This window comes from Ciconia boyciana, chromosome 5 (assembly GCF_034638445.1).
Source record: "Ciconia boyciana chromosome 5, ASM3463844v1, whole genome shotgun sequence".
NCBI classification, from domain to species: domain Eukaryota; kingdom Metazoa; phylum Chordata; class Aves; order Ciconiiformes; family Ciconiidae; genus Ciconia; species Ciconia boyciana.
This window is the reverse complement of record NC_132938.1, coordinates 31,143,922-31,288,100: the sequence shown is the minus strand read 5'-3', so window position 1 is coordinate 31,288,100 and position 144,179 is coordinate 31,143,922. Positions and strand designations below refer to the sequence as shown.

Here is a 144,179-nt window from a genome sequence, read left to right as displayed (position 1 = left end):
TGCATTTGGAAATTAGCTAGTTTGATGGCTTCAAACAGTTTATTTGTCACGGCTATGAAAACCTTTTTATTCTAAATCTTTACAGCATAAATAATCCGTGGGATCTACTTTATCTATGGCATGACATATCTAATGAGAAGAGAGGCAAATACCCTTCTGACACAGCCAATCAATGCCAGCTAGAATCCCTCCTGATAAACCCTGTGATAATGACTTCTTCTATAAGGTTAGAGTTTCCTTTTTCTAAATTGCAGATTGATAGATCTTAGTCTGGGGCATCGCTGTTGCATATAAACTGGCAGCCCCAGCAAGCCAGAGAGCTCCAGAATTAACTCCTCTGTGATTCCTGAAGGCTTTGAGAAATTATGAGAGTTTGAAACATGTATCGATTTACCAATGTTGTTGTAAAAGCTATCTAATCATTGGCATAAAAGTTTGTTAAGCTTTTCAAAAGTGAAAAGTGGTTAAATTTCTGCCTTGTGCGTTCATCTAAAACAGCATTTCTGAAGCGTGGCTGTCAGCAATGTCATATGACCACCATGCAAAAAATATATACTCAGCACTCTGCTGTATCTTAATTTTCATCGACAAAACCATAGCTGTGAATTTTCCGAGCCTCTTGTTTATTAATGAAAAAAGTGTGAAATGTGCTGGTCTAAACTGTTGGTACAGCAAGGTATAATTCAGCTGGACCTGTTTTCTAGAAGCCTTGAGATTTCGGGATGTCCCATTGCCTTTAGTTTTATTAATTTCCAGTTGTCTACATCCTCACACTGACATGTAAGGGTGGGTGAGTGGAGAAAACTGGTAGTATTTGATAGACATATGTCTTAAGACTTCATCTGTTGATGGTAGGACTATAATGTCTTCCATGCAGTTTAACTGAAGAAACTTCTGCTATTTTTGTCAGGGATGACACTAAAAATAATGCAGATCAAGTGGACACCTTTATCTCATTCCCCCCTGGAATATGAGCCTTCAAATTGAATCCATTCAGTCTTATTAAAGTGAGAGGTATCTCTTATTCCCTTTTAATCCAATTTTATAAAATACTCACTAAATCCCATTGTGCCCGTGATCTTAAATAGGCATTGCTATCCTAACTTAATTAAACAGTTTTTCCAGCATCGAATGTCAAGAGCCGAGATATAATCGTCATTGAAGCTTGAAATATATGCTGTTTTTAAAGACATCTCATATTATCACATGCATAGCACACTATTGTAAAAGCTGTCTTATCAGTATAAGCTTAAGTGGAAAATAAAGGCTCTAATCTTCTTGATAGCATTTTTTGTTAGTTTATAGCCTGCAATCTTACTAAGAAAAGAGATTTGTCTTTATGAACTGCCAAGTACAGTTCTTGCCTTTATCGCTTGCTACTTTATTTGCACAGGCCACTGTTGAGAGCTGACTCCATGCAGCAACTTAGGTCGTTTCAAGTATTATTTTGTCTTATTTCATTTTGTTGCGGGTTTTTTTTTTTAAAACGAGTTTAACACCTCAAAATAATTGTGGAGAAACAGTTGATTTGCCTTCCTCAAAAACGTTCTCCTTTCCCAGCTCGCTGCTCTTCTCATCCTTCCCTGGCCTTCTGACATGTGGCAGCTTTGGGCTGCAAACCTGGAAAGCCTTCTCTTTGCCCTCTCCGCCTGCTCCCAACAGGATATTAATGCCTCGGTTGCTGAAAACATATCCAGGCTCTGCATCTCGTGACAAGAACTAACTTCGCTTTGCCGTTCATAAAGAGTCCTTCTGTGTTTTCTCACAGTGCTTTGCCATATCTGCAATCTAAATAAATGGCTAGAGAGGGGTTTTGTCAGGCGTTTTTCTTCTGAGGTGATTAAAGCCACATGAGATCCAGTTGACTCCTTTGGCATTTTTGTTAAACTGCACTATTTTGTGTATGAATTTGGGTATCAAGTAAGAAGAAAACTAAAACAAAAGCAAAAGAACCCCCTCGCTTGAGATTACATATCTCAAAAGTGTGATGCGGAGAACAGGGCACTTGTCTTGTCTGCGTTCCCTGAGTAGATAAACTGAAAAGCTTGTTTGTTTTATCACGTCTTGTTTGTCTCATCGCCTCTCAAAGTACCTTTCGTTAACCTATTTTAGTGTATCATTATTTAGGTGTGTCAGAAATTGCTTGGATCCTCTTCAAAGTTCTTTAGGTCCCATTTTGTTTACATCTTTGTGTAGTTTGCAGAAATGTGTCAGTTCCCCTTTATTCAGCTTTAAAACTTGCTACTTAAGCTGGGTTGTACTTTATGGGCAAGCGGCCTCTCTTGACTCCTCCTGCCAGTGCTTCTCTCACATGTCTGCCCTGGAGCACTCAGCCTTTGTCAGGGGAGCATCATATGAGCCTCCCACTCTCCCGGTCCCATCCTCAGTGCCCGGTCTGCCTGTCTCTTTGTACAGAGCAAGGCGGATTTGTCACAACCCTGCCACCTCGTCTGGAACAAGGATATCAGTGTCCAGCCTTAAAAGCAACTGTTATTTCTTAGAGTCAAAGCATTTCAGAGAAGACAGTTTTAAAATAGTAAACAGGCTGCACATGTGACTCTTACTATTTTTCATAGAAAGACCAAGAAGCCCGGTCTCCCTAGCTGCTTCTCTGCAAAGCTTGTCTCAGTTTCTGCTCGGTTTTGTTCAAGTCCCAGGATGGCCATGGGCAACTGAACTTCTTAGAAAACAAGGCATTTTTTAGTTAGCATCTCCATCTTTGAGTGTGTAACTCCCAGCTTTAGTAAAGCAAGGCTTGCAGTTTGCTGCAGATGGATGAAGTATCCACAGAGCTAACAGCTTCTCCATCGTCTCTCACTTCTGCCCCTGCAACTTTCTGAGTAACCCCTACTAAATTAAAATGCTGTAGACGTTGTTGCCCTTCTGTATGGGGTAGGTAACCCTTACCAAGGCAATGCTGCGGTGTCTTAGGGGACTGCACAGCAGGTATGTACGTATTTACATTTTCATTACAATCTATCTTCACAGTTCTTGGTAACCAAAAGTCTCTAAGAGATTATTTTCCTATCAGTCTTATTCCATTTTCATACAGCTATCTTGTACTGCCAGAGGCTTTTGGGGCTTTTTTTTTCAGCTATGTATATTTGTGAATGCAGTGTATATTATAATCCCCAAGCCCACAGTGCTGATAGACAGCAGGAAAAACATACACACCACTGCGAGAGTAAAGGGCAGTCAAAGGTGCCTCCCCATTAGGAAGGTCATGCCCATCACATTTGTCATCCAATCCTCTATTTTTTTCACCTGTAGAAGCTTTTTCAGTCATTTTGATAAGAGTTTTCAAACTGAGATGGTGCAGTCACCTTTGGAAATTTCCATATGTAGCCTGTTACATAGTGTAAGTGAGCTTTTGAAGACACTTTCAACCACCTCCCCAATGGATGCTGGCTGCCCAGCATCCTGGGAAGGCCTGGGATTGCACCTTGATGAATTTGCATTTTGATGACTTAGTTTGTCCTGGCTGGATAACCAGAAAGAAAAAAATCAGTTTGTGAAGATGCCTGGCAGTAAAAATGGTATTTGTCCCTATGAGACAGGTGTTGTAAAGCCTGCTGATATTAATGAAATCATCTAGCTTTAGAAGGCTTGTGAATTGGGACCTTAAGAGGCAATATTCTATTAAATAGGATGGCTACTTTTCCTTTTTTCTCCTCCTGTTCTGGGTTTAAGCAGATTTAGTAGGGCCCTATGAGTTCCGTATGCTCAAATTCAGTCAAATGAGTTTCAGGATATGTTTTCTGGGACCCTTTTCCTATTTTATCTCAGTTCTTTTAGAGTTGATATTGAAATGATACATTACCCAGGTGTGCAATGTTTATCTAGAAATTTCTGCACATTTTTCTGTACATACCTGTCTGATATGCAATATAAACAACTGCATTAGTGTAAAAAAAGTGTTCTAAAGACCATATGTTTTTGTCCTGGTGTGTTCAGCTGGTTCCCTCTTGTGTGTTGTTTCTGCTTCTGAATTCAAGAGCACTGCTGGCAAACCCCTAATCCCGGTTGCCGAGCCTGCGTAAAGCCAGGCTCCAGTTTCTGTACAGGTTCCCACGCTCAGAGGACTCTGCTATTAGGAGGTGATCTCCAGCAGCTGCACCAAGGTGCATTCTCAGAGCTCACCAGCTCTTTGCACCTGCAGTGGAAAAGCCCTGCCTACACTTCTGCCTGTTTTAAATCTTACAGACGTTTATTTCTCAAAGCCTCTTTTCCCTGCCCCAGGTTCCTTAATTAACTGCCTATAGAGCCATCCCCCACTGAACAGGCAGCTGCCTTTGGCAGGGGAGCGGTTGTGACCTGGTGGCACACAGGACCGGTTTGAGACAGGAAATTATCCAACTAAAACTGAGATTTGGGAATCTTTGGGGTTCACATAAGAAATTACAGACCATCCCTTTGCCATCTGCTCCTTGTTGGAAGTAATGCAAATGTATAGAATCATAGAATGATAGAATGGGTTGGGTTGGAAGGGACCTTAAAGATCACCTAGTTCCAACCCCCCTGCCATGGGCAGGGACACCTTCCACTAGACCAGGTTGCTCAAAGCCCCATCCAACCTGGCCTTGAACACTTCCAGGGATGGGGCATCCATAACTTCTCTGGGCAACCTGTTCCAGTGCCTCACCACCCTCATAGTGAAGAATTTCTTCCTTATATCTAGTCTAAATCTACCTTCTTTCAGTTTAAAGCCATTACTCCTTGTCCTGTCACTACATGCCTGTGTAAAAAGTCCCTCTCCAGCTTTCTTGTAGGCACCCTTCAGGTACTGGAAGGCTGCTATAAGGTCTCCCCAGAGCCTTCTCTTCTCGAGGCTGAACAACCCCAACTCTCTCAGCTTGTCTTCACAGGAGAGGTGTTCCATCCCTCTGATCATTTTTGTGGCCCTCCGCTGGACCCACTCCAACAAGTCCATGTCTTTCCTGTGCTGAGGGCTCCAGAGCTGGACACAGCACTCCAGGCGGGCTCTCACAAGAGTGGAGTAGAGGGGCAGAATCACCTCCCTCGACCTGCTGGCCACGCTTCTTTTCATGCAGCCAAGAATACGGTCGGCCTTCTGGGCTGCAAGCACACATTGCCAGGTCATGTCGAGCTTCTCATCAACCAACACCCCCAAGCTCTTCTCCTCAGGGCTGCTCTCAATCCATTCTCTGCCCAGCCTGTATTTGTGCTTGGGATTGCCCCGACCCATGTGTAATGTCTGTTTTGCAGCTTAGGAGCCCATTACCCCTCTAGGCATATGGCCTTTCTTGCTGAGGGGATGTGCGTCCACTGGGACTCGGCTTTCACAGCTGATAGCGTGGTTTCTGTGTCTGCCTCCATCCTGAACTGCTCCTGTCTCATTCAGGCCTGCGTTTGTCACATCAGTTTGCAAGACACTGGCTATGAAATAGGCTTAGGAAGGTCCTGACCCTTCTCTCCCGAATTCTGTCCCCTGCTGTGGCACTTTATCTTGCTAGCTCTTTGTTTTGCTGCCACAGCTATTTTGAGGAACCACAGAAAAGGTTATTTTTCACCCCTAATCTAGTCCGTGATCTGGTTTACTGTGTGGCTTTGCAAACAGGTCTACTGCCAAACTGAGGGAGGAAAAGCGATGAGAACGAGCAGCGAGAAGGAACTTACATGGGCTTGCTGCCAAAGCCAGCACCTCGCAAAAGCAAACCCTTTTATTCTACAGAAGCCAGCCTTTAAATACCAAAGTAAATGCTATGATGCCTCTATCTGCAGCCAGGTGGGAAGGTACTTACAGGTGCTTTCCCCATTGCCGATGAACACCTAAATAGCCAGGGCAGTTTAAACAACGCAAGGCAGCAGCCAGCTCCTCCTAGGAGTGGATATCTTGGTTATCTCAGAGCTATTTCCCCTGCCTCACGTCAGCTGGCCGATTGTTCTGTGCCCAGTCTGGGCTGCTGCCGCTGCCGCCTTTATTTATCCTTATATTAAATGTTATACAAGATGTCGGTTATGGCTACAATCTGTTAAATGCATGATCTCTGATGTGTTACCAGCCCTCTCTGTACAGCCCACATATGGCCCATTGTTAACGCAGATGTCAGCCCGGGAACAGCTTGCTTATCTCCCTACACCTCAGAGAGCGGGCAGTTCTTCCCTCGCAGCTTTTGCTCGAGTTCATGTGTCAGAAGCGGATCATTTGTTTGGGGCTTTGGGGATGAAATTAGTATAGCAATTAGGATGTGGCTGTGGCAAACGTCCACTCATTAGTCTATGACAACACGCACTGGATTTATGACAGTGACAAGAAGTCAAAATAACATGGTAGGGTAGCTCCTTTCAAAGGCAAATTTAACAGGTGCGGTTTGCTGAATCTGAGTCAGAGTCTCAACCTGGGGTTAAATCTTGGGGCATTATTATCTGTAGAACCTCGATGCCACGTTAATAATTCTCACTGCACAACCACTGTACAGCTGATAAGCAGAAATATGCAGAAAATGTTGTAAATAATATTTAGAATTCTTCTTTCATCTTCTTTCACAGATGATTTCTCAGTTTCTCTAACACGATCATATGATGAAGCATGTGTCATTTTGACCCTTGAAAGCCTGGAAGAACATTAGCATCTCAAGTTCTTTTCCAAACATTTCAGAAATCCTTCTGTAAGCAAACACTGGAGGTATCCAGAACTAGCAACACATCACAGCCCTTGGGTTAATGTTTGGCTGATACTATCAGCCACTGATAAAATAGAAAACTGCAGCCTATGTTCAAAGCGATAACAGGGTCCTGGATCCGCATGTCAAATGTCCACTCATTTTGTATTCATGTCATATTGCCGTGTGGTCAGCTACATTGGATAAAATGTTATTGATTGACAGCTCATTGAGTTCTGCTTCTCTTAGTTCTTTAATGAAGACAGGTTCCCTATTGAAATGAGCCAGCTGAGGCTAAGGTTCACCTGGGTCTAAGCTAGATGACTAGGTGCTGTCTATATCCAGTGCAGAAATGCAGGCACCTCTGGAGTGATAGTCACCCAACCTGATGCAGGTGGGATGAATCATCCTCTGGAGATGTCTTTCTCCTCCTCAGAGGGAATCTAGACAACTAGTTTAGGCAGATATGTCACTGTTAGGTGGCTGAAATTATGTGAAAGTTGCACATGCTGTTTAGTCTCGAAGGTTAACAGGCATTTCCTTTAGATGCCTAAAAAACAATAAGGACGAATACAATCAATGAGTTTCCTCTGTAAATAAATCCAAAGCAGAACTAGCAAAATATTTAGACATGGAGACTCAGTCACAAGCACAGATCTGTGTAGATCTTGCATCACTACCAGCTACTTTTCATATCACTTCACCATTTTCAGCTGTGAACAGCACAGCCGTAAACAGGTCTGCAGGTCTCCTTGCTCAGTGGGAAAAAAAGGACCCTGCAGCTGCCATATGGCACTGGGATTTGGGAGCCCCCTTGCACTGCCCCACTGGAGAACTTCGCTGAAGTTTCTCTGTGCCACAGTGTCTCCAGCTATAAAGTGCGCTGACCTCCTTTGCAAAATGCTTTGTGCTCTGTGGCTAATGAGGGCACCGTAAGAGCTAGATATTAGCCTCCCAAGTCAGTTACCGAGCATTTCCAGTGCGTGCAACATGCATTTCCAGTATGCTTCTGGGCCTCGTTAGCTGGCTGGTACGTATTCCTCCCTGAAGCTCCTCTCCTTTCTTTGCATCAAAACCAACATAGCATAAAGGCTGTGGGCTGCAGATGCCCTCTCACTCAGTTTCCTACCAGTACCTTGCCTGAACGGTCATCCTTCCATTAACGGTGATGCAGAGCGAAGGGTATTTCCTGATGGAGTCAGCAAGCCCAGCAACTGTATTTGTAGGTGAATTCTTTTACTGGTGCACACTGCCATGCTTAATCCTCTAGGAGTGAGACAGGGTGTAGCTGGGTGTTTGTAAGCTGGACTAGCAGCAGTAGTAGGTACCAGAGCCTTCTGCATGCCTGCATTACCATGGTGCCCCAACACCACGTATTATCAAACTGGTTGTGCTGCTGTGACTTGTGTTCAGGTGTCTCCCCGCCGTTGTGCTAGGCAAAGGTGTGTGTGGTCACATCATGGATCCAGGCAGGGAACTAGCCTAGCTGAAGCATTGCTATAATACAAAAAAGGGAGGCGGAGAACAGGGTTGCTTAAATTAACACCACTGTCAATGAAGCGCATCGTGGACTGCAGCCCATGCAGTTGTTTTCTAGGTCTTTGTTGTCTCCTAGAGCTGACAACTCTGGGCCACTGCCTCTGATAGTTTTCAGTTCCTTCAGCTGGACTGTGGTTCCACATACATAGATTTTTTAATTTCCTTCTACCAAAGACGTTTGAGATAAATTGCAGCTCCTTTTTCACAGACGTACTGAAGGGACACAGGGAATGCTCTTCTCAGCTAATCTGCACTGAATCCACCACCAGCAGGTGCAGAGCATTCCCAAGCAGGATGCACTTTGGGGCAGGAGAAGGGGAGGGGGTGGAGATGGCTCTCCAAGCAATCAAAAATACTATGGGATTACCTTTCCTACAGCTGGGGATGGCCTCAGGGTCTGGCCTCAGGAAGCTCTGCACAACAGACAGGCAGCATTACATGTTTCAAAAAGGGATTTCCTCCTGGCACTAGCTCTTGAGTGTGCTCCAACGTACGGCCAAAGCTCTCGCATCTGTATCAGCTCACTGGCGGGCTGGGAGCAGAGCCTTAGTGCTACTTGTGCCTTGTCCGCATGATCCCCTTTGCAGGAGGTATTACCAGAAAGCTGTTACCCCGGGTTGTGTAACCTGTTTATGCTGATGTCACTACCTTGAATAGCATCATCAGAAGTAAACCTGTCTTGGAAGGACCATGGAAGTGAACCATTTGTGCACACATTGCTGGTAGACATTAGTACATTCTCAGGTATGATGTTTCTGAAAAGACTCGACCTGTAAGTTAAGTTTTCCGCAGACAAATTTAATTCATATTCATTCATAGCCTTCTTGCACTGTTTGATTGACTGCAGCTGGATAAAAAGGAAAATGTTTGCTAACTTGTTTTTAGCCAAGTATGCAACGGTATCTCAATTTTAAGGGCAAGCTTATCTTCAGAGAGCATCTTTTTGTTAAGCAAATTATTATAGATTTTGCCCAATCTATAAAAGAGCAGTTTCACTGTTCTTCTGATTCTCTTCTACTTTTATGATAATCTGAACGTTTATAAGACAGGATATCATTTAGATGTTCAAAATAGAATTGTATTTTTGGACCGTGACATCAGTTTTTATGCCATTTCATTCTATTTTGAGCTACAATTAAAAGTTCTTTTTTAAACAAACTGTATCTAATTTCTGTACTAAATCAAACCAGTCAGTGGGGAATGTTTTTACTTTTAACTAGAATGTCATTAGAGTCAAGACATGCAAGTACAATGCGGAATTGTGAGACATCTCTGCAAAAAAAAAAATTAATTGACTGCAAAGTCTTTGTCTGCACTAGAAGTGGTGGTTTTTTGGTAGAGAAATGCTGGCAAACCCTCATGAAGAACCACTGCTTGCACCAAAATAAAGTGATTTCCCACTAGAGCTTGTTCCAGTTTTCTGAACAGAAGCAGCAATACCGAGAACAATTTTGCCAGCCCAGCAGCGTTTGTGAGCATGGCTGTGTTGCCGAGAGCTGTGTATTATTGACTCCTCCTTGACATAATTATTCCAGGAAAATTTTGGACCCAGCTAATGCTGCAATTAGGAGCTTAAACCAACAGAATTAGTGCAGAAGTTACATTCATTTTTACAGATGGAAAACAGTATGCAGAAAACGTGCAACGAGTATTTTTTTCTTGTCGAATGTTAAGTTTGTAAATGGACCAATGTTCCAGTTATTTTTACAAAACTACGTGATGAGCCTAAATTCCTTTAGAGTATGCCTTTAAAAGGCCACACAGTGCATATATATGTTATGTATAACTTTGCTATTTCTTCAAACATATCGTTTTTCTCGGAGAATACAGCCCGTGGCAAAATTGCAGTTTTGAAAAGCAGCTTGCTTTTGGGGTTTGCTAGACAAAGAAACAGCGTATGACCAGTGTCTCTTGCAGTAACCAGCGCTGCAGTTTTCACACTCAGCTAGCACAGAAAGGTTGAACTGCATTTAGCTAAAATCTTCCCAAAGTTGTTTGTGCGGATTTCTCAGCCATTGATGACCCAGGTCAAAAATTCAGCCCCTGTGGAAGTATTGTCTTCAGCATGATGCTTAGACCTCAGGGCCCAACAAAAAGTTAAGTGTTGAATTCCTCCCCCAAATGGTATTAAAGAAATGGAGCATTACCTATGACCCAGGGGAAGGCGGTAGTATCTGGGACTTTGATGTCTCTGGCACTACTCAGTGTTGATTAAAGACTGGATATGAGCTAAATGAGAGACACATGGCTGTGCTTGGTTAGCTGTAGAAAAAGTCAAATATTTAGAGCCTAGAATTATAGTCTTAGATCTCTACCTTAATACTATCCATGACTCACAGGGAGGCTCACAGGGTCATTGGGCTGTCTCTGGCGTTATTGCGGGTCTCCACAGCTCCTGCTGCAGGAAGATGGCTCTTCCTGGCTCTGTCTCGGAGAGCTGTGCTCTGTGGTGGGGCGAGACCTGAGCTCAGTCTTTCATGTTACTGATGGCTAGGACCTACCCATTCCTCTCCTCCACCTGCTGCCTCACTTTATTGTGATTTTTCTTGTTCCTAGCCTCTCCTTTCTCATTCCCAGCCTCCCATCCACCTCTCCAGCCCCTTCTCCTGTCGCACTGCCTCACTGACAATTAAAACTTTCAGAAGCTAAAAGTGGTGAGGACTTTTCCAGGTTATTTCATCTCCTGATAGATATGAACAACTCTGCAGATATTCAGGGCAGGATGCTGCTGTGAGCTGAATGGGAGAGGCTGCTCCCCATCCTGACTTGGGGCGTACATCCAAGCAGGAGAAAGTAAATCCCTCTATTCCCAGTACGCCTAGCAAATCTACATCTCTGCTAACAGTAGGAAACCTCTCCTAGACACACATGAATTGCTGCCTTTGTTTGACCTGTTTCCTACCTATTAAGCAGGGGGGACTTTCCCCAGTTTCTTTTTGGTCTCTTTCATCTTTTCTTTTTTCTTTTTTTTTTTTTTTGGCTTCTATACTCCATTATAAATAAGAATTTCCTAATTATTTCTGATCTAACCCTTTAAAAGTTTCATGTGATGATGACACAGTAAGGAAATGAAAGAAGGAAGATATATTTGTGACTTGATCTGGTCACCCTCAGGCTTTGAAGTGGGAAAAATTTAGGTCTAGGCAAGCCATTTCTGATGTAAATGTTTCAGTCATATATCTGGAGCCCCCATTAGCAAGGGGGCAATCTGTCATAGGCTCTCCCTATATGAGATGCTTTGTGCCCTTGTTCTGTGAAGAAAGAGTTGTAAACACAGGAGGTGACTATTAAATTCAGGGACTGAAAACACCACTAACAATGTTCATTAACAGCAAGAGAATTACTTTTTTTTTTTTTTTTTTACGTAAAAGGGAAAGGGAGAGATTTGGTTTTATTGATATCTGCAAGATAAAAAAAACCCCAGCTATTAAGTCTCCAGATAAATATATTTCATTGCAACATGAGATGTGTAATTCCATGGAAACAAACACACAGGCATAAACTGCAAAATGCTTGGGGGCATTTTTAACTTATCAGCATAGGAAAAAGGGAAAGTAAGTAGAAATGTCACAGAAGCTATAACCAAAATTAAGAGAGCATGCATTGTGTTTAAATCTTACGGATAATGTGCTAAAGATTAAGTTGCATACTAATAAAACACAGCACACATTTTAAAGCGGTAACACACAAATCAGATGAAAAGCAAAAAAAATAATTTAGTAACATAATATAAATTATGGGCATATTAATATAGATCTGTATCTGGTGCAATTCCTGTTCCCGTTTTTAGGAGGCTGTTAATTAAGAAACTATGATATTAGTCCCATTTTTCTAAATTGCAAACAAAACCCAAGGCCACAGTTGTGTGTGAGAAGGATTTAACCTCTGCAAAATCCCACTGGGCACATTAGACAGACAAAGTTTACTAAAACTGATGTCAGATTATAGAAATAACGATTCTAGCAGATACTCTTCTCGCTGATGCACTTTGGCAGTGTTGTTTCATTGTTAATATCACAGGACAGAGTTGTGGGAGCTTCCCCATGGGAATCCCGCTGCAACCTCAAATATTAGCATAAACAGCTGAGTTTCTGCCAGGTTTGGTGACCCTGCAAAGAGCTGCTGCAAGCTCATTCGAGCTTGGAAAGCAACGTTGTCCTGTAAATGACTTGCTGATCATTTGTCCTGGCCTTTCATACCCCTGGTGCAAGGTTGGAATAAAGGAAGCTAATAATTACATCTATTCTTCCACATGTGATGGTGGAGCCTGTGGGCAGGCGTATTGCTTGAATCTCATTTGCTCAAATTGATTTAAATTTTATGGGGTCTTTTTAATGAGTAGGATCGGTGGCTGCTGCCAGGAACATAGATGCATACATGGAAAGGTGGCAGTAATTGTGCGTGTGAACCACACAGGGTCTTTCCTCGCTATTTTTTTAGCTCCTGCACCAGAAAGGTCATGTTTTGAAAGACTTTCCGTAATTCCTAGATAGAAACTAGTGAGGAGACACTCTTTCCAAAAGCCCTGCTCAGAGCACAGGTAGATCCGTGTGATGCTACACAAGGCTGGGCTCTGGCCCTCTGAGGCTTGACAGTAAGGCAGCAAGCCCTGAGTCCAGCATTTGTTGCAACACAGGACCTGAGAAAAGCTTGGTTAGCTTCCAGATTCCTGTGTTTTCCTGCCTATTAAGCTGTCATACATCTGGGACGGCTTGATTCTGCAGCATCTATTTCCTGCAGAAATTTTTGTAAAGAGACTTGAAGTTACCTTTCTCCTCCACTTGTCTGGAAAAGGCACTGAACTTCTGATTCAAACATGTCCAGCATCATAACGTGCTGGGGAAGATCCTCCGGGCATTCGTATCTTCTTCAGGCACTGTCTGTCATATTTGGATGCAGATATGCTGTAATTTATTAACTTTCCCTCTGCATATGTTGAGTGACTCCAGCAGACCTAGTTTTGGAGAAAAACTTTATAACATGGTTTTGCAGAACGCTTTTTGCAGGCATCTCTAAAATAATAAGAGTTTCAATCAAAGGGAAGTGATTACAAAGGAAAAGGTGGGAGAAAAGTGAAACTGCTGCAAAGTTCAAAATGTTTCCAGCAATTACTAGCAGTTTTCCAATGCATCTGAGTGTTGCAGTATGAATTATGTCTTCAAGCAGTTCTTGAGCCTTCACAATACAGATTTTCAGATATATTTGTTTATGACTGGGGCTTACTGCATAATGCAAATAATGTAGCAATACAGCAACCGTGAAGCATGACATAAAAAATACGATTAATGTCAAGCTCACAGATCCAGTGTCTGCGTGATGCGTCCTCAAAGTGCCCTTCGCCTCTGAGTTACACATTTGAAATCAGGAAGACATAGCCTAATTTTCATTATCTTTAGATGCTCAGCAGTGTTTAATAAGAACAAAACTTATGCATGCGTTTTCTCATAAAGATCAAATCTCGCTTGGGAAACTTGATAGCTTTTTTTCGGTGGCTCTTAATTCTTCTGGTAAATTAGCAACTGAAGAAAACAAGGTAGTGGTAATTTGAATTAAAAACAGCAACAATGTTTGATACAGTGCCTTACAAAGTCTTACTCTCAAAATTAATTTAGAATAGCTTAGGCCTAAAAATTGCTATGCAAATTGAAAACTGCAAGCCTTAAGCATAACCAAACTGGACATCTATAATGTTTTCACAACCAAAAAGCCTTTCCTCCTCCATGGGAAAAACTTTCCAAAACACAGTAATTCTTTGTTTGTAGAGCTGTGGTCCTGACATGAGAACTCAAGACTTTTTAGAAAAGTTTATAGACTCTGTAACTGTTCTAGACATGCAATCACAGTATGATTTCCTATGCTGATGAATTCAACCAAATCAATATTGCCTGACCCCTTGGGAGTTCTAGATTTGCCAGGATTCTGTTATATGGACACATTCAGGTCTCTGACAGACACACAGCTTATTCTCTTTCATTTTTCTTGCTGTTTCAAAATCCCCTACATCACATCCCTCAACTTGATCCTGTGTGAATTGAATAGAATTATTGTTGATACCATTTATGATTAATATAAAGAAATAAATACATTTTATGCACAAGGTGCCAAGTTTTTAGACATGTTTTTCTCTGTCCCTGTCTGCATGCCTGGAGAGGAGCCCTGATTTTCAAAGGAAGAGCCTTCCCAGCAACCCCCTTTGAAGTATGTTAAAGATACTTTAGAAATGCAGGTATTATTAATTACTATCATGTCACTGGACTACTGAGCATTTTCTGCATCTCCAGAGTCTGCGGCAATAAGGCTCAGATGTTCTTCCAGTAGCAATTATACCTTCAGACATATATATCTTTGCAGTTAAATACACTTTATTATGAACATATGTCAAATTAGATATATATTTTCAGGTGTAGTTGTTTTGGACAGTGATACATTGCAGTGCACTAATCATGACTTAAGCAAATAAAAGAGATATTCCTCACCATTGAAATGTTTGCAGAATTACTCAGTCCCTTCTGTAATGTAAATAAACAAGGCAAGAGGTTATATGGATAGTCAACAGTCCAACCTGGTACGGGGCACAACAGGACAGATCATCCCAATACCAAGTAAAGGGCAGGTTAATTCTAACAGAGTGATTGATGTTAATTCTAGCAGTGATTGATGTTAACTGCTTGCAATTAAAGAGGCTTTACCTAGAGGAAAAGGCTGACTGCTTTGCCTGGAGAGGTGAGAAAACAAACATTGTGTTCCTAAACAAGTAACCTCCCAGAAAAAAAGAGAGGAAGGGGAGCTGTCAAGAGGACAATACTTTTGCCCTTGCATTGTAAGGCCCAGAGAACAAAGGCATCAACTCTTCCTGAAACTGGGGACTGACTTTTTGACCTCCAGAAGCAGTTCAGTGTTTTAAGCTCATCCAAGGGCCCGTCATTCAGATACAGGACAAGTTTGCTGGGACTGGACATGGAGCTGCATCCGCCCCTCTGCCCACCTGGAGACTTCACTGTGAGCCAACTCGTGCTGCTCAAATTAGGGATGATGTTCAGGAATATCTCAGGGATTAGAGATGTCTCAGGAAACAGGAGTTTGCTGTCACTGAGGTATTTTTGAATGTGGACAGACATTTATTAGTACCACTGTTTGAAGTTTGTTCAGCAATGAGATCCCACGTGGGTAAGAGCCAACTGTGAGAAAAGTTACCAATATGCTTTGTCCCTGTTTTTATGGAGTCTCAGACTTGTTCGAATCAAGATCCCACAAATATGCAGCCTTGGTGCTTCCTATTCCAACTATCTTTGATACAAGGCTTGGAGGGAAGTTTTGAAGATTTTTTTTTCCATGGCTCTAGCATTTATCAGACGGGACTCATTACACAGATGCCCTTTGATGAAAATCTATGGGCTTCCCAGCTTGGTGAGGGCACAGTCGTGCATTAGCTGTGTCTGCGCCCAGAGCTGGCAGGACAGAACCAAGCTCAGCTACAGAGGTCGTTCAGCCATCTGCTAGACTCTCAGATGGACTAATTTGCTCTGGTGCAGTCCTGGCTATGCCTCTGGGGCTCAGCTCTATGCCTCACAGAGGTTGTGGCTACAAGTGAGGGGCTCATGGCCTGAAGCAGCGTGCGTGATGGGAGCCTGGCTGGAGGAGAAGCTTGCTTCGATGATACGTGGCAAGGCAAAACCCTAAGACGCTTCCTCCCACCCCTCTTCCCACAGCATCTTTGGTGATGTTAATTTTTAGGTCTCTCCACGAACACCTTCAGTCACTGTGGTGGGCCGACCCTGGCTGGACACCAGGTGCCCACCAAAGCCGCTCATTCACTGCCCTCCTCAGCTGGGCAGGGGAGACAAAATATAACAAAAGGCTCGTGGGTTGAGATAAGGACAGGGAGAGATCACTCACCAATTACTGTCACAGGCAAAACAGACTCGACTTGGGGAAATTAGTTGAATTTATTACCAATCAAATCAGAGTAGGATAATGAGAAATAAAACCAAATCTTAAAACACCCTTCCCCCACCCCTCCCTTCTTCCCGGGCTCTACTTCACTCCCAGTTTCTCTACCTCCTTCCCCTGGGCAGTGCAGGGGGACAGGGAATGGGGGTTGCGGTCAGTTCATCACACGTTGTCTCTGCTGCTCCTTCCTCCTCAGGGGGAGGACTCCTCACAGTCTTCCCCTGCTCTAGCGTGAGGTCCCTCCCACGGGAGACAGTCCTCCATGAACTTCTCCAACGTGAGTCCTTCCCACAGGCTGCAGTTCTTCACAAACTGCTCCAGCGTGGGTCCCTTTCACGGGGTGCAGTCCTTCAGGAACAGACTGCTCCAGCGTGGGTCCCCCACGGGGTCACAAGTCCTGCCAGCAAACCTGCTCCAGCGTGGGCTCCTCTCTCCATGGGTCCACAGGTCCTGCCAGGAGCCTGCTCCAGCGCAGGCTTCCCATGGGGTCACAGCCTCCTTTGGGCGCATCCACCTGCTCCAGTGTGGGTCCTCCACGGGCTGCAGGTGGCTATCTGCTCCACTGCTAACCTCCATGAGCTGCAGGGGGACAGCCTGCTTCACCATGGCCTTCACCACGGGCTGCAGGGGAATCTCTGCTCCGGCTCCTGGAGCACCTCCTCCCCTCCTTCTTCATTGGCCTTGGTGTCTGCAGAGTTGTTTCTCTCACATATTCTCACTCCTCTCTTTGGCTGCAGTTGCACAGTTTTTTTCTCCCCCTTCTTAAATACATTATCCCAGAGATGCTACCACCGTTGCTGATGGGCTCAACCTTGCCCAGCGGTGGGTCCATCTTGGAGCCGGCTGGCATTGGCTCTATTGGACATAGGGGAAGCTTCTAGCAGCTTCTCACAGAAGCCACCCCTGTAGCCCCCCTGCTACCAAAACCTTGCCACGTAAACCCAGTACAGTCACACTCCACTGATTCCAGTTGATGGTCTTCAACTCTATAATATATAGCCTTTTTGATATGATGTGTGGTTGAATGACTTGCAAACGTGGACAAGGAATGCTTTACTGCTTTGTTGCAGGTGGCAAACATTACTTGATGGGGTAAGATTCCCTAGCCAGGATAGGGCCAACAATGTATTTATGGGAAATGCTCAATAATACTCAGTCTCACCAGAATTCAGTTGTCAGACCCAGAAATTTACCCACTGCTGATCAGCAACACCTAAAGGCAGTTCTGTGCTGAAAAACTTTCCATCTAATACTTAGCTGCCATTTTCAAGCACTGAATGAGAACTTGACTGTGCTGGCTCTGCCTGAGTGTATTTCATTACCCGAGATACACCTGAGGATACTGCCTGAAAGACACTCATCCCTCCCATCCCAGCCAACACTTCAACCATTGTGGGACTCTCCGTCTGACCCAGAATTTCTATCCTGGCCCTAAACCATCTTCTTGCCCTATGTGTTTCCATGAAAATTTTCCATGTTTGTGAATCCGCATTTTCTCATGAGAAACTGCTTCATCAAAACATTCCCTATCAGCTGCAGTTTTGTTTCACTTCAAAGACAAACACTATGGCAAGACCTGCATGCTGGGAAATTTTTAAGTCAGATGTCTTGTCTTGAATGTTAAAAGGAGTCATTTTTTGGTTTTTTGTACACAACACATAATGCCCAGCATTAAGTATTTGAGGTAAACCACATTAAACTAGAATAGCATCAACAGTATGCAACATTTAGCACTGCCTGAAGTGTGACCCAGAGCTGTCATTTTTTTTTTTCATCATAAACTGTGGTGTCACCAAAGTGTTGACTGTCTAGAATAGTGCTTAAACCCATATACTTACTAAACTCCCTTTATTTGCTTGCAAATAAAACTGTGTATGTTGGGGAGGGGGGGTGTCAGCTGTCAACATGCTGGATTATTAGTGTGTTTGCCCAACTAGGGGCAATACAGAAGATGTTTGGCTCTGTCTAGAAACCTGGATATGGCTCTTCTTCTGGACATGTGCTGACTCCCACATCATGTTGCAAGCAGGGACCTGGCCACTCTGACTGGAGAGGCAAAGACAGCCATGTGCAAAGTTACCCATGTCCTCACCACGTCTTGGAGGAAAATATATCTGCCAAGGCAAGCAGAAAGAGAAGGTGGAAGCACAACACCATCAAAAAGGGTATATGACAATGAGGTACCCTCTCCAGATCAAGACATTTGAAATTGTTCAGCTATGTCTGCTTGAAGTCACAGCTTTGCTGGTAGGTGGCTGGACACTGTGCCAGAGGAGACAGTCTTTGGGTCACAGACCTTTGTGTCAGGTAAATTTGGGACATAACTCTTATATGGCTTATCTTCATGGAAAGGACTACCAGGATAGTTACATTAACACTCTGACAAAAGTCAAGTGGGCTCTCCTCTTCCAGAGCAAGTTCCTGCTGAGATAAGGATTAGTGTCCCTTGCTGTCACAGTTCACATCTTACTACAACAGACCACAATACCTCTGGCTTCTCCAAGCAGTTGTCCAAGGCTCCCTTCAGCTTCAGGCACACATCCATTTCACGTTCACAGGATTTTCTTTCAGCTCTCACAGCAAAAGGCTTATTTATTTACAAAAATGAAAGACAAGCTAGATTTTGATATGTGTGTATATGCTGTAGATCAGTGTACCAGCCCAGTCTAAGCAATCAGAAATAGTGCTAAGCATTTTATCTCCAAACTGGGCTATGTCTGATAAAGCATTTTGGTCCAGTGTGTGCAAATTTATGCTACTTTAAATCTAGTGATATCACAGCTCTCTCTGTGGACTGTAATTCCAAGCATGGAGCTAGAAGATGTTAAACAGCAGCTACAAAGATTAAACATTTAAAATCAGCAGGTCTGGATAACCTGCACCTGTGATTTTTAAGACAGCTAACTGAAGAGAACCGAGGAGCAGAAATGGTGATTTTCAGCATATTGGAAAACCTCCAGTAGTTTCCAGAAGACTGGAAGAAAGTCAATGGCATATCAGTATTTTAAAAACCTGTGGCAGGAAGCTTGGATATTACAAGCGTATCAGAACTATTTGGAAGCAAAACAAAATGTTGAATTGTGAGTATAGGACTTGATTTTAAGGATAGAAATAAAACTGTTCCAATCAAAATTGGTTTATGGAAAACAAATCTTGCCAAACTAAAATAATATCTTTTTGTAATGAGACTGACCATTGTTGGAGACAAGATTTTTTGGTCTCAAACTGTATGACTGTTCTTACAATCTCAGTTACTACACAAACACCTTTTGGGTGTTTGGGGTTTTTGGGGTGGGTTTTTTTTTGAGCTTCCCATTAACAGTGAAGGTGTGAATGATAAGTTTGGGGTTTCTTATTGTTATGGAGACTATATGTGTTCACCATTCTGTATGGCATGAATGCCAGGATTGCATTGACTGATGTGAGCAAACTGTTTCATATTAACCCCCAAATGCTAACCTGGTACCTGCTCCCCAAGATTCCTTTTCAGATTAAAATATATCTTTAAAATACACACACATTCAAACAACCAGTTACAAAAGTTACTAAAATAAAGGGAGAAGACATAGTACTACTTTTTTGCAGAAACTCTAAAGCATGGGAAATTTCATGTTTAGACTGAGACTGAAAAAGATAAAGAAATATTTAAATGGCATAGCCAAAACTTATAGAAATAGCTCTTGGGTTCCAAAATGACTAAACAGTTCTGACAAAACCTTCTCTCCTTTGCTATCATTTTGAAACATAGGAAAAGGTAAGATCCATATTGCTCACCCATGTAAATGGACTTTTGCATAGATGAGGGAAAAACTAATGATAGCAGGATAGTGATGGCTTTGATTGCTGCTGAGCAGCTCAAGTTATGCAAATAGACACATACTGTTTCAACAGATGAGTAAAGGGCAGTGGCAGGTAAGTTCACCAATAAGGCTTTGTTTGGGATGTTCTTTCTCAGATATTCTCTCTTAAATAGTCAGGCGGTGGCATTATGCTCCAAAATAAATACAACTTAGTCATCTGCTGCACATCAGCAGTATGCACCAGATGTTTGAAAGCTGTGAATACATTTAAAATGTCATTTTACAGTGTCTGATTATTAAATAGGACAAAAATTTTGGGCTCCATGCAGGAAGCTGCAATGACTGTCTTATCTATGAAGGATTAATTTAATTTGTGGCAGAATGGCTGCATTTCCCCGCTGCCAGAGAAAGTGGAGGAAATTAGTATGGTCACACTCTTAGTGAAGAGGATGGGAACAAGCCTGTGTGCCTACATTCGTAGAGATGTTGGGTTTACATTGGTCTGAACTCACTAGACCTGTATATTGAGAAAAGGTAAATGAATCCTTGTTAAAATCCTGCGTAGACATTTCCATGTGGAATGAAATTGGTCTTATTGCATTTTGATTTAAGTCACTGGTGGGTGGCGCAATCACCACTCAGTCTCAGCTGAGAGTTTTCACTAGCTGATACCGGTGTTTCCCATTGTGGATGACCCCATGAAATGCAGCCACAGTCCAATGAACACAAAGGATCGAGTAATCACAATGTAAAAAGTTGCTGCTCCTCAGCTGAGAGTTGCCACCATGAAGGTGGGAGATGTGGAGTTTATTTTACTTTTCACCGGTCTGGAAAGACCGGCTTTAGGGTGGGGTGGTCACATCTCCAATTCTCTAACCACTGCCTGCCACCACCTAACACCAGCCAAAAGGTGCATGTCTGAGATCTACAAAGGTACTTGGGCACTTACCTCATATCAGCTTCCCATGAGTGTCACTGGAGATAGGAGATGGAGCCAAACCATTCTTCCCTGGGGATTGCTCCTTACCTGCGTAAGAAAGGGGTCCCTAACATAGCAGTACAGCCGGGACAATTGTATTAGCTAACACTAGTGAGAGAGTCACAGCTTATTTTGGAAGAAAGAGAACTTTTGCCAGGGTAGCTTAAATGAATAAAACGGGTTATACTTGCCACCAGACTCTTCTGGTGGTCCCATTACTCCTGCGTTGAGGTGTACCCCTAGGCAGCTGGGGGTGCAGCTGCGCTAGTGTTTCCATTCGGGTCAGGAGGGTGCTTTTGAACTGCACGTCCCAGTTTAGCATGCTTTGTGAAGCAGTGTTGGAAAGCACAAGCTAGGTTCTTCTGAGATCAACGTAAACCAGACGGTGCAGATCAGGAGCACACCCATGGGGTTCCACCCACAAAAGGGGGAATGGACCAGACTAGAGCTAGTCTGAAGTAAAACCTCCATAAACTTGTGTATCGCGAACATCAGGTCCTGTGCACCAGGACTGTTTTGCTTTGTAGTTCACCCTTAGTGCGCTGCACTGCTGCTGCTGCAGATATTGTCCATGGCCCCACACCAGCTTGGTGTGTTCATTGTGTCTAAATGTCTGTGTAAAACAAAAGGGCATTTTCTGTCTTCCAGATGTAACTGAAATAGTTACATACCCACACAAACTATTCTGTACGAAAAAAAATCTTCTATTTGGGACAAAAAAACCCTCTTCAAATAAATCTTGAAATAAAATGAAGAAGATATAGAGATACAGAAGAGAGCAACAGAACACCACAAAGCATTCATGAGAGAGAAGTCTTGGGTACCAGCCCATGGAGCGTTTTCTGCAATGAGCTTGCTTATTCCTCTCCAAAACCCTCAGTATCTCTGACTAAAGGCAATAATTTTCTAATGCACCTGAGGAACTGGGTAAGGACGTGAGAAGCATAACATCCCAATCTTTTTCATCAGGAAAATGGAATTTTACATAGGATTTTATTTGCAAAAGTGTCTGCTTCAAAAATGCCAACATTTTTTGGAAGGCTGTAAGTTGGATAAAACTCATGAGATTTTAATTTTTCAGAAGTTTTCAGGCTATGATCGTTTTAGTGCTTAAAATCTGGGGGAAATTTTAACCAGAAAACCTAGCGTGATTTTCTTTTTTGCTTATGCATAAATCTTACTGGGAACAGGATCCATGTTAAAAGAAAACACAGAAGGTCCTCTTTAAAGTGCTACAGTTTACTACAACTGCCACAAAGTAAATTTATGGAAATTTTTTAAGAGCAAAAGAGGAATGTGTGAATTTAGATCCAGAGGTGAAACAGAAATGGAGGAGGATGTTGGCAATTTTTATTCTACTTGTAAAGTAAAAAAAGGAATGATTTTAAATTCACATTTTTAATGTACCTAGTTTTTAAAAAACATATCCATTGAAAAACAGAGAGAAAATATGATGTGCTTCCAGTGCGATAGAGGTAACTAAAATCTAGATGCATAAATGCAGAAGCAGATGTAGAAATACTATACTATTTAGAAAAAGCTAATTGGTGGAAATCTATGAAAATATTCAAGTGACGTTTACATTCACCTACATGTTATTAGTTAATAGATATGTAATGAGAATTCAGATAAGAAGACGGCACTAAAAATCCAAAGCTGTCGTTTCTGACACTGCTGTCTACCTTTTTAGCAGCCAGGATTTTGTGCATGGACTGTTCCCTTGGCAGACAGAGAAATCCTTTTTGTTATATTTTCTCTCTCGCTTGCTTGCTGCTTCCTGTCTGCATGTGATGACGAGATGTCATTTCAACACAGTGTTGAGACGTCTGACAACAGCCACTGCACCGTCCCAGCTTGCGCTACTTTCACTGCCAGAACCGGGACACCTTGAATATGAAAACATTCAACCCATGGTCTAACACAGAAAAATATTAGTCCAGATGCTGCAGGTGTGGGAAAGCACCGCGCTCGGTCAGGAAAGGAGCAGGCACCTGGCTGCCAGCTGACATTGTCCACGAAGATGCGCCGATGCCACCAAGCATGTGGGTCCCAAGATCTTCCCAGCTGCAACACGGAGTGAAAAATTCAGAGAGGGTTCTGGTGCCACGCGTACTGCCTCAGAGGGCTGGGACAGTCTGGTGTGGAAAGCAAGCTTTCTCTTATCTTTCAGACTACAAAGGTAATGACTTCCACTAGATTCCTTGTCCTGTGTCCATGCAAATCAATGGCAAAAATGCCACATGGTAGGATGCTCTGTAGTGTTTTATATTGCGGGCAAAAGTCTCCATTGCAAAAAGTTGTGCTGACTAGTACTGCTTAATTAATTTTTATTGCTTCATTAATCCATGGTATTTATCTAGAGTACACCAAATTGTGCTTTTTTTTATCCTGTAATATTGACTGGTGCAGTACAGTTGCCTGCTACTGTAGCATGATAGCACTAGTACCTCAAAATGTCAGCAGCCTCCAGCAGTGAGGGTTAAGTGGCAGGATGCCTATGCGCAGGGCTATGAGAACCCGTCACCCATGGGTGCCCACCGTGACGGGAAGCAGGGCAGGGGCATTGCAGCTCTAGAGGGGTGGCAGGGGGCACGAACTTGGGTTTGGGTTTGTGGGAGGTAGAATATGCAGTGAAAGGATGGGTGCTGTGAAAGGAGCAAGTTGTCCCCAGGAAGGGAAAAGACGGGGTAGAAATTCTTGCAGCCACCTCCTTGCCTGCATGCCATGCTGCCTGCCTGCCACCAGCACTGCTGCTTGCTGTAGCCACCAGTGGTGACACCTCAGCAAAATAAATCTGGCCGCAGGTGATGAAAGCAAGCCACGTCCATTTTGACATTAACTTGTAGTGGAACCTCAGGAACCAAAGAAGGAGCCTGTCTCCCACTGGACACCAGGGCTTGGAAAGAAACCTGAGAGGTCATTTACACCACCCTACTGTCCTAAGACACTTTTAGCTTTCCCTGAACAATTCATCAAAGAAGTTTGTCCAGGCACATTGCTAGGGATCCCTTGCCTCCTTTAGCAATGTCTTCTAATGTTTCACCACCGAGAACAGTTTTCCTATTGCCTAATGTAAATCACTCTTGCTGCAGTTTAAGCCCCTGAACCTCTTGCCCTGTCCACCAGGAATGAGAGGAAGAGTTTCTCTGTCCTCCTTCCAGCTACTTCTTACACATCAGAAGACTGTTGTTATGTCTCCCTTCCATCTTTGCTTATTGAGGCAACCATGACAATAGCAATGTTCTTTAAGGTTTGTAATCAATAGACACGGAAAGAAAAATCAATATCAGATTGACTTCTTGAGGGAAGCAAATTCTTTGGCCTACTTTGTAAGAATGAGATTTCCTGACTGACCAGAGTATTGCTCTGTGTGCGGGGGACAGGGAAGTAGGAATAGCTCTGGGCTGTGCAAATTGGGAGGGCAAGTGAACACAGGTGCAAAAATATCTATTTACTTGGGGGGGATTTTTTATGGTTCTTTTCTGTGGCAAATGAAGAAACAATCTTGAGAGGTACTTAGCCATTAAGTTTAAACAGAAAGAGAAACCCAACCTCAGAAAGGACTTAAAAGTGCTCCATCATCTTCAAGTCTTTCCCCACATGCTGTTATCAGGGAGTCTAGCATGGAGCCATGAGTCCTGCTCATGCAGGACAGTGCATGAAGGAAAGATATGGCAATGGCATGTTTCAAGAGATCAAATTCCCCTGAACAAAGCCAGCAAAGCAGACTCAGTGTCACCCGGGACAAGATTCTGACGGAGTGGAGGTCCTCTGCATTTCACACATCATGTCCTACCAGCACAGCCTCTTGCATGGTCACCTCAAACTCTGAGAAGCAATTTTTCAATACGAACAAAGAAAAAGCATCATGAAATAATTATTATGTAGTTTTGGTTCACACACTCATCATCTGATGCTTAAAATAAAAGCTTAAATGGAAGAGGGTCAGGCTGCAACAAAAGCCACAGTGATAAGTGCTGTGAAGGGCTACAGTACAATTAGTGTTAGGCTGTATTTGATTCAGTAGTTTTATTGTAAGGTCATTGATCAATAAAATGTTCAGAGATTTTATACGAATTAAAGCTTCTAAGTCTCACTTCAGTATTGGTTTTATTTTTACGTCAGTCATTGATGAAGATGGCATATGCTGCCATGCTAATCAATTCATTATTCCATGCAAATACCAGCAAATCAATTTAAATATGATTAATTGAATTATGTTAATACTAACACAGATGCATGCACTTCCATTAACTTGAAACAGGATATAATCAAGTAATTAAAAAATAGCCTCTGGATATTGCGAGATTTTTAAAAAACACAAAGACAGTAAAATTCTAGGGACTGAGGGATGACTGTACAGCTCACAAGTGCAACAGATCCATTAACAAAACAACCAGCTTTTCAACTTACTGTTGGCTACAATCAATGTGTTTCTCGACTGTAATGCAAGATAAGAACACGACAGTTATTAATTTCAGTGACTCATTAAATAATAGAGAACAAGTACATATAGCTTTATCTCATCTCTATAACCACCATAATCAATGTTCCCACAACTTGAAGGAACACTCTGTTGTCATTGACTGTCAAAATAAGCTACAGCTGAGAACTGGCTAGGTTTCTGATTAAAATAATCTGGCAAACTGAAGCAAATTAACCCCGTAGTGAAAATGATGCAGTCATTTCAACGGGTAATAGTGCCTTGTTATGTGCAATCCTCCGGTCAGTGCTTAGATAATACTCTTCAGAGCAACGCAGTCAGAAAGGTTACAGTCTGTCACCTTCCTGATGCTTTGAGGAATCACAGGGCATGGGGTTTTGTTTGGTTTTGCACACATATATATACTCACGCAAATAATCCGAGAAATACTCACTGAATCTATTTCAAAATTACCTTTGCTGGGTGCTATAACATTGTTTTCATTGGCTTCACTGAAAAATACTAATATCCCATAACGCAACAAAACCTATTTGTGAAGCTTATGGCCCGCTGAAGCAATATGTTAGTATGATTTGTCACAACAATAGCCTAATTTGCCTGTTTTAGGAAGGAAAACATAATCCTCTGGCAACATGCAAAATATTTTATTTTCCCTATGACAATTGAAGCTGTATAATGAAGAAGAAATATATCCCTATAGCTAGGGCTCTAAACAGCCGCAGCAGATTTGTGCTTGGTTTCACCTTTGACAAGTTTTTCCTTAATCTTGCTGTATCTGTAAAATTGTGGTAATGCTACTTTCTACCACTCTTTGTCTTGTGTTTGGACTGTAGCTCTTCAAGGCAAGAGCTGTCTCTTTTTATGTGCAGTACTGCCAACTTAAGATGTTTTTCACATGTCTCATGATATTTGATGTTTTCCCCAGCTCTTGTCATTATGTGAGAATCTCAGCATTCATTTAAAAAAGAGAAGTTCCAGTCCTAATGGCTGTAGATAAAAGCTCAAATATGGGCCATGCATATACTGTAAGTCTCAAAGAGCAGAAGAAAAGAGGATAACAAATAACAGGAACCCCATGTTTTTATAGCTACTGGTAGATCAGTGTTTGTCTGTCCATTTTTAGTTGATTATTCGTGAACCCTCAGTTTTGGGGTTGCTTCCTCAGTACGTACAGCACAGAAACAAGGCTGTCCTCACCTTCTGGGCCCTCAGAGCAGTGGGAGAAATCCCCATGGTGGGACCTCAGTCCTGCCTTTGGACACGTGAGTATGGACCCCTCCTCCTGAGGCTAAGGCTGCTGGAGTCAGTTCGGCTCCTCACATCTCAGTGTTGGGAAAGGCAAATTTTGTTCCCATGTAATCTAGCACACCATTAGTAATGAGCGTACGCCACTGCTTTGCTGGTACAAGGGACTCAGCACTAGCATCCTCTCAACACCTCTCCTTTTTACTTAGAGTAATTCTTTTTCTCTCTGGGTGTGGATTATTTTTTTGTGGTAAGATTTGGCACCATACACACTGTCTGCAAGCACCTACTTCTGCTGCTGGTCCACCCCTGACAACTAAGTGGTGTTCAGCTGATAGGAGAGCTGTTTGCTCACCACTTCTCCTCTGAAGTGAAGCTGTTAGGTCAAGACTCCCTTGCAATTTTGTTCTTGCAAGGGCAGCATCTCCCTGCTAATCGGTGGCCTTGCTTTCAGGTGGTGCCATCCTACCTGTAGGAAAAAAACACTTCCCTTTCTACACGTAGAGATTCAAGAGGCAATTCTCCAGTAGCACTGTGTTTTGAAGAAAAATACCCTGAAACATGGTGGAAACCCAGGGGGAAAGGAAAACGAGGGAAGAAGGAAAGGAAGCAACATTCTTGCTCAAAGACAAATATCTTTCATTACCTGCCGCATCTGTAAGAAATGAAAGAGAGGAAAAAATACCATTTTGTTTTCCCTTAAGCTCTGCTTTAATCACAGTAGCAGCTTCCTTTTCCCTGTGACAAAAGCATGTATGTGTATGTACCATTTGGATCCTTGTTCAGCTATAGCCAGCATTTTTCAGTATGGATTTCTCTTGTGGTGGGTTACCTTTCCTGTTATGCCTCGATGATGTTAGTTTTGGCAGGAGATGTGTATTCTTTCCCCTTTGCTTCTTCCTATACAGGGGGGGCAAATCCCAAGCAGCTGCAATACCTGCAATACCTGCATTTTTGGACTGCAGCGTAACAGTTGACTGTGGTCTGCTGAAAAGCTTAACTATTTCTGTGATTTCTGCTGTGGGAAAGTAACTTGATCTTTTCCTGCAAGTTTTATGGCAGATGACACCACAACTGAGGAATATGCTTCTGTGACTCCAGTGCAGTACTTCTTCTCCATGCAGTACTCAAGCTGACATATTATGGAAATCACATCTTTAACCTCAGTTTCCCTATCTGAAACTACACTTAATTTGCTGCTTTAAAGAAGCATGAGATCCTTTGGAAGAATGCACATGATGTCTTAAAAGCAAAATACTGTTGATCTGTTTTGATTTTAAGCAGCATAAACTCCTTTTTGGCTTTCCCATATTGTCTGTTTCTTTGCTCCAATGTAAAATTTCCACTACTATCTGAATCAAGGATAGGAAAGTGTCTTGGGTACAATACACTAATAAATTAGGTCATGGTATCTGGTGACTTGAGCACATCTGTCCCTTTGCAGGAGAAGCAGAAACAGTGGAAAGATCCTGCATAAGTCCTACGGTCTTGTTCACAAGGTAGATAGTGCAGGAGAATATCTGTTGAACAGCAATAACTATTCCAGGTTTCTCGAAGAGTCAATGAGCTGAAGGTACCAGGGTAGGCTCATCTCATGTAACTTTATATCTACAATACAGATGTGTTCCTCCTGGCTACCAGTTTAGGAACACCTAAGAGTCGATAGGGAAAACCAGGGATTTTTAGGGAGTAATGTATCAGAAGCATTGTAGACATCTGCTTTAGGATTAAACAAATCATACACCTGAAGTGTTTCTTTTCTTCCAGTGAATACGCTTAACAACCAGCTCAGATACAGATGTTTTCACTGTAGCCATCTACATCTGATCAGATAAAGTCGACACCAGTGGACTAATTTCTGATCTGGAAGGTACTTTAGACCCCACAGATGGGCCTTTCCATCCATAAGCTCCTTTCAAAATGGCCTTCCCATCAAGCTCATTATCTTCCCTAAAACTCATGCTTGGCATTGCTTCAGGTGGAAGGCATTATCATTTCCATTTTATCATTACTGTCTTTATAATGGCTGGGTAAATAAGACATTATAAAAACCAGATAGCAGCTGTTCCTTTGAGATTTGCGCTTTGGGCTGTGGCTGTGGCCTGCTTAGGTTATCAGTTACTGTGATTTATGCTGAAGAAACTTAAGCTTATCTTCTTCATCAACATTTTGCAACCTTCACTATGTGTGCTGTTAACTACAAGTTACCAACCAGGTTTTGTATCGATATGTCAGCTAGATCTGACTTTCCCTTGACTTCCACCAGGACTGGACTAGACTCCCGAGGCTCACTCTAAATAACATTCCTAGAAGCAATACTGAACATTTTCCAAAGTGTAATAACGGTCTCCTTATTTTTTAAGAACCCAAACCTCTTGTGTTGTAAGAACAAGGTAGCAGAACAGCAGGAGCAAGGAAGGATGATAACAGGAAATCTTCTCAAACATATTTGAACTACCAAGTATCTATCACTTGCAGTTCCAGGGGCACTGCCTTGGGATTTTAACAGGGATAGCATGCAGCCTCTGCATGTGCAGGGTTTTTAAACACTGTGAAAACTGGAAACGTAAATGAGGCACTTGCCAATCTTTGTGAACATTACATCAGACAGCAGGATTTAGAGATAGCTGTACAAGCAACCTCCTTGTTGCTAGTGTCTTACAGTCAAGAACCTCTTCCTGTTTCTTAGTCTAGTGACACCTTTCATCCCCAAAGTTCCAGACTTCTACATTGGCAGCTTGAGCCAGCACAACTTCTAAAATGACCAGTAGAGCCTGATACTACAGCGTATTGAGTTCTTCATGGTATTACGTTGGTTCCTGTCTAGGTACATGTGGCTTGGCAGTAGCATTTTGAGTAAAGGGATTGCAGTTCTTCCCCCAGGTTTGCAGTTTTGCCCTTGTGAAAGTCAAATGAAACCTGGCTGACCTCTATGGTTTCCCATAACAGACCTTTTTCAGTCAGAATAACAAACCTCCTCTTTGAGCTACATTAAGACCCAAAGCCACAAACACATGCCAGGGACAAGACTACTCAGAGCGAGAAGGACAGGAGGTTTTCACTGGGGGAGGATGCATACAAGTGCAGGCGGTGGATATTATTCTGGTGGAGCTACATGCCTAGCACAGCAGGAGCCAAAATAATCGAGGAAGAGTTTCAAAGAAGCCCCATGGATAGCACTTGCTGTGCAACCTCAGGAAAAGCACTGGGAGAGATGTCTGCACTGGCTGGAAGGACGACTGGAGCAGCCAGCACAGAAACTTTCTTCTGGTGTGTGATTCCTCCACGTACAGCTCCAGAAAATGGGAACTCTGTGTGATCTTTATGAGAGGAACAGCCACAACAAGGAAATGCCATATTCCATGGTCAGCTTCTCCTTAGGCTGGATTCAACTTTCAAGACCCAGATTACTGGGAGGTGAGTTGTATGAAAGGAGCTAACTCAACGACGGCACGCTGTATGCTTACACCTCATGTCGTCCCTGATTAAATGTCTGGGCACACAAAACCAAAACTGCCAGGGTGAAGAGACTGAGGAAAATAAAGTCCTGGCTCTTTAGGCAATCACAGGATGAATGCAATCAATCAGTGTGATGCAGCCAGAAAAATACAGTAATTGTGGGGTGCATCAGCTCAGTATTTCTTGTAGTTGGAGATGTGCTCATGCTGTTGTACAAGTGACTGTTAGGATCTGATCTACCCTACTCTGTACAAGCCCATACTCAAAAATGTGAATTTCAAGAGGGACAAGGGCAAAGAAGAGTTGTTAAAAAGAAGAGAGAAGTGGAGCACTCTTCCCACAAGAACAGAATAAAAGAGCAGGTGGCTTAGACTAGGAAATGGAGTTACGGTTGCTCTGTATATATCTGTTAAATGGCTTATCACCAGGTAGTCAGTAAAGAATTAAGAATTATTTAAGTAAAATGGCAACACTGACACAAGGACAAATGACAGGAAAGTGATGATGAATAATTTTGAGTGGGAATTAAAAAGCAAGCTCTCACCCTCAGATGCCCTAGAACATATTTCCAGTTGGAGTAAGGAAGCAAGTTGTCTACGGTTTTTAAGATGGGCTGCTTGTGACTAAGTGACAGTAGACAGCTTCCTAGTGTAACCTGCATTTGCCTTTTAAAACAATATAGGCAAAAGAGAAAGCTCAACATTTTGTTGCAAGAAGGTCTTTGTCAGTGATGGAAAAAGTAACCTAAAAGAGCAGTCATTCATATTTAGAGCCTTGAGACAGGGACACCCTTCTTCACCTGGACCCCAAACACATTTTCTTGACCCGAAGACCATTGGAGAACAATTTGAAGCCAGATAATTACTTTCTAGCTTCTGATAGATACTCTTTGCCATTTGTAAAATTGGCAGGAACCAGTCTAAAGCAATAAGTTGATGGCAGGAGCACCCAGGGTACATGGAGGGTTGTGCTGTGTTCAGTAATCTTACTCTCTGGATGAAATCCTGGCTTCAGTGAAGCCAAGGTGAGTACCATCCTTGATTTCAAGCTTTTTTTTCAGTGTTCTGACATGCACACATTCATGCTTGCTGTTAGTCACCATGTCTCAGAGAAAGAGGTAGAACCTGGTGGGATGTTCAAGGGGTATTTATGCCCTAAAAGACAGAAAACATGACAAACCAAAAATGGTGGCATTAGAATGGGGCTCAAGGATTTTTTTTTGCCTCAAAAAAATTCTCCATCTATCCATGACACTGTAAAAGTAATTTCCCTGTGACATACTAAAATGCTCAGTGAGCAATGCTTGTTCTCAGAGGTGTTTTTTTTATTTTGTAGTTCTTCAATCTTCATTTATGCCACTTCTCCTTCAGATGTACTGCTTGTTTTTTGTTTATGTTTTCTATCTTCCCCCCCTCCTCCATTCCTTTCACCCAGCTGGAGTAAGATGCCCCTGGAAAGATGAAGTATAAAGAAAAGCACCTGGCAATTCAGATGAGTTTGAATAGTTTAATGTCCTTTCTAGTTTTAAATTCTTTAGGGTTTAGCCTACTTCTTAAAAGGCATTTCTGATTCACTTACCTGAGATTATGCAAATCGCTGCTGAACTCAGAGCAGCAAGGGTTATTTACCTGAATAAAATTAGCAGACACTTAATAATAACACACATTTACATTTATACCTGATCATGAAAGTTTTCTGCATGTTTTCTCCAATTGCCTTCCTCCATATATTCACAAAAACATATGATAAAATAAAGTATCTAAAATGGGCTTTTTTCAAAGCCACAGCCATTTTGCATATAGCTGGCAGGACATAACTGCCCATCCTGGACTAGTTTTGCAGCCTATTTGGTTTGCCGTTAAAATTATTGAGAACTAGTTTTCTGTACTTTGAGTTCAGCTTGTTTTGTCCCTCTCCATTTATTTCCCACTTTCATAAGCACAGGCTCATCTGAACCATCCTCATCCTATCCTGATAGTTGATATCCCTGCTTTTCTTCTTTAGCACTTCAAATTGACTTATAGAGAAGCTTATCATGTACACACACATCTACATCTACTAGTTATATATTTGATCCCATCTTATGATGTGTACTTTATGTACATTTATACATGATTATGATACAGTAAACTTTTAACATAATTCAAATCCACACTCAAAGACAACAGAAATATCAGGAGCTATTGAGCACTCCACAATGGAGATATATACTTCCAGCAGACTCCACAAATAAAATGCTGCATCTTGAATAACTATCGCCGTTTCTTGGTAAGATCTTGGGTTTGTTTTCTAACACCTCATTTCATTACCAGACCAAGTGAAAACACAGAAAATTTTCAAGCATTTGTCTTTTCTTAAATGCAACAGCATTATCCTCTAGCTGGAAATAAACAGTAATGCTGTCATGATGTCTAGAAAATTAGCCAGATTTTAAACCTGTTTTTCAGAGATTTCAGAGAAAAGGCTAAAATCTGTTGTGTCAAATACTCAGCTAAAAAGACTGAAGCTGGATTATTGATATACCTGCCTGGTTTCATTAGCGTGCTTCTTGCAGTTGTCCCTGGATTTGCCTGGATATGTGCATTAGGCTCAAAAAAATTGGCAGACAACAAAGCTTTCTGATAAAGTTGTAGGTCTTGAGTCCCAGCCAAATGTCAGCAGGGGCCTTTTTACAGACTCAGGTAGGAATTGGATCATGCCTCACTGGCATGAAAACTTAACATATCACCCAGCAAACATGGAGCTCAGCTATTAGAAGCCCTGAACTGAAAAATCACCAAACGGGCTTTGTTCTGTGCATCAAATAACAGTTCTGGATGTGTGGCCTTTGTTGTTAGTATGTTCATGAGAGACACCTAATTAGATTAGGAGGGCTTTAAGTAAGGCAGTAGTAATCGGCTGGGAGAGCCCCATGCAGACCGGCCGGCAGTGAGGAAAGGCAGCTTCTCCTGCAGTTACCAAGACTACAAGGAGCTTTAGCGGCTGGAACGGGAAAAGCAAAAACCAAAGTGCAGAGTTTAGTACTGAGGTGCGAACTGGTGCCTTGGAGGACTGTGCATTGAGAGAAAAAATGACAGCTTTTTATGATGGCTGATTTTCCCTCCTGGGTCTCACTCATCACTGAAATAATGTCTGCCATTTCAAAGGAGAAGATTCGGAAAAGAAAGGCAAAGTGTTTTCCCTTGAACATCCCAGCACCTCTTTCAAAATGGAGTGAAAAAGCGAGGGGATGATGAGATGCAAGCCCTCGAGGCACTGGACATGATGCCCGGCGCTGCTGGCAGTGGTTTGCACGAGCTGTTGGGTGGTGTGGTTGTGCTGCACCTTGTCCCCGTGCCCACCTTGCACTGAGATGAGTGGCTGCGTTCATTGCTCAGTGACTGGTATTAGAGCATGTCATGAGTAATCAGCTTGGGTAAAGGAGGCTGTGTTCAGACATTTGGGGATGCTCTCTTTCAGCACACACAGTGAGGCTGTCCTGGTGGCACTGGGGCCATGTGGGATGAACGGTGGGCATGGAGCAGAAGCCTGCAAGCCTGGTGCCAGTGGGCAGGGAGGGAGCAGAAAGGAGAGCACGTCAGAATAGTTTGAAGCACTATTTGTCATAAACAACCTTCACGTTCGGTCATGAAATAGGGCAGCAGATATGAGACAAGAAACTACAAATGCTAATGCCATTTGTAAAGCATGAGAAAAATAAATACGCTGCTATTCAACTGCAGCTAAACATCAGCTCACACACGTCTAATTAATTAACATGGCAGTTAATTAACAGGACAGTTTTGATCTGCTGTAGCAAAGCTTTGAAATACAGTGGCTTGCTAAGTCATCTATTTCAGTCAAAATTAAAAGCAAATATTTTTTTATTGGCCCATTTGCAGAGCTCCATATTATCCTAATGGCATCAGCATGGCATCCCAGTCATCTGAATCCAGTCAGAATTAATCTGAGATTACAAAAGGTAAATAAAGGTTGATCTAGGTCAGGGAGCATAAAAGCGACCATGAGACACCCCTGGATAAGCTGGGTCCCTGGTAAAGTGCAACTGGCCTCCCATAGCCTCTTGTTTGCTGGTTTGGGTTATTTCCCTCTCAGAAATCAGAGCAAGACTGAACAAGTGAACAACTAGGCCAAGAAGACCTTGAATTAGGTTTTTTTTCTCACTCAGCAATGCATCGTCTAACTTAGGATCCTGTATTTTAAACCAAACACCACTAGTGTAGCCAGAATCCTTGGCTAGCCCAAGTTCCCACAGCCCTGCATGATAATGCTAGTGTGGCTAGAAAAGTACAGGAAGGACTCTTGCTGCTGATTGCAGCCCCAGGACAAGTGTCTACAGCAGCCATTAAAGCCCTCCTTCAGTGGTGAAGATATTTTCCTCTCCAGGCATGGTCTCGGGCAGACCTGTTCTCCTACAGCCCTGGGGACTGGCACCCAGAGGAGAGGAGGAGATGCACATCACCACAAGACTGTGAGGCATCATAATCTAGAGACGGTTCCGGGGCAGGCCACAAAAAAGTGGTTTAAAAATACCTCTGCCCTTTCAAGGGTTTTGTGTCGCACCCGCCAGAAGCAGAGAACGGAAGCTCACCTTACATTTTAATCAGTCTTTCCCTCACTTAATTTTAATCTGACCCTGAGTAATGCCCCCTAAGAAGATTCATTTAGAAGCAGATTACAGCATCTAATTTGCTAATGATGAGACATCATCCTCAGAATCACAATCTTCCGTCGGGACTTAGTAGACACATCAGGAAATAAGATTAAAATGTCCTGCCCGCCTCAGCATTGTCTTACAGCCGGAGTGCTTGTCCCCGGTGCTCCCCAGCCCTGGCTCCAGTTCTACCTCAGGTGGGAAGGGCCGTGCCTTGACATACTGGACTGCAGGAAATAAGCAGGAAAAGCCTGAATAAGGGTATGTTTGGGTCGGAGACCTGTAGGGAGGAACAAGGCGGTTCCTGTAGCTCAGTGTTCCAAGACCAGCAGGTCAACATGCAAGTATGGGCTGCAGCTGGCCCGTGCAACTGGGAAAAGTGTTATGGAGAGACCCGATTTCCTACGTACAGATGAGAGATCAAAAGCTGCCAGTTTACAGCCAGAGGGAAGGACAGCAGGTTTTTCATCAGGTTTCATGGTCACATGTATGGGCAGAATTTTCTGGGAAAAACAAAGAGAAATCACAGGACACCCCTGGGGAGTGAAACACGGAGGAGCCTGGACCACGCGCAATGGCGCGAGGAAGGGAGGGAAGGAGCTCCAGGGAGATCCTCATGTTTTGCTCAGGAAAGGTGCTTAGATAATAGAGATGTCAGAAAATGTAGAGTATCCTCTATATTCTCTGGTTATAAAATGGTTTGTGATTACAACCTGATTCAGCTTAAATTCAATGGAAGACTTAGAAGTTTTTGAAGTATTTTTTTAGAATTCACTAACAGCTGAAGAAATAGAAGACATGAATGGAAAGAAATGCATTAAAGCCAAAGGTGCCATAGTATCTTCAACTTTTATCCCAAGCAAAAGAAAATCTTTCAGGAAGGGCTCCAGACTAAGAAAACTGAGTCAGCATCTCAGAAGTCATATTAAGAGTAGCAGAGAGCTCAGAAATATTGCAAAAGCATTTGATCAGCAAAGAAATCTGTGTTCAATAAAAGGAGTATTGCCAAAAGTCAAGCTGAGTCAGACCTGCAAAGGATATTAAAAGACACAGCAAAACGTTCTCCAGCTGCATGAAAGAAAGAGGAACAGGTAAGGAAGAAAACTGTAACAGCAAAGCAAAGATCAAAAACTAGCTTCCCAAAATTGCCTGGACCACACCCTGCGCACCCATCCCACGTGCAAAGACAGAAGATGGTCGGGGAGTGAGAGTGGCCTTCCCATCTCATGGCAAACCCAGCCCATGGACCACATGGCCTGTCCTGCTGGTCCCCCCTGCCACGACACACAAGCAAGGAGGGCACATAGCTTTAAGCAAAGGCTGAAAATATGAATGGAAGAACTCCTAAATGCTCAAACAGAAAAATAAATGCTCAAACAGAAAAAACTCCATTTCCTGGGCGCCACTGTAGTCCATAGCTCCTAAGGTCAGGGAGGGGATTTGGAAGGGCAACATAGGCTATAAACTGAGAAACAGGGGAAGAGCTGCCCCTCGCACCACCTCTCCAGGCTTTTGCTGGTCTGTCACCAAGTGGGCAGGAGCTGCTGCCAGCCCTGCAGGAACAGGCTGCCTTTCTACCTCAGTTTCCCTAGCCTCTCTCCTCCCTCTCTCCTCTGAAACACCTCCCGCTCCAGCAGTGCTCCCTCCAGGATGGACTCCCAGGTGTCCCTGCCTCGTGCCTGCTCCAGTATGGGGACCAGGCACAGAGGGGTGAGAGAAGGGCTTTTGCAGCCTCCTTTTCATCATAGAGGAGAGAGACACAAACCCAGCAGTCCTGCAAGGATACTTGCCTTTGGCTACTAGTGCCCTTGCCAGTGGCTACCCCCAGTGCAGCCCCAGATGGTCAAGGACAGAGTTTTCTGTGAGATTACTGGGATAAACCCATTTCTTGTGAGGAGTGGGGGAAAGCCCAACTCTGAAGAGCATAATGGTCCAGGGACTGGTATGTCCCTTCTATGCCATGGGTGACAAAACTGTCTTCTGCAACCTCTTCTGTATGACAGGGAAGTCAGGGTGGGACGTGGAGGGAAGGGTTGTTTGGGGTTGTCCAGGGAAGGAGGGGAAGTGGAGATCTGGGTCTACGTAGGGAGGCCAGAGTGATGCCTGCATGGCAATATTGATCTGGTTTTTTTGGAGTCTGCACTGATGAAGAAGTCAAGAATCTCCTGTTGCTTCCAGTGCTGCAAGGCGGTGGATGGAGCCTCCGAGGACAGAAGGGGCATCCTACTAGTGTTTGCTGTGCATCTCATCCATGCTGTGTTGCTGGCCATCTAGCCTGAGGGCTGGGAATCGTAACACACAAACATTTCACCGTACACAACAGGCTGCCTCTCCAGCCTGCCCCATCACTGGACAACCAGCAGGAATTTGTTGATTTAAAATGTGCCTACGTGCCATTTTACCCCACATAGCAATGTGGCATGATGCGGACTAGGTGTTCTCGTAGGTGCAATGTCTAGTTGGCAAATGTGACAGAGACAGCCCAATTGCAATGAAGAGTTGATGTCTGGCAGTCAGCTGCAAGTAACGTGCATGTGGCTCTTGGCCCTTGAGCTATAGCACATGCTATCAGCTGTCACAGGAACTCTCAAGGACTTACCTCCTACAGGATCCCATGATGCTGTAGTTCATACATGTACCTTGGACCAATGATGCACGAATGTTAGAATACATTTGTAACAGAGTTTATCATTTAAGTTCCTTCTCATGCATCATTTCCTTCTCACGCTTTTGGTTCCCTTTAGGAGCCAAAGTGACACAGAGTAAATGGGAACAATCAGAGTATTCACATCAAACTGTACTATTGCTTCAGACCAACTCACTAACGCGGACATGGCCAGTGGTGTCGTGCTTTAGCCCCAGCCAGCAACTAAGCACCACGCAGCCACTTGCTCACTCCCCCCTGGTGGGATGGGGGAGAGAATCGGAAGAGCAAAAGTAAGAAAACTCGAGGCTTGAGATAAAAACAGTTTAATAGGTAAAGCAAAAGCCACACATGCAAGCAAAGCAAAGCAAGGAATTCCTTCACTCCTTCCCATGGGCAGACAGGTGTTCAGCCATCTCCAGGAAAGCAGGGCTCCATCACGCGTAATGGTTACTTGGGAAGACAAACGCCACCACTCCAAATGTCCCCCCCTTCCTTCTTCTTCCCCAGCTTTATATACTGAGCATGGCGTCATGTGGTATGGAATAGCCCTTTGGTCAGTTTGGATCAACTGTCCTGGCTGTGCCCCCTCCCAGCTTCTTGTGCACCTGGCAGAGCACGGGAAGCTGAAAAGTCCTTGACTAGTGCAGCAACAACTAAAACATCCCTGTGTTATCAACACTGTTTTCGGCACAAATCCAAAACATAGCCCCATAGCAGCCACTATAAAGAAAATTAACTCTATCTCAGCTGAAACCAGGACAAGTGGAGATGCTAAAAGAGGTGAAGAAAGCTGATCCTCGGCAGAGAGAGGTTCTCCAACAGCTTCCATCAGCAACTGAGTTGATGGGAAAGAGGAAACTGATTGTAAGATGGAACTTTGTACATTTCTGAAAGTGATTGCATGATTCTGTGTCCTGCATTGCAATGTATACCAACACCAAACAGTGAGAACTACTATGATCAGCTGATTATGCCATTGCTACCTGCTGGAGATTTTCACTGTTTTTCAATAAGCCATGATGACCGTTTATTAAGCCAGAGGTTTGGACTAGATGGACAGTGGGTTTAATCTAGTTCCTAAACTGTGCTTTAACATGTGCTACAATTTGTTTTTTAACCATTTGGTTGAAGTAAATAGTGTTCCTATGGAGAAAAGGTGCTGCATAGGTCTCTACAGAAATTATTGTATGTTGTATGGCCTAGAACTGTACTGCAGGTAGATAAGAAAACTTGGCTGACCGATGTGAAAATAGGTAGGACAGTTTCTAATGTGAGGGAAAGTGTTGTCTGGGGAATTTAACAGATTAACAAATATGGTTCAGCTATCCCTAAGTGCCATGAAAAAGGTCTCACAACGATCTCAGTTTTTGCTTTAACTCTATAGATGGAACTACAAATATTGTACAGTACAATTTTGCTAAGTAACACAGACTGTGGATGTGCAATAACCAATTACTTAAACTGAAGGAGAAAGAGAAAAGGGAAATAAAACTCATTTTGGCTATCCGCTTGCAAATAAAAATGACATTTCATATAATAAACTTCAGGACTTGCATTTTCTGAAAAAAGGCATCTAAAAATATCACACTTATATTTTACCAAAATAATAAATGTGGATTGATATGGTATCTTTCGTGCTCAGGAAATTCCTCACGAGTTCACGTGATGACACATGGATGCCTGATCAGTTGGTCTGTAGCAAATTTAGCTATAACACATTCACCTCTACTCACAGAGATATTTCAGTTTTACAATCTAAGGGAAGAAATACAAAGTTGAGGAACATATCAGATTTAGAAATCTGTCTGCACTTTTTTTGCCTACAGAAAGTCATGACCTCTTCAATATTAATATTTGTTACTTCCTTTTGGAGAAAGAAGGATGTTATGGAATAGGGTTTGACTGAAGTGGAAATGGGCTTGAGGAAACAAGCCAGATGAGTTGGGGCAAGAGGAGAAATTCTTGTCTATTGCAATTAATTGAGATGAACTTCAACTAGCAAGAGCTGAACAAAATTTACATGTAATTGGTGGTAGCTCATTGCCATCTGCCTTAAGGGAAGGACATTCAAAAGGAAGTGCTGAAGAATTTCCAGGAACATACGAGCACAACATTGCATTGTTATCTTCAAATCACTCTCTAAGTTCACACAACAGTGTTTAAGGTGCAAAGAAGAACTGGTCTAACCCACCAGAGATATCTAAGTATCCAGTGCCTCTTCCTCAAATAATCATAGGGTAACAAGGATCAGTTGTGATCATCTGGCCTGGTGTCTTGTCAAACCTACCAGACCAAACTACCAGACATTTTCAAGTCAGTTTTTGTTTGAACTAGAGCATCCCTTTCAGAAAACAGGTACTCTTGATTAAAAATAAAAGTAAAAATCTCATGATTGGTTTCACCAGATGCTCTGACAAGGTTTTCTAGTGGTTAATCACTTTCACCTTTAAAAATTTGCACATTTCAAGGCTTACCAAGTTGACCATCGATTTCCTGCCACGGGATCTTATTACGTATTTATCTACTAGTCTGAAGCCTGCTGATGAATGTCAAAAGCCACATTCAGCTTTTGCCAGGGCCACATTTCCCAGTGGCCACGTATGAATTGCCAAAGTCACCCAGAATCAGCCCCAGTTCACAGCAACGTCCCAACAAGAGTTTCTGCAGAGCCTCTCCTACTTTGTCTTGGTAGGTTTAAGTGACCCGTAAATGACAGCAGGGAACATAACTTTATCTGTACCACTGGGGCAGTGAGGCACTAGCTTCAAATCCCATTTTGGGTGAGAGACGTGTGTCCACATCTCCCACACTAACCACGAGCAAAGGGTGGCTGGAGCAGGCTTTGCTCAGCCTCTTCCATCGAAAGGACTGTAATTGGACACAGAGGGATGTGCAGCCCTGTGGTGAGGGTGAAACCCCTGCGAGGAAGCTGGCTCGGGTCCTAACCTCAAGGATGCAATAAGTGCAGTTCCCGCAACTGCTCAGGGGTGTGCATGCCAAACCTTGCAGCTGCAACTATCGTTTTACATATACTGTGGCAACGAGGCAAGCACTGGGAGGTGGTTTAGCTCCTAAATCCTCTTGGCAGTAGCCCTGGAGGGCCCCAGCAATCACTGAAATACATGACCAAGTGAAAAATTGCTAAGGCAGGAGAGCAAAAGGAAGGTACCAAACACCATGTACACTAGCTTTAAAGAGCACTGTTCCTCTTCAAGCTCCTAAAAGGGAGTCTGATAAAAGCCACAAGGAAATGTATCATCTCCAGCACTGTCATTTTTTAAAAGGAAGAAGCAGCATGAACTTTCCCAGGATCAGTCTGTGGTGTGTCTGCCTTCCTCTCACTAATGCACACTTACGGGTGGTGTAAATGGCCCTGACGCCCTGTGAAGTCTCCAGCCCTCCCATGTCCCAGTGTGCCAACGTCAGGCAGAAGAGATGGCACTTCCTTGCAAGGGTCTGGAGGACCACTCCAGGGCTGCCATCGCGGTCTAAGAGCACAATGGGCTGTGGAAACAGTTTGGACCATTGTTCTGGGTCTCGGGAAAAGCCTGGGATTTGGTCAGTCATTACAACACTGAGCATTGGGAAGCTTCAGTCTCTGTATCAATTTAGCCCTGTTAATTCAATATTAAATTTGCCACAGGAAATGTGCTTCTGGAGCAAACGCTGTGTACCTTTCGCCAAGCCAACAGCGTAACATTGTAAAGAAAACAGAAATTTAACAAATAGTCTTTTCTCAACATATGGCATAAAATCTTTCTTCACACATGCAACGAAAATTATTAGAGCAACTTAATCAGCAACAACAAGGGAGGGGGCAGACACTGGCAGGGACAGTGCAGGACATGTGCAGGGATTGTAGGGGAGATGGGGAAGAAGGGGAGATACAGGGATCCTCTGGCCATTAGACCATATTGCCCTCCTGGACAGGGAATTTAATCTTTTCCTGCCTCAGAGGTGTGCAGATGGCAGACAAAATCCTTCACCTTAATGTAAAAACAGAAAGAGGATAGAGGATTTACTATGGATCTAAAATGGTCCCAACCCCACTGGTAAGAGTCAAGACTGAGTCACATCATAGAATTAATTTTTTTCTGTGGTTTTGGAATTTTTTTGAGTGAAAATAGGAAACGGCTTTTTTTCTTTCAAATACCACATTACAAAAAAGTTAAGTGAAGAAATTAGGAAATGGGAAAATTAAGAGTTCCTGTACAGCCTTCATTTGACTCCCTTTATGCACGTACTTTATAGCTTGGGTTCTACAACACTTTCTTTTCACCCCACGGGACCCATTTCATTCATTGAAGATACTGGAAAGACATATCGTGAAGGAGACAGTGGTTTACCAGCAAAAAGGACAGGCTTATAGTTGAGGCAGTTGAATGTTACCCTAGGGGACTGGGGGCTGAGTCTACGAAGGATTTAAGCCTTGTGCATGCTAACCTTGTCCATCCCCCCTGGACCTGATGTTTGCGGCATCTCGGGGTTCACCCAGAGCCTTGCAGAACATCTCAGTGCCCCATGCCGGTGGCAGTGGGGACAAGGCAGGGACAGCCATCCCAGGCAGGATCTCCTGTTTTGCCAGGAGCAGGCACTTTGGCTTCTTCCTCCCTGCTGATCCGTGGCTGCCGCTGAGCCACTGCACCCCACCATCTCCAGTTTCCCCGAGGCTCACCTCAGGCCCTGCCTTTTAAGTGTAAGACACATTTTGGACCTAAGGCTTTTAGACCTTTTAGGACTAATCATTGTACTATTAGAAACAGAGGTTCCCGGATCAAACCAGAGGTAAAACACAGTACTGTTCTGCACTTAAAAACACTCTCTGTGCCATTTCAGTGTGTGTCACCACAAAGTCCTCCAATGTGTCCAGGCTGCGGACATGGGAAGTGAGCACTCCCACAGCCATCCATCTCCTCTCCTCCCCTCTCCCTGCCTACCTCCTCTCGCCTGAATCATTTATCTCCATCCTAGCTCTTATATTGCACTATTTGGTCTTCCCACTCCATTGCAGCTTACGCTGCAAATGTAAACTTAATGACTTGAACTTTATCATCCCTTTTGATTAGTACCCTTCTCTAGCATAAGGTGACATAACACACCTTTGGAAACCTTTATTAAGTTGCAATGGCATGCAGCATACAACTGTGAAACATATTAATCAGACAAGTCTTCTGTTAATCTATGAACTCCAGTATATTCTCAGCGAGACCCATATGGACACAACACAGGTGCTTTGTCCACACTACCTGTCCCTGTTTTCACTTTAAAGATTTTGACATCACAGCTACCACAGTAAACTGGGAATTGAGGTAATTCTTTTTAGGGAGAGGCACTGTAAAGTTGCATTCATTAGTATTCATTAATAATTTTCCATGAGGAAATTAATCATTTCATATTCGCTGCAGAGTCTGAAAGGTACACAGTAATTAAAAGATGGAAAGGTTTGCATAAGCATGTACCTTTCGAAGACTGGATGAGATGTGGGTTTTGTAGGAAAAATTATCTGATATCCTAAGGACTGTGTCAAGATGCGTACTTGCAAGAAGACATGTTAGGACTGCCTGAGGCACCTTCTTTCAGTCATTTTCTGTTCTGTATTTGATTACACAACTGTACAGTTCCTGTAACTTAGAAGTAGCGTTGAACGGATTCTAAAACACTTATTTCCAAGAAAGGAACATTTAGAAAGATTCAGGTGCCTAAATATAAGAAGAGCTGTCTAATGTCATTTTAGATGCTCTGAGAAGCCCGTCTGGCTTGCAGCTGCTGCTCCAGCAGGGCACAAATCCTGCCATAAATCCTGTGTCAAAGCTGCCAACACATTCAGATGACTCCAGCAACTGCCGTCATCTCCAAAGGCATTATGTTTAGGTACCTGAATTTCCCCATTTAAATTACATTTGAACACTGAAAACAGAGAGTCATCAGATAAACTCAGATATAACTTCAGCCAGGATTTCCTAGCCACAGTGTACGATTACTCTCATTTCTCTATTTCAGTCATTCCTGCTTAGTTTCAAGTTTATTGCCTCTTGGGGTCTCCGGGCAATTTTGGCAAAATGGCTGACAAATCAGAAGCGGCTGCAGGAGCGGAGTCTGAGGAAATACTTGTCTGCATTCAGAAACCGGCAGACGTGGCATTTCCACTCAGCCCACTGATCCTCATGTAGCAGGGGGTTGAAGTTACAAGTGTGCAAGCGCTGCCTTTTCTCATCCTGTTTGCTGGTTTATGCTGGTTTGGGGATTGGGTTTTTGCCAGAAATTCATCCCTGAAGTAGGCATGACTTGCAGTGACAGAGAAGGGAAAATCCTTCTGCAGTCTTAGGGCAGGAATGGGAACAGGCAGAAGAGACGAGAGGGCTACGCTAAGGTTACACAGGTACCCGTGATATTATTCCCATCAGGCAAATCCAGTCTATGATGCTGTCTTTAACAGGGTGCTGGATACTGCAAGAATATTGCAAGCTCAAAAAATATACGTTGTCAGAAGATTTAAGGTCCCCTAATGAATTTTCTTAAGCTTGTACGTGTTCTGCAATCTCTATTTTAATGGTGTTTTCTGCTTGCAGAAATAACCTTTAGCATGCCTTCTTTAGCTTCTTTGCAGATAGAAACTACGCTAAACGATTTTCCCACCTAATTTCAGTGGAGTTAAGTACCTAGACATCTTTCTGCATTTGGCCTCCAAACCCTGTTTATATTAGAAAACATTTAATATTGCTTTATAAGAGCAGTACGTATTCCTTGCTGTAGGTCAGCTTATGTTCAGAAAAGAGGTTTTGTGTCAGTCCAGGTCATATTATTTTGCCAGTCAGAATAAACTGTACTAGCAAAAGGACTGTACTATCAAAAAGGCTTGTACCTACAGTAGACTTTTCAGCACTATTGCTAAGTTAGGATATGATTTTTTTTTCACATTACTCTCCGACATCCATGCAGGCAACAGCTTGTAAGTGCAGCTTAGACCAAACAAGGTGAACTTTGCTCAGCTCAGTAAAGTGTTAATACCATCCATCAGTAGCAACAGGCATGAGAGAAATATATTCACCACTGCTAGACATCAGAAAGCTGGTGAGACAGGCTGACCTATTCCAGATGCTTACCTGGAGATATATTCAAGCTACTCTGACCATCGCTACCTTGTGAAAATCAGTTTTACTTAAGGTGTCTCTGTGTGGATACTCCGATGGAGAGACACCCCACATTTCCAACCACTTTGTGAAATATGGATCAAATATATCTTAGAGCAAGAAATACCATGTTCTGACAGTTCACTGTTTTAAAAATGTGTTGTCTATAAATACACTTACATGCTGTGAGTAACAATGATGTTTTCTTCCTCCCATGTCCTGGTTGTCTGGTGCATTGAGACCATGGGATCTTCTGAGTAGGGTCAATCTTGTGTATTTTTTTGTGCAGAGTGACCTTTAAGTTTAGCTGTTGTGATTACACCCCAACGAAAACCAAACTGCAGACAAGAATATCAGTGTAAACATAACAGACAATCCTTCTGTGTAGGAACTGTGATCTCCCCTTCCCTGTCTCAAAAGCACAGCGCATAGCTCAGCACATGTAGGCACCAAAGCTGAAAAATAAAAAAATGCTCAGTTCCGAACTAGTTCCCTTTTTTTTTTTTTTTTTTGTGGTTGCCATGGTAATTATACACTTAACAAGGTAAGTTATAGTCTGGAAAGTTGTGCTGCGGATGAAAAAGGCAGCATCTCAAAGTCACAGAATATGGTGCCCAAAGACATAGGTGCAAAGATTTAATTCCTTGTTATTCCTTTGTTCTGTGATCTGGTTTTACACTAGCTTTATAAGCTCTCCACTAAGAATATCAAACACTGTTAGCTCTCTTTCCTTCACCTGTCATTGTAGGGTTGCTGCTGGAGCTCAGAAATTAGGGGAAGGACTTGAGAACCCCATTGGCCTCGTTCCTACTCTGGATGGCAAGAGGATGGCAGGAGATCTGGCTGGGGGCTCTGCTCCTCTGGCCACCCTCACAGGACCTCCTGTGACTTCTAGGAAACTTCGCTCTGCTACATGAAACTTAGGTTATTCTGAGAAATGATATAAAAAGATAATTTTTTTTCTATCTGCATCAGATAGTGTTATTTGTATATCCATTATCTGGCATGTTTTCCCCTGTTGCTCTGTGTGGGTCTTTCACACAACAAAAAAGGGAGCTGAGAAAAGACTTTAAAGAAAGGAAAATATAGAGCCTTATAGTTTAACAGAGGGTTCAAAAGGAGGTGAGAAGCCAACAAGCTTGAAATCTGTTTGTTTTAATCTCCCTGCTGCTTTCATGACACAGGTCTTAAAATAACTATAGGCTCGGTGACTTTTTTGTTCCAAGATAAGAGCCTGGATTTGGTGACTCCCTGTTTGGAAACAGGGCAGAAACCATTGTGCCTGGTTCGAGTGCAGCCATCTTTCCATTTGTGTGATCATGAACCTTATGTGTCCTAACCTCAATATTTACAATATTTCACCGTATGTTTTCTTATTGCACCTGTATCTCCTTTCTTTCAAGTCCCAAATTTTAAAGATCAGCTATGTTTTCATAAGAAAATCTTGAAACCTGTAGCCTCCAGGACATGCCTGACCACATGGCGAAATACAGCCCTGTTAACAGTAAGTGACCTTTCTTCTGAGCCTTCAGACGAGAACCAGCAAAAAGTGACAGACGTATTTCAGGGGCCAAATCTGTCCATGTACCGTCCTTTTTACTTCAGTCATCCCTCACTGAAGGAGAACTTGAATTTTGCTTTTTTATAACTGCTCTCCAACTGTGCTTCTTGTATAATTTTGCTTTACCTACACCGTAAGCTCTTGGGAACAAGGATCACGTTATATCATATGCTTGCACTGCATCCAGCTTGAGGGCTAAAGCACTATTGCTATGGAAAAAAAAGTCTTAGGAAGTTAGAGGAAAAGCTCGCAGAAAAGCCTCTTTTTATACTGAGGACATAGGGAAGCAAAGCTTACAGTATCTATATTTGACCTTTAAGAATAAAAAGAAGAGAAAAGAATCTGAGTTTGTTTGCATGAAGAATCAACACTGATCTAGAGCAAACCGTCTGTTAGAAACTGAGGATTTGACCTCAATCTGACACACAGTGGAGAAATTTGCAACACTAACAGTCATTTGACTCTTACAACACACCATGCTGTGTTCACACAATCAGCCCAGATAAGAGGAAAGTCTCCCCAGTCTTATTTCTTCCCTTTAATTCATTCCTTTCATCTTATTTTTTGCAAACCTCTCTAGCATTCTTACATATTCCACGCTAAATGCGCTTCTACCTTTAATGAAATGGGAAAGGGAGCTGCAAGAAACTGGGACTGGCCTGAAGATGCTGTTTCTATTACACTCATTTAGTCTTTCTAGGACTGAATGGAATATTCCTATGGCAATGTACTCTTTAATCTGCATTAATTTCTTCAGTTACACGGTAACAGCTGATGCATTGTAGTAATCACTGACAAATAGACTTGGCTGGAGTAAGCAAATTGGATCTGTACCAGGAGGAGAAAAGAAATCTGAAATCCAAGGAAAATAAAAGCCTAATTCCTGTCTATGCATTGACAGGATGAACCTGAGCTCAGATCAAAAGCATTTCTCTGAACAGGCCACTTTTGCAAGAACACAGAGCTTGAGACCGAAAAGAGGGAACCAGCTGAGAAATGCTTCCAGAGAGAAAAATACCAGAATTCCAAAGATTTCTTAAATGGAAAATAAAACTTGTCTGCCCAACTGGTCCTACGTCACCTGCCCAAGTCCAGAACAGGTACAGAACTGTCCTTCTTAAACAGCTGGTCTCTAACCATCTCGGATCTTTTCCTTCAGACAGTTGCCCGTATTAAAGAGGAGGAAAATTGAGAGCTGACTGAAATGGACTGTATGAAAATGTAAAACAAACAGCATCTCCCTCGTACCTGTCATTGTAAACATTTCTCTTCATTTGGCTATTGCAACTGGTTTTGAAAAAGTACCTGTATAACTAATGTATTATTTTTCATATGAAGAAAGCATAGAATTTCCTTAAACCCTCAGGAATCAGGCCTCCCAAATCCCATCAAACTGACCTAAAATCATGAAACATGCTTAAAATAACACATTTTGGATTCTTTTTATTTGCCTTTTAGATCTGATCTGATCTTCTAGGTGAAATCGCTTCATGTTTTACATTTTAAAAAAGCTGGAAATGTTATAGAATCTTTATTCCAAGAATGTAAGTTTTAAGAAATGCATCAAAAATCATGAAACTTTAAATTAAAACATGAGACTTGGCAGCAGTGGTGAGCAGTAATTCACTCTTCCAAGCACTTCCTCACCCTTTCAAATAGAAATTGCTAATCATGAGAAAAAAATTCATAAACGCAAATTTGTAAAGCACAGATCAAGCCAGCAACATATAATTAGTTCTTCTCTCTTTTTTTTTTTTTTTTTACATTTAAACCAAATGTAACATTAATTTTACTCATCTATCTCCAGTTTCCCAGCACTGGTCTGAAAATACGTGTAGGGAACAATCCCAGCTTAGCACCACGATGCCCTTGTCTTGTCCAAATCTGTGTAAGTTCAGCAGCAACAGATCACCTAGCTGTTTGCATACAAATTGATGCAAGTCTATTGACTTCCTTTTCTGTAGTTCTCTCCCATGTATTATGCAAAATTCAGCAGGCAGATATTATAATCAGCACATTAGTCACCGAGCAGACACCTCCAATTTCCTTGTAGCCTCCCAAAGTCACATTCTGCTGCCATTCTGAACCTTGAGTATTTTGTGGAGTCGGCATCTCAGTGTGGGTACAATGAACCAGGACAAAATGAACGTGCTACGATACTACAATGGACAACTTCTGCTTATCCTCAGGTGCACGGGTGTTTATTTTGACCCTTTGCCACCTGCATCAGAGGAGAAATTGCAGGAGCCCTGCAAAAGTTGGAAGGATTGTTAATAGACAAACATCCTCTCACAGTCAGTGCAATTCAGCCTTTCTAACGGAATTCAGCCTTGCGTTAGAAAGTCTGGACTGCACCAAGCAGTATCTCTTTCTTGCCCATATACTCCTAGACTTGCTGGCAATGTGAAAACTACCCACAGTTTTCACTGCAGAGTTTCATTCTGACAGAGCTTAGGAGTCGTGGTAGCTGAAGCTCCAGTGCTTTTGCCGCTGCCTGATGCCAGCACAGCACTCGGTGGTGACTTCCCAGCTACATGCCGCTTCAATAATTTCCTCAAGTAGTCAGGAGAATGGGAGGCTGGGGGAAGGAGGGTACAACTCCACAAAATCAGGGGCTGAGCACTCTGGAAATCTGGTAAAGTCTGTTCCTGCCTTCTGGCATCGGCCGCTGATCCTTCTCACTGGCACGGCAGAAAACTTCACCCCATCAGCTGGTTCTGGTACCCACCCAGGGGAAGTCAAATCATCAGCCCTACAACCAGAGTTTTTGATTTTTGAAGTTTTGAGTTTCAGAGTTTTGAACTGCTGAAACCAGCAGTTTCAGAAGTAAAACACCATCCAGCGGTTGCCCCTACTTCTTGCGTGAATTCAACTGCTCTTCCTTTATGGAGGTACTCTCCAGATGTTACTGGAATGCTACTTCCCATGCCTCGGAGATGCTTTTCCTCATCTCCAGCTACAAGCCTTCTTGCCAAGGAGAGAAGCAGAGCCGAACACTCCTCTCCTTTCTGCTTAAAGAAATGTTTCCCATTTCCTGGGAAATGGTGCCATATGCCAGAATTTGAAGGATTTGCCTGGAGGATCCTGGGAGTGTGACTAAGCCCCTCAGGGTGTCTAGAAACACCTCGATTTTCTTTTAAATGTTGCAAAAGCTGCTGTACTTTGAGATCTGTGCTCAGGGCGTGAAGGTAGCCTGAGGTTGGGGCGGCTGCCCCTGCTCCCGCAGCGATGTTGTGCCTTCGGCTCGGGGGCTGACGGGGACAGCCCGGAGAGCCAGCAGCCCCCAGGCAGCCCGGCTGATTGCACGGAGACACAGGCAGCCACCGTAATATCTCACTTTTCTCAATAACAGGAGAATATTATGTTCTGTTTAAGAATTTCAGTTGATGAATTATCTTAACACTCTGTTATGCAAAAGCAGGGATCTTAGGAAACATTATTAAAATAGCAACAAACATACCCTTCATGCTGATTAATACAATAAAGAGTTTTTTCCACTGGTTATTCTCCAGTCTAGAGCCCAATCCAAAACACACCAAAACACTCCATTCAGTTTTAATGGGTACAGGTTAGAGACCTTATCTTTTAAGACAAGCTGAAATACTTATCTTAAGGTTAGCCACACTGATCTGAAACTTCAAGCTTGAGAAATCTGTCTGGAAATCTCTTACATTCAGACTTTTATTTTTTAATCTAGATTTCTGATACTTCCTGGTCTGTTCTGAGCAAAATACCGGCAAACACACTTCTCTTCCTCGCAGTATGTGCCTGCCATTGCTAGGCAAAACTAGGAAGCATAGAAATGAGAAAATTGCAGTGTGGGGACAGTGAAAGGTGAAATTCTTCTGGGTATGTTCTGGTCAAGGGGTCAGATTTATTCCTTCATTTTATTTTTGCTATTATTTACAAATTTGCAGAAACTTGTCCTCAAGAAAACTTCTTCAAGAACAATCATATTCCATGTTAAAATGATGCTCTGACATCTTCTGTGTAAGCATGCTAACTCCCAACAATCTGAGGATGTGTGAGCCTTTTTCCAATCTGGTTTTCACTGAACTGTAATTACTACAAAACATTTTCGATTCTGATAATGATTTACATATTTTCTTTTGACTTCTGCTATATTTTGATAGCATGGACGGCAAAATGTTTTACTGTAGATAAATGTAACTGTGGGTTTGTGACTTTACTAATGATCATGAGTCAATAGGTCTCATGATACCTACAGAAGCTTGCTAGATAAAGGAATATACTGATGCTTATCTCTGCAGAAAGATGTAATACTTAGAAAAGCTTAGTAATGTTGACTGTCCCTCAGCTGTGCATTACTTAAGCGTATGGCAGGTCAGTTTAAAGCTAAATGCAAGTCCAGCTGCCAATATCTGCAATTTGTTCCTTATTCTCTGCCAAAAAAATCCTTCCTGAAATGTCCCATGCTACTGTCTCACCAGACTAAATATTGTCTGCTAGCTTAATCCTAGAGAGAAGCAGAAAAGGAGTGCAAAATTATGCTTTCAAAGAACGTTCCCTTTTGATTTTCACTTTTTAGAGTTAAAATGTTAACTCTGGAAATCTGCAAAAATGGACTACTAAAGAACTACAAATGTACTTTGTTTTATGGATCACCATGAAGAGAATTATCTTTTAGCTGAGAGAATTTGAAGGAAGCTAGGAGGAGGAGGTATGGGCCATTAAGTAAACCTAAGCAGCTTATACTACCTTACGTTTGTTTAGGCATGGATGGGCTTAGCTGTGGGCTGATTAAAGGAGAGAATAGAGAAGGAGGCAATGGGGGACAGCGCGGGGTAAAGCAGAAGGTGCTGCAGATCCAGCCATGCTGCAGGAGATTTGAGCAACACGTTGCTGTAGCAAAAGGCTTGTGCATTAATGCTCCTGCAATATTGCATGGAAGCCCCGGAGGTGGGGTTGGGGTGCTTGGCACCTCTTGGCCTTTGAGAATCGGAGCTAAGAGGCTCCTCCATGAGGCAAGGAGACACCCAGGCTCACCTAGTGCATAAGCCAGCTGTGCCTTGGGGAGCAACCTTGGCTTCCTTGGGCTTTCCTAAACAACATGAGGGCTAGGGCCGGGAAGAGAGTCTGGGAAGACAGCAGAAGGCTGGAGAGTTGGTGGCCTGTAGCTGTGCCACCTTAAAATAACTCACAGGCAACATACCCCTAAAAAAATACATGTGCAGCAGTTACTGAAATCCCTCCTCTGTAATTGGTTCCTGCTGTATGGGGATTTGCATACAGCCCATTTTTTTCCACAATAACCATCTCTCTAGTTATTATGCAAATCAGATACCCTGAAGCAAAGAGTACACAACTGCTGTTGTGGAGTTACAACTCTTGTTATGACTTAGGAAAAGAGCCATCTCTGCATCCGATGAAGTAACCCCATTGCAGTATGAAGGCAAGGTTTGATGGAAGCATCTGCAGCCGATTCAGAAGAAGGCCAGCTTGATGCCCAGCAGATCTGCAGAGCTGGAGCAGGGATAGTCCTGCTTCTGCTGGACCAAACCGCGAATCTCCCAGGAAATGCGGCAGGAGTGCATTGCCAATCAAGCCATATGAAAGTATTAAGGAGAGAAAAAAGCAGGATACTTTATTTCTGAGCTGACCTAGGAAGTAAACTAGCTGGCTTTAAATGGAGATTTTTAATGAAATTTTACAAGTATTTGCTGAAAACTCCTTACGGTTGGTTCATTCTTGAAAACGGTGTCGTGTTGTTTATTTAAACTGCTCTATCTCAGGACTGTTCACAAAGCTCAGACTGGAGAGCTGACAGGGATGTGCCATGGTTTTCTTTTTCCTAAGTTATCTCTTCTTAAAGAAATACAGTTGAAACATGTCAAACGAGAGAAATGTGACTGGCAGCTGAGCTGTTGCACATTTTCTGGGAGCTCTGTTAATGGCTGTCAAAGATAAATCACCTGTGAGCCAGAGAAAGTGGGCAGAGGGGAACTACCAGCAGTCTCAGAAAAGGAGATCTTTGGGCTTAGGAGGGCTGGAAGACAACCTTTTCTCTTGCAATTTCCTTGGGTTCTGCTTCCTACAGAAATTTTGAGGAAATTAAAGGGAGATAAGACTAGGTTGGGCCTTTTTGTCTTTTGTCTAGAAATCCAGAGGCATTGTCCTCTTGCAGAGCACACCTCGGTGCATTTCTGAGGATCTTCAAAACCATCTCCTCCTGACCACCTCTTTGGATGTGGAACGGTGGTTTTCTGTTGCTGATCCTGGCAAATTTTCCAGTGGAAATGCAGATCCCTTAACAAGCTGAGCATGCCAAGATCGGTACGTTCCTCATATTAGCTAGCTTTGCCTGCTCACCTTGGAAAAATTTTACCAATATCCAGCGGTTCACAGACCAGAGCAAAACCCCACTCCACAGAGTAAGCTCCCTGGCACAGAAACTCAGTCAGTTTGGGTTTCCCAGACAGGAGAGACTGTGATTTTGGCCATGCTCATCCATACATGGGCACCCGTACCCATCCCCGCACCACCGTTTGCCTCCCGCTCCGCAAAACTCTTTCTCCTCGTGACAATAGAAACACGGTGGCATTTAATAGAAACGGGCAGCGTGGGTTTTGAGGAGTGTTTTGTTTCCCAAACACTAGATGGAGCTGGGTAATTGAGGTTCATTTCCAGCCTCCCTGCGGGCTGTGGGTCCCGGAGGAGCTGAGGAAGGCGGTGGGGTTGGCAGTCGTTCACCCTGCCACCTCCTGGAAGCTGGTTCCAGGTCTCCGTAATAGGGTTTGCTTTTTTTATTAGAAACAATAGCCTTATACAGCAAGGCTAGCCTCATCCTGACATTACATGAAATAGGTCAGTATTTGGATAGACAGATTTATTGTGCAGTTTGCATTTAGGCTTAACGGTTAAAATAAATAGTTCTTTTCTTCCCTTGGGAGCTGATGAGCCAGACTCACTTCCAAACAACTGAAGACTTCTGTACTTTTTGACAAACACAGTTCTCCAATTAAGAACAGTAAATAGGATTATACAGTCTGAAAAGGCTCTTTATCGCTAGAAAGTTTGTATGTGGGAAGTGGGGGTCCCTCTTTAGCGTTCATTGTAATTTTTCTGAAATACAAACTAATGATTTTGTCACATCCAGAGTTCAGGGTTTTCAAAGGCAAAGGCTGCTTAAAGGCAGCCAGCCTTCTGAGGGAAGAGATCGGCCTCCATATGATTAATTCTGTGTAATATATGCAGAATTAATATATATTTTTTTAATCAAGGTCTTTAAAATGCAGTCTTTGCTTTAAGACACATAAAAAAATAAGTCATATTTATTTTCCTTTCAGGACAGTTATTTTGTTATGTGAGGCTGATATATATACTTATTTGTCTTTAAATCAAAGTGGAATAAATGACACAGATGAGAAAAGGCCAAATAGTTTAGCACATCAGGAACTCGGTGTGACAGCTGCCTGCCAGCTGCTTTAAAGATACTGCAAACCCAGTGCAGAGGAGGTAGAAAATAACCTGTTAGTAAGAGAAGTTTGATCCAAAACTCCAGCAGTGAGTACCTGGGTGATATCGTACAACATGAGGGCTTCCATCCTATATCACATGGCTGCAGATGTTCATATTATGTATACAATCATCTAATCTCTCTTGACTCTAGAACATCTGTGACATAGATTAATTATGCATTGTGTAAAGACAAAGCGTGGTGATTTAATTAGTTTTCTGATTACTGATTTTCAGTTCTGTTGGCTCCCTCTCTTGTCCTTGTAATATGAAACAGGATTTACCAGTGTATTGTCCATATTTTTTCCTTCCTCTACAATCCAGCTTTCTTACCAGGGCAGTTTTCCCTGTACTCTTCTCATTTTTGTCACTTCCCTATGCCCCTTCCATTCCTGCTATGTTTCTTTGAGATTCAGTGGCTAGAAATGTAAATATTAATCTAGGTGGAGAACACCATCTGTTTCCAGTTTGGTATCCTTGGCTTTTCTGCATTCCAGATGCAGAATGATGACATGAATTGCAATATGCGGAGAATACAGCGATGATGATATTGTAAGACAGACAAATGATGCCCTGGACTTGCTACAGTATAATTTACACTGATATAGATTGCATTTATGCCCTTTCTATTGGCATCAGATATATCCTTTTTTGTTTTCTTAAGCATTAAAAGCTCAAGTAGTATTTGTAATTTTGTCATTTAGCTACCATTTTGCAAGGTTTCTTTTATTCCCCAGTTCTGTTTTTCTCCAGGGACAGGTACACCTCTTAGAGCCTGTTATTAGCTGGTTTTGCAGCTTCCCACGCTTCTAATTTACAGCCAAATGTGGACTGCTTGCTTCCGCTTGTGAGGTGCCTCGGGTCTGCTGGGCATTGAGATGGCATGGTAATTCCTGTCTTTTCCTAACAGCTTGATGCTGAGCTGGCTCGTCTGCTCTCCTGTTTCCAATTTCTCCTTTCAAATTGTTTTGGGGACCATCACTCTAGTCAAATGATGAGAAATAAAAAGTGAAAAATAGGGTTTAAAAACATTTGAAAGCCAGTCACTGTTTAATTTTGGTATTTATGTACTGCTCTTTGCCTTCTCTGCACTTCTGCATGAACAGGGAGGGATCCAATGAAAGATGCTCAGGTCAAAGCACTTTCATGGCTCATCTCAGGTGTGGGAATACATAGATTTTCAGCACTGAGCAAAGAATCTGCATATGCTTTAAAGGAGATTGCATTTTGCATTTTTACTGTAATTCCCCAACTTGCTTGCACTTGAAATGTGCCCTCTTTCTTAGCTAAAGGAGAAGCGAGCCAGCCAGGGTAGCAGAGTGGAGCTCAGTGTGGAGCAAGGCACCTGCAGCTGCAGTTGTTGGAAATAGTCTTTTATGGTCCTGGCTTGATGCCCCTGTTTTCTTGGTGCCCGAGGCAGTTTCACACATTTCCTAGCAATCCATCTGTGAAAGACAGAAATGCAGCAACAATGCTCAATGCACAAGCATCAGCGAAGACAGGGGAAGAGCCTTTACTCTCAATGGCTGAGCCCAGTAAGACACTGAGAAATTCATTCAGTTCGGTTGACACATGCTGCAGAGCAAAAGGATGTTTAGGAAAAAAATCTTTACAGCACACTATAAAACACACATCTGCAAGTGACTGCAATCGCTAATGTACCTCTTCACCAACACAGATGTGTAGAAAATTAAGGTTTTGAAAGGAACGTTGAAGAAAAAGCGGTGGCTGACTGAAGGACAGGTTTTTGTTTATAGGTATCAGTTGGGATTAGAAAATTACAAAATCATGTTTTGACACCGTGAAAAGCCACGGCTACTCTCTTGGAAGGTGAATTTTCAATACGTATGTCCTCAGTGATTTTCAATTAGAGCATTTCAATTTTACCTAAAGTCTGTGTGGTAAAATATTTATTATCACCCTTAGGATTGTGCTATTTTAAATAAATAAAAAATGTGGCCTGTTTGCTTAGCACCCAATACTTACTTTTATGGAAGAGATATACCCTTTTAATCTATAATTAATTCCTCCAGTGCCTTTCAGTTTTGAGAAGCATCATCTGTGGAAGAACCGGATGTTTAGTTTAGCCGGGGGATTTTCATGGAAGCGAGAATTAGACTAACCACTACAAGAATGATTTGAAACTACATGTGTAGGCTATCTATATTTGGAGGCCAGCTGTTTGCTTTTTTTCCTGTAAGAGTTTGGTCTTTTCAAGCTCTACCTCAAAAGCCACTCAAGGTACACCTATCTTTTCAGCAGTATTGACTATTCATCGAGTATTTGGTGTATTCTAGTAGATGCCTACTGAGGCTAAGATCCTGTGTAACAGAGTCAGTGGTTAAATTCAGCCTTTTTGCCACATGCAACATGACACGACATCCAAAATCCATTGGCTTCTGCTCCCCAAGGGAAAAAATTGCTGGGAGGGGTTTTCTGCATGAATCACCAGGGATATTACTGTAAACAGCTTTATGGTAGATCGTGCCGAATGGTGTAACCCTGCCAAAGGGGTGCCTTCTGGTGCAGCTCAGAAAGGAGATGATACACAACTACTGAATCATTTATTGTGGTACTTCCCCAGCCCTGCTAACCAGTGCAAAGCAGCAGCCCTGGCCCTCTTGTCTTCACTGCCCTGGGCGCTCTGCAAGGACCTGGTGTTTTTCCTGCCTGGGGACACAGGAGGGAGGTTTGCAACTGAGCAAAGGGACACCCTGCTGCAGAGCTGCAGGCACCACCAGCTTTCCTTGGCTCTCACTGCTACCTACATCAGGTTAAGCAGGACTCTTAGTGGAAAGAGCTCACACAGTCAGACGAAAGGCAGAGAAACAGCCCAGACAACCCAAAAGCAGAAGCATTTGCCATAAATCATGTTGCTGGTTTCTGGAACTGAAAAAAAAACCTGAACCTTTTTGGCTGAAATAAGCCTACTGCAATGCACTTCTAACTTCTGAGCTGAGTGGAAGTGAACGCAAAGCACCTCTCCCCAAAGGGGTACAGATACTGCCTCAAGCTCAAAGTCAGGGTCTGAGCATCTGAGGGATGCATCTGAGGGATGCTACTCGAGGTGAGCTAGGTGTGCTTCCAGGTAGGATTCAAGAAGTATCTGAATTTTGTGCAGAAAATACACAGTTACGTACATGAAGCAGATTTCTGAATAGGCTTTTCAAGACTTTCATACTTCCATAAGCCCAAGGAAGCCTATTTTGTAGACAGAGGGCTAGATCCTCATTTGGGCTGCAGGTGGCCAAGATGGGCCTTGGTTATTTTAGAGCAGTTTGGTGAAGAGTCTTACTGGGAACAGGGCTAAGCTGTACAACTCATATATATCATTTGGAAAAGTCTAATCTTGTTGATACAAGGATCATGCTCCATAAACACCGTGTTTCCATAAGCCAGAAAAGTTTAAGGCTGGAAGCACGTGGAGATGGAGGTGTATCCAAGGGTATCCTCTCACCCTTTCTACTTTTTCAAATCTGAGCAACGTTGACGCAGAGGCACATCAGAAGACTGACATTGTGAGGACAAACACTCAAAATTCACAAATGCTTCATCCGTTTTAATTAAACCAAAAGCCAATCTGTAAGGAGCATCTTCTGGTACAGCTAGAAGCTTTGTGCTGAAAGAGTGCAGCAGTTCAGCCAGGGTGGACAAAGGCATTTACACAGTGTCCAGCGTGAAAATGTGACTGAGACTTTGGACCCCTAAAGTGAAAGGTGGTATTACTATTGGTGCGTAGAATGCATTTTAATGTTGCTTCACATCAAAGGGCCTTGGTTAGATATTTGCTACTTGACCATGAAGATCCAGGAATGAGCAGAACATTCAAGATTATTAACTCCAGTGAACCCTGAAATGAGAAGATATTACCTAGTTTACAATCTCTTTCTGAGATGGCAGTGTGGCTTTCCCTTATAACTCTTTCCCTCTCCTTTTGAATTTCCTTTTTTTCCCTTTTTGCCCCTTCAAGTTTTCCTCATTTAAGCAATTCCATTGTGCCAGTAATTAAAGCTGTTCTTGACAAAGGTATTTCCTTATCGATGTGATATTATTGATTGTAAATTGGTCTGCATTCATATTTTTATACTTGCTATGATAGGATGCTTTCGAGCAGAAGTCATAAAGTCATTAACATTATCACCTGGAGTTTCTGAAATACCTGTTTGTCTTCCAGTTCAAAAACTCTTTGCCTTCTGGGGAAGAGGGAGGAGGGAGGAACTTCTTTTTTCTCATTTGTATTTTTAAGGGGCTAGAAAACCCAATGGATTTATTATAGTTACAATGCATTTAGGGTTTCACAGAATTATGGCTAATGCTACAAAGGTCAAAGTTGACTTAATTAGAGCTGTATGAGTGGGTTTTTTATGCATTTCAGACCAGGAGTGCGTGCAGGTACAGAGCGCCCATCAGAACTGCTAATATTAAAACACTTCAAATTCAAAGTTAATTTGACTGTGAGGAGGAATATCAGACTCCAGCATATCGCATGGATTCCCTGAGCCTGTCTATGTGTTCTGAGTACGTGTGTTGCTGGCTATCCTTACAGACAGATCTGCCAATGAAGTCAGAGCAGGATGCCAAACTAACAGCTAACACTGTCATTAGCTTGAGCATTTGCTGTGATTTCTTCGTTGACAAACATGTTTGTTAGAACACATACCAGGCAGTGACATCCTAGGAGGGAAGCAAGAACAAGGAAATTAAGACAGTTTGCTTGACATGCAAATTATCATCTCAGCTCTAACCCGCTTCTGAAAAGGATACACTCTATAAAAATGACACACACAAGAGAATACACAGAGGCCTCATTTCATTTTCAGGCAACTGCTGTTCCATTTTTTCACAGTGTTTAAGGTAAAACCCCTCCTTTCCTAAGAATATTATTCTGGATTTTCTTTGAACACAGAAGCTTTTCTCTCTATGGCTTCAAGTTTCTGTCTTATTCACCTTTCTTCTCTCAGGCTGTAATTGAATCTGTAAGGCATACTTCTTATGGTACCGTAATCCGGTGTCATGGAAACTTTGGAGTCAGCCGAAAAGGAAGCGATTCAGAGGCTGGCAGTCATTAAATAGCACGAAGGATATTTTCTGAAAACCAAGGTTTTGAAATTTGTTACTTACACAAAGATATAGAAACAAGTCTCTTTTAAGCAATGCCCAACACATACACAAGCTCATATACTGACATCTTCCCTCAGAGTTTCGCAATGATGGAGACCTGGACCAAATGCTACCAGCACTGGTGAAAGTGCTCCCATGAACTGAAATTTCATATTATCTAACACTGAAGCAACCAGCACTATTCAGGGTTAACAAAACTTAGTCTGAAAAAAAAATTGTTTGGGGCTAAACTCTTCATTCGTCAAAAAAAAAAAGTGTGGAAGTTGAATTTCTAAAGTAGATCTATACCTTTTATGAAATGGAGCTGTAATAAAAATGCCATACACATGTATAAAAGCTATTGTTTCACAAAGAAAGTGATTTGATTTGCATTAATACAATGGATGAGACTATGGCAGAAGAAAAGAGTCACAAATCAATGGCTATGCTTTTCAACAAATTGAATCTTCCATAGCAGTGCTTTTCATACATACATATTAGGTGTAGAGCCTTCCATATCAAGAAGCAAAACTGAGCACAGAGAAGGAAAAATCCTATACCTTAGCACTATAATCTTAGTATTACATTGTTGCAATTGAACTGCACAAATAAAGCAACAAATATGTCCCTTTAAGAGTAAGAATAAAAAATGCCAATTGCAAGTATGAAATTCATATGGAAGAAATATATTTTGTGATGAAAAAAGTCACTGAAAGTTAATGTGTCAAAGTTAGTTTTTCTGCAAGACTGATTTACACTGAATAAAATTTCAATTAAAGGCCTTTTCTAGCTAAAAAAAACATTCTCAGTTCTCTGTGTTCTGGAGACAGCTGGACCCAACAGCACAACTCAGAAGCACACCTTAATGCAGGGTTTCAGCTGCTGAACCCAAAGCAACTTAGCAAAAAGCCTTTTACCAGTCTCACACCAAGGTAGCAGGGGGTGTGGGGGACTCAGCCTTACTCTGGAAATGGCCTCATTTCCACCCATTTCCACCACGCTGGATCTCTGAAGTGGTACCTTAGCCTAATAGCTGAGGGCCATCAGGTCGAAGTGGGATTGTGCTGATTTTCCTGGGTTTTACTGTATCCTTCAAGCAGCAGCGGCACCAGGGTCATCCCTGACTGCTGCCTGAGCAGCCCATGAGACACAGCATGAGTCACCTCAAGCACCACCGCTCCGGTGGCATGGAGAGGTCCTGGGAAAGGGAGAGGGACAGCAGCTGCCGGTCCAAGCTTGCCTAATCCTCCTGCATCTCCCAAGCTCTCTACAGGCATCCCTCAGCCAAAGCAGAGAGGCCAAGATAAAACACTGTTGACATTTCTGTATTCATATTTTTAAAGAAGAAAAAAAAAAAAAACCACTAAAAAAAAAACCATGTGGGATCCTCCATCATTTCCATTCAAAAGGATTAGTCAAGGGCAAAACCAAATTTTTGTTTTCTCACTTTGCCTTAAACAAAGGCTTTGCATTTAATAACTAGAAGGACATTGCAAATGGATGGAAAGCAAATCTGAACAGTGGTAGTGCTAAATACAGGCTACTGGAAAGCCTATATCTACCCTTGTGGTTTCGGTTTAAAAAAACCCTCATTTTATTTGTGAGTGAAATGAAAATGCCAGTTATTCAAACTGGTATTGCACAGGCACTCTTATGAAAATGTGGCGAGTGCAGCAGATGAGCAGAAGCTTATCTGATAGTCATTTAGTAAGATCAGAGCCAGCCCTGTCCGAACAAGGGTAGCACTCCCGGCTGGGAGTGAGGAGCACCTTGGGAATCTGGAAAGCATCCCTAGATGTAAGAGCTCACTCTTACAACGTCCAAATTGCTATCAGTACCTGTGGCCACGATTTTTGGATCCTATCCTTCCCTTAGTGATCTTGGTGTGAGTTTTAACTGTACCTCGGTGGAAGCAGCAGGCTTTATGTGATGCTTCTTGCAGTAGATATCACTTTGAAACTCCAGCTCACATTTGAGTGCTTCCATTTACAGCGTCCTCTTGCTGATGATTTGACCCAAGTTCACTGCAAGCAAGAAACTGGCACTGATGGGGTGCTTTTCACTTGTAACTCTTTGAAATAACTGTGGCATGCTATTGGGGCCACCCTGATGTCAGCATCTCTTTTGCTTTTGGCGTTTTAAAGACCGAGGTGTAATTTTCACAGACAGTGCTTATGACCAGGTGTGACTGATATAAAGTAACCATCAATCATCTGGTGGTACCCGCACATCAAGCACTGAAGTGGCTAAATGGAATTAACTCTCCAATGCTTAATTATGGACATAACATTTATGCCTGCACTTTGTTTACCTGCAAATTCTGTGCAGGATGTAGATTCTGGGACTTAAAGATCTGGCATTCAGGTTTTTCTCTTTCCTAGTTTTTTCTTCTTTCAGCTTGCATTTTTGCCTTTTCCTGTTCAGGTCAGGAGCGTTTTCATAAGGGCAAAACCAGTTTTGCAATCTTTACTCAAGTTAGTAATTTCTGTGCAGTGCCCCATTTATTTGAGTAAGTATTACTCACAGGTGTAAGGCTTTGCTGGTTTGGGCTCCTTTGCAACAGAAGAGAAGGTACCAGCCAGCAGTAGTCTTTTTCCAGCACATGACAAGAACCAAGCACTGTCAGGAAGAATGCGTTTACTTTGGAATATGAAAAACAACAAAATGAAATGAATAGGCATGAGGCATCCATGAGACAACAGCAGGCAAATGTTGTGGTGTTTTTTCCTCTTTCAAAACATAAAGATGATGTCCAGGAGAAACAAAATTGTTACGCCAAATGCTCTCTCAGGAAGCTGTACTTGACTGATGCTGTGGTCAGCACAAAGGGTGATCTGCTATAGTAATGGCCTGTGTTTTTCCCACTGATGTTTTGTTATAAGCATTCATATAAAAGAAGAAAAATATCTGTAGAGAAATTGTTAATAAAATAAGGGGTCATTTCTCTTACCTACATTATTAAGATTATTCTTTTTTTCTACTAAAGACACAGTAGTGTGCTTTAGATTTTTGATGTGGATTTAATGTAAATATTTTCCCCAAATTGACACAGCTGGGTTGCAGAGATATGCTCAGTATGATTACCTTGCTTGTCAGTGGATTCACAGCTTCTTTTTAATTTCTTTTCTGCTGTGGCACCACACACATCCTCTCTCATTTCCCTGGCAAGCAAACCAGGGCCTTAGGGCTCTTAGGGATGGTTCCAGTCCTATGGAACCTGGGCTGACTTTCTTGTCCCTGTGTGCTGGCTTAAAGTCACTCTGATAACGTTACTGTGGAGAGTTTCTGCCAGAACAATGTCACCCTATCACTGCATTTGAAAGTAATTGCATCTGCCAAGGGAAGGCTCTGCAACATGCAAGCTAAAGCGTACTTTATTTAATATACTTTCTCTAATTACTCCACATGGCCAAAACTCAGTTACAGATGCTGAAAAGTCTTGATTCATTCCTGCAGTCCGTACACAAACAAAACTAACCGTTTGCTGGTGAGGATGGAATTATTCAGTGCAAATAAATTGGCCATGAGCAACTAATTCCAGCTTGAATGAACGAATAGCTTGCAAACTGATTCCCTGCTTTTCTTGAAGAAGTCCTGGAACGTAAGGATTTGCCGGGCACAGCTGCCGGGCTGGCGGGCAGCTCACCACAGACCTCTTCCACCACCTACCAGCTCTGCCAAGTCACCAGCACTGCTTCTCCTGGGGCCTGGTGGGATGAATGAGGCAGGTTGATGTGAGAGCTGCAAATGGCAAACCGTTCTCATCATCATGAACCTTCAGCACCTGCAAGCGCAAAGCATTCAGAGGCAATAACCGTGCCACACACCCGAGCCCAAACTGAAGGGACTGCCCTCTGTACATTGAAGAGTGGCAATTTTTACCTCTGCCTATGGAAAATATTCACAAATTGGCTCATCTTCTCTTTGATTAGCTGAGCTGCTTCTCCTATGCTTGCGTGGGGAGGCAGGGAGGGAAGGGACGGCAGGCACATCACTGAGGAGGTGAAATTAGTGAGACCAAATTAGTAGCTGTGAAGCACTGTGCTGCCATGGGTAGACCATGGCCATGTACTGCAGGCCAGTGCCTACCCCAGCGCTAACCTGCCTTCTAGGTAATTAGAAACACTCTGTATTGCCTTCTCTATTAAGTTCTCAGTCCTCAGTATAATACTAAAAGAAGTAGCTTCCTACCATTTTAAGAAGAAAGATTTCTCACCAGTGAATAAGGAATCTCTGATACATTCAGATTTGCTTTTTGACCACCTGTAACCTGTCCCAAAGGATAAGCAGCTGCCTACTTTCCTTGAACTTCATCCTGTCCATGGCAATCCTATATTATATAGGATAACGGCTTCAGGTTGACTGTGCTGGAGGCAGAAGAGCTGCTGGGGACACCGGTGCAGGATGAATTTGTTTGCATTTTGTCTACGCTTGGAGCAATGGCTGGGAAATAAGTGATGAGTAACAAACTGCCTACTCAAGTCAGCCTCTCTGGGTGTATCCAGCTAACTTTAAATAATGCAGTGTGGAAAAAAATAGTTATTCACCAAACACTGTTTCCAAGTGAGTCTCTCTGGTGTATCTGCTTTTTTACATACACTAAATCATTTGGGGTTTGTTAGGCAGTATTATTTTTACTAAAATGATACTTTGCATTCCACAGCTTCCCATTTCCTGTAAAGGAAAACAGTCTTAAAATATATAGCTAAGCCACAGGCAGACAGGAACAAGCTAATGCATAGACTGGCTCCACCTATATAAGCCAGAATTTAAAAAAAAACAACAGCAAACAAATAAAAAGTCCCAAAGGCGAAGTTAAAGCAGACAGCCTCCCTTCTTAAACTTTGAAATTATATTAACTTCCAAGTGTCAGGAAGCACAAGACTGTACTCTGTGTAGGCTTTCGAGCTCACTCCTCGCTCGAGGTAGCCTTTTATTCCTTCCACAGGCTTCCTGACTCCAAAATAATTTCTCCTGGAAAGTGGTGTCTGGCACAAGGGTGCAGGGCTGAGGGAAGCTGCAAATCACAGGGTACCAGATGGCTTCTCCAGGGAAGCAACGTGCAGGGATACAGGACTGACCTGGTCTGGCCAGCTTTGAGTGCCCTTGCTTCACCTCAGCTTTCACAGCGAGGTGGCTTTACCTCCTCCACTGCTGCCACGCATTTGTTACCTCCTCTGTGCATCACCGGCTTTGTGTGGGCATGGGCAGATGAGAAAGACAGAGACAGACTTTTTACCAGGGTCTGTAGGGACAGGACAAGGGGCAATAGTTTTAAACTAAAAGAGGGTAAGTTTAAATTGGATATAAGGAAGAAAATTTTCACAGTGAGGGTGGTGAGGCACTGGAACAGGCTGCCCAGAGAAGCTGTGGATGGCCTATCATTGGAAGTGTCCAAGGTCCGGTTGGACGGGGCTTTGAGAAACCTGTTCTAGTGAAAGACGTCCCTGCCCATGGCAGGGGTTTGGACTAGATGATCTTTGAAGGTCCCCTCCAACCCAAACCATTCTATGTTTCTATGATTCTATGTAGGACGAAGGATGAAGGCCACTCTGACAGTGAAACCAGTGGAGATGGCTCTCACCATCCTGGCTGTTCTGGGAGGCTCCTAACTCCCAGCTGGGTAGATACTCAGTGCAGAAAAAGGTAACAATCCTGCCTAAAATAAAAATTAAATACTGCCACGGCAAGGCAATCTAATTCCCTGGAAAAGCTATGGACAAATATTTTCCCATGGAGGAACTAGGCTGGTAAAGTGGCAAAGCCCTTGAAGCTCCCTCCTCTCTGGGAGCCGGGCTGAGACTCCCAACACACTCGGCAGAAGCCGGAGGACATGCATCAGGCGGTGGTGGCATCTCCGAGCCTTTCCCTGCCGCGCTGGGAGCGGCGTTGCGGCCAGTGAGTCACACTTGTCACCAGCTCCTGCAGACATCCAGTTACTGCTGGCACATCAGCTGCGTCTGAAAAATCTCTTCTGACTTCTGCTGGTGCTTGGGTTTATTAGTCTTGAAGGTCCTTAAAAGGCTGGGACTGGAGTACTCAGACATCTCCTCCTTGTCTGTGATAACTGAGCTCATCGGCACCATGGTAGGCTCCGCTGGTAACCAGGAGGGTGGTATTTTCAGTGCCAGAGTGTAGGCAAGGAGAAGTCCTATTAGAGAACCTGAGAGGCTAGAAGAAAAAATAAAACCCCCAGAACAGGCATATCCCAGAACACAGGAGTCTGTTTTTGTCTCATGCCTTCGATTTTGCTGTGTCTTCTCCCTTCGCTGATTACAGAATCAGCCTCTTGATTTTTCTGACATTTAGATGTTGTTGTCTTTGTTTGCAGCTTCTTACACATGGTTTCCAGTTCTGAATTCGTCAAGCCAAGCACCTCAGAAATCTTTTTTAATGTCAGTTGCAATTCCTACTAAGCTGGCAAGTCTCTTCTGGGTTTCCTTACTCACTGCTTTTGCCCATGCCCCAGGATGACAAGAGTCTGCAGTGTCCCTATTTCCCTTCTCTCAGTTACTCATTTATGAGAGGTCTCTCTAGTTGGAAACAACATTTTTCCTGCTTCATAACAACAAGAAAAAATGTACCATTATGTTTTCAGAAAGCAGTGAATGCAACAAAAAAGCTGCCTTATGAATTGAACATACAGGCTGGTAGACCCCGTGAGGTCTCCAAGCCCTTCAGTGTGATGGCAGTCACCTCTGTAACTGCTGTGTTAGGACTGCAGATTGCATGAGGTGTGAGGAGAACAACTGAATTCCCTAGAAATGTGTGAAACCTAGAAAGTGACTGGTCCTACAACTCTGTTTATCCAGTGTCGTCCAAAGTCAGTGGGGGCTCTGCAAAATCAGCTGACTTTGGATCAGGCCCCTGCTACCTTCCTGCTGGTTTGTAAGGAACAAGAAGGGCCAAGTGGCTACACAAACCCCATCATTCATGGCAGGGATCTACATACACGAAACAGAGCCACACACAGATATGTGTGTGTGTGTGTGTGTGAAAGAACTGTTCTGCTATTGGAACTTAGCTTAAACTGGCTTTTTTTAACAGAATTAAAACCAGAAGGTTTTTCCAACTTCAAATATTTATATGAACAAGAGTACTGTACTATATCAATCAAACACTCGTGGACCGAAGACGCATTGAAATCTACGTATCTGATCTCTCAGAGAGCTCTGTGAGCTGCTTGGAGCTAGTTTATGTTAAAAATCCCCTACCCCAAATGACAATACCAGAGCTTGTTAGTTCTCTGTTTACACTGTGTGAACTTAAGTTACCAGCACGACAGGAGAGGATGTATATTTTAGATAACACAATCTGGTTTCTATCTTTCGTATTTTTAGATTTTAATCCTATGAGTCTCTTAGCCAAGCAACTGAGTATCAGGTTTAACTATTGTTGTATAGAGGGAAAAATCCCAGCTTATCTTAAAAAAACAATAGGTTTGAGTATAAAAAAGCGCTAAACCTAATAATTCCACTTGGAAACTGAGTCACATTTCTCAAACTCCTCTTTCAGTTCGTGAACCTTGCAGTGATAAAATAAAAGGAAATGGATTTGAAGAATTTTTGGTTCTGTTGCATGCCTTTTTGTCCCTCGTGAACAGAAATAGACTCTGAGAACTGCCTTCTACAGGCATTATTTCTCAGCGATTTTCATAACATTTCAAGTAAAACATCCACTTTTCCTCTGCCTGCCCTGTAAACACCAATCTGAGAGTCAAGCCAGATCCTCTGCTCTTTCCGTGCAGTTACAGAGCTTGGCCGCCCCAGGGCCATGCCCGGCCCCATGCCCAGAGCAGCTCCAGGGGCTGCAGGACCTTCTGGGAGCATCTGTGCTGCACAAACGGGCCACCTTTGTTTTCTGCCTCACTTACTGCTGCCTCCTCTCGCCCTCCTGCTCTCTGAAATGACATTTCAAGCTCCTTCTGGTCTAGGGAGAAAACTTCAGGGCCTTGGAAGATGCATTAGCCACAGACAAGGTAGCTGGGCTGGAGTTGCAAACTCCAGTTTCAGGGGGTATTTTTTGCAAGGATCTGACTGCTCTTGGCAAGCAAAGGAGCGTGACCAGACAGAGGTCATGGAGCTGATTACCTGTGGATACACACTGGTACCATATGGCAGTAATTATGCCCTGAAACCCCTTGGTACCAAACATGAGGATAACAAGGAATCGGTGAAGTGCTGTCTTCAGCTGGGGCAATCTTATCTATACCTGGGGAAAGGTGTATCCCTACATGAAGTTAAGGCCACCTCTGCACCCTTGAAAGCCATCCTGCTGTCCCAGGAGAATGGGCAGGTCCCCAAGATGACCCTGGTTGAGCCTGAGGTTCAGGAGCTGGCTGTGACCAGGCAGTTTCCCTCCCTGCTACTTCCATATCTGTTGTGGTAACCGCTACCTGTGCCGAGAGAGCAAGGATAACTGGTTTAAAGAAGGTTAGTGTCACACTCTCTGTGCAGGTCAGGATATTATGCAAATTGATTTCCACCAAAGCAAGCAAAACCAGGACACAACAGGAGCCGAGTGCCTGGTTAAAATAAATGGGAATTTTGCCTGAGTAAGGTTTGTAGCTCAGGGCTTTAATACAAACCAAGTCAAGAGAAATATGTTTGACTCAGCACTAGGCTAGCTATTTTAAAAGCTTTGAACAACATCTCTGATGTGACTGACCTTGAAGAAATTTGTTATTTATGGTGCCATCAGCCAAAAAGGTTTGAATTCCTACCAAGGCTTTGCAGGTAGGTTTCCTAGGAAATTTATAGCAGTGGTAGCAAAAGCAGCAAAAGCAATTCAGATAAGCAAATAAGTAGATCCAGACCTACATCTTTCAGTGGATGTAAAATGTAAAGCCAGAGAAAGAGCAGAAAATTTCTGTTTTACATAAAGGATAGTACTTAGTAATAGATAATATACCATTAACACGTGCTTAATTTCTGAGGGACAATAGATAGCTCATAACTATAGTGTATAACAGCCATAGCAGCTTTTACCGATGGACTTCAACTTGCCAGCAGGACAGTCTAGATATCTGGGTGCTGTGGCATCTCTCCCTCTGCCAGCACGTTCCTCAAGTAGGCTTCCTCCACTTTGCACAGCGATGCACGCTGCTGCCCTCCCTCCTGGCCACCGCAGCCACCCACGCTCCTCCCCAGCCACACTACCATCCCAACGCAGGGTTTTGGCTTCTCTGCTCCTGCTTCCTGCTCCTCACTCTCTACAGCTCTGTTAATAAAACCCCCGATATAACATCAGCTACTTAATAACCCTTTAACATCAGCTACTTAATAACCTACTTAATAACCGATTAAGTCAGCTACTTAATAACCCTTTCAAAATGGTGCGTTAAACATACCTCTGTGTAAAGAAAAGGAAAGAAATATTTGGGGTTGGTTCCACCTCCAAAGCAATTTTGGAAAAAGTATCTGCAAGCACTGGCAGGGTCCACCTCACAGGTTTCTTTACCCATACTCATTACCACCAATGTATTTATTCCTGTTACCCCTGCACAAGCATGTCAAACTTTGGCAATGCCTTAGAAACCACAGGAAGATTTCTGAGGGTTTGCTTGGCCCCTGCCTTCCTCCTCTTCCTCCCGCGGCCACCCCTGCTCCCCGCGAGCCCCGGCACCCACAGGCACCCCCAGCACCACCGCCGGCACTGCCTGATGGACTGATAGGCAGTGCAGGAAGCCCTGAGGGAGGCTGAATTCGTACCGATTCTGGGACTTCTGGGCACTTCAGATAACCTCACCACAAGTCCGAGCTGACTTTTGCTTTGGTGGTGGCAATGCTCTGCCATCCCTGTCACCCGGCTGTTTTCAGCCCTGTTACTTAATCTGCAGGGTGATTTACGATCTTTGTTCTACTCAGGGTGAGGAGCACAACTGATAAAAGGACAGGGGGAAGGGTCTTTTAAAGAGACAGATTACAGCCCTGTGACAAAAGTCAGAAGATTTTTGAAGACTTCTCTTGAGAACAAATGAGGTATCAGATGTCATCCTAGGAACACACTGACCTACTCATTTCAAGATATGCCATCAAAGAAAATAACTACCTGATGCTTTTCCTCGTACAGCACTGTAAATGCTTCATATTCATGTTTCCATAGTTTCATATTTTCCTGTAACCGCTATACTTACACCTCCTTAGCAATAATAAATACAGTACTTGTCGCATGCACAGCTACAGGGCCTCGGAGCATTTTCTGAGACTGGCGCTGATCTTCGAAATCCTCTAGGCACAGGGTCTGCCTGTGGCATCCTTTAGTTTAAGAAGTCAAATGTAAGGTAAGAGACAGAGGCACTGTCCGGAAGCTGGAAATGCAAATATCTGGGTGCCCCATTCCCCTTTCAGTGCTTAAACACCTCTTGGTTTCAGCAGTTTAGGCACTGCTACATCACCTCTCTCTGCAAAACCTGAACGCCACAGCGTGCCTGCAATGGGGCAGTGTGCAGGGCTTGCAGAGGGCCATCTCCTCGGGAGGCTCAGCTCATGCCCTATAACAGGGGAGCAAAGGGGATCTTGTTCAGTACCCTTAATTTTTTTAATGCCAGCTTTGCTGCGCATCGCTCCAAACGGGTGCCACAACCTCTCCCCCAGCTGCAGCAGGGCCAAGGCTCAGCACATCCCTGCTGCTGTGCTCAGGGAGGTGCCCAAAGCCAGCCTGGATGTATTCGAGCGCAGGTGTGCCCCAGGCACAGGATGGAGAAAGCCAGGAGAAATGCCCGAGACACAGGCAGGTTGAAATCCAGAAACAGAGGGGGGTTAGAAGAGCAGGAAAGCAAGACGGGCGAATCATTAAATGAACAGCAACACACTGTCTCTCTTTTCATACCTCACTTACAAAAGGATGTGATTTTCTGATGAGCGATCATGGGACAGATCAGAGGCTAGCCAACAAGTGACTTACATAATAAGCTCACACTAAAGGATGCGATGCCAAAACACCCTGTAACAAGGATACTAGAGAACAGTTTTAATAACATATTCCAAACTTCCTGAGGTTGTTTATACCTTACTTCAGATTGATGAAAAGCTTTTTCTTACATGTGGACTGGTGTGAAATACCTTTTAGCTAGAGCTAAAAGATGTGGGGGTAGGACACTGCACATACTTTCTCAGCTAAGGACAGAATTGCTTATGTACCTCGAGAAAAAAAACAGTCACGTAATTACAAGATTTGGGGTTTATTCCAAAGCCTTTCCTTCTATAAATTAACATCTCAGACAGGAGATTAGCTGTTATTTTTAGAGTAATTTTATGGTGTAGATGTTATTCTGCAGCTTTTTCTTTCTCAGACATTAGAAGGGCTCTGGGGATTGATGAAGAGCTGTGAAACATCACATGAAAATCATTAGTCTGACCAGAAAGAAGGCCAGATTCACTTCTGCACCCCAGATGTATGCTCATGCAAACCCCACTGGCAATGGCACAAAGCTCAAGAGTTACAACCATGAATCAGACCCAAAGCCATTGCAGATTGAAACTAGTTACTAATGAATGGCTTGTTTGGTGAGCCATATGAAAAAAGATGGTGTTTTCAGTACAGATCCTAGAAGACAGATGTCCACATTTCAGAAATTACTTCCAAACTGGCACTACTTGGCACTCTCAGAAGAGAGAAAAAAAGATTTAAAAGAACACTCCTCATCTAAAAACATATTTGTGTCTGAACTATATTTACCCACTATGGCCTGTGAGATTTTGAAGGAAAGACTCAGTTCTGCAGTTGTGTTGTTGATTGTGGCAGTCTCTAGACCTCAGAAATACTTTAATGCATCTCACCTGAACTGATAAAAGCCAAAAAAGCATGCAGCTATTTCTAGTTCATCTTCTTCTACCGGGTGTTGCGGCCCTTTACCCAAGCATCTCCTCCACTTGTTTCCAGCTCTTCTGATTTACTGAAATCCCCCAAAGTTGCCAGGTGAGGACCCTAGTACAAGGGATTTAAAATCTCCCCTGCAGGCTCAGGCTTCTTAAACACTTTCCGTGGTCCTTTGCATAGCTCAGAGACTGGAGAAGTCTCCATACCCAAAGGGGAACCCCACAGAGCCTCAGTCTCAGCACATATTCAGAGTGAAGGAAACCCCAATTCTGCCCTGCTTTCCTCTGTACAAGGAGATTCGTACCTGCATCCCTTCCCCAGGAGACTCTCTTAGCCTTGCAAACTGTTGTGCAACACCGAAAGGCTTCTGCAGTCTCTCCCCTTGATGTGGTCTCACTTTGCACATTACATTTGAACATGAATTGCTCCAGAGGGAGCGTTACAGTGCAGTGATTAGGGCACCCAGGTGGGAGCTGGGACATGCAGGACCATCAGCGCTAATAAATATTTAATCTTTATATGCAAAGTGTAACAGCTTCAGTGAGAGAGACGCTGCACCTGCCAGCCCCGCTCAACCCAGAGCCTGCTCAACCAGGATGGCAGGAAAATGAGGCTTCAAGCAGATGGCAGAGTTGAACTTGGATCTCCCAAACCATAAGCATGTGCTTTAGTCAATCTGCTCATTCAGCCCAATTAGTGAATAGTGCCAGATCCACCAAAGCCGCATTTTTCTCATGCTAAACGATTGATCAAAACAAAAGAAAACATCTCACCCGGGCTCACCAGTTAGTCTTGCTGCTGATCACGGCCCCACAGGCAGTGCCAGTGTTTCACAACAGTCGCTTTCTTCAGCTATCAACGTGCATCCTTTAGACACCAGCAGGAAATAAAGCACAAAACTGGAGACAGGAAATTGTTTAATGACAGAAATTGGCAAAGACAGGTGTAATCCTCAAGCTACTTTTAACTCATTTTAGGAAATAAGCAGGTATCATTTTGACAGCATGCCTTTAGCAAACAAAGGTAGAGATTCCCATGGTAAGATGTGGTCTTCCTAGAGGACCCAGTCCTCATTCTGTTGGTAAATAGAGAGTGCAAGCTTTATCACAGCTGGAATGAGAGTTTTTATGAAATTAGTCTAGAAAAGTACTTTTTAAATTCAGCTTTTGTTGCCATTTAATGTTATTGTTAAACAACGGCTATGGTGTGATACAAATTGAAGGAAGCCTGTTAGTATCTGCCCTTGATTTCACAGCTGCTGTATAGACACCAGCTTTGCCTCTGATATTGCCCTTTCCTTACACACAGATGCTCCTTTGCTGCAAATTTTGAGACAGGTTTAATTTTAGTTCATTTAATCTCTAGCACCTTCTCTACCTGTGGACTTGTCTCTGCTCTTTTCCTGCCTCTTCTCATTAGCCTAAAAGACACAGTTTTGCTTCTCAGTTCTCCATTCCTCATTAGTTTATTTTCCAAGAAGCAAAAAGTGAAAATAATTATACATCTAAAACCCCAGGAAGTACCAAATTTAAACCAGGGAGATGATTTGTGTCCTGGGAAGAGTTTGAGGTCACACTCCTCTACTGCTCCTCATTGCCACCGAGAGAGCTGCCGCCTCCTTGACAGCTTCCACGCACACAGACAGGGTAGCTGTAGGAAGAAAAGGACAAACACCACCCCTCTCCAGCTGTGCCTTCACATACACAGACAAATCCTGCTAGGAAATGACAAGGAGCAGCTAAGGGAAATGGACTTCAGAGATACGAAACGCTCCTTGCTGCCTCCCTAGGAAGGGATGAGATGAAAGAGGAAGTGTCAAATCCAAACCAGAGCCTGCACGTACACCTGCGACTGTGTACACACAGCCATCTGAACCCGCAGAAGACGAAAAGCAGACGAACAACTCAACTTGATAAGGGAATATGGGTATTTATGTTATTACATGCTAATGACTGCACGTAAGCCAGAGTATAAACCTGGCCTTTGTGAAAGTGGGGGAGATAAATAAAAGTTAATCATCATTTTCTTGCAGTTCTGCCTTCTGGATGTGAATACTTGAGACTGAAGGCAGCGCCTGGATCTCCTATTGAGTATAGCCCTTGAACTTTCCTTCGGTTTTATTCAAATTACTGATAAATTATTGAAGTTCATCCAGGCAAACTCTAGTACTGTTTAGCAACAGCTTCTGGGATTCTCATTTTTAAAAAGTTACTAGCAAATTGAAAAAGACAAGGGGAAAGATTTTTTTTTTCCTACCAAAGCACGTAACTGTGTACATAATACGACTGAATCAGCTGGATGCTGGTAGTTTTCCCAGAGAATGAAGTTCTGGAGAAGGATCCCCAAAATCTTCTGTGAACTCCTGTGGACTTCTGTGCTGACAGGAGAGTTGGACTGGCTATGTGCTGTATCACATTGCTCTGCCATGTCTTTGAGACGGATGGTGAAGTCCCAGCTGCTGGAATCACAGCTTCTTCACTTTCATTTGTACACAATGCATTGCTAGCTCTCGCCATTGCAGATAAACATCATCACATGAAGCAGGGACAACTTGAAAATCCACCAAGTGGAACTGAAAGAACCCAGCGTGTTTTGCCTTCGTTTTAAATCATGCCTTGGAGGATCAGCCTATGATTTTTTTGTTATTGGGTATAGCAATACTTCAGGTTTTTTCCTGAGCACCATCATAATTTTGCCTCCCAGACAGTTATCGGGGCTAATAAGATCAGCCAGGATAACTCTTTGATAATATACTGGAAGCAGAGACGGGAATGGGCCTTCATTTACAAAGGATTGAAGAGTCATGAATTCAGGATCTGGAGACGGTATTGGGGGCTGGTGCATATTATCCATTTATTGTTTTGATAATCCTGTTTCTCTGCTTTTTCTTTCTCTTCTCCAGTGGGCAGCTCTTGCATCAAAATACTTATTTTTTTAAAGAGACAATCTAGCTGTGTTCCTGGACAGTCACTCATATGTATGTCCCCTTGAAATGTGTAGGTTTTAAACCCAAGACCGAGCTGTGATTCAAAGTATTGCAGTGAGCATGGAGCAAAGTACCGCAGTGAGCACCGAGCAAAGTATCCGTGTCCTCCACGGCAGTGTTCAGGCGAATGAGTCACAGCACCTGCAGGGAGGGAAGAAGGAGTCAAACTGATTTTCCGAAGTACTGACCACTGATATATCATGGGCCATTGTGGCCTTAAGGGAGGGGAAGGACAAGAAAGGAGAATGGTATTGCTAGTTTGTGACATCCATAATGATATGTTTGCAGAATTAACAGGGAGGGAAGCAGGAAAGGCAAGTATTTATCAGTTGCCACTTTCTGGCTGTTGCATGTTAAGGGACCTTTCTGCCAATTTCTTTGCAAAAAGAGCTGAGCTTGCTGAAGCTTAAGCTGGGGGGCTTATATTGGGACAGGACACATTGGCAGCAGGGCACAGACAAGCCCAGCCGCTGCACAGGTAGTCCCTGCTCCTCCTGCTCCCCTAGGACCTTCTTATTACCTAGCTTCCTTTGCTTTCGTTACTCCATCCAAAACAATAATTTCATTTTCATGTGAAGTTTTCTCTGCAGAGAGAAACTATGGCCGTTTCGAACAGATGTATAGCTGTACATCTAAGTATTTATCCGAATTTATTCTAGAGAATTACTGACAACTAAGGTCGCACGCAAAGGCTGATATGCTGAAACTGCTTGTCTAGATTTTAGACAAAATTTCAACAAACCCTTTTGATGTAGTCACGTTAACATAATGAAAAATTTGAAATATGTATAACTTCTGCAATAAACTCATATTCTCTTTTGCTTTGAATTATTAGTATTTGTGTCCAGCCTTTGAGCACTTCCAATTGCAGAACTACTGAAGCCAGAAGAATTCAGATGGTTAGCAAAAATGGTATGTCTTCAAGATGTGCCTGCTCTAGCAAAAAGATTTGATCTCAGCCTAGGCTGTGGATCATGTAAGATAGATAATAATTAATTTTCCATTGCTGATGTTAAAATGTTTTATATAAATGGGGGGCTTTTGACTAAATTAAACCTCTTCTCATCTTGTTTTTTCCAGATTCATAAAAAAAATTTAAAACTTCCAAAAATTTCCCAAAACTTCCTGGTAGGTATTTTAATGAAATAAAAAAAATAAGCAAAATGTTTATTTTCATTTCATGAAAGATGCAGAGGATATATTTCAATGCACCAGGTGACCAATATTTGGAGTGCTTGACCATTCAAAGAGAGAAGAAGGTACAGTTATGTATATATAAATATAAACGTTCCAATCTCATGACATCACATCAGATTCAACAATATAATATTGTAAAATCATAATTTGTCAGTATTTTAGCTGCTGCATGGTTACTTGACATAAAACTCTAGCTAAAAAGAAGAATGGGTGGTTTGGGGCGTTGACAGGAGGATCAGTTGTCAGCTGTTCAAATCCAGCCCAGGTTGCTGACAGCAGTAATGATAGTAATGGAACTACCATTGCTATTACCTTCTGGCAGCTGTTTGACTTAACTAAAATGAGCCAGTGGACTACTCTGATATTTTTAGGTTACCCATCCCTCCGGTTTCTAGGCAGTGCCATAAAAGCTCTCAGACCACTCCCTAGAAGAGAGGTGTCAATGCACAAAACTCAGCGAGGGTGTCTTGAGTGATGGTAAGCACACCTAGAAGTAGGAAACTTCAAGACAGAACCACAAAATCCTCTGAGCCCTAAAAGAGCCTCCTTCAGTGCAGGGCTGCAACAAAGTGGCTGCTTTTATGGTTTTCTGAAGTTTTCCTGGTGATTTCCTCAAGGCCAAATCCTTAATTGTCCCTCTAGGTGGTCCAGGAGTCTCACACTTTTGGACTTACTGGTCTTGGCCAGATCCTTGCTCAGTGCTCCTGTGTGAATGAGAACAGAGGTGCTTTGTCCTGGACAATGGCGACAAGTTTGATCCTTGCTAGGACTGTAGGGTGTGTTATATGATGACATTTACCCTGTCCTAGTGCTTACATGGTCCCATTCCCTCTCCCACCACATACAACCGTACAGGGGTCCTTCTACATCCCTCACCGGCAGCCGATCCAGTGCCACCTGCTGTTGTTGGAAGGGTCTCCTGAGCCAGAGTTACTGTTCCCCCACGGCACAAGTCAGACAGGTCTCAGCAGTAGGGCCAGCAGTACACGTGTGGCTGGGGGACCTCAGCAGGAGCCTGGGGACTTCGTGGCGGACAAGCTGCTGGGGCGAGACGCATAGTGTTGGAGGGAGAAGACAGGGAGGTTTGCCATGAGCTACATCACCACTGTTCTGTAGATATGCAAGAAAACTCTTCCTTTCTGCTGACTTAGCACTCTCACAAGCCCCCTGCTCACTCTTCGGTGCAGGAGAAGAAGACGACCTGACCAGCATTGTGACAAAATTTAGCGTTGGAGCAGCAGAGCTCCCCTAGCTGAGATGGTCTCAAGATTAACGTGCAGCAGGTTGACAGACACAGCTGATGCCTTTTACGAGCTGTGGTGGCTTGACCTTGGCTGGATGCCAGGTGCCCACGATGCTGCTCTATCACTCCCCTCCTCAGCGGGACAGCGGGGGGGAGAAAATGAGATGGAAAAAAACTCGTGGGTCAAGATAAAGGCAGTTTAATAAAGCAAAAGCAAAGGCCATGTGCAAAAGCAAAGGAAAACAAAAGATTTATTCTCTACTTCCCATCAGCAGGCGATGTCCAGCCACTTCCCGGGAAGCAGGGCTTCAGTATGCGTAGCGGTTGCTCCGGAAGAAAAATGTCGTAATAATGAATGCTCCCCCTCCTCCTCCTCTCTCTTAGCTTTTATTGCTGAGCAGACGTCATATAGTATGCAATATCCCTTTGGTCAGTTTGGGTCAGCTGTCCTTGCTATGTCCCCTCCCAAGATCTTGCCCATCCCCAGCCTACTGGTGAGGGGAATGCTGGAGAGACAGCCTTGATGCTGTGCCAGCACTGCTCAGCAGTAGCCAAAACACTGGTGTGTTATCAACACCTTTCTAGCTAGCAATACAAAGCACAGCATTATGAGGGCTGCTATGGGGAAAATTAACTCTATCTCAGCCAGACCCAATACACAAGCCCTGCCCCGCCAGCTGGCAAAACCCAGGCAGCGCTGGCAGCATCTCTGACCAGCGTGGAGTTGCCAAGGTCATGGTGGGGTTCGGACCCCTCTTCTGCGTTGCTCCTGGGACATAAAGGTGAGTGCTCCGTGGGCAGGCAGGTGGGCAGGCATGTGCCCGCACACAAGCACCACTGTGTTCTCGCTCACGCGTGTGAGCCCTTGCGTCAGCGATGCTCGCGGGAAAGGAGGCTCTCACCGGCTCCCATAGCAGGGCAGAGCAGAGGAACAAAATGCATCTTTCATGCCTAGGCAGGCGCTGCTGGTCCCCTGCCCGCAGCCTGAGCGGCACCCCGGTGGGGGCAGCTCTCGTGCCCCGATCCTCTGCCGGCATTTTCTTTTGGAAGCTTCCAGGATAAGAGATCCTGATAAATACTTCCCTGGAGTTGCAAGGCAACTTCTAACAGCTGTTGCTATGAAAGGTCCTTGTAGCAGCACAGTCTCGGTCTCAGCACAAGATGTCATAACACACGGGATGGGAAGGGGGGTCCTTTTCAGGAGGGAGGAGGTAAAAGTGGATTTCAACAGGGAAAAAAACCCAAAAGCTTGCTTTATACATTCTCCATAGCGAACATGGCATTTTCAGGAGAAAATTTGAATACCAAAATATTCGAGCCAAAAAATAAAGTTTTTAATTTTTGGCAGCTCAGGACAGGTTTGGTCTGCTCAGTTTTTGACAGTAAAGCAACATATATTCGCACCATTTTTTTTTCTTCTTCTTTTACAGAATGCTGACATTTTCAAACGCATTTTCTCTCAAAATGCAGTTTCTCTTGAACATTTTCAACAACGCTTTTTCACGGTATTTAATTCTGAGGGTTTCTCACTGCCAGGGGAACAGCCGAGGATCCAGGGAGGAGCTGTGGAAACGCGTTAGCTATGCAGACTCTTGGGACCGGCTTGGAGCAGCGCTGGACCCCTTCAACTCTGGCCTTTGGCAGTGGCTGGTGTCATCCAAGTCTGAAGCAGGGCAGGGATACGGCAGAGCTCCCAGCCTGCTTCTCTCAGGGGGGAAGCCGGAAAAGGTGGGTGGGAGGAAAAAAAGCCAAGTCAAATGCACCTTTGAACAAATCGTGCAGCCTTAGCAAGACAGCAGAAAAAAGCAGAATATACCATGCCCCAGCATCATCCCAGCAGTCATGCCAAGGCTTTAACCAGCAGCCATGCCAAGGCTTTAACCAGCAGCCTTGCCGACACGGAGAGCATCTCCCAACCAGCCCACAGCTGTAACAGAGCACGGACAGTCCCCTGCGCTTGCAGCCAAAGGCAGTGGCGCAAACCTGTGTTGCTACATTACATCGTAGCTGGGATTGGTATAGAGGGGCCTCTGTCCATTCCTGGTTTTGCATACATAAAAGCCAAGCGCAGGCGGCTCTGACCAAAGCCCTGGGGGGTCGGCAGTGGAACCCCTCCTCTCTGCTCAGAGCAATCTCCTTGGGCCATCCAACAGAGAGGCACAGCTCGGAAAAGCATGAGAAGGTCTTGGGACAGAGAGGGAAAACACTCACATTTAAATAAATTCACCCACATTTTCTTACTGTGTAGAAACGTTATACCATTTTTTTTGGCTACAGGCACCTTTCCTCCTTCAGGCCAGGCCAATTCCACTAACTTCCAGCCAGAGGAACTCCCATTTCATCCACAGAGCATCAGAGTATTGTACACACATAACCAAAACTGCCAAAGGCAGCCACCGGAAACTACACTGAAAGTGATTGAAATATGTTGATGAAATCCCACTCTCCTGCTCATCCAGCCTGATCAGACTAGAAATGATGGCTAACGGGTTTCTGAACTCCCCTGAGTAAACAGTGTGGAAATATAAGTCTTGGTTTGGTGCATGCCCAGAGTGTTGAACTAATAACACTTGTCTCACATGTAAGCAGCTGCAAAAACCTGATATTTACACAAGGATTCACAGAGATGAGAAAAGACTGCTTTTTTTCTAGATGACAGGCTCTGGTTCAAATGGGAATTAATTCGGGAAAACCCTCTGGTCTGTGTCATACAGCATGCCAGGTTAAATGACGACAGTAGACTTTTTTTTATAATTGAAGATAGGCTTTAAAGCATTGACATTGTTCCCACATCAATATAGCAGCATTTTTATCTACCAAAGCACCCATCCTTTTGCGTGTCAAATAGATTGTGAGCAAAACAAAACTCTACCTTTGAAAGCAATCAATCAACAAGCTCACAAACGCACTTGGTATAAATACAAATACACCCAAATACGCTTGCGGGTGGGAGCCACTTTTTTTTGTAGAGCTGTTGCTGGTAGCGCATACATCCTTGGCTTACCTTCGACAAGGTGGCTCCAATTTCAAAGCTTAGACCTGCCTTTAAATAGGCATTTCTAAGACTCAGGCATCAGCTGGCACATGCTACTGCTGGCAACACAATGGCTGTTGTCTCAGCTGCCCAGAAGTAATATGCAGAAGACGTCTTTTATGAGGCCAATTAGTAGAGCTGGAAAACACAGCCCGGTTTTTAGATACCCAAGCCCTACCCCAAGTCCTGACGTGAGTTCTCATTTTTTTCAGCTGTATCAGCTGGTCTAATAAATCACATCCCCCTTCTTACACACCTTGCATCACTTTTATGGAGAAGTGATAAAGGAGGTGACGCTCCTGCTGGTGGAGCGCAGCAGTGCTAATGGCAGGGTGGATATGGCAACGTCTGACACGTCAGATTGCTGCAGGATTTGGAACAGTTTATAACCTTGAACCTGCATGCCTTCTGGGGATTAGAGTTCGGGGGTCTGACTACATACATTAGACTGGTCCCAACTCTTTATTTTTTCGAATACCACGAAGGCACATGAATCTGGCCCTCAGGTGAGGAGTGCTTCAGCTCCTCATCTAACATCAGCACAACACTAAAGCAACTAATGAATGCAGAGGAGATGGATGCAGTCTCAGCTGAATTTGGGATATCTAAGGTCTCTCTCCACACCATATTTAAAATCTTATTTTATTCTAAATCCCTCCCTCTCTCCACTAGAGGTAAGTTTTTTGAGGCAAAAGGCAGAGTGTCCTTCAGCGCCATCAGGGATAGCATGGCAGTTGCCAGTGAAGTTTCCAGCTTTGCAGAATCTGGGCTGTATGCTGTAACACAAAATGGGTAACTGTGACCCAGAAAAATCCCAGGCAACTTCCCTGACTTCCATGATGCTGTTTCACTTCTCCCTTTGGTAAGAGTAGACTTGACTACATATTTCATTCTTAAAAAGGAGTGTCTACCGCAGGTCTCATCCTATGGAAAACTATGGTTTATCATAACAGGTTCAAAGTTCTTCCAAACAAAACATTTGGAGCTGATGGACACCGTATGTATTCCTTTACCTCCTATATGCTGTAAAGGCTCCAGCTGCTCTGCCTCTGGAGTGGCAGCACATCTGTGCTGCTGCGGAAACAAAAACAGAAAAGGGATGAGGAGAAGAACAACTATTTAACAGATTTTTGTCTGATGCTTCCATCTTGTGGCCAACTCGGAAAAGAAAAGTTTGGCTCTTTATTTCAGTAAAGGTATTAACAAATGTAAGGAAACATTGGAATTTTTAAAAGTGTCCCATATCCTTACCTCCAGTTATATGGATGGGGATGAACTGGGATTGGAAGTTAGATGACTTTTCCCTTTGAAAGTCATTGAACATCAATGCTGGCAGAGGAAGGGGCTGGTGCCTCCTCCGCCACCCGCTGTGTTTTGGTCTCAGCCAAGCTGGCTGTGCTGAGGGGTGCAGGACAGAGATGGGGCCGGGTGGACAAGCCCACGAGTGCTGAGCCCAACCCTTCGCCTTGCTGTAGGCATCTGTGGTAGGACTCCCATGGTCTATGGACTGTGCTTCAGCTGCCAGCTTTGTGGGCCAGCCCAGGTCCATGAGGTGACTTTCTCTCTTCTTTGTTTTTGAGCATACGCAAGGCTTTCCTTTGCTTTCCTCTGATCTTTCCCGGAGATTATGCCAGCACACAGCTCACAGCTCCCATACCACACAACCTCTAATGATGGGGATAAGGTGATGGGACACAGCTGTCTTGCTGGGACAGTTGCAAGGGCATTGTGCCTCAGTTTCCCAGAGCCACCAGGAACATCTCGGGGTGGCTGGATGACTTGTTTCTGTCTGATAAACCTGCTGCTCCCCTTTTGCACCGTTCATAGCAATCCAAAAGCTTAGCCAAAGGTCTGTTTACCTGCATAAACTGAAGTCTCCTGCATAGGGCCCACGTGGAAAGCCATTCCCTACCTTTCCCTTCCCGTCCTAGCCAGGAGCCCACCCCTCTGTGCTGCTGCGGGCACGGTGCCACTCTACCCCCAGCGCCTCTCTCCTGGGCAGACTGCCTCTGCCGCGTGCTACTGCGCTCCCTCGGTACGTTTCCAGCCAAATACTTGCAGAGGCCTTGAGACAGGGAGCAAGACGATGAGCAGGGCTCCTGCCAGACACCCGGGCTGTGGTTATCAGTGGAGTGAGGGGTTAGGCTTTTGCCCAAAATGGATCTACTTCAGCAAGAGGGTGAGACACTCACCGTCCATGCTCCCTAGCGTGGACACACACACTCACAGGCACACCTAGCCGTACCCTACACATGGGAGATTGCATTCCCGCTCTGCAAAGGGGAAGAAGAGGTGGAGAACTGAACCTGAGCTCTGTACCCAGCTGCAGGCTCTTGCATAGAGGGGGATTTTGGCACCACCACCCTTTACTGTGCACAGCAGGAATAACGAGTTCACTGGTCCTCACGTCTTACACAGCTGCTGAACTTCCAGAAGAGCAGGTGCACGGCCAAGCAGGACAGACATAAGGACACAAGCGCTGCCACGACTTTTTCCCGAACCCCTGGGGCGGCAGGAAGTGTTGCGTGTTCCTGCAGTATTGTAGGATAAAGACTCCTCTTCGGCAAGGACGAAAAGGAGAGGGAACCTGCTCTAACTCTTATCTAAGGCAAGGGCCCAGGCTGCTGCACCCTGTTTGAAGCGAGGAGGGGGTTTGCTTTGCGAGGAAGTAGTAAAGGAGAGGGAGATGTTAGATGGAGAGTTCATCTCCAGGCATGTTTTAACAACAGGGACCACTCCAAGGACAGGAGGTTGCTAACCTGCCTGTTCACAGGGCTTTCCCAAGGCCAGCCTTGCCTGGCTCCTGCTGGCAAACCAGGACAAGCTCCAGTGCAGGAAGTGCAGCTGACAAGTTTAACTCTGTTTTCAGGTTGAAATCTTGCAGTTCTTCTCAAATTCATGTTCAGTTACATCCACTGTGTAAAATTAATTACTGCGGGAGCACAGAATCGTAGGCCAAAATCTGGTTCGATTCATAAAGAAGGTGAGCTCAGCATAGGTTTAAAAAACCCCTGCAGCCAGAGGCAGAGAAGCCATGGCCATCTCAAGGTGGGGCTGTCTAATCCTCTGTAATGATCAAAAACTTTAGGCTAAAGACTGACACAAGTCACTTTTAGTCCCTTGTTAAAAGTAACCTTTGCATAAAACCCTCTATTGTACACCGGTGCTAGAAGCGGCAGAGCGCGTACATCGCAGACACACAGCGCAGCATGTCCGTTTGCATCCCGTGTCCCCGCTTTCCTCGGTGTGTGCAAACCAGCAGGCATCGAACCCCCCAGCACACATGGTGCCAAGGTCAAGGAGGGTTTCATTTCATGTGGGGAGCCCAGTGCCCATCTCAGAGTACATGCTCTGCTCCGGGCAGCAGTCACTGGAGCACCGCACCTGCCATGTTTTGGGGGACAGCATGGCTCCCCACAGATGCCACTCGCTATCCAGGTCATTTGCCGCAGGCCCTTCCCCACTATGCCCACTGGAAGGTCTGAGAGACCTGCTTGTCACTGCTGCTCAATGGCTTTGCAGAGCACTCAATTAACCAAAAACCTTTTGGGAGGAAAAAACCCCAAGCAAGACTGATTCTTTATAACCATCTTTCAATAAGTGAGTATAGACCCCTCACATATCCTTAAATTATATATCATTTATTGAAATATAGAGATCTTAATTTACAGGATTTTTTCAAAGACAAAATATCAACAGGGGCATTTTTGAAATACATTTTGTGCCTACCATCACTCAGGCCAGTTTGCCCTTCTTCAAACATTTCACAACAGCCACCATTTTGGAAACACTTCCTTTTTTATTATTCTAAAATATAACTTTTGGACATTCAAAGTGCAACAGTTAACGTGCCTGTGGAATATATCACAGTAAAAAAAATATAAACAAAGGCAGTGATATAGCTGTCATAAATGTTTTGGCAGTATTCTAGAAGTCTATATAAAAATACTTATATACATATTGATGTATAACATCACCATATCTCACGTCCTTCATCATGTAATAGGACCATTTTGTACAAGTTGCAGACCACGCTGTAAGGAATTGGTTGGCCATTCCAAATCAAAAGCTGTGTTTCGTAGGCTAACGCTGATTGTCGTTATACAATTACTTTAGCGAAAGGTTTGGGAATATCTCTTCCAGTGGCTTCTCAAAAATTAAGCCATAAAAGAAAAAGTCTGTAATACTGATAATATTGTAAAACTAAATTAATCATCCTCTCACACTTCTCCCTCTCTAGTAAATCCCCCCTCTTCCTCTGCTTCTTGTTCCAGTTTCCAGGCCAGCTTATCTGATTCCAAGCCTGCAGTGAGCTGGGTTTGGCTAGATCCCTGCCACGGATGCAGTTCATCTACACGATACTCACGACAGGATGGAGAATCAAATTACCATGCATCGGAAAGTGAGCCAGCTCTGGTTCACATCCATTATTTGGGTCTAGCCCCGAGATGCGCTGTGAGATACAGGATGAAACCGGTGAGGGGAAGGGGAGACCGCATGAAAATGTCCTCAGATTCCAGTAACTGGTATAATAAAATGTGCTGGGGCTGATTTTCAAACCCTGAAGAACACTAGGCCATGTGCAAAAATGCAGGTGGAATTGCTTGCCTGATTTGAATGCATAGTCGTAATGGCTATGCATGCAAATTAAGGCATGTGTGGTCTCAAGTGGCCATTCAGATATCTGGGATATCCAATAGACAATTTGTGTTTCCTCAATTCATAGTTCATAGCTGGAGGGAGACTGTACATCGTCTCATCTGTCCTGGCTATATCCAGAGTCTTTATGTTTCACAGTTGTCCCCGTACAGAGCTCAGTGACATGTGTTTGGCTGAAGCACGGCTCCCAGGAAGACACTCAGTCTTGATCTGTTGACTGCAAGAAATGGAGGATGCGCCGTCACTCACGGTTCCTTCTGATTGTCAGCCTCCATCAGGGTTGAAACTGTGGGTGCCTCGCTTCAGGTCTTGTTTTCACATCTGCAGTAGGCTTGTACATGGCCTCAGCCAGGCGACATTTTGAAACCCAGACCCAGAATTATTTGCCTGTAAAACTGACAATAGTACATTGCTTTCGTTTATCCACAACTGTCCACAACAAGTGAAGTCAAGGGGACTTGCGTAGCTTTTTTTAGGGCCATTTCAAGTGAAACTGTCATTTAACATGGCAGCACGTTCTGCCGGTCACTGCTGGTCCGTCTTTCACAATTCCTAGGAAAAATACTGCAACACAGGGGTGAGTTGGCACTGCGTTTGCATTGGTTGTGTCACGCCAGAGGCCGAGCACGTCCTGCGAGGCACTCATCGTACTGAATTAAGGTTAAGTTTGAAAGTTGAGCACCAGAAAGGATGAGGCCTTTCGCAGTGATGTACCTTTTTTCACATGTAAGTCTTCCAAAGCATCATATCTCAATAACACATTGTACAGTGATAGCAGTAATCGTAATACTTTGTTCATATAAGTGGTGTCAAAAAACAACTATTGCAGGTTGAGAGCAGGTTCATTTTCATGCACCTTCTTCTGAAAAACACTCTTGGAAGCAATTACCATTTGTCGTTACAGTCTGCAAAGATAATAGTCAGATTTTCTGTTCCTGTTTAAACCTGAAAACTAAGACAAGAATATTTGCTGCAGAATTATTTCTGCTTATTTAATCTGGAGTTCCAGGCTGGGAGGGATGTCTTTGTTCATTGAGCAGTTCAAATATCAGATTGATTCTTCACAGCTAACCGCAGGATAAGATTTCTTTTGAGTACCCATGAAACACTAATAATAGGATGTTGCTGGTGGTTTATCATAATCTTCCATTCTCGAGCATCTTGGAAATCTGGCATAAATTAATTTTTTTTAATTAAATTTTTAGAACCTCACTTAATCAGAGGACAAAAAATTGCTTCTAGTATATCTGATTAGAAAAACTACTCAGCTCATGATAGAAAACTAAATCTTGAATTTTTCTCCATGTTAAAGTAGTTTTAGCTAACCAGAGCAGTTACCATACTGTGTACAGCCAAATAAAATAATTGTTTCATTAAAATTTTCAGGTCATAAATTTTTTCCTTGTACTTAAAAAAGTTTCTTGAGACTGTGCTTTTACTGAAGGACGATGAATTATAAAATATACATTTAGTGTTACTGAAAACAGTAGTAGTAGTATCTTGAAAACAGCTATCTTCTATAGTTAATAAAGACTTACTAGGTTTCTAACACCTATTATAGACTGGGTTTTTATTATTATTATTATTATTATTATTATTATTATTCCCCTTTACTTGCATTAATGGTAAAAAGTAACATGTTTTGTAGTACCGGTCAGTCCCTTGTGGTTTTAGACCTTTGTGGTCCAAAAGTGGTTTTTTGCATGTTCTTCAGTTCACATGATAGTTCAACAGCAGCTGACATTGAGATTGAGGGAGGGAGTACACAAAATTCGTGAACGATCTCTTCTAAAATCCATGGCATATGTTCAATGTGCACCTCAAAAGATCCTTGAGTAGACAGTTATTTACATAATTACAATGGTGAAGTATTGCTGCAGTGGAAATTCAATCCATCAAAGTCATATGAATGCCCTTGAAACACAAAACTGGTCTGTTTGTGGCCTTTTCCTTCATCCTCCTACCAGTTTGAATGGCAAACAACACTGAGATGCTACTGAAGTACTGCAAGAAGCAACACTAAAAAAATCCATCTTCGACATGTCTCTTTCATTCATACTCAGGCTGATTCCTCTGCCCATCGCTGGGAGTTTCTCTGTACAAATCCACCTCCTCTTCTCATCCTTGACATTGCAATAAAGTGGTTTTCTCTGTGGAGCAGAAGTCTGTAGACAACACGGCAAGCTTCCCCATGTGCAGAGCTGGAAGGTGTCCGTGGGGTTACAGGAAGCTGTCCTCCACCAGGTCTGAGGAGTCAATCCCAATGTCATCCATCATGTCAATGTCCTCAATGGTCTCGTCCTCTCTCTTGATAAAAGTAGAGCTACTGGAGCCAGTTTCAATGGCACTTTCTTCAGACGTCTGGGAACTGGAAGAGACAAACATCTCAGAGATAAAATACACGGCGAATGTGGCTGGGTAAGTACTCCAGTCTCTAGCAGAACTGAACACCACCTCCCCACGTGCTTTCTGACCCACAGCGTAATCTTAGGTGACTCTGACTGCCCATTTCTTCGGACATGACACATCTTGTATCTCGAGTAATGAACCACCTTGGAATTCAAAGGAGTAGGTTGTTCATATGTTCCTCCAAGCACTTTCTGCCAGAGACTCATTAGAGAAATAGCTTTATGACACTGCTGTGACAATAGGTCACTGAGGTAAATCTAGGGAGGTCAGGTGAAAACGAGATAACAATAACAGACAATAAGATAATAATAACAGAGAGAAGTAGTAGATCTTAATGTGGATACTGCTTCTTAGAGACTTCATTCATCCCCCTCTTGAATATAGCACAAAAATATCAAAAAAAGAGAAGTTTCTAGGTTGCTAATTTTATATATTATGAATTAAGGGCTGAATTAAACCCCCATCATTCACAGTAAGGGTTATACTGTTGTGCTGTAGTGGAATCAGTCATGCAAGCTGACAAGGGAGTGGTAAGAAGTCCTGGATACCCTGCTGCCAGTGAAAAGAATGCTATGAAAGATATTAAAAACAACTTATCCCAAATTTTGGAGCTGGTCTCACACAGAACAAATCAATCCCTTGAGATCTCATATGCAGCTCCAAGGCATTGAGCTGTGGGGGCAAGACATGTTGCCAAGTGTGCCCACAGAGCTGCCAGACAGCCGCTGGGACTTGTCTAAGCTAACAAGCGAGTCCCAGTGACACACAGGAGCACCCTACCAGCAGTGCTCTTCCCCTGGCAGTGACAAAAGAGGCAAAATTAGATTTTTTTCCCACTGAAAACACTGTGGCCAGTCATACTACCGTATTTACATGGGACCTTCCCAATAAGTAGTTTCAAGACAGCTAAGGAAACCATTTGCACAGCAGGATGCTAAAAAGTGTTAATGCACATTGCCGAACATGACCCCAAATGGTGACTATGGGCTACGTGATCTGTAAACCACACCTACCTGTGCCTGTTCCTTTTGCCAAGCTCATCTTCAGAAACAGGGTCAATGTCAGGCAGGGGGATGATGTACCCGCTGTCGGCACTCAGCCTCTGCTCATCAAATCCGCTCTCCCTGTCCTTTAACTTGTCTTCATTCTTGTAGGTGACACCAATGTAAGCATTGTCACAGTCCCCTCTCATGCGTGTGACAGCTGGGTGATCACTTTTCAGGAAGTCCAGGTGAATCTTCTCGTAGCTCTGAAAATATTCATTTCAAACCCCTCATTAGATGCTATTCACTATGGCTGCCTTTCTTCAGATGGGTGGCTGTGATTCATTAACCCAGAAAATACTCTGCCCTATGAGGCAGCAAGACTGGATAGAGAAGCCCAGCATCTTCAAATGATTTGAAGAGAGAAGTGACATGTAAGTTTTAGACGATGTAGGAGTGAGTGCAGCAGCACAGAGCAGACAAATAGACGTGAAAGAGGGGTAGGGAGAGGGGGAAGGCAGTGAAGGTAGGTGGGAAACTGAAACACTGAATAATGGGGCAGACGGAGCTTGTCCAGAGGTATCAGAAATATGAGGAGAAAACTTGCTGGTGTCAGAGTCCAAAGAGGGAGGTAGGGAGATTGTACACATGGGCCAAGTAGTCCCTTTTCTAGAATTCCTTCACTGCCTAGAAAATCCTGTGCAAAGATATAAAACCCATTCTCCAGTAGAAAAATTGAGTTAGTAGGATTTCATTAGAAATGGAGAGTTCTGCTTCCCAGCTAATACTGCAGAACTGCTTCTCTCAGTAAGCTTGCATGCAGAAACCGAACATGCAATGTCCCTGTCCAAATCACATCATTCACGTAGGTTAGGATGTGCCAGTTCAGTGCTCATGGCTCCGATGGCTGGAACAACACTTATAATTCCCTCTATAACAGTATATAGAAAACCCAGAGAAAATTCCAAAGAGCAAACCTTTTTGTACTCTCCAGGCAACAAGCTCTCCACAATTTCACTCAAATGGTAAAAAGAAGGTCTTTTCTCTGGTTCACTGTTCCAGCACTTCACCATGATCTCATACCTGCAGATAAGATGGAAACCAGTTGGTAAAGGAAAATGAGTAACCAAACAGAAACTAAAGCCAAAATTGTCTGGAGACTGGCCAGGTGTGGAAAAGCCAAATGCACACATACACTTCATTGGTAGCATGATCAGGTTTGGCCATTCGGTATCCACTCTTGATCTTATTGTAGAAAGTAGAATCGACCATCATGCCAGGATATGGTGTGCCACCTGCGGAGAAAAGAGAAGCAAAAATACTACTCTATACTTGACTATCCATGCAGAGTTCCCAAATACTCTCTTGCTGTTCATGTCAAAAAGTGTTTATGCTATAATTTGACATGCCATCAAAATTAATCTTTCCTAGCCAATGTTTCACATCAGAGCTATTGTCCTGACCACATTAAGCTCTGATGTGAAGCATTGGCTAGGAAAGATTGAAGTACGTACTACTTAGAAAAAATCCCTTCACAGTCTTTATAGAATGTATTGACTGGGCAGAGAGGTTGGATGATACGTGGATCAGGTCATCAGCCTGCATTTGGCAGCTCTGAGGTCAGGGCTCTGCTCTGCCACTGACTGCCTGTGCGACCTTAGGCAAGTCACTTGCTCTGTCTGGTTTTATTGCCTTTGGCACCTGCACAACGGCTGAGGGTGACGTGGCCTGAGTTACCTGCCTCATCCCGGCTGTAAGAGCAAAGCCTTAGTGTGAGCCAGTCCCCTCCATACCCAAGTCTTCCCACCTGGGCAGCTAGCTTTAGACAACAGCTGACATGTCGGGTGCATGGGTTGTCGAAAAGGTTGGACTTGGCCCCTGAGCTGACACAGTTAAGCAATCATTTAGGCCCACAGCACACAGACATTGCTGATGTGTAAAAGGATCTTTTGAGCTGAAGTCAGTGTTGCAGCAAGATGTCAAAGCTGACTTTCTTAATAAACGCCGCTGAGGATATGTTTTGCTTTCCAAGAAACATAATCTTTCTCAGGCGGAGGAAGCATACTATAATATTTACACCAGAAACATCAGCCCTTTCAAAAGAAGGATTTTCACCTAAAACTGGGCTTCTGAACCTTCCTTACAGGTAGGGCAGTGAAGCACAGGCTTAGCTGTGCCTCAGTTCCCAAACTATCCCATGGCACTCCCATGCCTCCCAGGGATGCTGACGAATGGATATTTACAGGATCCTATTATGCCCAGAGATTACAATAATCAATGCTGTAGATAGTGGCACAACTACTGTTTTCTGAGAAGTAGCTATATGACAACTTGTTCTAGAAAATAACATTAGGCTTGGGGTTGCCGTGGGGCACTAGTAGATACCATACAGGCATGATTAACTCTGCTGAGAGTAAATCTGGGCAATGCACATGTACTGAAGCAGGCCAGCCACCCGCCCGGGAGGCTAATTAATCAGGCTGAGGAAAGAGCCAGGCTGCTCCCAGCTGGGAACGGTACATTGTCTGTAACTGCTATACATTGTCATAACCACTTTATGCTGCCATAAACCAACTGTGTGAACAGTGCTGACCTGGAAATGAGAAATCAGCGTCCCAGAAGACTGACATTTGTTTTCATTCTGTAATGGGACTAAGACGGGATCTTTTGACATGTGTATGAAGAGACTGTTTCAAACCAGCCGCTGGGCTGGGCTGTGGCCCCAGGCACCCCATTGCAAGGGGGAGACATGTTCCTCTCGTATTAGCCAGAATATCCATCCTGGGCCAGCACACCAATACTTTTCCACAAAAGCTTTTCCGAAAGCTTTTCACTCAGTGCTTTCAGTTTTCTAGCAAAAAAAAAGTATCTTGGGGAAAAAAATATGTAAAGAGAACTTTGGGAGAATATGGACATTTTACTTCACACCTAACATTGGCATCCAAAACCCCATATAGAAGAATAACTAACAGCTGATTTTACACATCTATTTTTACTGTAGAATTTGAAATACTTTATGTAGAACAGCTTGAACTGAAAAAGCTTAATCACTACACATAAGAAAGTGTTCATAGTACATACCAAGAGAAAATATTTCCCACAGCAGAATGCCATAAGACCAGACATCACTTAATGTTGTGTACAGATTGTCAAAAATGCTTTCAGGTGCCATCCATTTTACTGGGAGGAAAGTCTGCAGCAAAAAGAAAGAAACCCCAAACCGCACAGATTAGTCATTAAAGAAATGCTTCCCGTTACAACTGTTGTTTGATAGCCAGGATTAACTTCTCTCTAACAAGAAAAGTTGTGTTAACCTGGCTAGTGTTTATTTTTAATTCCATATAACACAGAGGTACCAGGATTATAAGGAATGCTACTGTTTGCTCCCCACAAAAACAAATTAAGCCATAACTGTATTCATTTTATTACTAGCAAATGACCAGGCTGATCGAAGATATGATACAAAAGCTGGCACTGCCGATCTAAGTCTGACAGGTCATTGACTGATGTATCACTACTCTACATATCACAGTGACAGTTCCTTAATAATTTATCCAGTCACAAAACTTGCCAGTTAAAATGTAAGCCTGTGAAATACTCAGTGTGGCCAAGTACTCTTCAGCCTTAAAGCAGAATTAGGAAGGTTACAGGAATTAATGAACTGAAGAACAATTGTTCTCAGGAGCGTTCATCCCAATGGTCAATTAGTGTAACCAACGCTGAATGGCAAGAACATTAAACAGCATTTAAAACTGACACTTCTCATTTCAGTTAAAGCAGAGCTCAGGAGATTAAGAAGTACATACGCTGCCCTTGGAGACATAGTTGGAATCGTGCATGATGTCTCTAGCCAGCCCAAAGTCACAGATCTTCACGATTTTTCCTTGAGCCAGGAGGACATTACGAGCTGCCAAGTCACGGTGCACACACTGTACGGAGAGAAATTAAGTTGTTCAAGGATGTGCTAATTCCACGAGGGCCATTTCCCTTGCAAAGATCCCTGAAAAGGATCTGTTGAGTTTCCGGGCACAGCCTTAACAAGACGTCCTACTGAACAGGCACCTGTATTGCCCCGCTAGCAGGGGCAGGGAGGCACCAGTCCTCAGAACCAGCGAGGGCTCGTGCAGAGAGATGTACTGCACTGGGGAGAAGACACAAGTGATGCCACCCTTTCCCCTTCTACCCATCATGTACTAATGATACGTCTATGTGTCTGACCATGCTGGCCTGTGGCTGTATGGACCCCCCACCCGGACCCTGCTTAGATCCACCACCATCTCTGGCATGCTGCCTCCATGAATGTCGCAGGCTGCAATGGGATTGCAATGAGCTGCAATGAAGAGGACTGCTGCTTTGATTTTTCCAGCCATGGTGATCTCAGTTGACAGGTAAGTGAGCAAGCTGTCTACAACACCAAAAATAATATTATATTGCGTCGTGTTTTCAGAATCTAAATTGAAACCCATAGCTGGAGATTAAGATGTTTCTACACTTTCTTATATTTTACTTACTCTTTTATTTACTTACATTTTTAGAAGCCAAGAATTCCATTCCCCGTGCAACCTGGTAGGTGAAGCTCAGCAAATCCAGTAGGCTGAGGCCCTCCGAACTGTCATCTGAAAGAAGGTTTTTGACTTCTGATTCTATTGAAAAAGAGAGAAAAATGTATTTGTGCTGTGGAGTGTGAAAGCAACATCCATTTCCCCCTACCTATCATGATTCTGAGCTGATGACTTTAACAGAGTACCATGACCAAACCAGTCTTTTCATAACAACTACCCACTTTTCATGTCTCCATCAGTCACTGACACATACTGCATTCTTAAAAACGTCCAGTATTAAATATAGGGTTTGTTTTTTCTCCTGTCTGTATTTTTTGCCCCAGACAACTGCAGGAAAAGGTGAAGTTAAAAAGGCCCACTGAAGGTTGTTTACAATACTCAGTGTGTGGTACAAAACATTTATTTAGAGGTGGTGCCTTCATTAAGTTTTTGTGCATGCATGTACATTCTTATCCGTTTACTTTTGCTGAACATTGTTATATTTCCCAGCAAGTATTCACTGGGACTAATCCAATACCAGCAAAAAGGGTCAGAAATTCTATGGCAAGAGTTCTTATTTTTTTATGAAAGATGTCGGCAGAAAAACAGTCAAAATTCAGTGATTCATTTACCCCGACTGTCCTAGAGCACAATATGAGTACATTAGTCTGCCTTGCAAATCTGGGACTGGATATGGTTCAGTTTCTGAGGCCTACAGGCAGAAGTAACGGTGCCTATTTTTAAAGCAAAGCATATTTGTTTTCTGAGAACAGGGCCAGGGAATGGGATGCATTCATTATCTTCATTACATAATCCAGGAAAGTATTTGGGCGTGTTCTGCATTTGGTAAGTGTCAGTTAATGTGAAATGTAAGTGGAAACAGAGCAATATAAATTTACTATTATTATTGTTCATTGCTATTGCTCAAAATCTTGCAAACTACAAGACTGGTAAAATCGCTGCCTCCAAAGAGTGCCTCCAGCCCCGTTGCAGAGCACAGCTGCTCAGCGCTTCAGCATGGAAGCAAATACACAACTGGAGCCCTTCTGCTCCAGGAGCACGCACTCCTATCCCCAGAGCATAATGCAGAACACAAGCATAAGCTTTTAGCTTATAGCTTATACTCACACGCTTGCAGAACACAGCTTAGTTTACGACCATATAGAGGGCAGAAATAAGATACGCATTTATGCAAGAATTATTTGTATTAATGATGCATGCAGAAGGGACAACTCTGTGTTACCTGATATAGATTTCTTCTTATACGAAGCAGGCCGATCGTACACAGATCTCTGAATATCAGAGTATTTAGATCCCTCCTTCCTTTCCAGCATTGGCACATACTGAGTTGTATCAGCTTGTTTCATGTCCATGTATTCTCCAGTGTTTTCAAATGATAATATCACATAACTGAAATTGGAAAAAAATACAGATGTATCAGCTAGTATTGCCCAGGTGACCCCTGCCACAGCATCCTGTAGATCTAACGGTTCTCTTATGGTGTACAGTTGTATTGTTGTGAAATATAAGAGCTGTCTTCTTGATAGAGAATACATAAAGATCATGTATTACAGCGTAACCATGTACGATCACATATTAGTACATGTTACCATGTATCACTGTAGTCAAACACAAGTGCTTCAAACTTATCCTTTTATCAATAGTCAAGTACATAAACATATATTGTCTAACTTCCCGGAATCCCACTGAATCCAAGTATTACTACCTAGGGCTTTTAGTTCAAGGTATTCCAAATGATAGATTTAATTTTTTCACCCAGACAGTTTGCAACAAATCCAGTTCTGCTGAACAAATCCAGGCTCAGATGGATAGTCCTGGCTGTACTCAGCTACCAAGTCAGTTGATCTATTTGCCTGAGTGATTTTTTGAAGGAATCGCTGTTCACCTTCTAAATCCTGACTAATTTTATGACATTGCTTTATTGCTGAATATATGATGACAAGCTTCCTCCACCATCATCTGGAAAAAGCTATGGGATGAACATTAACCATAAGGAAACTATTGAGACTGGCTAAGCCATTGGTAGATAAAGGAGAGTACTTGAGCTTAGAGAAAAAACTCTGCCAGGTTGTTTGAAGGGAAGGATTTTTAGGCAGTGGAAATTCCCCAAGGAGGGAAACAAGGAAACCAGGTAGTTGCACTTTACTTTTAAAACTTGGGTGGGTAGAGGCAAAAGGATGTTTTTACAGAAAAGAGGAACACTGGGCTGTGCTTTATCAATAGAAATGTTCTTTGGGACCTCGGGATGTCTATGGAGAACCCACAGTTGTCCTGGGACTTCAGGCATTTCTACACAGGGGAAACATGGATCTAGGACACATCAGGGAGACTGGACAAAAAGTGCTGAAACCTTCCCAGATCTATGAAACCTGACAAATAAAAGTCTAATGAGAAGAATTAGGGACAGCTCTAAACCAATGAATGGGAAGAATGGAGTAAGGGTTAGTAATGATATTTCCTTAAGTTGCAGGTCATATTTTTTTTTCCTTTTTTCCCACCTTCTTGTGCTTTCATCAGCTGGGTTCATCCCAAAGATATCCAAATCTTTCTTTGGCTTCTCTGGGTGTCGGCTCAGGAAATTGTCCCTGTTCTTATGCAGATAGTTCACCAAATCGCCATAAAAGCAGTATTCAGTGATGATGTAAATAGGACCTGATGAAATAAAGCAAAATAATGCATTGATGAGTGGAGTCTTAAAAAAAAAAAAAGGACTCCAAAAATAGTAGTAAATAGGATATAGAATATAAAACATAAAAATTATTGTACTTTAATACATTTTTATTTACTAAGTTATGACTGCAACTACTACCAAATATCAAGTAGGTTTGTGAAACCTTTTGTTTGTTTATATTTATTGTTAAATCCTTTACTTGAAATTCGTGTGCTTGTTGAACAGTGAACAATGGCTCCACAGCAAACCTCTGTTTTGTCAGCCAAACCCACCTGATTTTGTACAAGCTCCAAGCAGATTCACGATATTCAGGTGGGGGCCAAGATGTGTCATTATCTTCAGTTCAGACATGAGCGCCTGTTTTTCACTGGATCTAGCTGTAGCTGTCAAAAAAACACACCAGCCCCTCAGTGAGAGCAATCGCCTTTTTCACAACAACAAACGATTTCTCCTTGCTTGCCTTATTAGAGCATTGCTACTGTGGTTTCTTGAAGAAGACTGTGTCCTTTACTTGGCAAGGGGCTTTCCTAAGACTTGGAGAGGAGTCACAAATCACTAATAAAGGACTCATTTAATGCAGCTCAATAGCTGACCCAGTCTGTTTGTCCCTCTCCGAGGGTACAGTGGATTGTCCAGGTGGCACAGAGGCACTTTACAAGCTGCTGGTTTCAATGCAAGAAAGCTCCTCATGGTTCCTCTGGAATCACTGCATCAGTTTCTTAGTTCTCATGAACTGGGAAATCTTCAGTGAACTTAAGATTCTCACACAAGACCTGCCTGTTTCTCTTTTGTTGTATTGCTTTAATTTGTTCACGAACATTCATGGTTATTTTATCTTTTCTGAGTTATTGTGGCTGCTATGATCCATACAGCTAAAACCAAACTTAGGATATTTTCAGAAGCCTGGATACTTCCAGTCTTGAAACGCCATGAAGCAATCTAAAGTATGATTTTACATATCAGTCATTCCACAGTTCATTTTCAACTTCAGATATGGAGAATCTTTTTATACATAAGCAATGCTTAAATAACCCTGTGGGAACATGCCCTGCCTAGCTTGGGAAATGCAACCGCGACAACTTACGTTTCAGCATTTTCACAGCTACTTTCATCACCGGTTGAGAGCGACTCAATCCATATGCAGTCCCTTCAACTACTTTTCCAAATGCACCAGAACCAAGGATTCGACCTGAACACAAGGGAGAGCATTATTTATTTCAGAAAGTAACAGGAGTTCACCTTGTTTCCCGCTGCCATTCATCTACAGGTTGTGAGTCTTGTGTGGAAAGAGCACACTCACTGAGCCAGACCACTGGTATTATTATTATTACTGTTGTTGTTAAGCAGAAAAAGCAAATATATTTTAAAGAAATGCTGTCATTAAGTACAATTCTTAAATTAAAAAAAAGCAAGCAAACACCAGGAGCACAGCTGCACGTGCGAGCTTGTAGGAAAGGGACTCTGAGGAACAACCCAACTCGTTCAAATTCGTCTCCCACTCTGCCCTTTACTTTATCCTTTGCTACCCTTCCTTTATCCTTTCTAAACACTGATTCTCCGATGATTAAGCTGACTTCTCTGCCTCGGTCAGCACCTGACTACAGTACACTTGTGCCCTTTACTTAAAAACCAGAGTTGAACTCCTTAGCTGCAGTTTCGGGCTGTTATATCAGTGCTGGGTACATGTAGCAGTAAGGTAGACTGAAGCACATCAGCAGCACATTTAGAAATAGACAGGCAAGACCATCAGTGCTCTGCAAGAAGCTGAAATACATGTTGATCACATATGAGGGGAAGCTTCTCTGAAGTTTAATGTACAAGTGTGTTTCATATGCTTGAATAAATTTTATTGCAAATTTCCAAGTGCTGTAATGAAATGGCTAATGTTTATACACACTTTAGTCTTCCCACAAATCAATTTAGACAAAAATTTTGGATTATCATATCCTGTATCCTGATATGGATACAGTGTGCAGAAGAATTGTGTACAGATCGGGCAAGATTTTAGAGAAATATGAACTGCACAAACATACTCCAAAATACTATATTTCATAGGTTCCATACTGAAAAGCAAGTTCATTAAGGCAACACTCACGCAGTGAACAAACCTGTATATGAGCTCCAGATGCCAGGATATTTTCATATTCCTGACAAGCTCTGTATTTTATTTTATGTTACTTTTTAACTTCCAGCACAGGGAGAATAAGCGGTGACTTTTACTATGGAGATATACGGCATTTTGCTTTTGTTTGCAGTTTGAACTTGCCACCTTTTACGCTTCTGAAGGTGTTATCTGGCATGCAATGCCATATGTTTCTGTTATCTTCTAGCTACAGCCCCCACTTTTATTGTATACACGCTTTTAAAAGAAAATTTCCAGCCAAACACTATCTGCATCATTAACAAGCACAAGAAACAGTTAAAGTATGCTTAGCTGAGTTACCACTGAAGAACCTCTCCAAGACTATGACAGCGTAGTTTGTCATGCACACAAAAACTATGCAATTTGTTTTCAAGATTCCTGTGCTCCAAAGGTTATTCTTCCCAGTCAGGATGTGAGAAAGCTTCCCACTAAATTTCGGACTAATTCAAACAACCTGAGTCTGAAATTTGGCCCCTGAAACTTTTCAGACCGAAGGTCTGGGAGCCACATGGCAGGATGCAGCCCTTCGGAATGTGATGGCATTTGCTAATGCTCCTTGATCTTCTTGTCTTCACAAGCCAATTCCTCCCCAAACCATATTGTCGGCTGAGCACAAGGAGCACATCTCCCTCTCCATCACCTCTGCTGAGCCGGGGTGCATGTGGAGACGGTGAGAGAGCTTCCAGAGTGGCGGGGAGCGATCGCTGCTGGTTCCCCTTTTCACCCCTCTCCACAGACGTAGCCCAAGCCCCATGTGTTTTACACTTGAAATTTGGAGCCAGGTGGGAGCTGACTGCTTAAGAACTGGAGGCATCTGTAATGCCATCACATTCTTGATGTCAAGGCCTTCAGTGGAGCCCAAAATTATAGCGTGTGTTTATTTTTCTTCGTATAAAGGCACTGCTGTGATCTGCCCGCCGGAGGAGCAGCCCTGCTTCTCCGCCGCAGAGGGACTGTGCAGACAGAGCAGCAGCTCAAGGCTCCTTGAACTAGCGGAGGAGCAGCGCCTGGGGGTGAGAGCTATTTCAGCCTCTGGTACCCATCCACAGAACTTATCTGCTGAGCCTGTCAGAGAGGTGCTGTTTTTCTGCTCGGGGGGACACAAATACAAAGGTGAAGTCTGTGAATTCATTCCAGTCACAACCTTCTCAACTGGATGTTTCTTTGGCTACAATTGAACTGGGATGATCAGCCCACCCCAAATTAAACCCTAACTCTCTCAGTCTATATCAAAAGCCAAACAAGTGACAAGCTTTATAATCTACATCCAGTTTCTAGACTCATGAGAAATTAGGTACCACATCCCTAAATGCTGTGTAACTTGAATCTTAAGTTGCCTTTTGCAAATGGGGATGGGTCTGATTCTGTCTCAGACCAGCATTTCATTTTATTAAGGCCACCAGGACAAATGGGTGGCTTGCTGGGAAGCGATGGGAGCAATTCTGCCACCTCTTTACAGCCACCCCAAGATCCTGAGAAACAGCAGCGCTTGGACCCCGCTCCTCAAACGGTCCTGCCCTTGGCCATCTCAGCCAAAGGAGGAGGTCCAGGTCCTGCTGGGACCTCATCACTTCTCAGCAGAGCCAGGAGAAGGCAGTGGCATTCAAACAGTTCACTGCGTTATTGCATTTCTCATTCTCATTACACATCTAGCCTTGTGCTGGCTGCTGAGTGCTTTAAACAGCAGCGCACTACATACTTTGTGGAGGGGTGATAGCAAAGGGAAATTTGCAGTGTAACTCAAATTTATCAATTGAAGCTCCAGCCAGCCAACATTCAGAGTTGGCATTTGATGCAGCACTGCACTCCAGGCACTACTAGCTAGAGAAACAAATAAATGCCAGCTGGCTTACACAGCTAGGATGGGAAATGCTCATCTGACTGCGCTCTGACTGAGCCAAAATGGTTTTGTATCCTGCTTCAGAGCCTCCCTGAACTAAAGGTGTAATTGGTTTGCTGCCATGTACCACTTCGATAAGAGAAAACCCACACAAACCAGGATTATCAGCCCCAGAAACAAAAGAGGTCCCCACCAGCAAGCATTTCATATGGCAAAACTGCCGGCGGGTAAATGTTAACAGTGTCAAGAAGAATCCTTGTGCAATCCAGATTGCTAAAAGGACATATAGCATTAGCTTCTAAAGTACTGAGTATCCTGAATATACTTGTAAACAGGAAGGCATTGAAGTAGGCTGGTGCTTATGAGTCAGAGGGAGACAAAGTCACAGTGGTGGTCTGTTAACAACTCAGATCTGACAAATCCTATTTAGGCACATAATTAAAGTCTGAGTTGTAATAAAATAGTTCCATTAAATATCCACCCTCCTCTAATTTTCAATTAGCAACATGAATTTAATTAAAGGATATCATTCCTGAAACAGAAATTTTTGTGCTGCTTCTTTCAAGAATTAACATCAATTCTTTCTCTGTGATGGGAGAACTAGAGGGGGGTGTTTCTTAAAATATATCAAACAAAAAACATCTTCAGTTTTGTTCTCCTGTATTTGGTGCACAGCTACCTCCAAGAGAGGGATGTCTTGTGGATTTAAAGCACTATCTGGATAGAACATTAAAATTGTCTATAATCATTACACTTTCAATTGATATAAATGACAGATTGGGCCAGCCCTGAAGAAGTAATTACTGAGACCCATATGACCTCCAATGCAAGGATAACAAAGCAAGAAAGCAGAAGAGGAAGGAAGAAGGACAGTAGCCACAAAAATAAGTTATGCAGTTACTCAGCACTGATATATGCACATCGTGGATTAATACTTTAAAAAATAATAAAACTACATAACTACTTGCAGATTTCCCTTGGCCTCTACACATAAGTGTATACATGTCTTGCAAGTAAAAAATCCTAATGCGCTTCTCATGGGTGCCTTAGCAGAAGTGAGTGTTGAAGAGGAAATTCAATGCTGGAAGAGGCCGCCTAAGCCATGTAGAGGTGGGCACTGCACACGGGGCATGCAGGGAGCTGGAACAGAGGTGCGGGAGACACTACCAGAAGGAGCTCAAGGCTGACACCACTGTCGGGGAAGAAGGGGGTGTGGTAGGAGAACTGAGGAGAACAGACAGGTACAGAGAGGCTCTGGGCTTCATGGCCGTGAGTTACATCACAAATCCCGGTAGCAGAAACCTCAGAGTTGTCCTTAATCATCCTTCTCCCCAGAGAAGGATGGGATTAGCCTCTTAGAGTAAACTTACCAAGCACTAACCCATCTCGAGGAAACTCCCATCTGGAGTCATAAGGCAGTTGCATTGGGTCCACATAAATGTATTCGTGGCCATCAGGGCTGATAGACTCAATGACTCTCCATCTTATCTCATACCTTGGCTTCTGCAAAGAACATTGAATACAAAACCAACCATTAGTACTGTGCCTGACTTCAGAGCAGGTCAAAACCCAGCAGGGCTCAGCATCCAAATGGAAATACTTTTCTACATTACCTGTTTCCATATGATGACCAGGACAATCAGTGAAATTATCACAATCACTAACAGCACTAAGACTGCAGCAGCCACTGTTAGTTCTGATCGCAAGGCTGTGGAGTAAAAAGACAGACCATATTTTCCTCCTGAGCCACAAGGAACATGACACACACATAAGACACCCACCTCCCCTACCATCACAGTTCCTGTGTCCTACAGATGTGGCAGGAGTAGTTCCTGGGGCTGGTGACTGTAAAGTCTTTCCAAGCCCAGAGCTGCTCTGCCTTCCTGTTTCAAAACCAAATGCAGAGATTTTTCTAGAAGAACACCCCATAGCCAGTGGCCATAAAATGATAAAATGAATCATGGAACCACATAATAAGTGAAAAACAGATGCACCATAAAGACCTGTAGAAAGCCTCATCCTCAGATGTCCCAGGGCGGAAAAAAATCAATTTTAATTTATTTTTATCTGCAACAATTCATTTTTTTTTCTATTAAGACTGAACTGGGGTGTGTTAGAGAGGGGTTGAACTGGCTGCTGTAATTTCACAGAAGGACAAAGCAAACTCACTGGGAGCCACAAGCTTCAGTTCCCGAGTAACAGCACCAAGGTCATTCCTTGCCACACATCGCACAGCCAGGGTTTCCTCTACCTTCTGGAAGGTCACCTGGCTTTCCACCATGTTTTTCTCATCCAGGTGGGCTTCCACGTGTATATCAGAGATATTGTTAGTCAAAAGAGTCCATGACGTGTCATTGCTGCACCTGCAGAGAAGAGTAACAGGGGAAACAGGAGTTGGGCATAGGTATGGATAAAGAAGAGTGAACAGAATAGCAATCACCTTTCCCTGTTCCTTCTGACAATGATCATTTTAAAGACCAGAAATGCTTAAGACCACCTCTGTGAAAAGCCTACATCTTTCTTCCCTCGGAATAATTGGCCTTATGATCTTCATTACTGCTGCCACTTTGAGGGCCTGACAATGCAGCCCAGCAGGTCTGGTATAGATAGACCTTGGTGTCGCTACGTATCCCATAGACTTATTGTACTTGATGGATCTCTATTTATCCCTGAATCCTTAGTGCTGTACAAGGCTCCCTGGGGCAGGGCTAGGAGGACAATCGTCCCACCAGGCAGCAAGAGATTTTAGCACAATCAGAGCGGAACACACCTGGCAGGTGCCCAGGGCTCCTAGCCTTCTTCCATGCATGGTCTCCCAGGGAAGACCATGGATAACCTCCCAGGGAAAACCCTCCCTCCCAGCAGCCACAGAAGGAGCCAGTCTAGAACTAGCAAAAATGGGAGTAATTATTCCACATGTCTAAAATACTTTGAAGGTGAAAACTATAATTAGGGGGGGAAATAACTACAAGTGAAAATTTAGAAGCATGCAAGATTGTTAATGAGGCAGACAGAGCTGTCTGTGAAATGATAAGAACTCCCTGGTTGGAGGGACAGCTACTCCTTGAGATCCTTACTCAAACTGGGACTGTGAAATCTGCTGAGTTCGCTTATTGAACACAAAGTTTTTATGAGAGAAACCTTCTGAATAGATGCATTGTGTCTTCTACAGGATGCAATAGGAAGGGCACTGACAACTTCTCTTGAAATATAAGTAACATGCCTCTAAAAAGAAAAAAATTATCTATAGCTTACTGGCCCTCGATGAGAAAAACGTGGTACGGTAACTAATAAAGTTAAGCTAATCAAGGATGCAACAACTCATATTTTAGATAACAAAGAACCCGCTTTTCTTACTTTTTAATGTCCTTGCAAACCAGCCATTCCACGTCAGGAAGCGGGGTCCCCTCTGCCAAACACCTCACCGTCTGCCCCCCCGCAGAGCCATGGTGATCGTCCACGAGGTCTAAGATCAAGGCTGGAACTGGGAAGGAGACAGGATTTTCTTAAAATACTCATCAGAGTCTATACATGCAGCCTGAAATTTCAAATAAACCAGGACAGGTATTGTTTGGCCGACAGCTTAGTGACAGCTAGAGACTCGGTCTCATCCAGGAGGTCCTTAACTTCTGTAGGACAGAACAGATCCTAGGCTAGAGCCATGAAAAGGAAGTGCTGCGGTTATGCCACGTCCTCATGTCATACTGAATGAGCTATCGTCCCCGCTGTCAGCTGGAATAACTTATGCAGGAGGATAAAGTTTCTTTTTGGCTCAAGGCCAGAGTCAAAGTGAAAGCCAGGATCAGGGTACAAGAGCTCCAAGGACTCGGCACGCACGCACTCCTCTGGACACCCTGGTTCACGCCTTTCTTATCTCAATACACCAGGGAATCCAACGTGTAAGTGGATCAAGTCTTTGCTGTGTGCCATCAGTTCTGGTGGGCAGGGCTTTGGGCCTCCTTACCTTGTATTAGCAAGGAGAAGGTGTATCTTTTAATCTCATCTTCATTTTCAGCAACCAAAGTATAGTATCCACTGTCTTCTTCCTTGGCCCGGATCAGTTTTAATATACTCTGAAACCTGCAGAAATGACAGGTTTTGCTTGTATTTTTAGGGCAGGCATAAAAAAATTCACTTTGGTGCAATATGTAATCTGGGTATGTGGAGATTATAATGTAGTGACATTTGGCATTTCTAGCATGCCTTTACACGAAAATCATTACTCAAATGGTAAATAACTACCAAAATATAACTGAGAAACAAGCGAGCATAGTTATATTTTGCAGGGATCCGACAAAGCCCCTGATATTATTGGAAATAGCTAGAAATTATTGGCATGGAGACATGTTGGAGGGACTGAAGAGGTTTAGCACTCAGAAACTGAGATTTCTATGGTTTGGAGGGGTTGATGTTATGAAGGGAATAAGAAGAGGCAGATTAGGAATCACCCTTCAGAGTAGAAAACAAATAAATTATTTTTAAATGCCACTGAGGAAGAATCAACAAACTGCGGTGGAAAGAGAGAGCAGGAGCAGTGCCCAGGTTTCTGGAGGAGAAACTCAAATCAACATAGCAAAGTAAGGGTGAGAAGAATATTTTTACCTTGTTTCCTGGACTTTGTTTGAACTAGTAACAATCTCAGTAAGATTTTCAATCAGAGTCACATTATCCTTCAACCAGTACATTTTTGGAGCTGGGTATGCCTGCACATCGACGACAAAATTTTTTACTTCGTGTAGATTGACAGCTTCCAGAGGGCTAAACTGAGGCTCCAGGTGAACAAACCCTTTGTCTGTAAATGAAAAAGCCTTGTGTAAACAACGCTGTGCAGCATTTTTCAAGAATGGTGTTTTCCAACACATTAATAATTTTTGGACACTAAAATCAGACTATACCATGAACTGTAATGACTACTTTCTTATTTTCCTTAACCTCCTTGGTTGCATGCCGAGCAGTACATTCATAATCCCCTGTGTCTTTCACTGATGCCTCGGGAATGGTCAAGGTGTAAACCAGCTTCTGCGATGGGACTTTGATATCATCAAGTTTTATCAGACCTTTTTCTTTCTGTAGTTTGGAGAAGGAAAAAAAACCTTACTTAAGTAACTGAGCTGAAAGCACACCATTGAGGATCTATGATGCCACTGGAGTGAGAGCAACTCTCCAAACCCTATATGGCAGAAGACTTGTTTACTCAGTCAGGGATGTATTTTTCAGCCACAGGCACAAAAGGTATGTCTATAAAAATACACCCTTTTGGGGGCAGGCACAGAAGGGTGAGGAGGTTGAGAGCTCATATTTTGTTCACTCGAAACAAAATACCATTCAAAATTTGGGTGAGCAGCCTGAAAGAGTGTTTTGCTGCTTATGCACTACCTTATCCTCAGACATAAAAGCTGTGGGGTTTTATTTTGAATTTTATTTGTTCAGTTCCCATGCAATAGGGTGAATCTTTATCCCCTCCACTGGACAAAGGTAACCAGTTGCTAGATGCTACGTTCTGCTTGCTCTCAAAACAAGAATAATTTATTGGCAAGGAGAAGACTGCTGTGCGTAAAAGGATGGTGAGAATGGCAGACCATGTTATCGTGAGAGGCTGGAACAAAAAATATGCTGGGGATAGTTTTGAAAGGTGGCATATAGCAAAGATTATAACGTGTAACTTGGAAAATAGAACAAAACCTTCTCAAATCATTTTTCCTCTTGGGCTCTTAACTTACTTAAAAAAAAGGTGGGATTTGGGGCCACAATTACATAGTGACTTCAACTACTCCATCCCCTCAGTGACCAGACTTTTTACATGGGATACTCTGAAATTCTCCATTGACTGGAACTGGCTCTAACCACGTTTCACTGAATTAAAAATTTCCACTGCAGAAGGATGTTAAGCCAGTTTGAAAATTTCTGAGGTTCTCCAAAAATCTTAAGATTTTCTTACTAGGTGGTTCTTATTAGTGAGTAACTACACTGACTGTAGGAGTCATTTTAATTAACACCTGCATAATGAGGAACAATTAAGTCTATGAACTTGATTATTCATTGTTCTCTATTATGCTCAAGAATCCAGGGTTTAAGAGAGCCATTTTAGAGGTTCAGACCTCCAGCAGCAGAGCTCTATGCAGATGTCCAACACATTCCTAGATCTCTCTATTTCCACAACACTTCTTTTTTTGAACCAGCACAAGACCTGAGAGACAGCATTCCTCCCTCAGAGGCTGGACTCCTGGTCACACCTCACCTTCCTCTCATGCTTTGCATACTTACTAACAGCAAACTCTAACTTTTGGGACTGACTTTCTTTTGTGGTAACCTAAAAGTAAAAGAAATTACTTTGTTTTCTCTCCTCAGCTGTCCTCATTCAGAGAAGAGAAGACTATTTTACAACCCCACCTTCTTCCCCAATAAGTAACTACAAACATTCAAACAAAAAAAATATATATTTACCACTTTCCCAGGATAATTCCACTGTAAATTAACCACCTCATTGTCAAAGACCACACAAGTCACTACAATGGTCTCGCCTGTTTTGTAGACAGTTTTAAGAGCTTCAATTTCAACTGGCAGCTGTGAAGTAGCTAAGAGAGGAGAGAGAGAGAGGATTTATTTTAAAACATTATGCAGTTTTCACATAGTGCAATTTCAGGGGGAGATTTCCATTTCACTTCCTCTGCTGAGGAATTACTTGGAAAATTCAGTGAAAGTACTACTGTTATACTGATACAAACTTTGTGTATTTAAAGCATGAAGTGTACAGGCATTGAGTTCAATCCCACAAAGAATGATCTATGCTTAAATTGTCAGTTAGAAGTTCCTATCTCAAACGCCCTGTGAAAAGGCACTCGGTGTAAAAGCAATTTCCCATTTTGCTAATCAGTCTCTGAGAATCCATTGCTGGCCAATAAAAACCTTGTTTTCAAAATATTTGAATTATGCTACTTTTCAGACTACCCAAGGTCCTGCAATTTGAAGCCACTGGGAAACACCAGTCTTTTAAGTTACGTTTCGGCAAACAGGATGAAAATATACAGATTACAGAAGACTTTTCTTGCAACCATTTGGGAGAGGAGATAAAGTTAAGGACACTTTATTCTCATCAGAATTGTACGTAACTGCTAAGTAAAGTAGCAACTAAATAACTAGCAATACTGCCACAGGACCAAGGAGCTCATCATCAGGGAAGTATCTCATATAACTCTGGGATGCTGGTGCTAATATGGCAGTGTAAAGAAAGAACTGGGCTGAACATTATTACTTTTTTTTTAAAATGAACAAAAATAAATACCTCTTAAAATATAGATGAGGAACTCATCGGACTTGAACTCCACACCTTTAACCGTTGTTTTGCACGTATATGAGCCCGCAGGGAAATTCCCTATGAAGCCTTGTTTGCTGTCATAGAAAGCATAGACAGCCTTGTCTAAACTGTTAATTAAAGTCACGTCAGCATTTGGGTCACTTGTCCGACAAGGGATAACGGTGGGATCACCTTCTTCTACTAGGATGAACTGGTCTTCTGGTATAGAAGGAACAAAAGGCATGTCTGGGTCTGTAAAAAACAAGAGGTTAATCAAGCACTATCTTGTTTCTAGTAAGTCCACGTACAAGAACTGGATATCAATGACCACTTACAGATCGTAACTGAAACTAGTACAGTTCATTACTCCACTTTTTCAGAGGTAGGGCATGGTAATTGCATGCAGTATCTTGTTTTTGCTATTTGATGTGATGTGTAGTGAGGCATTTGACCTAAGCACTGAACAGGAAAGGGCTTGGGCTTCTTTGTGACAATTCAGGATGCAGAACAAAAAATACAAAAGATCGCCCCCCAAAAAACCACTAAGCGTTATTACTGCCCTTAGACCTGGTTCTGAGATACTCCTACAGTGAGGGCAAAAGGGCACTAAGGGACAAAAAGCAAGAAAATCACTACTGGGTGTGAAAACATTAATGCAATTGCTGGGGACTAAAGTAAAGACAAATTCGCTTTATCATAGACAACTCCATCAAGATATTTGTACAGCAAAGATCTTAGGGAAGAATTCAGACTTAAACACCCTATTTTTATGACACAAGATTTTGCACTTAGGTGCAACATTCACTGCACAGAAAAATTTATTAAAGATCCTGCCTTTTATTGGCACAAATCACTCGTCTTCCTCAGATTTTTTTTCTTTTGGTAATAGCAGCTGTCCCTTAGCCACTATATAAGCAAGGGAAAAAAAATAAAAAGACGAAAAAACCCAAACACTTTCAATGTCAAAAAGTAGAAATTAGTTTCATGTTGTTTATGTTGAACACCACTAAAGCCACATTTCATCAAAAATAGTACAAGGTACTTATCTTCATGCATTTCTAACATGTCCAACATTACAGTTATGAGACATAGTTAATTATGGTCACAGCATGTGGTTTTCAAAATATGGTATTCAACCAGAAAAAAGCAAACAAACACCTGGTAGTTTTATTTCTTTTAAAGTCAACAAAACACAGGCCAGCTTTCCTATCCGGCCAATCCAAAGTCTGAGTTTAAAACATAATTGCATAACATATCCAACTTAAAAAGCACAGCCCTCAAATTATCTCCGTTTGGCCATTTGGAATAAACAAATAATCCCTGCTAGCCTGAAGCTTCTGTGTGAAGCTTTATAACAAAATTTAATAAATAGCAATCCAAATCCCTCCAACAATAGACTTTCTGCTGCACTGGCAGGCTCTTTGTAGCAATATTCCAAACACAGCGCTCCGTCCCAAACACGCTGCCAACTCATGTATTCATTTTCCCACTGTAATTTAAAACAGAAACAGGATTCACCTAGTTTGGTTTTCTGTGTGCTGTTAGTGAAAATAGGATATTGTGTGAAGTCTCAACGTAATCCTCCTTGGCTAAAGTGGGTTGCTGCCACCCATTGCCCTCCTAATTCATTGCAGGAAAAACAATTGTAAAGACAAAGTTTATAGTGGAAACAGAAACATTCTCTATAATTTGGAGAAAAGGATATGTTTCTGCATTTATGACATCTTGATGGTTAGCGAGTGGAAAAAATTACAGGGTGTCTCTGCCCTGCAAATCTGGTAGGCTGATGTCTAAAGGCATTTAAAAACCAAACCAAAAAGCCCTCTTGAAGAAATCTTCAATTTCTTGCATTTATATTCCTTCACTGAGTGAGTTACAAGACTGCTTAACACCAACAACATCTTCTGGTGATTTGGTTAGAGCTGTTTGGAAATTGAGATACATGTGCCAAAGCCTGCAGCCTCTGTTGAAGCATCATCTTGTTGCAAGAATGAATCCAAACACTTTACATTTGTTGTGGGAAATGGAGAAAAAGTCTTGGAAGAATCACTGTCCTTGAATCACACATTGTGAACTGCAAAAACTTAATGCCACTGCAAAGTTGCCTTTAAAACAAGTCCCGTTAGTGCCTCCTGACTTTTTCCAGTTCCACAGTCTTCCCTGCAGATTCAGACATCATCTTCTTTACAACTTACTGCAGTTTTGCAGGATGATTTGCAACCTCTTCTCTCTTTCGTTTCTTCTTCAAAATATTTACTGCAAATCTACTGGCTTGATCTTTCCTGGCCCTGCAGTTGTGCCACTCATCCCCTGAACCCCAGCCAACGCCGAGGAAACATCCAGACAAGGCTTTACAAAGGCAGTCAGCTGTGACTCAGCCTCTGCTGCCTATCTCAGCTACAACAATAAAAATCTTCATCCCATGGACAGCGTGGAAAGCCTTTAAATGCCTCTCCAGTCGGAACAAGGGGATGGGAGGGCAAAGCTGGGGGTAGATACTTCCGAAAAGAAGGGATGCCATTTCTTCTGGGACCAACAGGTTTTCCACCACTAAAGAGAAAGGCGGCGCAGAGCCTGGGAAGGCTTTGCTTGCTTTGAAAATTACAGGGCACTGCATACAGCACCATATTTTTAATCTTGCGTCAGACTGGCCAGCAGTAACACTTCTCGTTTCACCCCGCCTTGTGACAGCCACCCCCACCAAGACGTCTCCATTGCTTTACACTTCCCAGGCCCTGTGCACACATGAGCTTTTTCCACTTCTCAGTTCAAGCCTAATGCAGGTTAAGAATGAGATATGGCCTTCCTCATCTGGCGACTGCTTTAGTGCCAGACATGGCACTGGTTTGGTCAGTACACGTCCCAAAACATCCACCCAAGTCACCCCTGAAAAGACCGACATTGGTGTTAATCCCCACCCAGGGCCAGGCAAACCCGAAGGCTGGACATGCTCCCACAGCTGAGCTGAGGCTTACGCTAGCCACCATGGTCTACTACCCAGCTCCTGGTGGTCAGAAGACCTCAGCTCTATTCACCCCTCTTCTTGAGAACTACAACTCTTACCGAAAAAGTGAAAACCAATAGAAAGAAAGAGAAACATATCCATAGACTCACAGCGCCTGGTCTTGATTTACACGTTAGGAAACAGCCCTGGGGTCATTTATCTTTCTCTGACAGCAAATTGCCACCAGCAATATGCTGCTTCTGAATATCCATGGTTCAGCCCTCCCATCCAAACCTCCGGGTACGGCTGTGGCATCCCCTGCTTACCAGGCACATAGATGTAGATGTCCTTCCCTTCCACTTCCCCATCCTCCACTTGAGTGTGGTTATAATAGCAAACATACAAGCCTGTATGAGCGGCTGAGGCATTTCCTACTTCGAGCACCGTCACGAAGAGGCCACTGTTGTTTTCTTCATGTCTAATGTCTATCCTGTGGCTTCCCTCGGTCACTGGGTACTGCCAGCTCACTTCACTGTCTCCAGAGCATTTGAGTGTGAAATTGGAATTCAGCCGTACCACCATTTCATTCCTATTGGGAACAATAGTCGGCAGAGGAAGCTGGCAAAATGTTAGGAATGGTCCTGCAAAAAGACACGAATAAATAGCATATGAACACACAGAACAGCCTCAGCGCAAGGATGCAAAAGAAAGCAGAGTGGATCCAGAGCAGCTGTTTTTCTGACCATTTCAGACGTGCTGATGTCCCAGGAAATTTGCCCTTGTTAAAAACCAGAGCTTTTTCCAATGGATGGCAAACGGCTTCCCTTTGAAATGCTAAAGTGTTTGCTTGCTGACTTCTGTTTGTCAAATCAAGAGGTGAAAGACAGAGGTGAAGTTAGAGATGGCTCCCAGTCCACACCTCAGCTGCCCAACCCCAAATGTGGGCATGGCTCTGTTGCAGACCAGTGAATCCCACACCCTGGCTGCTGGGTCACGGGCATCTTACAGGTCCTTACAGTAATGGTCAGGAAACCAGCAGTTCTGTCAGCCTTTGAGTAAACTCACAACTGAAAGTTAGAAACCCCTTCCCAACACCAGCACCTGCATTTTACATCTGGCTTGTATTTCTGCAAAGGGCCGAAGCAGAGGCTTAGATCCAAAATTTGTGCATCAGGTCTACCTCTAGCCAAAATCTACAGGTTTATAGCCAAATAAAACTGTAATTCACTGAACTAGATGTTGTAGATGGCACTGGTTTTCAGATTCAATCTGCAGTTAGAGGCTCAGATTTGCAACCCTAGGTAATTTTTAGGTGGGCTGGTGCAGGTCCAACTCCCAGAAGGAAAATTAGAGGATCCACACCCTAAGCCCCACACTAAAAAACAGGGAATTAACCAGGAAAACAGATTCGCTGTTTCAGTCTATGAAATGACCCATACAGAACAGATAGGGTTGTCAACAATAAACAGCCATTTAGACCCACGGTGTGAAAGTGGGCTCTGTGCAATAAACTGGCAGCAGGAATCCAGACTGTCTTTGAAACCAGTTTCTCGCTTCTGCATGTGTTATCTCAGTCTACAGGCCCTTTCTATATTTGGCACCCTGTGGCAAACCCTGCCCTCCCCTCCCGGCACCATGCGCTCGGCAGATGTTGGGAGGCTCGGCAGGCAGTCCCGGCGAGTGCGGTTCGGTGGTGCGGCGTGGGAGGATGCGGGGAGCCCACACAGGCAGCCTCGCCTGCCCCACGCTGCTGGAGACAGCTGGAGGTAGGCAGGCTCACTTTCCCTGCGCAGGCAGACAAGCCAGGCAGAAGGTTACAGCAGCTGTAGGGGTGCCAAAGTGGCCGGCACAGGCTAGCAAAACTACCATCGTCTTGGTAGTTCTTGTCTTAGCCTACCAAAGGGACGGCCAGAAAAATCGAGCCTGTAGCCAGCTGACAAGCATTTGTCATTTGTTGTCATGGGCACAATGAAAGAAAGCTTAAATAATGATTTACAAAGCAGTAGGGGTGGAAGGGCTTAGAGGACTGCAGAACATTACCTGTGAGAAAACATCCCAGGATCAGGAACGTCCATGGGGAAGTACCCATAGCTACCAACAACTGAAACAGAAAGGAGAAGGCAAGAGGGAGACAGTTAATGGACTGACAACAGGAATGAGAGTTTGCAGGACCCCTCTCCTGCAGTGCTCTAGCACAGCTTCCCAGCGCTCTGCATGGTGCCACGGAGAGAAACGGCCTGGGGACCCCGGCTCGCGCCCGCAGCCCATTGAGACGTGACACCACCTCCCACGGGGTACGTGGGGCCACAGACACTTCCCCAGCACGGGGAATGCAGCTAAGGCACCATAACCCCTTCTCTCCACGGGCAGCGTAAGGAGCCAAGTCCTGGCGCATCCCTCTCTCAAACAGCCTGCAAGCAGCTCCGATGCCCGCTGCAGCCTCCGGGACTGAGCCCACAGAAACACCCCTGCACAGAGGCAGTACCCTCACAGACATCGGCGAGCATGCAATGGCTTCATGCAGTAAGTCCTGGCCTTTTAGCTGCAAGCAGCTTTTATGGGAGACAAAGCATATTTAAAAGCTACTTTTATTACAAATCGTACAATCCTGAGTGATATTTTTGTTTTGCCATTGTACGTATGTATATATATAGCTTACTGAATAGAATACAATACAATAGTGTTTATTGCTTACTTAGCAAGAATTCCCTTGATCGAGAGACATGCTATTTAAAACATATGCTAAAATTTTCTAATGGAATAAATCCACAACAGATTGTAGGCCAGCACTGCCATTCGCAGAGCATCTCTTCTCCCCGACAGTGTGGAGTCATAGATCACATGCGATAATTTTAGCTTTCAAACACATAATCCTAAGGCATCAGTCTTGAAGAGGCAGCAGTGGCAATAAACATCTATGTAATTTTTGAGCCATCTAATGACATTTCTACTTAAGATCCTCAAGCAGCCTGCTAGATAATTTCCAAAGGAGGAGCTCCTCCAAACCCTGCTCCCATTGAAATCAATGGATGTTTTGTTGGTGACTTTAATAGTAACTGGATTTGGCCCAAAGCCAATATAGATTTAAAAATGTCTGCACGGAAGAGCCCCTAATCTGAAACACAGACCAAGGAGTAAAATAAAGGATGATGTGCCAAGACAGGGACTACTTTTCAAAGGTTCTGCAGAGTTTCTATTCACCCTCTGATATTCAGCTCCTGATGCTGAGATAGGAAAGCACGTAGGTACATCCAGTTATTACAACTATGCCAGTGCCATATGGGAGTTAAATGTTTACAACATGCCAAGGAGTGTTTTTGAACCAGTCCCTCTTTCCTCCAGCAACGTGCGGCACAGACAGCATGCTTTTGCAAAGCAAAAAGTATTTGATGCGCGAATCAAACATACAGGTCTCAGAAGCAGGATTAGAAGACTTACAAACTACCAACCCCCAAAAACATGTACAAACAACTTCAGAAATTCAGCTGACAACATTCCAGCAGAGAGAAGGCATTTTGCCTGATTCTTCAATTAGCAATAATTGCCATGTGTTTATGTATCTGTCTCCCATTGATAACAGACTCTAGGACATCAAAGAAGTCCCTCAGTCTCAGCCTCCTTACTCATTTTTATCACATTTATATCCTGTAAATTTTTTCTGATAAAGTAACCCACTGTAAATCTTGAAAGACTTACCATGGTCTGCTTTATTGATCTGACTCCTAACCTCCAAGATCCACAAGACAATGTTACCCCACTGTCTGCCAAGTTTCCTTTTGCCTTGTCTCTCCGAAAAGGCGGATCTCGCCCCCCTTTTGTGTTGTTTTTGCAGACCATTCAGTGCAAGTGAGGCAGCACAGAAGGAGAAAACACAAAGCTAGCTCAGCTCTCGCACACCAGTCTGCAGAAGCTCTGCTGAAGTGGCCTTACCCTGTTGCAGAGCTGTGCATGTGAGTGAAGCGCCATGACTCTACTGACGTAAGTGCAGGTGATGGCATTTCCAAAGCACTACGTTGCTGTCTTGGTTGAGCTCCCATAGCAATCTGTAAGAGCTGAGTGCCTCAATCTACCGTTGCAGTTTAAAAGCACAAGGACTTAACTAAATTTGCGTTTTCCAGCTGGCTATTCTTTCACAACCTAGAGCTTTGATCTTTCCTCAATGACCTGTTAATCTCATCAAGACCCAGAGTAACACTTCCTCACTGTGAAAGACAGAATAATGTACTAAGGATTCACCATCATCTGTACTCAAAATCTATTTGAATTGGATTTAATTACATCGTGCATCTGACTTAAGCATGCTGGAGTCTCATCTCCAACGTATCCTCGCACATCAGTGCTGGAGTCAAGGTTTAATGCAGGTACAATTTCACACTTCTGGGCAAAAGAGAGTTTACTCATTCCCACAACACCCAGCAGGCATGCTTACTATGTTTTTGTTTATTTATGATCACCTAATTTTTTGCATGCACTTATTTGCCCTTTTTACCTTCCTTATGACAGACCAGCTCTCTTAGTCCTAAATCACCCAAATCTCAGCCCTAAATAAATACACCAGGTCCAGTTCCTAACACTGCTCCATCAAACCATAAATTGGTGTAACTTCACTGAAGCCAGTAGATTTATGCAAGCCAAAGCCCAGTATTGACAGCACACATACAACAGAAGTTTGAGCCAACCTTAATTCCTTGCATACCTTGAACATTGCTAGCTAAAATAGAAACATGGCCGTGTACAGTGAAAGCTACGTGATGCCATGAAGGGTTTGCCAAACTGTCTGCAGGGGAGGCTGATTGCCCAGGGTAAAACAGTCGTTGCATCTACTTTAACCGCTGGGTTTTGAAAGGATCTGACTGAAATTTTGATATCTCTCTTGTGTGCTTTAGTGATAAAAAGTCAGGAAAAGAACATCTGAAGAACTGTTATCAGCAAGGAGTCAATCTTCTAAACACTCACTGCCAAGCGCTGGCTTCCTACCAAGAAGGGTTTCATCGACTGCACTTAGAAGACAAAGTAAAATCAATATCCAGAAAGCTGATGGAAATACGTGTTTAGAAAATTATTTAGGAATATCCTAGGTGATTGCTCTACATAACCTAGAGAGAAAGCACCTTGGTGGACCAAGAAGAGCCAGTGGTATACATTTTTCATACTGCTGTAAATGAAACAAAGACCTCTTTCAAGACAGAAAACTAGCCCATCTACCAGAAGACTGAAGACTAACAGACTTATCTCCTGCCAGCTACCCAGTCACTACAGTTCATACTCTTGGCCACAGGATGGCAATGTTGATCCACATTAATGAGCCAAATTTCTTGTCGAGCAGAAGGAAGCGCTACTCTCCAATGTAGCTGATGGACTTTACACTGGATCTCCTGGATCCACTTAAAATTCAAATTTCTTATATTTCAATTTCATGCAAGTTCACCGATTTAAAAAAAAACCAAAACTGGTCTCTATTGGTCTGTATTTACATAAGGAATATGGCAGTAGTTGGATTGCAAATCTTGGCATGTAATGATGTGATTACCCTTGTTATGAGAGGGCTGGATAATTGCAGTGGTGATTTTGTCAGAGTGGCAGTCTGTCCTTCTGGGAAGACTGATCTTTTCCAGAAAGAGCTAAGGCTAGCCCTAGAAAAGGGGGGAACACTTCCTTCTTGTGCTATATGTCACTAGCTGAATGTAAATGTTCAGACAGGACCTCCTGAAACATTTCTTGGTTCTCAATTCCCAAACTGCAAACTCAATTCTCCGCAAGAGCAGAGCTACCCTGCAGTGCTAACAGGCGGGTTTCACCGGGGAAAGGCTCAAACAACACAAGAAAATTTCTTCAATTAAAAAGATTGGCATAAATGTTCTCCTAAAATGAGGCTTGTTCCATATCCCTTTACAAGTATTTGCACCCAGCATAGCCTGTATGCAGGAATAACCACACACCAAGACTAGCCCAGTGTTGGGCTCCTGCGGTGCACTTTGGGCTCTGCAGGACACACAGTCATGGCTGCTACCCAAGGAGCCTTCCAGTCAACCCTGATTCTTCAGCCTAACCCTCAAGGACAGACTCCACCAGTCTAGGAGCTAAAGGTGGGGGGAAATTTGCAAAATCTAAATTTCCCCACTCTGTCCAAAGAGGATTTTCAGACTGTCTCAGGAAACAGACAAAAAGATTGGCACTTCCAAGGAATACATCTCACTTAGGTTCTCAGGATCAGATCAAAGAACACCTCAGAGCCCAACTCAATTGCTCAGAAGCATTGCATGGAAAAACCAATCCATCTCTGTTGACCTCAGGAGCTAGGAAGCCTCGCTGTTGCAAACATTTCCCTTGGGTGCCCATGCAAAGCTTTATTGACTTGAAAGAGATGAGTCAAGCAGGAGAGCAAGGCAAGAGGGAGAGAAAGGATCGTTTGCTTGCTTGCTTGCTTGCTTGCTTTTTTTAAATTATCAGCAATTCTTGCCACCACCAGGAAAAATCACCTCTCAGAAGTCATTCCCTGGTCTCTAAGACAAGTGAAGCAAACATATTCTATTAAAATTTTTGGAGTTCACATGCAGAAGCAGTGCCATTGTGGCCATGATGATCTAAGGAAGCAAGCAAGGCGAGGATTGTACAAGGTTATACATTTCACCCTCATTTGTAGACCAACTGGTATAGTTGGAAATAACCAGCAAGGTCTGGGGTATGCAAGGCTTTTTCTGTCTGTATACATTGTACTCGAATCCTAGCTCAATACTGTAGTACTGCAGAGAGGTATTTTATTAAAATATTTATTACTTCCTGCTTTCTTGAAACCTAATACCTATATATTACTCTCACAGCCGCATGAAGATTTCCCCTACATCAACAAGAAAATAACAGCAAAGATGGCCCCACTGTCCGATGGCAGACAGACTGGCACACCTCCTGCCCCTTGGTGCCTGGAGAGGAGTACCAGGACAAGGGCTCTCATTTTAAAGCAGCAGGAGAGCGCCTGCAGGCTGGGAGAGCTGGTTTGCTTGTGGACTCCTAAATCCCAGTGCTTTGTGCAGTCTCATTTTTCTTCAAACTTTTTTTTTTTTCCAAGCTTTGAGGTTGGCTAAACCGCTGTTTAGCTGAGGGCCTTTCTAAAATGCTCTTTGTTAACTAGAAGCTACAACCGAAGTTCCTTGCTGGGAGATCTTTCCCTAGCGTTTCTAGACCCAGAGTTAAAAGTCAGATCTCCACAGTTCATATTTTGATCAGCCGATGACAGAGGAACCTTTGATGCCTGTCTCCTTGCTTTGATCCCGTCTCTTGCCCCATCCAGGGACACGGAGTTAAGGCAGCCGAGCTGGGACCCCAGCTGGGCTCTGCATCGGGCCTGGGAGATGCCGAGGGCGTCACAAGCCGCCCCCCTTCCCCGGTGCGCCCCGTCGGGGAGACAGCGGCCGCCTACAGCCAGCCGGGACCGGGGTGGGGATGGCGGGAGGGGGTTACATTCACACTCTCCAGCCCCCATCAGGCTGCAGGCCCTCGCCAGACCCTGCCTGCCCGCGGGGAGCCCGAGTGGCAGCCCCCGGGGAGAGGGGAAGCGGCGCTGCCGCGGCTCCCCCTGGTCCGCGGCCCCTCGGCGGAGCCCGACGGCTAGAGCCGCTGCGGATCAAAGGCTGCCCGGGACACCGAGCAGACCTAGCAGAGATGGCAACTCCCAGCCACTTCGCTGTTTGTCTGGGAAACAATAGGAAAGCCGTTGCCAAGCTGGAGCGATTTTTTGTTTTGTTTTGTTTTTAATGCGAGGTAGCCAGGAAAAAGAAAAGCGGGGTAGGGGAGATGGAGAGGGCCAGAGCGAAGCCGTGTTTCCCTCCGGGGCTGGCTAATTCTGCTGGCGCTGCCGCCCGGGGCTTCTCCTCCAGCCCCCTCCGTCGGGCGAGGCAGGGACCCCGAGGGCGCGCAGTCCGGAGAGGGGGCGGGAGTCTCGGCGGGGGGACAGACGTTGTGCCCCGGCTCGGAGCTGTGCGACAAGGCAAAGCGACGTGCCCGCAGCCCTGAGGACAGGTCCGTCGGTCCCCACTCGGGACGAGGCGATGCCCTGTCCGCCCCGGGCGTGCAGCCTTGGGCCCCGGAGGAGCGCCAGGGAGCTGGAGCATTTGCAAGAGACGCGCCGAAAATGCCGTCGAGGGGCGCTGGGAACGTGCCCCCGGCGCGGGCCGGAGCCAAGGCATCGCCCCCGCCTCTGCCCCGCAGCCGCCCGCCGGGATGCGGGCAAGCCCCGGGGGCTGGCGGCTGCGCCCCGCGGCTGCTGCTGCCTCGCTAGATCTGTCGCTGCTGGCTCCAGAAAAAGCTGTCCAAGTCCTGTTCTCTGGAACGGCTCCTGGGCTGCGGGATCCGCGTCCAAAAATGTTGAGCAATGCCGCGGACAGCCAAAAAGCCATTTCCTACTTGCTCTTAGGACTGTTCCAGGGGACTCCAGCCTGGCAGAAGCTGGCAAGTTTGCAACCTCCGCGCTTGACAAAATCCAAACGGTGGCCGCGAAGACTTTGCCCTCCCCCGGGGTAGAAGGCGGTGGGCTCCAGCAGTCCGGCGGGGCATGCGGCGGGGCTGGCGTTCCCGTTGCGAGAGGGGGCTGTAAGCTGGAAAGGCTCCAGGTACCAGTCCTGCCTAAATTCAGCATCTTCTCTTCCGCTGAGACGTGTAAAAAAAGACGGAGCGCGCAGGGATGGAGGTCGGGTTGCCCTGGGGGGGTTGTGTCTGTGCCCCCGCCCGGGGTCTCGGGGCAATTTAGGCTACCCGGAGTGAGGTGGGCAAGGGGGATCTGAAGAGGGGAAGGTGGTGAAAAACAAAGGGTGGGGGAAGGGACGGGAGAGCAGCGAGGCGAAGGCAGCAAGGGATGCGAGAAGAGGGGGAACCGCGGGGCGCGACCCCACCTTACTCTGTCGGTGCGCGTCGCCCCGTCCCCCGGGCGGGCACCGCCGCCGCCCGCGGAGCCCCGGCGGGTCGCTCCCGCCGCCGCGGCAGGAATGCGGCGCGGTGGCCCCCGCCGTCCCAATGTGTTTGTCATTAGCGCTGCCCGCGCTGCTCGCCGCCGCGCCCCGACGGCCCGCGGAGCGCCGGCTCCCCGCTCCCCTCCGCGGGGGCCGCCAGCGCCCGCCGCCCCCCGCCGCCTGCGCCCCGCGGGAAGGAGCCCCCCGCCCGGCTCCGAGCATCGGGGGGAAAGGAGAAAAAAAAAACCCAAGCCAAGAACAAATAAATAAAGGGGGGGGGAAGAAAAGAGAAAGAAAAAGAAGCGGGAGAAAAGGTGAAAAAAAGAAAAAGGTGGGGAAACCGCCCCTCACCTCTTACCTTCTCCTTTATAATCCGCAGCCCCAGTCCTGCAGATTGTAAAATATCCAAAATATGTCCACGTCTTTTGTGACTTTCCCCGCTCAGCCGCGCTCTTTCCCTCCCGCTCGCCCTCCCTCCCGATCCGACTGTAATGGTCTCACAAACCGCGTCCCGTAATTGATTCAATGTTATAGTCCATCCTTCCAAAACTAATCATTTGCTTTAAGTAAATAGCTGTCAGGAAATGAAGCCCCCCTCCGGCCCCTTCAGAATAAGAGCCGCCCTGGCTCGCCCGGCGCCCCCAGCCCCGCGGCCGGAGGCGGGCGCGCCGGCGGGAGGCTCTTACGCAGGCAGGGGGGCCAGTCTCTGCCTCCAGATTTCACCAGCCTTGCAGGGGAGGGGGGAGGTTAGCCATATGGCAGGGGCGAGGGGGAGGAAAGGGGGAAGCGGAGAGTTTTGCACTGCAGGGGGAGAAAATAAAAAAAAACACACCCAACCCAACAAACTTTCATGAAAACTCCGAGTGCTCCCAATTTCATGAATGAGCCTTCCCTCCTCAGACCCTCCAGGACGGTGGGTCGGGCGCCGGGCTCGGTGTCCACGGTCACAGTGTGAGTTTATGGATGGGAGTTTGATCTGGAAACGAATTTGCGGCTTCCTCGTGTCTTTTGTACATCACTGAGCCTGGGCTCGGGCTAGAGAGCTGGATGGACGGCCGTGAGCCAGCCGGGAGCAGGAGGCACTGAGAGAGAGGGGGAAAGACGAATCACTAACATTTATGAATGAAAGACACAACGAAAGGTAACCTTCGCCAGGAGCCAGCCCTCCCAAACCCCGCTGCTCCGACGGGACCGGGAAAGCTCTTCTCTTCCTCTCTGCCTTTGCTTTCCCCAGCGCAAACAAACCCCAGTAATAACCACGCCGGGGGCACGGCGAGGGCCGGAGGTGCCTGCGGAGGCGAGGGCAACGCACGTCCGAGTCCGTCCTGTTTGAACACGCTCCAGACGGAGCTTTGATCCCCGCCGGGGAGCCAGCACCGGGTATCTCTGCTTTGTTGGCCGTCGCTATCTGCTGGCGATAAGGGGTGGCCGGGGGAGCTGCCGGGGAGCTGCCCTCGCAGCCCTTCTGCTGCAGGCTCCGTGCGGAAAGGGGCGAGCGGGGCCGGCGGGGCGATGCGGCGGCCGCGGGAGAGGGGGCACTGCAGCCCCAGGAACGGAGCGGCGCGGGAGGCCCCTGCCCGCCTGCCTGCCTGCCTGCCTGCCCGCCGGCCCGCCCGCCTCCTGGGGAGGCCACCGGCCCGAGAGCTGCGCCCCGGGGCTTCTCCCGCTTCCTCCCCTCCCGAGCCTGGCCCTCCTCTCCCTGCCCCCCGCACCTCTTTTTTCCTTTTAGTATTAAACAAAAGGAAAGTTTGTCCTCAAAGTCAAGCGCCAGGATCCGGTGGTTTTTCTCTTTCCTAAGCGAAGGAGAATTAAGCCTCTGAAGCGAAGATGCCCGGAAGGGAACAGGGGCAGGACCGAGAACCGACTCCCGTGAAAAGCGCGCTCAGGCTGAGGTGCCCCTGGCTGGGCTGGCAGGGTCCCGGCGGTGCTGCCGGCCCTCTGCACCCCTTCCACGAGTGCACCCTGAGCTCGGGTGAGCGCACAGCCCCGCTATTGCTTCCACATGTTCCTCCAGGAAATCATCGGAGTCAGATCTGTGAGCAGCCCCTGGTCGGAACGCTAACAGGATACCGTAATGCTTGTGAATAAACAACAGGCTCCCAGTGAGTCAAAAGCATGGCAAAACCCCAAAACAACCCAGGAAAAAACCCCACTGCACCCCGGAACTCTCCGCGTGGGGGGACGAGCGCACCCAGCAGCCTGAACCCCTTAATTTGTGGAGGGAAAGGTCCTATCATGACTTGGCTGGGAGCTGCGGGCCCTCGCAGATGAAACCCCACGAAGATGTGCGGTTCAGGCCGGCGGCAGCAACCGCCTGTGAGCTCCGAGGCCGTCCCGCCCGGCCCTGCCGGGCTCGGCCGTGGTTTACCGGCGCGACCGTATCTGGTCGAACGTGCGGGGCGGTGGAGGTGATTCCTGGCCAAGTACCGTCAGGATGGGATGTAATGCGAGAGTTACTCTTGCAAAAAGAAAGGAGCAAAAGGAAGGGGAGGAGGCGCCTTCTGGTTGCAATTACCTGCCTCATTTGAATAATGCCTTTGTCATGATCATTATCGAGCGCTCGGTAACGGCTTCCACGTGGAATCTCACAAGACCCAGCGAAAAACAAAAATGGCAAATTCGGGGACTGGCAAAGCTGCTGCCAGGCCAGCCTGGCGCTGCGGGCGGGGAGCCCGCCGGCCCCTGCGGGGACCGCGACAGGGACGGCGGTGCCCCGTCGCCCAGGGCCCCTCCGGGGGAGCGGTGACGCTTTCCCCGACGTGGCTTCCCCCTTCCCCACGCTAAGGGCCGGGCCGCGCCGGCCCCACGCCCGCCGCCCCGGGGGGGGACCCGGCCGCCCGGGAGCTGCCCGGGCTCTGCCCGCACGGCCAGGGCCGGGCAGCTGCTGCTGGGCCGATCGCCCCCGAAGTGCCGGCGGTGCCTATGGATTGGCTCAGCGCAGAGGCAAGTTAAAATAAACCCTCCACGACGGCTGCTGAGCTCTACCCCCCGCCCCGTGTGGCGCAGGGGGGTCCCGTCCAGGGAGGCGCGGGGGGCTTGGGGTTAGCGAGAGGACAGGCTGGGGGTGGGGGGGATTTTCACCACTGCAGCCCCCTTCCCCTCCCCCCGAAGGGCTGGAGCATAAGGCATCCCGCTAGCGTGTGTTTACGCGGCAACAGATGGAAGCCGCACATCTTAAACAAAACTGCGGGCTAGGGCTGCTCTCGCCTGTTTATGCTCCCAACCTGACTCCCCCGGGGGTCCCTCTCCGGGCCCGCAGCGCCGGCAGGGGCCGGGCAGCGGGCACCGACGGGCCGGGTTTTTGCAGGGCGTCTCGCTCCGCTCTCGGACGCTTCCAGGGGGGCTGGGAGCCTGCAAGCCGCCCCGCTCAGCAGCCCCCCACCCGGGAGGAGTCCCAGTTTGCTGCAAGCAATGAGCCCTTTCCTGCGGCTCTCTCCCAGGGGTGAGCCGGGCAGCGTTTAGCTGGCTGAGGCTAGCAGGCAGCCTGATAGGTGGCTCATGGGGGGTCCGAGCGGTCTCCTGCAGCGCAGGGCCGGGTGAGAGGGGGTGCCCCGGCTCGGGGCCCGCGGGAAGCCCCGCCGTGGGGCCGCAGCCTTTTGTCTCTGTGGGAAGGCAGGTCTGGGTTGATTATCGTTACCCACGTTGCAGCAACGCACGGTGCGGGGGTCAGCCGCAGCCTGCTCACCCTTTTTACCTTTTGGAGCAGGAGCCCCTGCGTGGTGAAGAGCAGCTCCAACCTGGAGCGGACCCCCTCAAACCCCTGAGAGAGGGAGAAAGCGGAGCGGCCTCTCATCGCTTGTCGCTATAAACCTGTGCTTGCATCTATCGCGGAGGGAGAACACAGCGGTGAGGGCTTCCTGAGGCAGAAGGGGAGCAAGTCAGGAGACCGCCAAGCCCCCCAGGCCTACCGGGAGATGTGCGCTGCCCGCGGGAGGGCTCTGTGTGCATTTACAGTCCTACCAGCTTGGCTTTTTTCTTTCCCTCTTTCCACAACACCAGATTCCCTCATTTTGTTTGTTCAACAGAATTTGGCTCTGAATAGCAGGGATCCCGTGTCGCCGGGAGAGCAGGGAGCCAGACAAAAGAAATTAACGTTGCCCAGCCAGCCCTCCCCAACCTTTATTTTGATTCCCACATGGTTGGCTAAGGTAGTTCCCTGTGCCCGTCGTTTTCCCAGAGGCCGCTGCTGCCACAACGTCGAGCTGTTTTGCTTTCATTGTTGCATTTGGCTCTTGACATGAAAAGATGCTAAAGCAGCCGTGGAAGCCCTATTCTTTGAAAAACAGGCTTTGTTTTTCCTTCTGCTCCCGCCCTGACTTTTTGACCGGGGCAGGATAAACACGCTGCTCCGATCCAGAAGCGGCCCGAACCCCGTTTAGGGGCGAGGTAAGGCAGCCCAGAAGGCAAGGGGAAATCGGGTTGTTCCTCCAGCTAGCCCTTCACCGGCGCCTTACTCCGCGCTCCGCTCTGCCCCGCCCTCCCGGCCCCCGGGGCAGGATGCGGCGACCCCCGGGCCCCGCCGCCGCACCGACGGGGCGGGGAGGCAGAGCCGCGCTCGGTGCGGCCGCCTCGGAGCTGCCCCCGCCGCCGGCCCGGGGTGCCCGGGCAGCGCCGCCGCCCGCGACACTAGAGGGCACCGGAGCCCGCGGGAGGAGCGAGCCCGCCCAGCCGGGGCACCGCACGCCCCGCCAGACGTCGGTGCCTCTGCTGTTAGCGGAGGGATCGAGCGGGTTGGGAGCGGATGGGGAAGCGGGGCCGTCCTCCCGCCCGCCAGGGTCTGAGGGCTTCGTCCCTGCAGGTCCAGCCTGCACAGCCCCGGGCTGCCGTGGGCCGGGCCCAGCAGCTCGGGGGATGTGGCACGCTGCAAGTGCAGCAGAGAGAGCAGTTCCTCCCGCGCCGCAAATGAGAAGCTTTCCCTCTGAAACCAAAGGACCTCCTCTGCCGATTCAGCCCAGGTTTGATTTCGGTTCATAACTCCCGAGACCATTATCTCTGCCCTTGTTCTTTCAATTGAGCTGCAGCAATTAATGGATAACAGCAGGACAAAACCACAGCCAGACCAGGCTGCTTTGGTTCTGTGTCTATTTACTATTAGTACCAGCTTTGCCTACTCGGGCCGCTATGCTTGGGGACCCAGCCCTGAGATCTGCACGGGGGAGCTGGCTGGTGCGGAGGCTATCCTGGACATAGCGGTTGCAGTCACCCTTGACGCGATGGGCATAGGCTAGCCCTGGTCTGTGTCAGCATCAATCCCCGCATGTGCCTGGCCTGGCCACGTCCACGGCATATCCCTCCCATGGGCACAGAAGAGCCAAGGTAGGCTGAACATCACGAGGGGGCAAACTCAGGAGAGACCCAACATGTCTGTTTAGTGACCACCCTGAATTGCCCATGCTCTGGACATGGGGTGTCATTTTTCTGCTTCTTCCCACAACAGGTTTTCTTCTCATGCTTAGTGATTAAACAATACATCCCTCTGGGATGATTTGCTGTAAAATAACTGGAGCTATGGCCAAGATTTCTGAATTGTGATTGGCTTTCTAAAAGCATCCCTCTCCTCCCTGGATGTTTCATGCTCAAAAATCCCATGACAAACAAAACACTCTCCCTCTGTTTCTGTGGCATGGACAGATTCTGAGCATGAGTCTCACCAATCCCAAGGATAAAGAGGAGGGAAGGCCATCGATGGCTCCTAAGAGCTTGCAGAGTTGGGGTTTGTGTGGAGATGGTGGATGTTATGAGTTTCATCCAATACTTTCCAAAACAGGTCAACCCCTAATCCACCTTTAGGAATTGCAAGAATCAGCATCCATGTTGACACAGTCAGCAAAAAGCTCCAGACCTGGAAATTAATTTAGTCATTTCTCTTAGTCGTTGAATTCAGTCATTTATTTTACATTTACTTACCAAGATGGTGCTGGAGGTACGTTAGCAGGAGGTGTGAATCACGTTGTCGTTCTTGCAGCGCTGTGTGTTTCCTGTGCTCAAACACAAGCTTGAGGTTAGTCCTATAACCCTAATCTGTGATGGAAGAAATCAAGCAGGCGCCAATCACACGTAGAGCCACTCCAAGAGGTACCAGTGACTGAAGCCCACACCTTCAGTTTTCTTTCTTTAGTTGTGAGACAGGAGGGACTGACATACTGAAAAGTCAGGGGAAACTGTTCCTCTCTCTTCTGTCACTTCTGGAAGAGACTATTTGGGCTTTTCCTTTTGTCTGAGGTGACCGGGTTTTGGTCTGTACCTCATCTGATTCTGCAGGGAGCACTTTCTGCTTCAGTTACATGTTTATTTGCCTGTCTGTTGTTGGCAGTCTTTTAGAGTACTGGGTTATATATACTTCACTTGAGTGAGGTGGTTGCAGGGGGAGAAATGAGAAAGTGAGATGAGAGGAAAATGCAGGGACAGGTCCCTTCCCTGCAGCCGTGGATGTGAAGCTACAGCTTAGGGAGGGAAGCTCGGGCATCGCTCAAGAACAGGGGATACGGGAGCATGTAGGTAGATTTTGATCCTTGGTCTGCTAGCTGTTTTAGTTAGATACCCCAGTTTTTAACCTAAACTATCTTTTGAGAAAGTGTCTAATGTGGAAACTGGGCCAGATTCCGCTTTGTGTAAATCTGGTGTAACTCTAACTTCAAGGGAAATATTCCAGATTGAATCTGGTATAATTAAGATTAAAAATTGGCTCTGGAAGTCTTTTCTTTGGCAATAAAGCTAGAGAAGCACTGTGAAGAAAAATAATTCAAACCAGAACAGTGCTCTTTTAAATAACATATGCTATAGGAGCTTTGAAGGCATTTGTTCTCCATGGCAGCAGTATTTTAAAACTTTCACTTTGGTTCCACTAACCAAGTTAACCCTTGATAACCAACTGTGTTTAAAATACATTACCTACATAAACTTATCATTTTGCAGGACATTGTCCAAATAACAACAACAAAGTATTCTATTTAAATTATATGATTGCTGCTGTGGCAGTAGCAAGCTTCATCTTACTGGTGAACATTTCACTGTTCTAGCCACAACACAGGCGTTGCAGTGAATCTGAATTTATACCTCACTTGTCAACAGGTTTTTTTCACGGTGAAAACCTTGTTATCTGAATGCTAAACTCAACTCGCTGAGAAGGAGCAATTTTCAGAAGGTGATTGCTTAGTACCCCTGGGAAGCAAACTCTGAAAGGAGTCCCTAAAGGAACAATGAAATACTGAAGACCCATAAATTACTAGACATTTTTCTAGCTCCCATGAATCAGATGACAAGATGTCCTTTAATAGGTTCTGTCTCCGATATCACTTCATTTGTTAGGCCCATGTCCCTAATAGAAACTGTTTCACCATAATTTAATTGCAGTTGGTGAGAAAATGCTAGCCAATTTTTTCCAGGTCTGGCATTCAGCCCCAGTGAAATCACAAGGATGTTTGTCATTCTCTTGAGTGGTCCCAGATTTTCACCACAGGTTAATCGGATCTTTCTTTAGGGTATGTAGGAAAAGGGGGGGGGGGAGGGGGGGAGAATCAGCTGTCTTTGATTCCTCATGGTGTATGAAGAATACAGACTTGGAAAATGTGTTTTGCTCTTTTTAAGTGGGGTTGGGATGTAGGAGTATTTAAATCTTGTTTGTTATCTCAAAAGTACAGGGATATCAAGCCTTGTCCGCCTTCTTTTTGCTAGAGGACTCCTTGCTGAATCAGTGAACAAAGACATCATGGTGAAGCTGACTCTTTCACAGAGCAATCTTTTAAGCTGTTTGTTGAGCAGGTTTGTAGAGCTAGGGAGCAATGAGACACGCATCATGCCCCAACCTCCTGCTGCGATGAGCTTGTCCACCATCCCTCCTCCGCCCTGTGCAGGTGCCTTGGAGGGATGTGGGAAGGAAATGTGGGAGAGTCCAGACTGCAGCTCTGAAAGGACCTGTACTGCAAGAGCCAGGAAGATAAGGCATTCAGATTTTACCCATTTGAGGTTTCTTTCAGAGAAAGGGAATCATGGGATAATCCCTCACCTTCCTGGCCCCTATTCCCATCTATGTTTTGCTTCCTTTGTCCCATGTTAACAGGCTAAGTGCTGAAGGAATAGCAGTAAGGATACAAAACAATGCCCAAATCAGAACAGTGCTCTTTGCTGCCTCTCTTTGTCCATCGGTCCAGGACACCGCAGAGGAGGGATAGAGTAGGAACACGTCACTTCATCCTATTTTCATAGTTAAAGGGAATAGAAACGTGCTGTCCTCATCACCAAGAGAATACAGAATTTCCTTTCCCTTTCTCTTTGTGATGGGAGAAAACATTCGTAGAGCTGAAGTAAATCCAAATAAATTCTTGCAATTCCTATCCATGACCAAACTTATATTTTCTCTTCTTAGTTATTTTTCTCCCAATGTGCTTTATACTACTGTAAGAAAAAGGTATTATTTAAATCCATACCTCTATGAAACTTTGTTGGGAACTTCTCATTAAGAAAGCTACAAGCAGAGTCTCTGGTGGTCTGAATGAATCTATGAAGCCTGCTCCAATTATCTTTTTCCAAAACATAGTAGGATTTAGTCAACTTGACAAGATGAAGGGTTTGAGGAAATGCTTTACTCCAGAAACATCAGCAGCTGTACAGCTGGGGGCTGATCAAAACAGCGCTCGGAAGTAGAACTGTAGCCTCTGCCGTTAACAGGGAAGTCGGAGGCACGCAGTTCTGCCTATGGGAGGTTAAAATATATAGGTAGTTAGACAGCATGAGTGGACAGAAGCCATTGTAAATATCTGAAGAGTTGAGTGCTTTTTTTTCTGGGAGACAAATGGTCCCCCAGGCCACTTAGCACCTGCCAGTGCCTCTCCACTGCCCTTTGCCCTGTGGGGCTGCTTGTTCTGACAGCTTCTGAAGCTCTCCTGGCTTCAAATTCCTTCTCCGTATGTTGGCTTTTTTCATTGCTGCCTATCCCAATATTGACTTAGGAAAGAAGGAGAGTTAAAAATAGCTATCTCCCATACTGTCTACAGACTTTCTGCCTAGCTTTGCTTTAGGCCTGTGAATCACAAACATTGGTTTAAATCATCATTAGCATCTGAATGGACATAAGGGGGACAAGAGGAGCTAGGGTAGGGGTATGTATCACCCCTCAATTATTTTGAAGAGTAAGAGAGAAGCAGGATCACAGCAGAGGATGTTTGCATCCCATTTCAGCAGCAGGGATTATTTGGAATTAAGGATGTAACAAATTTGCTTTCAAAAAACCATGTTGGATCTCTCAAAGAGTCCACTGGAGCCTGAGTGAAGCCTGCTGTCATTCATGGGTAGCTTCGTTTCCTCCCTTCTCCTCACTGCTGTCCTTGCCTCTAAACTGCTCTGCCTGCCCAAAGCCAGGAGAAGCACGTGTGAAGTCTCAGGTCACTGGGGTACGCAGTGCAAAGGGGGATGTGTGTGGCATGGAGGGGGGTCTTACTGCAGTGGGTGGCACAGTTTTATGAAGGTCAGTAAACCTGGGCTCCATCAGACCACCAGAGAGAGTGGGGTTCCCAGCTGGAACAATTCAAACATGTGGCCCTGCACTGAAAAACACCCTCGCTCCAGTCTCCAGGAATGCATCTCTGCCATGATTAGTATAAATGTCCCAGAATATCTCAGCATCGCAGTGTTACACAAGAAGAGAGCCAGACTCTGAGAGAGACGCATTCAAATTGGGATTAAAACCAACTGCTGGCTTCCCACCCAGAAGCAAAAATAAAACGAGCGGCGGCTGTAAGCACAGGCACCGCGGGCTCCCTCCACCCAGCTCCATGGCTTCGCCAGCTCTTCAATTCCTGTGGCATTTCCAGGAGCTGCAGCAGAAGGAGACACCACAAAAGTCAAACCCAAAGTAGGCTGTGGTGAGGTATCCTTCAGGGAGAAAAGCTTTCAGATATCTACAGAGGTTAAAAAGTTCCCGGAGTGACTGTTTTGACCCTGTTTGGATTCTGAGAATAGGTAGTGAATCCAAAACATCCCGGCACTGTGGCTTTCTTTGGTAAGGAATCAGCACTGAGAAATCTGATGTCATCCTGATGTCAGAGCTTGAATGTGGCACATTGTTATGGCAATGTAATGACTAACTCATGTAGACTTGGGTCTCTACCATTTGCTGGGGAGGCCTGAGGACCAGTCCCACCACACAATGAGCCTGCAGATGTGGCCAGAAGGGCAGGACAGTAACACACTTGAGGACACGCTTGCTGGCATGCCCTGGCAGCAACCCGGCAGTCCTTGAGGCAGAACGCAGATGGAAGGCATGCAGCCACCAGCCACATGGGCCATGGGCTGCTCGTGAGGCCACTCTTTCCTCATCATGTCTTTGTGGCTTTGGAGCCTGGAAAAGAGCATCCCTGTGGCTCCAGCCCTAGAGCATCAGGAGGGTTCCGCTCTGGGGACCACAGGAAGGAGGGAGGAAGGAAGAGGGATTGTACAGAAGCTCTCAAATAGCCAAGAAGCAATTTTATATGTATGTTTTGTTTCATTCTTCAGGTTAACAGTGCAGATAGAGCTGAGACAGGGTAAGTTTGTGTGGTGTTACACATGTATGATCCCTCCACAGCAGGCTGCAATGCCACTGTTTCACATCTTTTGGAGGAAGAGGGACCGTGTTTCCTCTGCGTAGTTAAGTGACATGGGAGCACTAATGATAAAATGGTAAAAATCCACCCTCCCTCGCTCCTGTGTTCTTTACCACCTGAACCTTTGCCCATGCCCAAAACCTGGTGGAGTGTCCCTGATGCCAGAGGTGTCCTGCGGCCTTGAGCTCTATTAGGAAAGATGTGGGCACAGTCCCTGGTCTCCTGGATCCAGGGATTATGCTGAGACCTGGAACCTGAACCGGACCACGGTGCAAGAAATGCCGCATGCAGAGGGTACAGGCAGAGCTTGCATCCTCCTAGTCTTTATGGTGGTGGTGACAGGTCTCCAGGCTTATTGAAATGCATGGATGCCAGTCCTTAAATTCTCCTTTCAGACGGGGAGTGTTTTTGCTGATGATTAGAGCAGACATAGTGATTAGGTCCACTAGGAGCATGAGTTTGTCTGGGGCAGGGAAAATTCAGGGTAGAAGGAACAGCTAAGTCTGTCGAGAAAGCATAGGCAGAGGCTTGTGTCCTCTTGCTGGGATATAACTTAATTATGCACTTAGCAATTCACTAAAGCAGCTACCAGGCTACAAAGGTGCAAGTTTAGACTGCCTACCATTTCTGTTCGTATTAGCTTGGAAACCTTTGGGCCCATGTATATCACACATGAAATACCTGTTGGAGTTACAGTCCAGGAGACTGGGTTTGGCCGAGTAAATGAAATGGATCAGCTCGTGTTTAGTGCTAGTTGTATAGGAAAAGAAGACCAGTCACTTCACAGATGCAGTGACTTCACTGGTGTAAATGAGGGATAACTGTTGAAATCCACAAAGTTACAGTGAGCAAAAAACCGGACCAAGAGGATGAGCCTGTTTTCTTTGAAGTCACAGTGATCACCCATGATGTGTTTCACTTTTGGAAAACTGGTAAAACAGAAAATCTGAGGACAACATTATATGTAACAAAGTGTATCTACAGGGGTCTGCTAGATGTGTCTCAGAAAAATCAGTGTCCTAAAGGTGGGGTTCTAGGAAAAGTTTCTACTGGTTTTGTTTCACTCTATGTTAGGAATACCAAAGAAAGGACTTTGTTTTGGAAACACATAAAAAACAGAGCCAACTTTCCACTTCCAGCATCTCCCATTCAGAAGGAATGTGCAGAGGACCTTGATATGATATGAATTAAAAGGATTCTGTCTTTGCCAGCCCTAAATTCCAGGAAGTGAAACACAGCATCCTCATCTGCTCTTGCAGGGAACATTTGTTTTTACTCTAGCCTAAATACCAGACTGTTTCCTAAATCTCAAGAAGTTGACCGTTTGCTTAGATTCCTCAACCTCTCACAACAGAGCAGGAGGCTCTAAGCAGGCATTTCAAGTGCTCTTGCATGCTGTCCAAAATCAGCTCCTGCCCCTCTGGATTTAGAGGTGCCTCTGGAAGAAACACAATGGGATTCCACTGCGTGCAGAGCTGGTGGGACAGAGCTGGTGGGGGACACAGGCTGCCCAGAGGCCCTCGGTGGCAATGCACAGAACGGTGGGGCCAGGAGATCCTTCGCTATCTGAAGTCAGGCTAACGTGCCAGCTCGTGACCCTGCAGGGGAGTAGATTTCATAAAGCAGATTCAGACCTTCATGAAATCCTTCCATAGCCCTGCAAGGGCTGCTTTCAGTTAATGCTTCTTTCATTCCCCTCTGTATTGTCTTCTGTTATTCTACTTTCTGTGCATGGGCAGTGGGTATCCTACCTGTCTAGCACACATACTCCCAAAAATGTAAAGAAATTCTCTGGCCCTGGCTTCTGAACTGGCAGATATTACGGAGCCCGTCCCTCGCTCCCTGCAGAGCCCTGGGCTGATGCTCTCCAAGTGCGGAATGCATCACGCTAGCAACATCTGACACTCTTCAAAGATGTTATACACTGCATCTGGTGGAGATGCTGGGTTTGCTGCTATCGTGCAGAGGAAGGATGCAGATAAAGAGGCTTCTGCAATCACCAGACAGCTATTAAAATTTAGAAGTCCTGATCCTGGGGACAACTGGGTTAATAAAAATCTTAAATTTGTCGGGATGCCTATGCCTGCTGTATGCTGGTAAACCACCACCCTGCCTGTTTCCCCCTCCTCTCACCAAATTCTGCTGACGGTGGCGTCCCAGAAGCACAGGACTGGTGCAGCAGAACAAATAGTCAAGCATGCTGAAGTGTGTGGGTTTTCTCCTGGTTTACACCACTGGTGTAAGATAATTTTAAAAAAGCCCTCGCGAAAAAGTTGTAACATACTAAATATTATACTAAATATTTTCTGAAGTTGCTGAGGGATTTAAGTAGTGAGCAACATTACTCAGAGGTAGTATAGTAGCTTTTAATCTTGAAAAATAATTAATTAGACACAGTAGCATACTTTGGCAAGCTTTGCTCTTTCCCAAACATAAAAAAACCTTATCATTGTACTAACTACATAAGAATTAATCAGGAACTCTGTAAGCATTTGGTCAAAACCCCTACCTCTGAATATCGCATATAAAAAGTCCTTCTGCTTGGCTGTTCTACTTGGGGCCTGGATTAAGATCAGTGTTCCCAAAACTCACTATAAGGTGGTTAAAGAACTTCACAACATGCTGTACACATATATAGATCACCTCACATCAGAGGTCCTCTTTCAGCATCACTATGGAAGAAATTTGCACCAGTGAGTATAGCTTAGTAGGGCAGCTTCTATCCAAAATCCCTCTGTGGCTAACAGTGCAAAATCCCTGCTCCAAATGGGCTTCTGGCAGCTGCTAACGTAAATGAGAAAGCTTCAACTAGCCAAAACAGGTCACTGCTTTTTGCTGGAAATTTTTAACAGGTGCTTGTGGGATTTTTTTTAATTTTCTCCAAGCAATCTCTTCTTTTTTGACAAAATTAAGAAGGCTCAAATCCTAAAATAGAAAAATCAATTTAAAACACTGTAAGGTTCTCATCTTCCATGTTTCTTTATATTTACTTTTTCCCCCTTTTTTCCCAGAGCATATAAGAAAAAAAGGGAAAAAAAAGAGAGAAGAATAACAAACGTCCCTGCTGCATGGTGACTCTCCCCAGCTCGAGAGCTGACACCGAACGCCCAAGTTATCTCAACTCCATACTCCGGTTGGGCTTGTTTACTACTTTGTGCAATGATGCAGTCGTGCTGGCTCGCTTTCAAGCTGTTGCAACAGACAGCCACATCCTGAGAATCTTCTTCTGTCTATCTGTCCACAGACTGAAGCACATTCCCATTTACTGGACCAGGGACAGAGAAAAATTGGGTCAAGAGAAAGACGGGTTGACGCTTGCTCCTTTGTAGCAAATCCAGTGCTGAGGCTTTGAGCTGTGCTGGTGGCACAGGCAGAGCAGATGTGTGCTGCAGTTCTGGACTGAGTCAGGAGATACACGCCTGAGAGAAGGAGATTGTGATGGTCAGTCTAGGGATCCAAGACTTCTCTAAACAATTTTGAGAACAGAGAGTGGTGAAAAACAGGGACAGGGCCAAAGAAATACAAATAGCTCCTTTCCAGCTCCTTCTCCTTTTGCTACCTGTATCATCTGGTTACCTGTATCACCTGTATCATCAGCTGATGTGGCTGGGTATGGGTTCAACAGGCAGAGTGACTGTAATCCTAAGTGTTCCTATGGCACATCAAAAGACAGGAGAATTTGAAAAAAGACATCATTTTATGAAAATATTGAGAAATGTATGGTATGCTGCCTCAAGAAAATGAGATATGCAGTATTTTCAGTAAAGCAGATTACATTCATACAAGAAAAACTTAGGAGAATGTGAGTACACATTATGTTTATGCTGATTTTAGACAACTGCTTTGAACAGAAAATAGCATTTTAGAAAGATTTTTCATCTCCTATGCTCATATCAAAAGGATTTTGAGATGCAAAGGTCACTCATTTTTCTAAAGGGTGTGATGACGTAGATCAAGAAGTTATATCACGGCATTAAATTTGCTTCATTACAAACTTTGATCATTATCAGGTTGTTACGATTCTTATTGGAGAAAAACTTTGAAAAAATCAAGTCCTGATAGCACAGTTTTGGAATGCTATCTCTAGGATTTATTTTGAAATGCCTTTGAAATATTTTTGTCACAGTATTTGTTCTTACTAGATTGTTTTCTTAATCTTTGAGTTTTATATTTTCACAAGAGTCTTTTTAGCAAAAAAATATCTGAATAGCTCCCCCATAAGAGAGAAAAAAAAAATGTCCAGTTTGTTTAGTATATTATATATTACTTGCCACTTTGATAATTAGCTATTTTGCAGGCACAGGCATAATTTCAAGTTGGCAGTGTCACCTTAAACTTTGATTTCAAGAACACTGTTTTATTAACGTGCCTTGACAGAGTCCCATAAACTAGCAAAGTTGTGCAATGCTTCTCCTGTGTTTTCATCCTTTAGCACAGATGGTTTTTTCTCAGAAGAGGAGGGCATTGCAGCATTTCTGGAGTAATGCAGATAACACTTCTTCTAGAGAAAGGTTACCATAATCCTTTATTTCCTCCTCTAACTAATCCAGGAAGTGTCAAAAGCAGCTTGATTTACTGTCTAGAATAAATGATGGAAAAATAAAACATAGGGAAATATATGAGTAAGCTACATACAGAAGCAATTTATTATCTTACTTTTCTATTCACTTATATGTGCAAGCATACTTTTTTTCTGGCAACTTTCTTAATTTCTCTACATTTTCCCTTCACACTTGGGTTTGTTTCCAACAATTGCTTGTTTGCTCTTCGTATTTTGTCATTCATTTTTTATTGCAGTAAGTACCAGCCAAGACCAGGGCTCTGCTGTGATGGGTGCTTTGTATACACACACATGCATATGTATGGACATATATAAATATATATGCAGCCTGTCCCAGAGCCTGCAGTCACATAAGCGTGACAGACCAAGTGAGTGGCTGTGTGACAGTCCTTGTCCCCAGCTCCTGTCTCAGACCTCGGTCGCAGGGGCAGTCAGCAGAGCTCAGCTCTGGCTCAGCTGCCACGCGGAGGTGAAGCTGCTCTGGTCCTGGTTTCAGCCAAGACAGAGGAGCTACCGAGCAGTGAGCGGCACTGAACCACGAGCACCGAGGGCCCCCGTGCGCGAAGTGATGCTGGTTCTGCACCAGGGAACGCTTCAGACACGCTGGGTTTCACGAGGGGAGATTTCAGTTAAACAAGAAGCTTCTCAAAATGTTAACGTTCAAAAGAAATCAGAAAAGGCAAAATCCAGGATTTCTGGCCAAGATAAGACTGTAAGAACAGCTGTACTGAGTCAGACCACAGACCCATCTTGTCTCTGACCGTGGCCAGTAGTGAGTAACACAGAAATAGAGGTAAATGCACAATGTTACTTTCTCAGAGTATCAATCTAGCCTGCAACAGTTTGTATCTCAGAGGGAATTCCTTCATGTTTAATAGTTCCCAATGTCCATGAATTTTTCCAGTTGCACTTTGTACCCCAGCAGATTTTTAGCCTCTGCACATCCTGCATCAAGGAGTTCCTTGGAAAGCAGTGTCAGCAGAGCCTCGGGAGAGATGAGTACCACTGGCAACAGTATGGACACCAGCAAGGTTGGAGAGACTCAGAGACAAAGTCAAAATGGGGAAATCGGATTTTGGGGATGCCAATAAAGAAAAACATAAATTACAGCAGGCAAATAATAGGGAGGAAATTAATGGGAAGGGTCATCATAAATTTCATAAAGAGAAGTACAAAATATTTAAAACAAACAGTAAGGGATTCTTTACCTATATCAGAAAGAGGGTCTCATGGAAAGAAGCCAGGGGCCCACTGGGTCACTGGGGATAAAAGGAAAAACTCAAAATAAGCACACTGCTAAGAAGCTAAGTTATTTCCCCTCACCTATATTTGTCAGCAGAAATATGGAAAGATGCCTGCCCTGAACATGGTCACTTCCTTTAAGAAACATTAAGCCATCTTGGAGATGAAAATGTCAGAAGAAACCAGAGCTTACAGAGCAGTCAGTTGCCAGTTTCAGATGTTGTGTATCTAAAAGCTGTGATGAAGCTCAAGGTTGGAGGAGCTGAGCAGCCAGCAATGACACACAGTCCCCGCAGCAGCTCTTCCAGGCCAAAGGACTGCAAAGGCCACAGCTGCTCTCCAAAAGCCTCTCCAGAGCAGCACAGCAAGGAAGAGTCTGCCAATAAAGTCTATTGACATCAAGTTGGGAAGTATCACTGGTAGGCAAGAGGACCAGGACAGCAGGCAAAAAAGAAGTTAAGGACTGAAGTGAGAGAAATGAGACAAAATCTGGTGTGAGAAAGTGCAAGACCATGTACCAATGGGCTATGAACAGTTTTTGCTGTGGAATAAGAAAGGCTGTAGACTGATGGGACAATTTTGAGCTCACAGACGTGTAGTGGCCAAAATAAAAAAAGGCAAACAGATAACAGGATGTGTCAGGATAGGAATTGACATCAGAGAGTTGGAAGAATAAATGCCATTGTACAAGGCACTGGGTAAGATCTCAACTGAAATACCCTGTACAGCTGTAGTCAAGCATACCCAGGAAAGGTAAATCCTAGGTACAGGAGGAGGGCTACCTCGGAAGTGGGAGGATAAGAGGACACCTAAAGAGCTTGGCTATGTCAGCCTGGCAAACTGAAAACTGAAGAAGCATAAATGTCCTGTAAACGTATCAACAGAGTAAATACCAGAAGGGAGAAGACTCATTTAAGAAAAAGCAAAAGCATAAATGTATTAACAGATATTGGTAAATAAAATAACAGTAAAGAAGTAAATATTGATCGTGCACATATTTAGGCTGGTAATCAAAATGTTTCCAAGCACCAGAGTGATGAGGTTAGATATGGTCCTCTAAAATGGTGGGCTGGTCACCAGGAGCCCTGCAGCAGCTTGAGAGCAGTGAGGACAGAGCTGTGCCTAGCTTCACCTGGGAGGTGAAAGACCTCCCACAGCCCTAGACTCAGAGGACCAGGCTCTGTATAATCCTGAAGAGCATTTATTTTGCCAGAAGGATGGGACAGCAAAGGCAAGTGAGCATCGAAACTGCTATATCCCATCCCCAGCTTGGGGAACCAAGCTATGAGCCAGTGGCTCCTGTTATGAGGAGGAGGCATCTCCCTCACCAGTAACCTCCCCTATATATGCACCAGTTCTTCCCTTGCTGGTGGCTGCAGTAACTGCAGTCTGATTTTCCAGAGCTTTTAGATACGTAGAAGAGGCAGAGATTTGCCCATGCTGAGAATTAGTGCTGAATTATGACACTCCACAAACCACTGCAGTGCAGAGAGGAATAAATCTCTTTATTATGATGTTTAAATATCCTAAATAAAAGGAAACCATTAATTGCACAGATAGGTCATTAATTGGCTTGTTAGAAGCTCAGTGTTTGCTCAGGATTTCCTAGGTTACTGGGCAGGTCATCAGAAAGATTACACTTTTCTGAAGCTTGCAGTAATTAGCTGGTAGTTACTGTTTCTCCCCAGTATTGAATTAAAATGCTGGGGGAGGAGACAGAAAAAAGACTGGGACTGGAACCAAGACTGCAACCTGTTAACTTCACTGAGACCTGATGTGTTTCTTTGAGAGCAGCTCTGCACGTTGTTAGTGCAGCAGTTTGTGAAGTCTCTGTTCTCACCACACAACCCTTCGAAAGTTGGCTGGAGATGACAGTGTATCGCAAAATACCTTGGCAATGTGCTGAATTGTCTTATTACACTACCACGAGTAAAGGAACGCTGTTGAATCAGGCATAGCGGGAAGCTGTATTTGCAGAGTGATCTGGACCTCATGTTATTTATATCTGTAAAACAATTAACCCTTGCACTCTTCTTTCAACACATCGGTTCTATTTTCTTTTTGAAATGATACAGGGAATGAAGTTTGTGGGTATTTCTTAGGTAACTCTGTATGTAGCTGCCATCATTGCTTGCTGTCAGGAGTTTCTCCCTCTTCAGCACTCACATCTAAGTTTCTTCAAATAATTGTATATAGGAGCTGGTACTGTGCCAACCTCCTCTCACTTGTGTATACTTGTTGCCTCTTGGTTGCTGAGAGACACAGAACGGAGATTTCCCCAAGGTGGAGGGAAATATTTCCTTCTGCTTGCTCAGGCTCACGGGGCAAATGCCATCCTTGCTTTGTGAGTTTACCTTGTCATGTCTCCATCTCCCCTTCTTCTCTGCTGCTTCCAGAAACAAAAACATTTTGCCTTGGACCGAACTTTCTGCTTTCCACTGTTCTTTTTGTGAATGCTGTAAGGGAGATGCCTGCTTTCCTCTACTCTGGCAATCAGCCAGCTATTTTTTCCCAAAGCTTTGGGAGCATGTACCTGGACTGGGATGCTGGTTCATGTCAGTGGGTGTATGACTCACCCTCCACCTCTGAGGACATCATCTGTGACTCAGGGGGCAGGGCCCTGTATTTTGAAGCTGAAGGACGATACTTCTGTTTCTACGCTCACGGCTCATTGAGTTTTAGATATAATTTATGTGAACTGTGTCCTGAGTCTGTGCCACATGGCTCCACTAACATACCCACAAAATCTATTAGAAAAATACACTGGTTGACTACATCAATTTAAAATGTTGCATGTTTCCTGCAGAGTGACAAATTCCAGCATTAACCAATGGAAAATGAGGTCTCTGTATCAGCACACATGGAGGCAGGAGGGGATTAGAGTCCTTTCAATAATCAAAAATGTATAAAGTTAAGGCTTGATTCAAAGCCTGAATCAGAACCCATTGAATTTCCTGGAATAAGTCCAAAGGCTGCAGTAGGCTTTGGATCAGTTCCAGCCTGCAGAAAAAAAATAGGTGAAATTTAATATCCTGAGATATATGGGAGCCCGCATTAGATGAGCTAATAATTTTGTTTTGGACTTCAACTCTGTGCATCTTGTCAAGTATGAGGCTTTTTTAGCCTCTTAAAAACAGTTGTAGCATGAATGGTCTGAAGAAAACACAACGTAGACGTCTACACTACGCAGCGGGGCATGTTACAGAGATCCCAGAGCCGCTGCTGACTGCACGTTGTCCCCTCAGCTGCATGGCACTGTGCCAGGCTAATAAGACCTGCTGAGCGACAGAGTTTGTTAGCGTCCTAGGAGCTTGGCTTTTAGAGCTTCTCATCTTCTCATCTCATCTCCATCACATGGAGACTCCACCAGTTTCTGTCCTATCTGCTCAGCTACTCACAGGATTGCTCCCTGATGTTTCTCACAAAATGGGTCAGGTTAGCAAAAATCTCCTCTTTAAACCAATTAAGTTAACCCAGTCCACCTCTGTTGTCTATAAAAAGGGAAAGGCTTTGTGGGAGCAGTGCCAAAGGCAGATGCAAGCAGTAGGGAGCTGGTGGGAGGGTAAGGACAAACAGCTGCGCCAGGATGTCTTCCACCACCCAGCTGCCACCAAAAAATTTACCCCAAAGAGTTTTGCCCAGAAGTATTACCGCGGTCTGTCGTCTAAAAATGCCTGTGCCTTTTTCTCTCTTAAAAACAGTGCACCAAGTCCTGAATATCTTATTCTAGCCAATGCTTGCAGCCTTCCGTAACCCAGACTCTCGGACACTGACACAACTGGTTTGCCCTTGAGCAGAGCTGCAGCTCAGCTTGTAGTCAGGAGTTTGGAATTCACCACAATATTGATAAACAGGCATCAAGCGCATGTAGAACAGATACAAAGAAAAACAGAAATATCCTTTACTGATTTCATTTGTCACACTTTGATTCTTACAGGAGAGAAAGCATATGAAGAAGGAGAATGGTATTATTCCACCTGCTATTGGTTTTAAAACGAAAAAACTTTCCTATCATCATAAATACACAAACACTGACATGGTAGGATAACGTTTTTCCCAGACTTTGGTTTCATCAAGTCTTATTCCCTCTTGAGACAGTTGATTATGTTTCTATGCAGGAAGAAAGACTATGATTGCAGGATTCTTGCTAGTGTTGCACTTTCTAAATATTAAAAGGCAGCAGTGGCAATTTCGTGGAAAGGAGATGTGGTACGTAACGTTTTTATGCTTTAAAGCTGCTTTTAAAATGGAGCAAATCAGCACTGTTTTCCAAATTATGCCAGGAAGAGGATATAACTCTTAAGAACTCTGGAGGAATGGAAATAACAGTTGGTCGTCTTACTGCAAAAAAGCAGTATTACTCTAATAATGAATCATTTGAAACCTTCACACAGCCCATTATAACAATATTTTAAATCAAACTGCAAGGGAGTTAGTTAACCCCATAAATCTGAAAATGGGCTAAGTCCTCTGGGAACAACATTACTTTCTCGATAGGCCAGATTCTGCACTGCTGAAATCAAGAAAGATTTTGGCTTTCCTGGGAAAAGACACGAGGAATTTGTGTTGTCAAAGTTCAGCCCACTGTTTTAAACGACAGCAACGCCAGCTGAACATATTGAGTGCTGTATTATAGGCATTTTGTCTCGTCAGTCAAAATATTTTCCTGAGCTATTTCACAAAATGTTCATCAGCTCAGCATAAAGAGGTCCCACTCTTGCCTACATATGTCCAAATCAGGAGGAGTCCCATTGCACTAACACCACATCACTGCACGCTTTATGTATGAGAGGAGAATCAGGTAAGAGAATGAAGCAGGTGTATGTTACCTGCCATTTAATATGAACTACTCCAGGAAATTTCTATTCACTTGAGAGACCTCTCAAACTAAACACCTGTTCACATTAATTTTATTCAGCCATATTATATGTACTTGAAAAAAAAATCTGTATACGTATATATGTTTGGCATTTGAAAATATAGTTTCCTTTCCATTTAAAAAAGCATCAGTCTTTCTCACGCATCACAAGAAAGGTCCTTTCATCATCACAGCCCTGATTTCTGGTGTACAGTATGGCTTTCTCAACCTTGTGGTACTGCAGAAGTGCTCCATGTGTGTTTAGGAAGTGGAAGCAAAGAATGCTAAGAAAGCCTTCCAGTTTGGAAAATATACCAGCAGAGTAACTCTGGGCCCAATACGGAAACTTATAAAGATGACCTGAAACTGTGGTCAACATTAATATAAAGAGGTAACGTCATTAATAAAATTGCATTTAACATTTTATGCTGAGTGTGCTACCTCAATCTAGAGCTACTCTATAACATGTGCGAAGGTGCTTCTAGATAAAACCTCACAGAATTTAATGTGTCGTTACCAATATCATATAATTCTGGTACTACTCCCTCTTTTTTTCTTATAAAGCTGTCGAAATAATACCGTAGATATAAACCAAACCTCTTTGGTTTTGGCCTAGTCTTTGCCTCTTTGCCAAGGCTGCATGAGCAGCGTTCCCCCAGCAGCTCTTGGCTCCATGATGATGACAGCAGAAAATCCCATCCACTACTCTTCCATCACATGCCTGCTGTACAGCAACCAAGCACAAGCTGCTCTACGAGCTCGCTCTGAAGCACACCTCACGCTCTGACAGCCAGGGTACAGGTCGGATGGGGATGGAGGAACTGGAAGGAGCAAGGGGCTTGACCCCACTTATCCCACATTTGTTTGCCAGTGGGTTTCATTTCTTGCCTACCAAAGGATGAACGTCAAGTTACCAGCCCAGACTGCCTATGCATCTGCCCATAATTGTTATTCCTAAGTCAAAGGTATTTCTGATTTCCTCTGTTAAATCCCCTGATCCGAAATAAAGGCCCTTTGAAAGGCTGCTACTCACTCTAAGGAATAATCTTCCCCAGGAAGGACTGTAAAAAGTTCACAAGCAGAGGTGAAGATGAAGATATGGAGTGAGGAGAGGGCAGGACTGGAAATTAGACCTCCCACCCACATAAAAAAAAACCACCTGAAAATCCTCCCACCTCTTACTACACCACCACCCTGTGCCCAAGTAAAGCCGGAAAAATCTACAAAAACCTAGGAAAACCTAGGAAAATGTAGGAAAATCTCATCTATGCCCTTGTATGGCCCTCTCAAAGATAGGAAAGTTTCTGAACTGGCAGGGAATACATCCACAACTGTTTTTCTCACAAACATTACAGGTTAACATTTAGTAGCAAGAAAACAAGCGGGGGGGGGAGACAAACTTATGAGCAGAAGGCACCTACTGAAGAAGCCTGCTGCAGCCTTCAGAGCTGTAACATAAAGAGCAGCAGAATTTGCCCAAGAGAGTCTAATGCCAGTTTGAATTATTTTTTTTATGCTGCGAGTCAGACCTGGAGAGAAAGACACTGGCTGATGCAACTTGACATATGGGATCAGGAAATGGGAAACTGTCCAACCTTATTTTAGAGCCATATCCACCAAGAAGGAACTTAGAGCAGGCAGCTCTAGTCATCTACATGCAGGTACGCAGGCTGAGCTGATTGCCTCTGCATTCAATGGAAAGAGAGAGGTGTCTCCAGAGAGTGATTCAGGGAAACACTCACATACTTAACCTTTGAAGTGTGATTAAACGATATTGAATTCTCTAATTAAAAGCCTGGGTATACTTCCAGTGTATAGCCATAGTGATGAGAGACAAATCAATGGACACAAAATACTAAGAGCATCAACCTACTGTTCCCTCCTGTTATAAACTATTTGCAAGGTTTCTCTTTAGAGCACATGCCTGCAACGCCTTTAGCTAATCTGGCCTACCGCAGAAGTGGAAGCAAGATCAGGTCTGTAAAGAAGTCATCAATTAAGAAAGTCTTCTGATTCAAAGGCTTGTTGGTTCCCAAGGGGAAATCCCTGTACACTGATGAGTGGGATTAACAATAGCACTGTCAACTCTTCTTGTAAATCCACTACAGTACCTCTAAAATGGTTCACTTGAAACACTATAAACAAGACGCCTCTTTGTGCTGCAAGAAAGAGAAGTGTTTGCTTATAGTGAAGTGTGCGTGTCTCTCTCTTTCTGATGGTCTTTTGAGTATTTCAAGCTGAAATCCTCTATGCAGTATAATGATTATGTTTCTCAAAGAATTTGAACACATCTCTGGGTATTCTAGGCACCTTAAAAAATAAAAATAGTCCCTTGACAATGTTGTATAATTAATTTCAGTACCAAAAAAAAAAAAAAGATGTATGTGTGTAAATGCTGAGGCATACTTACAACATTTTATAATCGTTATTTAGAGCAGAGGGCGGGAGGTTTTGTCTTTGACAGTTCTCACATTTCTGCAGCCTGAGTGAATGTGAAACAACAGGAAGCTCTGACACCCTGTAAAATATATAGCATAGCCAGTTCTTGTACTTTCGTTTTCTTCCGGCCAGTGAGGGTTCATTTTGCCTTACTTCAGGCATCCAGTCTAAGAATTTATTTAAGCAGGCTGGGATACAGTCCATGGAGGAAAATAAGGATGCTGAAGTGGCTCGAGCTTGTATTTTTTACACGTTATTTTATTTTTCCTTGGGTTGTCGTGCTTACAGTAAAATTGTTTTCAAATGTGTGCTTTAATTATTACCATTCAGTATTAACAGAAAATAATCTGTGTACGCATTTCAGCTTGAAAAAAAACCAAAACCAGATAACAATGAAATTTCCACCCAAGGTGCCTTACAATCTAAAAGTGCATTTGTGGTTCCTTTTTTTGGAATATATAGCCACTTGTTATAGTGCCACACCATCTTCAGAGTGAAGACTGCAAGTTTTCATGCTGAATAACAGAAATACGTTTATCTTTCCAAATTTGCAGTAAGGCTTTGGTAGTGTTCATGGATCTCAAAGCCAACGGTCTGACAGCCACAAAATGATAGTAAAACCTAGTGTGCACAGTAATTCAATGTAAAAATTCTCTCACTGAGCATTTCATAAGGCACATTCATTTTTGTTGTTTGAAAATGTAGGTGTTTGAGGAATAATGTATGATTGAATACATAGAAGAGTATCATAGGAATAGCTGTCCTGTGTTATACTACAATCTAGGTTTTATATGTTAAAAGTTCTTATGTCAGTCAATATTGCCTTAGGAACTGACCCTGCATTCAACGAAATCACTGATTTCATAAAACCATACTCGAAAACAGTAGGCATTTCTCAAAGTGAGGCATTTGCTTCTTCCAAACTTTTTAGGTAACCTATAGGAAGATATGGAAGACTGGAATGGCAATCTGTTGAATGCAGAAGTGGAAATGGCTCAAGGGTATAGACAAATGCATCGACACTCACCAGCACTCCTTCATATTGGGCTCATCTTGAGCGGTGAGTAATATAGCCAACAGCATTTCCAAAATTTCATCTTTGTCCAACAATCTCTACTCAGTGGTGCGTTATTTTCATCCTCCTCACTCAACATAAGAACAAGGAATGTTGATAATTGTTCTCTAAGAAACAGATCAGGGAAAGTGCCGACAAACAATTCTTTCTGCTGTTGTAAGAAACTGAGAAACTTAAATAAATAAATAAAATCAGCTAAAGCAGTGTAAAGGCAGTGATACCTTTCCATTCATTTTTGGCAGAGAACTATTTTGAATCAAGGTGCAGTACTGTCCTAAGGGTTTGCTCTGCATTGTGAATGCAGCAAAGTAGTTTCGTTCCTTGAGGGTTAACATTGGGCTAATAAAACCTTAGAAGAATAGAAAAAACAAGCCGATGGAAAGTCTCCTGCATTGCTTTTACTTTTGGGTTGCCCACAGCATTGCTGATGACACACCGCAATGGCTCTATAAAAGCGTTAGCTCCTTTTCCTGCTGGTATCTAAAAGCAATACAAACATCAGCCTTTTCAGATTTGCATTTGAATATAAACCTTCAGAGACAATCCATTTCATTTAGACAACAAATTAGCACCTCCTGCCATTTTATAACCTGCATATCTGGAAAATTATTTTGCCTTAGTGCTGCTGAGATGCATGAATGCGTTATGATCCATTCAAATAAACAGTTGCATTTATTTCAGTGCATAGCACTTCAAGTCTATTCCTTTTGTTAAAAATCTATTCCTTTTACTCAGAATACTGATAATAAATTTAAGATGAGGTCACTGACTATATATACATGGTGGGTGCTTTCCAAATACCACAATAGCATAAGGACAATAGGGTCCTAAAAAAGACAGCATTTTTAGATTATTAAGTACCAGAAAGTATCGAAAAATGCAAATGAGGGAAAATAGCTAATTCCTCTGGCATGGATAATTAAAACAGAATTATACAAATATTTTTTGTGTTAGATGGAAAACGTAATTAAGACCTAAATGTGAAGCCATCACCCATCCCATCTTCTTATCTGTACTATGAATCTTTTATTAAAAACAATGTAAAGTACATTATAAACTTAGCCTGGATATATCTTCCCCCATAAGTACCTCTCACAGTTGTAATTTATTTGCTAAATGACACATAATGCTGGGATTTCCTGAGTGTTCTGATAAGGTGCCAAGTGTATATATATATAGGAGTCACACATCTTTTGATCAGGTTTTAACAAATTACATTAACAAATTCGAATGTTCTGCAAAAAATTTACCATGAAGAGTTAGAGGAACACCTACCTGGAGAGACTTGGCTTTCATCCTGGCCCATACTCACTCTCAGTCCTGCTCCAACCCTACTCCAACTTTGGCTTTAAGACTTAGTAGCTCTCTAACAGTCCCCAGGAGGTTTTTCCATAAGGACCTATTTGACCCTTGTTGTCATTCACTCCTGAATTCCTGTCCCACTTCTCTTCTAGCTGGATACAAACCCAGCAAGCTGTACCTACAAACCAGGAAAGCCTTCCCAGTGCTTTCCCAGGAGGGTGGGAAATGGCTAACAGCATGAAGTGGCCCAGGCAAATATCACCATCCTGCTTCATTTTTTAAAACGATTAAAGCAACATTTTCATGCTGTTTTCTGTTCAAGCTAGTTAGTGTGTGTGAGCAAGCTCCCATTTATGAATGCATCCTGCTTTGCATGTGCAAATGTATGCCTGCACGGACACTTCAAGGTTTGTTTGTGGGTCCAGTTGTGTTTGCACGTATCTGAGCCAGGCACATAGTTTGAAATGTTTGTCCCTTGACCTTTTCTGCTGAGAATAAGCACAGCTCATCTTAGACAAAAAAATCTACTTTTTGGAGTGCTCTAAGTGGCTGAAATAGGCTGATACAGCAAGTATTGCCTTAGTCACTGTAACATCACTTTCGTGATGCTATAGAACAGTTCGAAGATGTTTATTGATCAGCATTAATGTAATTAAAGGGGAAACTTCTGTTCCTCAAAGATGAAAAAGTACTTGCTAATGCACTCACTGCTTCAGGGCTACGAGCACACAGTCTTTCCAGCACAGAAACCAGCAAATTGCACAACATAAAGAGCCAAAGGGTGTTAG

General features: G+C 44.2%; 1 protein-coding gene across 1 annotated transcript; it reads right to left on the bottom strand.

The window, feature by feature from the left end:
• Positions 1 to 82,527: 82,527 nt before the first annotated feature.
• PDGFRA (platelet derived growth factor receptor alpha) lies at positions 82,528 to 117,721 on the bottom strand. The gene is made up of 23 exons (XM_072861486.1): positions 117,693 to 117,721; positions 110,433 to 110,493; positions 108,719 to 109,033; positions 105,437 to 105,700; positions 104,599 to 104,729; positions 103,050 to 103,221; positions 102,757 to 102,946; positions 102,119 to 102,234; positions 101,512 to 101,638; positions 100,324 to 100,517; positions 99,768 to 99,862; positions 99,525 to 99,657; positions 95,256 to 95,360; positions 94,444 to 94,554; positions 93,999 to 94,152; positions 92,723 to 92,889; positions 91,466 to 91,581; positions 90,745 to 90,867; positions 90,020 to 90,131; positions 88,134 to 88,233; positions 87,916 to 88,021; positions 86,969 to 87,204; positions 82,528 to 85,914 (listed from the first exon to the last, which is right to left on the bottom strand). Exons 2-23 carry the CDS (start codon positions 110,479 to 110,481, stop codon positions 85,767 to 85,769), a joined length of 3,264 nt encoding a protein of 1,087 aa, XP_072717587.1. The 5' UTR covers positions 110,482 to 110,493; positions 117,693 to 117,721; the 3' UTR covers positions 82,528 to 85,766.
• Between the last annotated feature and the right edge of the window lie 26,458 nt (positions 117,722 to 144,179).

Excerpts from the sequence above, each read along its gene's own strand:
- PDGFRA (XM_072861486.1), bottom strand. The coding sequence starts at position 110,481 with ATGGGTACTTCCCCATGGACGTTCCTGATCCTGGGATGTTTTCTCACA. Across the intron at positions 95,361-99,524 it reads TCGAGATGGGTTAGTGCTTG|GTCGAATCCTTGGTTCTGGT; the intron begins GTAAGTTTACTC and ends CCTTGTGTTCAG. Across the intron at positions 91,582-92,722 it reads TAAGAAGAAATCTATATCAG|AATCAGAAGTCAAAAACCTT; the intron begins GTAACACAGAGT and ends CTTTTTCAATAG.